This window comes from Cyprinus carpio, chromosome A16, assembly GCF_018340385.1.
Source record: "Cyprinus carpio isolate SPL01 chromosome A16, ASM1834038v1, whole genome shotgun sequence".
Classification (NCBI taxonomy): Eukaryota; Metazoa; Chordata; class Actinopteri; order Cypriniformes; family Cyprinidae; genus Cyprinus; species Cyprinus carpio.
This window is the reverse complement of record NC_056587.1, coordinates 14,246,973-14,373,440: the sequence shown is the minus strand read 5'-3', so window position 1 is coordinate 14,373,440 and position 126,468 is coordinate 14,246,973. Positions and strand designations below refer to the sequence as shown.

Here is a 126,468-nt window from a genome sequence, read left to right as displayed (position 1 = left end):
CATTTAAATAGAGCGTAATTAGTTGCTCATATTTAAGCTGAATAAATGCTAACAAACTAAATGTGTGTGTGTGTGTGTAAATCTTATATATAATACATATTAATATACATATAATGATTTATTTTTGTAAATATATATATATATATATATACAGTACAGGTCAAAAGTTTGGAAACATTACTATTTTTAATGTTTTTTTGAAAGAAGTTTCTTCTGCTCATCAAGCCTGCATTTATTTGATCAAAAATACAGAAAAAAAAAGTAATATTGTGATATATTATTGCAATTTAAAATAATTGTTTTTAAATTTATTATACTTTAAATTATCATTTCTTTTCTGTGATGCAAAGCTGAATTTTTAGGATCATTATCACATGATCCTTTAGAAATCATTCTAATATGATGATTCATTATCAAAGTTGGAAACAGTTCTGCTGCTTAATATTTTTTCAGAACATGTGATACTTTTTTAGGATACTTTTGATGAATAAAAAGTATATATAAAAAAGAAGAAGCTATGTTTTTAAAATATAAATATTTTGTAATAACAATATACACTACTGGTCAGTAATTTGGGGGTCAGTAATTTTTTTTATTTCTTTTTTTAAATAAAATCAATACTTTTATTCAGCAAGGATGTGTTTAAATTGATAAAAAGTGATAGTAAAGAAAATATATTATTAGAACATATATTATTAGAATTTTTTTTTTATTTTGAATAAATGCAGTTCTTTTTAACCTTTTATTCATCAAATATATTAGACAGCAGATTGTTTCCACATTAGACAGCTATTAGACAGCTGTTTCCAACACTCATAATAAATCAGAATATTAGAATGATTTCTAAATGATCATGTGATAGACTGGATGTTACATGTGACACTGAAGGCTGGAGTAATGATGCTGAAAATTCAGCTTTGCATCACAGGAATAAATTATTTTTTTAAAGTATATTCAAATAGAAATCTATTATTTTAAGTTGTAATAATATTTCACAATATTACTGTTTTTTTTCTGTATTTTTGATCAAATAAATGCAGGCTTGATGAGCAGAAGAGACTTCTTTCAAAAACATTAAAAATAGTAATGTTTGTTTCCAAACTTTTGACCTGTACTGTATATATATATATATATAGATATATCTTCTTTCTTGCACCCAGTTAGGCAATGGTTTAGTCTTTTAATAGAGTATAAAAATATGGCAATACATTCAAGCATTGATTTGACCACTGATTAAACTATTTTATATATAAATGGTTTAATCAATGGTAAAATTAATGCTTGAATGTATTGCCATATTTTTATGTATATATATATATCTCTGGCACCCAGTTAGGCAATGGTTTAGTCTTTTAGTAGAGTATAAAAATATTCCAATACATTCAAGCATTGATTTTCCTGTGTTATGTGTCGCCTTTATTATTAGTGGGCTAGACCCACTTATAACAGGCTGACACTAGATCTGTTTTAAATCCCATTTATCCACAGCCAGATGTGCACTTTGACTGACCTACGTGCACCAGATGTGCATAGATGAATGTAAGCTGGAAGACTTTATGGCAAAATATTTTCTGATAAATGCACTGGAACATCTGGAACATAGGCAACATCGGTCCTGGAGTGCCACTGTCCTGCAGAGTTTAGCTCTAACCCTAATCAAACACACCTGAACAAGCTAATCAAGGTCTTCTGGATTACTAAGACTACAGACAAGAGAGTTTTTTTTTTCATGGTTGGAGTTAAACTCTGCAGGACATCGGCACTCCAGGACCGACGTTGCCCACCCCTGGGCTAGATTGTGGATCATACTGCCGGGAGGCACACAGTCAGATACCTTGCATTTTATTTCCCACCGCTGACAGTGACCCACTTTATAGAACCACTGTGCGACAGAGAGAATCTCTCTCTCTCTGATGGACCACTGAATCCACACTAGCCTGAATGGGAACTGCTTAAAACACCTGTACTTGAATGCTGGGATGCTTCAAATTTGCAGTGTTTGTTTTTTTTTTTTTTTTTTTTTTTTTCTCAGGCTCTGTAGGCTGAAGTCATCTCATTTTTTATTTTATTTTTGGATGCATGGATGATATCATAATGTCATAATACGTAATACCATAGTGTTATGTAATGTTCCTTCTCTTTGGACAGAGTGGGGGCTGTTATGCTCCCATGAGAGTGAAGCCCTTCCCCTATTCTAACCACAATAACATACTGGTTGCACATGCTTTTACACACAAACACATCCCCTCCCAATGTCTCTCTTCCCTGTCTCCCATAAGACAAAGGAAACCTTTATCTAATTTTAAAATGTCATCAAAATAAAACAAAAAAATAGAAAAGCAGACATTATGTAACATTAGTTTTATATAAAAAAAAAACTTTTTTTTTTGTAAAGGCAAAATGTCTAAATTGATCATCATTTCTATATTCAAGAATATGTGAGGGCCTGTCATTGACTGGCTTTATCACAGTCATCCGTCACTAATGTATTAAGCAGTTAATGCAGTGTAAAGCATTAGTTTGCCATTACATCACTAGGATCTAAGTTTAACATGTGCTCTGTGCCACCTCCATTAGAGGCTGAATAAGCTGGTGATGAATTATAGATGAATGAAGCCCTCATCTCTGAGCTGAATTGTCCAGTCACTCTCTTGAATCTTTTTTTGCCCCTGTGACCCTGTGAGTGAACCAAGGTTATTGTACAATCAAGGTTATTGTATATTTTGATGCTTATGTAATAGGTAATCATTTATCAATGACTTTCCAACAGTATTTTTCCCTTTCCCCCTCCCTATGTCTGTGCTCTCAATGACCAAGCATGCCATCACATTGTTTTTTTTTTGTTTGTTTTTTTTGTGTAGATTAATGATGTCACACATCTGGTGTCACAAAATATTCTCAATGTTTTTTGTTCACTTCCACATATATACTGTCTCAATATAAAATAAAATGTAAAAATAAATGAGCTATTTAGCAAGAAAGTCTGTGATGCAAGCCAGAAAATTCCATTAATTTCAGTTGACTGCATATGGAATCTCGTTTCTCCCACAGAATAAAAAATACAAACTTTTTATCTCACAATTCTGACTTAATTTCTCACAATTCTGAGTTTATATCTCCTGATTTTGAGTTTACATTTAGCAGTTCTGACTTTCTCTGATTTGTAAATTTGCATTTTGCAATACCAACATTTGTCTTTGAATTCTGAGTTTATCTCACAATTTTGATTAAAAATGACACAACACCCAACAATGAGACTGTAGTGTCTCCACACTCTAAACCCTACTGCTCCCCTTGGCACTTTCCCTTTTGTGTCTGTCCCAACGGTGCCCAAGTGGAAAAATACCAGCATCTTTTGGGAGCAAGCACTGAAAGGCTGACGGTTGTTTCAGTATAAAGTTGTAATGCTGGAGCTGATCGTTCAAACTGCACAATGAAGAGGCAGATATCAGCTGCCTAGTTTTCCTCAGCCCAGAATGGCTCGCCAACATTTCAACAAAAGATCCGATTATAACGGTCAGAAAGCCGGTGAGCTGAATACCCAGTCGGTCACAAGGGTGGGGGTAAAATCTGTCTCCTGGTCTTTTATCCCTATGCATTGAATGACACCAAACACACTGTAAACCGATCAGGAGACAAGTACTGTTCTTAGCATATGATAGTGAAGGCAAGACACACTTAAGACAGCAACTGAACTTGATCTTTAAAGCTACATCACAATCAGTGTTTAATTCTTGAATGAATGCGTCTAATGAGTTGGTTGTTTTTAGTAAATCAAAAACATTCAGCACAATTGGTGAAGTCCAATTCCTGAATGATTGACTTTAATGAGTCGATTCTGTTTGGTGAATAAAAAAACATATAATTTACAACCAATGTCATATTTATCATTAAATAATTTGACTGATTGTACATATGACAACATGTAGTCAAAGATTATCATGAATTACATTATGTATTACAACGATTACATTATGAGTTTTGTCAGTACTTCATAAAATAAATAATTGAATAAAATGCAGTTTAAATATCAGGCTATATGTTTTGATACACTGTAAAGAACCAAATCGTTTGAGCCATTCCTAAGAAAATCAGACTACACTGGTTGTGCTTTATGTTTTTGATTACCTACAAAAAACCGGCCAATAAAAGTCATTCATTCTGTATAGAACTATGATGGTAGCGGTGTCTTGTTTTGCTGTGGATTATGAAATGAGGTGGTGGCGCAATGCACTTCTGTTAATGGAACTTAACGTCATTTCCGAATCGTTTTTAATGGCTTCAATGCTTGCTTACCTCATTGTGCTTGACATTCACATTTACTTATTTATTTAGGAGACACTTTTATACACACTAACACATTCAAGGTATACAATATTTGGTTCCCTGGGAATAAAAAACCTTGATCTTGCCAATGATAATGCCATGTTATTGCCAGAAACTCAATTTCCATTTAAAAAAGCTGTTGACATAGGCTACACTTGTCATTTTCCTATGCTGGGCCCTTTAGGTTGTTACCAACTTGAAGCTGCCCTTCTGAGTCAAACAACATCAAGTGTCCAGAGCACAGGTCATCCACTTGTGTTCAGTGATGATTTTCAAATTATCCACTCATTTATTCCCTTTGATGTCTGAAGTCATTTAAATGACTGGTCCTCAAATGTTGGATTGCTGGTGTACAGAGAATAAATGACAGAGAATAAAATAACTAAACAAATTATCATGCAAAAATAAATAAATAATAATAATAATAATAATAAAAAAAGGAATTATTACTGAAACATTTTCGACCTCCCTAATTAATTATTGTTAAATAATTTTGGTTTTGTGTTCAGTTGCCACATATGTTCAGTGTAAATCTTATTTCCAATTGCAAAACCAGTGATTTAAGCCATTACATATTTTAAACCATTGAAAACCATTTTCCCATCTTGGATCACTGTGGCTCATGCAGTAAATCACATATAAGAATTCATTGTAGTTTTCGCCAAAGAGGTCTGACTTAATGTTTGTCTACATGTCTTTTTCCATTATTGTACCTCTGTCTCACTTTTGCTTATCCCCTCCTCCTCTTGCTCTGTCTCTTACTCTTTCTCTCTCTACCTCAGGCAGTCTGACTGGCACGTTTAATGGCATGTGCCACACGTCTGAGTGGGTACTGCCACCCCACACCCTTGACCTGCAAAAGCTGCCGATTATATTTCATTGGCTCACATCAACACATCATCATTTGCGACAACACAGCAAATTCCTCTGCCCCAGCAGAACCAAATAGCCACAAAATACTATTAGGCTCAGCACCAAAGAAAAGGTCACCCCTCGGTTAAGGTCTCCACCTTAATTACAGAAGATCTGAGGGTGCCGTGGCTGATGTCAGCACTAATAGCTGTGCTTTCACACGACATGTAGTTATTAACTGATGAAGTGTGCTTCTTGTCTGCACCGCGTGTGGGCAGATGTGATAGTATCTCACTGCTGTAAGGATGTAGCCTTTGTTGTTCAGCTTTGCTTCGGGCATCACCCATTCCACATCCACTTGGTGTCCCTCCGTGTTGTGCTTCTGTAAAGACGAACAGAATCACGTGATGCATGCAGGCTGCTGTTGTTGTTTGGCCACCGTCCTTGCAAGATTTCCGAGTACATCAGATGAAAGAATCTTGAAAATGTTCCTTGTGCAAAACATAAAAGACAGACAAATCTGTAAGTGATTTTTTTTTAGCAATGTGGTGCATTTTTTTTTAGCCGAGGCGGTTTCCTTGGCAGCATGTTGCCATAGCAACGGCCCAGGCACCATTCTTTGTTGGTTTGTTATACAAGTGTGAGACAGGGGGTGGGACTACACGCCCTCACAGCATATTTGGGTGACTACATGCAAGCTAACACCATGCTCAGACACCCAGACACAAAGTCAACGCATTTGCTGGATGTGTCAAGGGATCTGCCAATCTGCCATGTTTATCACTCAAATAAATAATAATAGATGTTGTTGACATTTAACAGATGGGGGATTTGACAAAGTTGTGTCATAGCAAACACTGTATTAGGAATACATGTGAAAATATTATGAAAATATTAGTTTTGATTGCATTTCCAGCTATTTGTACATTAACAATGGCGGATTTTATAGAGAGGGAGAAGAATGCATGCAAGGCCTCACATTGTAAACAAATCATTCAAATTAAATAAAATAAGCTGCTATGGCCCTATGAACGTAACACAATGCATGCAAATATTGCATTTCCAACTATTTGTACATGATATAAACCATATTATATAGTTACAACTAAAGGGTGTTGCTAGGCACAATGCAAAGTGCAGCATTTAAATTATTACTATATTGTGGATTTTCATATGGCTGGAACAAATGTTTTGACCAGAAATAGGATATGGACATCAGCCTGTGCAGAATCAAAGAAGTTTATATTAACTCTTTTTCCTATCCATAGGGAAGTTGTACTTCAGCTTATTGTTATGTGATACAGTGGAAGCAGATGCTTATTAAGACACACAAAATGTAGGCAACTTTGTGTCAGTTACATTATGCATTTTGTTTGGTTTGACTAATTCAGACAAATATAGTATAAAATGAGATTAAATGATCAAGGAAGGACACAAAACCTCAAATGTCCTTTTCATTGCAGATTCATCACAGAGGTTGTTGTCTCAAACTTTCAGAGTGGCACAGATGGGCAGATGTTTAAGAAGGGGTCTTATCATGATGAGAAGCCTCCTTTAATCTTTATTGGATGTTGTCCTCACCAAGCCTGCACTAGAGCATAGGAGACATTCCATCATGTCAGTAGAATGTCACTGTCATCTAAGTAATCAGTGAAACTGAGGCCATATGAAGAACATTATATGAAGATGTTTAGGACGATTAACGGAGAGCGTGAAAGAAAATATACTGGATGACTCTAAATCAGTGCTTTTCAATCGTTTTGACCATATGCGGCCCATTGCTGAAAACAAGATATTTGCTGGATGTCAGTGCTGCTTATTTTTAGTCTGTTTATTTTTAGAACAGTTTCAGGTGCCTCCTTACTTTCTATAAAAAAAAAAAACAAGCTAAATATATTATGGCGTATGTGTATGACATTAGACGTTTATTGCAGAGAAACACATGGTCACCCTCTTATTGTTTCATTTTGACAACAAATGGCGTGTAGCTTGCAATGTCCCCGTGTGAATAGTGACTCCATCTGGTGGTAAACAACAGCACTTAATTCATTTAAAAGGGTTATGAGGTACAGCAGGTTTCAATTGATTTTCTAATACTGGCCCCTTTCTGTATCATTCATTTTTTATATTTTGTGTATATACAGATACAGCTTCTCTGTCTTTGTAATTCTAGAAACAATACACACATTGTGTGACTTGATTGATGTGTTTTTAACAGCACAGTTACTGTAGTGTAAAAACATACAAAGGCAATTTTATCCCAGTTTGGCAATTACAACATTTTACACTGATACACACAAGTTACCAGTGTAGAGTATAAATGGGACAATACTGTAAAATAAACACAGAGTATTAAAATAGACAATAAAAAAAAAACGACATCTCAAAATGCCCTACACTTAAAAATAATACCAGTTTCACACGTATCATGACACAGACACTAAAAAAGATCTCTCTGGACTTGTCAAACATCACAGTCATATCCCTCCCTTTAGTTTGCATGTTTAGGCTATACAGACCTTAAAAAGGCTATGGCTCTTAGACATCCTCACACCACACATTCAGAGAAGGTACTCTTTTTTTTATCCTATAGTTTGGATTAGCTCAATTATTCAAACTTGAGTTTGAATCAAACAGACATCAAAGATCTACTAAACATATATTGCAAGTACACTCTGTTCAGTAAGAACACTCTATGCAAAACTCTATACATCACATACAGTATGAGTTATAGAGATTACAAAGTGGACAAGTTTTAAAATCCTTTGCACACAGAGATTAAATTCAGTGGTTTTATTTATTTTTAATACACTGACCCATTCAAATTTAAATCAAAATTCAGCATTTGGAGGGCATTCTGAATATTTCTTAAAATACTGCAAACAATTTTTTTCCTAGAACTGTATACTCTTAATTTTATGATTATTCTTCCCTTCCTGATTTATGCTTTTTCTACTGCATTTCATTTTTGGCAGTTCTGATTAATTTACTCACAAATATATGTTTGTTTTGCAAAGTATCTTTTTTAATTTATAATTATTATTATTATTTGAAGGCTGAAGATAATGCTACATGACGCTTGAATATTTGCAAACATCTGCTCATATTCTTCCATGGTTACCCCTTCCAAAAACTGAGGCGATTTTTAAAGACACATTACTGAGATCACATAATATCATACAATATCAAACCGCAACTGGATGTATACATGACTCACAATAGTCATAATTGGATAGAAAGCTCATAAAAAGAACAGCATTTTTTCAAACAAATGCGTACAATTCATTAAAGCGTTCCTAAGCAGATCCCCCAGCGTTTTGGCTTGTCTGTGTTTCAGAAAAGTGTAGGATTGCTCTTCCTTTTGCAATATTCTGCTTCCTTTCCTGTCTTTTGGACAGTCTTTCTTTTTTTCATTGCTCGAACCCTTTGAAGACCTTGTCCTTCATTTCGGATTTTAGCTGCCCTCTGTTGCTTCCTATAATGCAGTCTGACAGGCATCAGGAATAGCCAGTAGAGGATGAGCTCCAGGGGAAAGGCGGGGGCTGTTGAGGCCCCATCTCTGTGGTTTAGGCATAGACTCAGCCACCTAGGAACCCTCCTTCACCTCTGGGCTTTCTGTAGGAGTGGGGGGTTCCTCCGTAGACGGGGACTGAGCATCACCTGGACCGTCTGAAACAGAGAGACATAAAAAATAGACGGTAACACTTTATTTTAAAGTGTCCTTGTTACACGTTACATGTACTTACCATTGTAATAACAATTAATTATGCATAATTACAAGCAAGTAACCCTAATCCAAACCCTAATCCTAACCCTAAAATACAGTAAGAACATATAGTTAATTAATATTACTCAGTACTTAAATGTATATTTACTCTGTAACAAGGACACCCTAAATTAAAGTGCAACCAAATTGACTGAAGAATAACAGAAGTTTTTATTGTTCAGTACTGAGATTTCACACTTTTTGAATTTACTTGAGATTTTCAATCAGTTGTGATAATTGATTAAGTATCAAAAATATTTAAACAAAGTTTGATTCACTGAACAATCTAGTTTGACATATTTATTGAGAAGAACCAATATTTTTGGAATACATATTACACAAATAAGCATAATTAAAAAAAAATAATAAATAAAAAAAAGTTTATAACCTTTTAAGATTTTATTTATTAATTTATAAAAAAAAAAAAAAAAAAAAAACATTTCCAGACTGGAAAACTGATATATGACTGAGGAAACCCTATATAACTACTTGCATACTTTAGTTGTATCGACATCTCAATAAAATGATAATTGTTTATCATTTCAGCAATATTTACTTTATTTTCACATTTTCAAATATTTTTGGCAGTTACAGGTTATCATAAGAAGCTTAAAAAAAGGTAGTCTAAATGTCTATAAGCCTATATAATTACACATAATTTTTTTTTTAAATAAAAATAGTTTTATAGTTTATTATAATTTTTTTAAAGATATATATATATATATATATATATAATATATAATATAATATATATATATATATATAGATATATATATATATATATATATAAAGTTTATAACCTTTTAAGATTTTATTTATTAATTTATAAAAAAAAGAAAAAAAAAAAAAAAATTTCCAGACTGGAAAAACTTGATATATGACTGATATATGATATATGAGTTTTATAGTTTATTATAATTTTTTTTTAAAGATATATATATATATATATATATATATATATGATATAATATATATATACCATATAATATATATATTATATATATATATATATATATATATAAATAAAACCAACAATTATTATTATTATAATATTATAATAAATTTAATAAATACAATAATTTTACTAAATAGATCTATTGTTATTATATATCTAATATTTTATTCAAATAATAAATATTAAATAAATATTCATTAAAAAATAAATAAAATGCAAAGTATAAAAGAATTACCTGTGAGGGATAGTTCGGCCAGTTTAAGAGGCAGGTCAGGCGGGACTCCAACAGGAGACCCCAGGATGTCCGGCAATGCGTTGCGACGGCCAGAGCGGCCTGATGAGGCAAAATCCAACACCGGCTCCACCTCTGTCATCTCTAAAGAAAAGGCAGAGCTGACATGAGGTTTGCAATCAGTACAATGGGGAAACTGATCGTTCAAATACAGCACATGCATTGTCTTCTCTGACCACTAGATGGAGGTGGCACTCCAGAAATTGTTTCTCGCCCACAGGAGGAACAACAGAATTATATAAGCAAACATTTTATGCTTGACCCATCTCTATGGTTCCACTGTGGCCCGAGGCTTGTCTTTCACAAGCACAAACAGGCCACTCTAGAACGCAAAGCCTTCCCAAATCGCTCTCTATTCTCTCTCAGACAGGAAGCAGTTGCCTTGGTAACAAGATGGAGCACCTATATTGCATAGCAACAGGTAATCTCTTCTGACAAACAATCCTGAGATGCACTTTTGCTCTGCCAGTCTCTATGTACTCACATGTGTGTGTATGTGAACACTTGGGACTTGACCATATGCATGCATTCATATGCATATCAAACAGTGCTTGACAAACATATGTCTGTGAATAAATGTAGCAAAATTCACATGGCACGAGTGCATCTTCAGACCATCAGGACCAGCATCAATCTGCTGATTACATCAGGGCCAATTCAACTGGTTTATAAGACTGGGGCCAGTTGCATAGCCACTATGACTGTGACTTAAGAACTAGTTTGACCGACTAACAGTTAGTCAAGGGGTAACCAGTCTTATTTTTCAGATTCAAGTTAGAACACTCTGTCAAGGCAACTTCCAAAAACAGACTAATAAATCAGTGCTTATATAGCATACAGTATAAATAAATCATTAACACCCAAAGCCATGTTAAACAGGAACTGAAAATTGAAAGTAGGTCTTTAATACTGAGATTTTCTTTGATTATCATTATCAAAGATAACATATCTTTATGACGGCAAACATAAAACATTAGACTTGTTCTTACGGCATGATTCAAGTGTTTATTCTACTGTAAAGGCAGCATAATTTAAACTTGCAAGTTTTTATTTACTCAACCTTTACCCTCTGAGCATCGCAATTATTGTTTATACATAGACTTTGTTTTTCAAAAGGGCAAATTAAACATCATCCCTTTAAATATCACATATCGTGCTGTTTTTGAGGAAAATCATGCTCTTTTATTACTTTCCTAAGCACTTTTTGCCTGGTGGATGCTAAAACATCCATACAACATTGATAAACCACATAATAAATGTAGGCATCATTTTACAGTCTCCTAATGCTATTAAAAATAATTATTCAAGGCTCTCTCAGCTGAGGATCTCAAAAACTCTTCTCAGGTATATAATAGTTCACCCAAAATGACAAACATTTACTCAATCTCAGGCCATCCATCAGTGTTCAAACAGCTCATAAAAGCAGCACAATAGTTCCAACAAGTAATCCACACAACTCCGGTCCATTAAATAACATTCATTAGGCACTGTTTAAAGTGAGTCTGTAAATTTTGGTTTAGGCCAGAAATAAAATTGCTTTAATGACGGGTTTCACTTCAGCATTTCACTTCATGTGACATTAATTGATGGACTGGAGTCATGTGGATTATTTGTGGATTGTTGTGTTGTTTTTATCAGCTGTTTGGACTCTCATTATGACGGCACCCATTCACTGCAGAGGATCCATTGGTGAGCAAGTGTTGTCATGCACGATTTCTTCAAATCTCTTCAGATTAAAAAAAAAAAAAAAAAAACATATACATCTTGGATGGCCTCTGCAAATGTTCATTTCTTGGTGAATATTCCTTTAAACACTATTCAGTGGTAAAAGCACAGCTAGGCTAAAGACTGCATCAGTCCCTCTCTCATTCCGTTTGTCTATCTCCTGGCAGGCTGCCTGACTAGCTTTGGCTCTTGTAGTTTTATAATCCATATTGTAAGAAGCTGGAGGATTATGGATGAGAGACAGCGCTGGAGTGGATCCACTGCAATCTCAGCTACACTCCTTATTTATAGTTAACTCCTTATTTTTAGTTAAACTTCTCATTCATCCAGACTTGCTTAATCACAGATCTTCAACTAAACTAGATGTTATTGCCTCAAAGCTTAAGGTACAAAGAACAGTGTCTCTTAATTTCATCCAAAGCTTCACCCAAGAATAAGTAGATAAGTACTAGTAGATAAGTAGATGGGAAAACGTGTAATCTTCTGCTTTCAGTAGTGTGCCTGTATAATGCAACACCAGGAAAGAAAGAACAAACAACGTTCACTGTCGGTGATTAAAATTTTATGTACAAGTTGGAGAAATGCAAGAAAAGACAACAGAAAAGATGACGTTATATGAAACAAATAATTAAAAGATCTGTATGTTTTTGAAAAAGATCTCCTATAATCACCAAAGCTGCTTTTATTGGATGTTGTGTAATATATATTATTATTACTTCTTTCATTATACAATTTGTTGCCAACAATAGCTTATTTTAATATAAGATTCATTATAGAAATATTAAGTCCTGTGATGGATATTTTACCCATTAAACGTGTTTGACCCTGACAACTTGGTTTTTGCTTGAAGATGAATCAGTAAATAACTCTTCTAAGAAAATAATTGGTTCGTTTGAGCAACTTGTGCAAAATTACACCATCTGTACTATATGTACACCATCACACAAATAGCCAAATAAAAGTAAAATGCAATCTCTGTTTGGGTAACAGAATCTAACCTGCTGTACGCTAAACATGACGTAGATCGAATGCTCTTTTTTTGAGTGATGTTTGTTTTTCTATTAGACTCACATGATCAGTCACGTGACAGCTGGAAGCCCAAAGCAATGACCTTCACTCTGAAAACCTAATTCTGTTAGAGGAGATACAGTGCACCCAGATTACTGATGTTACGTTCTGTTGAAAGATCTCATTTTGTGATTGTTCTACAGAAAAGGAAAATATCATGCTAGATGTCCATCCCGGTAAGTGTCCGTTCAACAAGAGTGTAAAGAGAGAGTGTTGCGTAAGACACAGAGGAAGTGACAGACTTTATATGACAGGCTATCTAAACAAATAGAGGTGGACCGCAGGGGTCACTTCACTTCTCCAAGCATTCAGACTGAACAACTTTGGCCACACCTTGGGCATGACCTCATACTGTCTCTCAAACTGGACGACACACATTTGGACACTGCATTAGGGGAATCTTAGGACAACAACAAGGGACGAGACTAAAGTCATCTTAAGAACTGTCGTCTGATCACTCTCAAGATGATGGATTCTTATTTCGCTTCATTTCCCTGTGTCTAGATGAAAATAATGTAGAAGTGTTTTTTTTTCTTTAAAATTCAGGCCTTCATTTTGAAAAATTGAGCTTAACCCTGACAGAGTGAAGACTTGAATCTGAGCTAAACTGGAGCAGATGATGTCATGTTAAGCCTATTAATCATGTTTTACCGTAAAAAAAAATATAGTGACAATGACTGTGTCTGAAAGCTACGGCAGCTGCCTCACTGCCCATGTACTTCTCAGACAGTGTTTGTGTATGAAGGTACTTCCTTCACTGGTTTCACACAGACTTCCAAGGCACCATAACATCATGTCTAATGATCTGGAACAAATTCATATGAGCTTTAGAAATAATTAGTCAAATTACACACTAGAAATAGAATCATATGTTGAACAAAAATGAAACAATGGACATTTATTTATTAGTTTACTTCTTCAGCTGCTCCAATAAGATGCCACTTTTTTACACACAGGATTGTGGAATAGTGTCAAAAATGAAGAGGGCAAAGAGAGAAACATCTGATGAGATACAAGCATCTTCATAAAAAGTATGTTACACAAATACTACCCACGAAAGCAGCGTTTTTCAGCGTGACTATATTTAACAGTTTCTAACTGTATTTCATGTAAATTTAGTACACAAACCTATTCAATCTGCAATCCATTTCTAGTTATAAAAATGTGTGAGGACAAGTGTAGACACAAGTTCAAAATGGGCCTCTCCGGTAACTGTATCCAACAATAATAAAAAAAAAAACAGAGCACAGTGTTACCCAGAAACAGAAAACACTAGGTAACACACAGCATAATAAAATAATAAAATATTAAATTACATGTGTTGCTGTTATGTGTTGTTATATATACATATATACAGTAGTCAACATTTGAAGTGGATCAAAAAAGTTCATCAAAGTTGTCCTAAGACAAAAATGCAATTTGGTTTTAGGTTTTAAGACAACTTTGATAAAAGGTTTTGATCCACTTCAAATGTTGACTACTATATATATATACAGTACTATGCAAAAGTCTTAGGCCATTAGTATTTTCACCAAAAAAAAAAAAAATGGTTTTAAACCAGTTATTTCTATATTTCACTTCAGTGTGTCAGTTGGAAATAACAGTTTACTTTTCCAAACATTCCTTTTGACATTTTTTATAATAATCCAGTGAATTTTTTGTACACAAGGAGTCTGTCAACAACCAGTGCTCCACCCAGAGATCTGATCTCATCATCACCCAGTCTGTCTGGGATTACATGAAAAAACAGGAAAAACTGAGGCAGACTAGAGGAACTGTGGCAACGTCTCCAAGATGCTACAAGAAACCTTCCTGTAAAGCTACCTGAAAAACTATGCACAAGTGCACCTAGGACAAAAGCTGTTTTAAATGCAAAGTGTGGTCACACCAAATGTTGATTTGATTTAGTTAATTGGTAAATAAAATCTATTTATGACATTATTTTTGAAAGCACCCTCACTTTACAGCATTTTTACACAAGTGCCTAAAACTTTTCACAGTACTGTAGCTTTGTAGATGGGTTTCTTGTAGCATCTTTGAGACATTGCCACAGTTCCTCTGGATTTAGTCTGTCTCAGTTTTTTTTTTTTTCTGTTTCTTCTTGTAATCCCAGACAGACTGGGTGATGATGAGATCAGATCTCTGTGGAGCACTGGTTGTTGTCAGACTCCTTGTGCATACATAAATCTCACTGGATTATTACAATTAATGGCAAAATGAATGTTTGGAAATGTAAACTGTTATTTCCTACTGACACACTAATATATATAGTATTTTTTAACAATGTAATGTGTTAGATAAAGATAATGATAAAATGTTCTCCTAAAATACAAAGTAATTCATACTCTTTTCTTCTATACTAAGGTAACTAACAGTTAGCCAATTACTACTCCAGCATTTTTATTTCCACGTTTTTACAGTGAATATATTAAAGTTGCCCTCGGGTTACAGCTGAAATTGATCTGACAGCAGTAAGTGCCATGGGTGTAGTTACATGTATAAAGGTTGCACACGCGTCCCCTGATTCCTCACATCTGCGTTCTGTCATCACACAACAGTTTGGCAGCGATTCATTTAATAAGTGCGTTTATATTTGTAGAATTTTGTTATCATCCTTATTTAATTTTAGTCAGTAAAAGGGGGCGATTATTCTCCCGTTTTGTCGTTATACCATTATTAATCTTGAATGTATTTCAGTGCAAGTGATCGTTACAGCAAACCCTCGTGTCAGTGTTTCACCTTAATAATGATAATGAATGAATGTCACATTGTGATAGAAGATTAAGCTCGTGCCGAGCTCAAACAGCGTAAGGAAGAGCGAGAACTTACCAGCGGTTTAGACGGATATCCACAATATCCCTGACTGATGCAGATTTTTCACGTTACTGATAAATGAATGCACCTTTTTCACGGGAGACGGTGTGTTTTGAGAGCACCTGCCCCAGTCCAAAGGTTTGACACCATCTCGGCTCCCGTTTGCGATCGTGATTTCAGAGGAATAATTGACAGGGGCAAAGAAGAGGACGATACCATTAATTATTCGTGGGGGAGACGCTGCACTGCAGCGAGAATGAATACTGAAAAATAATTCGCTGTCGTTTCAATTTACCATGGCATTAAGATGGCAAAGCTTGATTTTCTGGTTATTGGTTATTATTTATTATATATGTTTTTTTTTTTCTACAAACTGATTAGCCTGATTCAACAAGTCATAGAGGTGGGCCTCGGCACAATCTTCTGCAATAAAATATATATAGGCTGTGTGTGTGTGTGTGTGTGTGTGTGTGTGTGTATATATCTATATCTATATATATATATATATATATATATATATATATATATATATATATATATATATATATATATTCTGATTCAGCTTGAAATGTCAGCACAAATACCTACAGTGCACTCAAATGTCTTTCAGTAAGATTTCGACATTTTTTCGATTCATTAAAGTTTGTAACTACTGCTGTTTGGTCAGTGGATATTAGTATTTGGTCAGTAAGAGTAAAATCACTGTTAAATAACACATAATTCTGTCTTTATCTTTTCGATGCCGTCCGACCATTCTCAGTCCTTGCATGAGCTCATGGAAAGAAGTAAATGAACATGAAGCCTTTTAGTCTGCTCACAAACTTCTTCTTCGTTTATTATTACATTCACACATTATATAGTTGCATTGCAAAGGGTGGTGTAGTGGTTTATCCAATAAGCATTGTACACTACACCATATAGGAATGTCTAGAAAACAAGGGGGTTTCCCTCCTGCTGCCTCTAGAGCCCGTACATCTGTATGTTATATAGAATGGAAGTATGGCCAGGAAGTTCTGGACATATTAGGCATACACTTGGCCAAGGATACTTCAACTCTGAGCAGAAGGACAGACCGCAAACTCAATAACCTTCGGGCCTATAGCCCCCGTCCTGGTCTGAACATCTGAACTCATGAGGAAATATGCATGTGTGTGCATACATTGAGGTATAGAAAGAGAACACAGAAGGGAGGAGGGAGCAAGACAGAAGATAAAGGAGTAAGAAGGGAGGAGGGATTGCAGAGAGGCACAAAAAACTCTGGCAGAGAGCATAATATAATCTAACAGTTCCCCCATTTGTTTATATAATAAACAACATAGGCTCTCTGCCCAATTCCCCTTCTCTTAACATTAGCTCAGCATTTTTCTCATTCCACTTAAGATCAGCACATTCAACAGTTCTATTCATCAACACACACTCACGAGCATCATTTACCAACTTGCGAACCAAGGCAAAAATCATTCTGAGTGTTCGCTACTTTCCCTTGCCTTATAATTCCTAAGCATTCCTAGACATATTCAGTAAACCTTTATCAATCAGCATCAATCAACCTTGATCAAACATTTACCATCCGCCTCATTATGAGGGTTATTTGTGGAACATAATATTCCCACTATAACACATTTTTTCCTTTAAACATAATCTGTTCATTTTGCAGTGCAGGTAACTGTAAGCCTTGTAGCTTTTCCTTGGCCTCAATCTTAACAATATGGTTGGCTAGTCACTACTACATGTAGTATGTTCTTAGCAAATGTGTGGTGTATCTGCATTATCTAGCCAATTTTCCTCACCCATATTTACAAGGGAACATGTACAGGTGAGCAAGCTTTCTGTACAGCCAGGCATATTACCAGTTAAGCAGCCATGGCCTAATACTTTTAGTATTATTCTTACAAATTCTGGTTTCCTACACATAATTCTCTATCAAAACATAATATATTAGACTGCAAAACATTTAAATGCTTTTCATTACATTGTTCAGATCTTTGGTTTCTAAAAATACCTCTTTATCCCCAACTGGATATGCTTAATGTATGAGACCTTAACCAGGACAGTCAGATTCGGGCCAATATAACTAACCCCTAATGTCACCTGGATGTCTGCTGGGTTGCTGACTTACTATAGCTCTCAGGTTTATAATGTCAGGTGAACTTCTAGAGGTGGTCCAATTTTTCATCTCGTCTCATTTGTGCTGCACTTTTAATTTTAGCTTGTGTTATTAATAATTCTAATGTAAAAATCAAGTTAATCTAACAAATTAACTTTTTGTCTATATCAGTGCTATAGACCTATGCAGTAACTCAAGTCAACTACTAGAACAACAACATTATCAGTAATGTCAATCAAATACACAAAAAATAAATCTTCTGATAAATGTAAACCACATCATAATCTCTTCGTTCCGTGCTGTATCAGAATGATGTCAGGATCCGGATGATTTAATCAGTCTTCTTTTCCCTGCTAAGAGTTGCTCCTCAATCTTTCCTTGATTCTGGCAGGATCTTAATCAGTTGGAGCAAACAGCGGGCTTTAAAGCCACCAGTTGAGTTTGCACATTCTCCTCGCTGGTCCCCCTAAGGGACTCTTCTGCCCCTGCCTGGGTTAGAGGCACACCTGGTGTGAACTCAGGATGTTCCTCCTTTCAATGACAAGGAACACCAAAGCCATGTATATCGCTGTCTCATCAGACATTCCAGATTAGCGGAGTAAACCATCCTTGATATCAGAAGAACTACCTATACCTGTGATAGGAGATCTTAAAATGCTTTTGTTAGAAACAACACATTTACTCATCACCCAGTCGATCCTTTATGTAGTGACCTGTGAGGAAAAAATCGTGTGGACTGAGGGCTGTCTATTTTCCCAATAACACCAGTAAAGTGAGAGGACTAGAACCCATATCATTCCAATTTCAATCAATATCATTTTATTTCTTTTTTTTTTCCATCTGACTTCTTTCCTCTTCCCCCTGTATACCACGTCTAAGTGGTATACACTAAAGTTCAATTCAACTCAACTCAATTATTTCTGTGTTGTTTCAAGGTATCTCACTATCATCAAATACTTTCTGAAACATGACCTTTTTATTCAGGCTTTTAACCTATTAATATCAGTTTTTCTTTGAAACACTCAGCCCACATGTAACATGTTAACAAGCACAATATATTTCATACATATGACACATAATCAGTTTGATGAAGTCCGTCATGACATCCTGAAAAGGGAAAAATAAAAAGTTAAGTTTGGGGTGGACAGAGCAAACCTTCTTGCTCTGCCTTCCCATGTTTAACCCTGCGCAGGTGTGGCACTTTTTCTTTACCTGCCACTTAATATCCCAAGCCAGGATAATTAGCCAAATTAATCCATAGCCATTATTTTCTGGAGCATAATCTACCTTGTGTGCCCACTTAGAAAATTTTGAAACAGCTGTTCATGGCAGTTTGTCTGCCTTGGTGCACCATCACTCACACACTTTCACACACTCTCACACCCCCACTCTGGCCAGAGCATCTCTTTTCGTCACTGTCTCCACAGACAGTGAATTGAATGGGGAATGTCAGTTTCTAGGGTGGAATACCACCAAGTCTTTCTCGAATAAAACAATTTCGGTACCGACAGAAGCTACTCAGCGTAGGCTCTGTGGCATTCCCCTGGCAACAGTGTCTAAACGTTGGACTAAAGCAGTTGGATGATGTCCATCACAATGGGGTTGAATTCCTCATCGCGTTCATAACCCCAAAATTTTACATTGTTTTGTCAAAATAATCTTTTAGGCTAGGCATGCCATTATTGAAAGAACCAATTTTATTTTTTAATTTAATTTTCTTTTTAATTTCTTAATTTTCTTAATTTCTAATAAATTATCTGTGTATTTTAGTTTTGTCTTTACTAGTTTTTTTCTATTGCTCATGAGCTGCTCTTAAAGATTGGAGATCTCCACATAATCTTGGATTCATGGCCAAAAACACCTTACATCATGTGACCGCTTTCTCTGGGTATGACAGCATTTGTATTTTGACAAGTTTGGAATTTTTAAAACTTAAATTCAGCCCTAAGAAATCTATATTTACCAAGATGGAGTGACTAGTATCATTGCTTTACAATTCATATTTTGATCTTGGACACTTTGTGCCCTCTACTCCCCTATGTTTTAAGGAATCTTGGAACATCTCTGTTTATCAGCTTTACAAGAAGCTCCGTCTTTACATCAGAGTCTAAACTCTCCCTGTATTTCACAGTAAGTCCTCTCTATGCTAAATCCAGTCCAAGTTTTAGCTGATTGAGAAATCAAGCAAACAGTTAACTTCTTTCATAGGGCTGGGATTGGTGCCTATTAAAAGAAAGCAGTTTGTTGTTAGTTAAACAGCTTACAAAGAACTGCTATTAGACCATTGAATTATCAAGTTGCAAATTAATATGACAAATCAAAATCTGAGGCGGTCTCTGTAGTGGTCACTGTATATGCAGTACCTGCCCACGAGGGAAAAGATGAAAGTCTCTGAAAGTCATTTGAACAGGTCTTGGCTGTATTAGTGTCTTTTCCTTCTGCAGTGTCTTCCAGTCTGTCATTTGGTGATGAGGATATGATGGGGCATCGGAGTTTTGACTCGGGATGCAGTTATCTTCCGCTCTGCCTCTCATGGCAGATGTCTGCAATGTTTTCAGTCTTTCTCCATTCCAGCCCCTCCCAGAAGTGTCAGATTCCTCTTACAGGGGGGTGTAGCCGATCGCTCCTCAGCTTTTCCTGTTCTTCACAGCCATAATGCCTCTTTTCTTCATGTTGTATCGCCCTTTGGCAGCTGCCCAAGATGTCGTCTTGTTGCTTCTATAAAATGAACACTCAAGAGAACCGCATTATAAACTTTGACCACAATTGCATATAAGCAATCTCTGGTATGGTCAGTCATCTTGTGCAACTGTCCAAAATTTAAGGAATCTCATCCAGTTAACAATATATATATATATATAGCAGTTCTTTGGTTTATTTTAATAAGCAAGTTCTTCTTTGCTGGAAAAGTGCAAGCAATTCCTTGTTTGCAGAATGCAGAAAAGAGCAGTAACCTATTCTATCTGATATGAGCATTTATGAGCATTATACTTCTATAATTCTTATGAATACATCAGCATGATGCATTGTATTATAACTTCAGACTGAAATCTTTTTTTCTTAATCTAAATTATTAGCTTAATACGGCCGTTTAAAATAGTCACTCAATCTTGTTCCCATTGATCACAATGCACAAGTTATTTTAGTTAACACAAAAACTATAGTCTCAATCTCCACAATGTATCACATTTCAGGCTGTCCCCCAGAGATAACGGACACACAAACTTCACTCTTGTAAAGATAAAATGTAATGCAAGCTATCTCTTTGAAAACATCTATTTATCATTATATTACTTGTTTATTCATCAATATAATTCCCTTGTGGCTCCCACTTTTCATATAAACTAGCCTTTAACTTTTCAGAGCCAATACTTAACTCAAATATCCTAAAAAAATTCTGCCAAATCATCTAAATATAGTTTTCATTTCTCCTCTACACATTGCCATCCCTCTGATCAACAATACTGTCCTAATTTTGGCTTTGTTGGTTACTGACATATAGGCGTGCTTCCATTTCCCTTCATATTGCGCAAAATGACATTGCGAATTGAAAATACGCCTAATGGAAACACCAATTTAAAAAAAAACTTGCTGTTTTTATTCATATTTTATATTTTATTATTAAAAAATTAATAATTCGCAAACCTGCTGTGGAAACAGGGTTTTCGCATTTACATGTCACATGCCTTATGTAAAAAGTCATATGATAATTTTTCAATGTACTATAACCTCCAAAAAACATTTCATACGTCCGGTATAAGGGTTTTCCCCTACCATTAATGCTTAGACAATTTACACTGCACTGCACACATCTGCGATGCAATTTGGCTCTGATACAGCCACTGAAGCTGATCGCAGCCACTCTAGTCAATGCTTGTGTTTGCTCAAGCCTCGACACGGATTTCTCTGAAGCAGCTCTCAGCTGTAAAGATACATGCATACGCCTCCTTTGAATAAATATAGCCAAAATCAGTTGCCATGACTTATCGCGAGTGGCAAAATATTACGTTTTAGAAGCATAACCTTGGTTAATGGAAACACTGTCATTTCACAATGCTTTTTTTTTTTTAAATTTATTTTTTTTTTTTTTTTTTATCAACATTTATAAAATATCAACAAAGTTTTGCGCAAATCTGTAATGGAAACCCACCTAGTGCCTCTTAAAATAGCAACTCACTGATCAAACACAGCTGAGAGAGAACAAAGCAAGAGTAGATTCGTTTCAAAACTTCACTAAATCCAAGTGAACTTAGAATGGCAAATAGCCATTAGATGAATGTGCACTAAACAATTTGATGGAACACTACTCTGCTGTTTCACCCATCCTGTATAGATCAAGGGACATACATAGACAATTAAAAGAATTGCGATTTATCAATTTATTTGTTTTAGTGCCTTGCAAGGACTTCACAAAACTCTCAAATCATTTAAAATCCTAAATCTAGGAAGGACTGAGAATGTCAATGTGAGAATAGGTAACAAAGATAGCCTTTCACGAAGCGTCCATTCGCTTTTTAAGAATGAGTAATGAAAAAAAGTTATCTATTGCGAAACTTCTATTCTAATAACAGTCGGGTCGCGACCCGATACTGTTCTTCCCGTATGTCTTACACAGTACGAGGATAACCCACTCTGCCAAATATGACAGAGTCCAAATTCACGGCACGAAAAATATGTTCAATTTCTTAACAGACAGTAAGAATAATTAAAGATTATTCCTCACCTGTCTGCAGAAATCCCGACGAGCCCCCACTGTTAAATAACACATAATTCTGTCTTTATCTTTTCGATGCCGTCCGACCATTCTCAGTCCTTGCATGAGCTCATGGAAAGAAGTAAATGAACATGAAGCCTTTTAGTCTGCTCACAAACTTCTTCTTCGTTTATTATTACATTCACACATTATATAGTTGCATTGCAAAGGGTGGTGTAGTGGTTTATCCAATAAGCATTGTACACTACACCATATAGGAATGTCTAGAAAACAAGGGGGTTTCCCTCCTGCTGCCTCTAGAGCCCGTACATCTGTATGTTATATAGAATGGAAGTATGGCCAGGAAGTTCTGGACATATTAGGCATACACTTGGCCAAGGATACTTCAACTCTGAGCAGAAGGACAGACAGGACAAACTCAATAACATTCGGGCCTATAGCCCCCGTCCTGGTCTGAACATCTGAACTCATGAGGAAATATGCATGTGTGTACATACATTGAGGTATAGAAAGAGAACACAGAAGGGAGGAGGGAGCAAGACAGAAGAAAAGGAGTAAGAAGGGAGGAGGGATTGCAGAGAGGCACAAAAACATCTGGCAGAGAGCATAATATAATCTAACAATCACATATCTAACATAAAATTGTTGTTGTGGGTCTAATAAAAACTCTTTTGTCAAAATGGTAACAATCAAACAGTATGGTCCACCCTGAGAGTCTATCTCAAAGATGGAGCTATCGTTACTCATAACTGTGTTAAAGGGTTAGTTCACCCAAAAATGAAAATTATGTCATTAATGACTCACCCTCATGTCGTTCCAAACCCGTAAGACCTCTGTTCATCTTCGGAACACAGTTTAAGATATTTTAGATTTAGTCCGAGAGCTTTCTGTCCCTCCATTGAGAATGTATATACGGTATACTGTCCACGTCCAGAAAGGTAATAAAAACATCATCAAAGTAGTCCATGTGACAACAGAGGGTCCGTTAGAATTTTTTGAAGCATCGAAAATACATTTTGGTCCAAAAATAGCAAAAACTACGACTTTATTCAGCGTTGTCTTCTCTTCCGTGTCTGTTATGAGCGCGTTCACACAGCACTGCAGTTTAGTGATATCCGGTTCGCGAACGAATCACTCGATGTAACCGGATCTTCTTGAACCAGTTTACCAAATCGAACTGAATCATTTGAAACGGTTCGCATATCCAATAAGCATTAATCCACAAATGACTTAAGCTGTTAACTTTTTTTAATGTGGCTGACACTCCCTCTGAGTTCAAATAAACCAATATCCCGGAGTAATTCATTTACTCAAACAGTACACTGACTGAACTGCTGTGAAGAGAGAACTGAAGATGAAACACCGAGCCGAGCCAGATAACGAACGAAACATTGACTCGTTCTCGAGTCAAGAACCGTTTCTGTCGGACGCGTGCGATTCGAGAACCGAGGAGCTGATGATACTGCGCATGCGTAATTCAGCGTGAAGCAGACTGACACACAACGCGTCTGAACTGAACTGGTTCTTTTGATGATTGATTCTGAACTGATTCTGTGCTAATGTTATGAGCGCGGGTAAACTGAGGGCTTGAATCAAGTGCAATCATCGCCAATGAAGTCATTACGTCGAGCTCAAAAGAACTGGTGAACCGTTTTCTTCAACCGGTTTATTGAATCGAACTGTCTGAAAGAACCGGTTCACTGAAAAGAAACCGAACTTCCCATCACTACTGGTGATCCAAAAACCGATGCAACCGGTTTCTTGACTCGAGAAAGAGTCAATGTTTCGTTCGTTATCTGGCTCGGCTCGTGTTCATCTTCAGTTCTCTCTCACAGCAGTTCAGTCAGTGTACTGTTTGAGTAAATGAATTACTCCGGGATATTGGTTTATTTGAACTCAGAGGGAGTGTCAGCCACATTAAAAAAGTTAACAGCTTAAGTAATTTGTGGATTAATGCTTATTGGAGATGCGAACCGTTTCAAATGATTCAGTTCGTTTTGGTGAACTGGTTCAAGAAGATCCGGTTACATCGAGTGATTCGTTCGCGAACCGGATATCACTAAACTGCAGTGCTGTGAACGCGCTCATAACAGACACGGAAGAGAAGACAATGCTGAATAAAGTCGTAGTTTTTGCTATTTTTGGACCAAAATGTATTTTCGATGCTTCAAAAAATTCTAACGGACCCTCTGATGTCACATGGACTACTTTGATGATGTTTTTATTATCTTTCTGGACGTGGACAGTATACCGTACATACATTCTCAATGGAGGGACAGAAAGCTCTCGGAGTCGGACTAAATCTAAAATATCTTAAACTGTGTTCTGAAGATGAACGGAGTTCTTAATTTTTTGGAACGGTATGATGGTTGGTCTTTTGTGAAGTGATTTTAATATTTGGGTGAACTAACCCTTTAAGGAGGAAAAAGCCTCCATAGGTAATATATTCAAAGTGGTTCAAAATACATAACATACCACAGAAATAACACTAAATTTATATATCGATGTGTTTAATCATTATTAATATTATTTCATTCTGTTTTGTTTTAATTGTTTTGTTCAATCTATTTGTAAAGTTTATGGGGGGATTGGAGAATGTGGACTTTTATTATGAAATAGAATGAATTGCTCATTACAATCGTCACCTTCAAACCCCGGAATCAACTGAGAGAGCGTTTAATAGCTCATACTGTAATTGACTGTCAGTTCATCCTCTGAAAGTTCGTGGAGTCGTTTGTTGTTGTTTCTGATACAAAATGGGAGCCTGTATGGCTTTGTGTTCTCTCGCGAGCTGTGTAAGTGTTCTGGTTTATGTTTCATGGTTTAGCTAACCGAACTGCTACCCAACAGCGTCTCTAAATTGTTAATTGTACCGAAAACAAAATAATATAACTAAGAAAAAAAAATAAAAAACGTAATAGACGCCGATATTTAACTAAAAAATGTGTGGTTTCGAAAAGTTGTACGCTGAAAAACAACAGTACACTGAAGTGTGCTCATAATTTGCATTAAGATTAATTATAGATGATCCTCCATGGCTTCCTGACAAATAACAATGACATTATTATCTGAACCATTTATGGAAATTATACAGCAATGCAGGGGATGATATTTCAGTCAAGCCAAGCCAGCTGTTAGGCGAATTGTTTTTGTATAATGTAGTCTTTGGTGTGATTTGGTCTTCTTGTAGTTTCGATGTGTTTTATTTGAGATGATTTGCTCATAATCAGGTTATACAGGTTTTCAGTTTCGCAGTCAGTTTTTGTAATTGAGGATAATAATACTGTTTAAACTGTAATAATGTCCCTTACCCATTTTCAAAGAACTGAAACGTACACATCAGCTTAATACTGGAGTGTAAAAGTGAAGGTCTGACTGCAGTTTGAGCTGAAAATCTTGGTAGGTTGTTCAGCTGACCAGCTACTCCCAGCATGAGTAACGGGTTTGAAATGAACATCTGTTACAGTAGGCTCTGCATGACTGGGTTTATAAGAGTCATTTCCTCACTGTTTCCTGCAACAAATCAACAAAACAACACTTCTTCCTTCTGCGGTCATATTCAAATTAGGGCAAGAATGTCATGAAAATGAGTAGAATACTTTTGTAAGGGAAATTCACTTACAGTTTCAACTAAAGGAATTGTTCAAAGAGGCCAGAAAAAAAAAATTAAAAATCATTTGAACAAATGTATTTATACATGGTTCAGATTTACACACCCTGTAGGTTCTCATTGTCAAAGCCTTTTTTTTTTTTTTTTTTAGGACAAAATAACATTTTTATTATTCCAGGTGCAAAAAAAAAATTGTATATAAAACTATATTTTATCATTTTATTTTTATTTATTTGAAAAATGAATGCTTTTATAGTTATTCGGAGTAAAAGATGCATTAATTTGATCAAAAGTGACAGTGAAGACATATTGTTTAAAAATATTTATATTTAAATAAATGCCATTCTTTTAAACTTTCTATTCATCAAAGAATCCTGAAAAAAATGTATAATGTATTATGGTTTGCACAAAATTAGTAAGCACCAGAGTTTTCAGCATTGCTAATAATGAGAATTGAGCATATCAGAATGATTTCTGAAGGATCATGTGACACGGAAGACTGGAAAATATTGTCCTTTTAGTCACAGGAATAAGATATTTTTTGAAATATATTAAAATGCAAAACTTAAAATAGTTACTTTAAATGTTAATAATATTTAAAAATGTTACTGTTTGTACTGTCTTGTTTTGTTTTTGTCAAATAAATGCAATCTTTGTGAGTGTAAGAGACATCCAAAACATAAAAAAAAACTCACAACCCCAAACAATCTTTATCAGCACAATATATATTAAACTGTATAATGTTCCGCAGATTCTTTTGTGAACTATGGCAATTTAGCAATAAATGCTTGAACTGGTGATATAATTGCGCTTTCTCTTACTCCCTCTGTGTTACAGGCCTCGTGTTTGTGTGGCTCCGCTCCATGTCTGCTCTGTGGCTGTTGTCCTTCTTCCAATAACTCCACCGTCACTCGGCTGCTCTTCTCTTTCTTCCTTCTGCTGGGGACACTGGTGTCCGTAATCATGATCTTGCCTGGCATGGAGACGCAGCTCCGCAAGGTGGGCCCACCATCAGTCTAAATTTGCCTCACTTGTGCTTTCATTGCAGTGTGTTAATTTTCTGTTTTTAATGTCTCTTCAGATTCCTGGCTTTTGTCAAGGAGGAACCACAATACCAGGGATCGAGAACCATGTCAACTGTGATGTGATTGTAGGCTACAAATCAGTGTACCGCATGTGCTTTGCTATGGCATGCTTCTTTTTCCTTTTTTCTGCAATCATGATTCGTGTAAAGAGCAGTAAAGACCCTCGTGCTGCTATTCAGAATGGGTAAGCCCTTTATTTTTATTTATATACCCTTACATTATTATGCTACTGTTGTTGTAACATTTACTAAATTAATTGAAAATGACTATTTTGTCAGGTTCTGGTTCTTCAAGTTTCTGATACTTGTTGGCATCACTGTCGGAGCCTTTTTCATTCCGGATGGAACATTTCATGATGGTACAACTATTCTGTTAACAGCACATGATAGAACAATTTCCATTTTCATATATTCTCATAGGGAAATAAAAAAGGCAATGACAACATGGCAAAGATGTTAATCTCTAAATGCAGCAATAGTCATGATAATGTTATTTTGGGAAGCCATTGTCATAGCGCAGGGCTAAATTTCAAGGGATGCAGAAAGCACCTAGTCTCCTGCAGGGAAGAAGTCAATTACTTTTTAATGACTGTTTGAAGGTTATGAGATGCATGGGAAAAGACCGTATTAAAAGTGGAATAGGATGTTATTATTTTTTTATAGCATATTACATTAGCCGTCAGAACACGTTGTCACTGTCTTCCCAGAATTCTCATGGTGTGGAATTAAAGATGCAGCAACATTGTGTTCAGAGATCACGGGTAACTTCCAGAACAAGATCTTGACATTAGTATGTTTCATGTGAATTTAAGTATGAGAATATGGGCCCTTGAGAGAAGCATGTTTTATTTAAGCATAGTTATAAATAGTTTAACATGTTCACCCAAAAACTAAAATTCCCCATGTGTTGTTCCAAACCTGTGTGTCTTCTGTGGAACACAAAAGAAGATATTTTGAGAAATGTCCCATTGTTGTTTTTTCTGTCTGTACAATAAAAGTCGGTCACTAGAAACGTGTCACTAGAATATCTTCACTTGTGTTTCGCTTAAAAAAAGAAAGTCATACAGGTTTGGAACGACATGAGGGGGAGTACATGATGATAGAAGTTTAATTTTTGACTGAACAATCCTTTTAAAACTTTTTTCTGTGTTCAGATTATTCTGATATATACCTCTTTGAAAAGCTTTCACACTCAATGTCTCTGTTGGTAACTTGTCTCTTGCAGTTTTTATTGAAAGCATCTGATGGTACACACAAGAAATTAAAGCCCTGCAGAGTTTTGTCCCAGCCCTGCTTCAACACACATACCATGTAGTTTTCAAATAGTTGGATGAGGTGTGTTTAATCAGGGTTGAATCTAAACTCCGCAGGGCTCTGGCCCTCCAGGAATTGAGTTTGACATCCCTGCATTAAATTGTTCAATAGTTACAGAATATTTATATTTCAAATGAACACTGTTCTTTTCACTTTTTAAAAGAAAAATCCTTGATTTAGATTTTGTGTTGTTGTTAAGCAAACTTAACCAGTAAGCATAAATTCTCTTCTTTTTTTAATGACAGTTTGGTTCTACTTTGGTATTGTGGGCTCCTTCATGTTCATCCTGATCCAGCTCATCCTCCTGATTGACTTTGCTCATTCCTGGAATGAGGTGTGGGTGAGGAATGCTGAGGAAGGCAACAGCAAGTGTTGGTTCTCAGGTACACAGAGAGAACATACACTGTAAGACATCCTGTTCATCATCACAGTAGTCTTGCGAACAGGTGTGTCCCAATCCACTCTTTCCGGAGAAGGAAACTATGAGACTATTTTCTATGCCAACAGGTTTGCTGTTCTTCACTATCCTGCATTACGCCCTGGCTTTTGCTGCAATCGTGCTGTTTTATCTCTACTATACCAAACCCGACAACTGCGCCGAACACAAGTTCTTTATCAGCTTCAACCTTATTCTCTGCGTCATCATATCTGTGGTTTCCATTCTGCCTAAAGTGCAGGTAAAAGGAAAGTACTAAAGCATGTCAGAGTGCTTTGTGTTCCCGGTCTCATCTCTGCACTGCTAAATAACATTGATAAAAGACCAAACAACACCATATTAAGCATATATTAAGCATATTAAGCAGCATTGAGTCCTTAAACGGAACGTCCATACGTCCTTAACGTAAAGCAACAAACAGGAAATGACAAAACTGCTTTAACCAGCTGTTCCTAAATATGCGATTGCCTCAGCACAGAAATCCTGGCATGAATGCTAATTTATAATAATGTGCATAAGAAATAAGCCTCTCTGTTGTTCTGAAGGTCATCTACTGTTGACATTAGCCTCCAGCTTTTTTCTTTGTAAGGAAACTCCTTTGTTTCCTTCTTTGCATACAGAATATCAGTGCTGGCCTGCCACAACAGACAAGCTTTTTTCACTGTGCCAGCCATTATGAAAATATGCGGTTTATATTCAGTTGTTTCTTATAAGGGTAGACAAAATCTGATGTATGCTTTACTAAATATTTTGCTTTATTTTTGTATGTGTTTGTAGGATGCCTCGCCTCAGTCTGGTCTGCTTCAGTCCTCTATTATTACTATGTACACTATGTACGTCACCTGGTCCGCCATGACCAACAATCCTAGTAAGTCACATGCAAAAAAAAAAACCTCAGAAAATATTTACTGTCTGGCCTTTTTTCTCTCTTTTCATTTTATGAGCTTTCATTTTGTTCCTACTCGGGTTGATGCAATTTTTGGTGAGTTTTGTGGTTTCATGCAAACCAGATGCTCAACCTTTATAGTCTCCTGATGCTTGTTACAGAAAGAGGCCAAATTACCTGTTAGAATCCAGATTATAAATTTAACCCACTATCCCCACGTTCTGTTATGGTCTAGTAAGTATACCTATTAGCAACCTAGATTATAAGCTCATCACTAGGTGTTTGATCATAGCCTTTCTAGGGAAGTATGTGATTTATTGCCATAGTTGTATTATATTATTTATTATGTTTCTGTTTGTTCACTTTTAAACCTTTCATTTGTCTGGCTCCACCCATAGATCGTGAATGTAACCCTAGTTTGCTCAGCCTGGTGTCCAATATCAGCACAACTGAAGCCATGCCCACAAGCTCCCCTGGGATGGTGCAGTGGTGGGATGCTCAAGGCATTGTGGGACTGGTTATCTTCCTCTTCTGCACCTTTTATGCCAGGTACATCAAGCAAAAACATTTTTGAACATGATTTTTGCTTCTTTAGTTGAGTTCTTGTTACTATCAGTGTTATTTAAATTTATGAAGACCATCTATTTCTACATCAGCTACTGTAGTTAACTGGTGTTTTCCATGCTGATTTATTGTACATTACAATTTAACATTCGCATCCAGCTGCACAGAGACATGGGTTGATTGATTGATTAGTGGTGTCAGATGCTGACACCTGTAGGCAGGGACCAAAATTATCTTTTGCCAAGCAGCAACTGTGAGTTCAATTTGACCTTGACAAGTAGAGAGTAAAGAGTTACTCACTCTTTAAATGGTAGCTTTGACCTTAAACGTGGTCAGGTCATAAATGTGTTATTTTATTAATTGTGCTTCTTAAAATCTAAAAACGGTTGTATTCAGTTTATGTCAACATTTCTTTAGATTTTTCAGAATCCTAAAGTTTTTAATAAAAAAAAAAATTCAAAATGTTTTGCGGGTTAAAATTAGATTTCGAATCCGATTTTTATTCATTTTCATTCAGACTTTTGAATGGCACTAATATATACTGTATTGTTTAAAAGTTTGGGGTCGTTAAGATTTTAATTTTTTTTTATTCTGAAAGAAGAATGCTCAACAAGGCTGCATTTATTTGATTAAAAACAACCTCTCTGCCTTTGAACTCTACCCCCAGTATAGCTCATAATCAATTAAATATGAATCTGAGAGAAGTGAACATCATTGTCATGCTAGTGTCCATGTCTTTTCTCTTTTCAGCATCCGTTCATCCAGTAACGCTCAGGTGAACAGGCTGATGCAGACGGAGGAGGGGAAGGGCACTGTGGGAGGAGAGGAGGTGGGGGAAGACGGACTGCGACGTGTCGTGGATAATGAAGAGGATGGCGTCACGTACAATTATTCCTTTTTCCACTTCCACCTCTTACTGGCCTCTCTCTACATTATGATGACACTCACTAACTGGTACAAGTAAGTGCTCATTCTTCCACTTTTTGATTCTGGAGTGAACCGAATATTTCATTTTTCATATTCTCTGAATAATGAAAATGGGCATCATTTATGTACCATCATGTTGTTCCAAACCTGTATGACAGTTTTTTTTTTTTTTTTTTTTTTTTAAGGATGTACTGGTCATTTTTTATGCAGTCACAAAGCATACAACAGAACTGCACCATAGACTAGCTGAGGTCTAAATAGTGATCTTTGTTTTTTATCTTCAGACCTGATACAACCACTCAGGCCATGCAAAGCACTATGCCTGCAGTGTGGGTGAAGATCAGCTCCAGCTGGCTGGGTCTGGGGCTCTACCTGTGGACGCTTGTGGCTCCTGTTATTTTCCCCAATCGAGACTTCAACTGAGCTTGAGTGGGTGAGATGCTCTCTCACCTATTCAAACTGCTCATGTTTGTGTTGTGTTAGAAATATTGCAAATCTTAAAAAAAATATCTCCAAAAACCATTAAATCACCAAGACTTAAAGCAATTCAAATCTGAAACAGATGATTGGTGACTAGTCTCATAGGGCTGGTAGGTACTTAGTCATTTAAAAAAAATGCATGGACAACAACAAAAGTATATGATGCCATGACAAGTATTTAAAAACGCAAAAATGACACCAAAGTCTGTTTCAGTTATTCAGTAAATTGACATGTGAGGATTACTGCTGTGCTGAAAGTTGCCATTCACCGCTAGATTTTCTTGTCTTCTTAGTATTGACACATATTTTTGAAAAGTAATATAGCTGCTCAAAAATGTCAGTTTGAAGTAATGCTCGAGTGAACAGCGTATTCAGTTTTCCTTTGATTCCTCCATCCTTTTATCTCATATTCGCGTCCTAAAGATCTTAAGAGAAAGGAGCTATACTGCAAGTAAAGGTAAAGTGAATGGACAATTAATGAAATGAGAAGCACCTTTTTGCTTAATGAATGATTCGCTGCTGTCTCCCTTCATGCACTGTTCAAATGTTTGGCGTCTGTAAGATTTTTAAAATGTTTTTGAAAGAAGTCACTTATGCTTACAAAGCTGCATTTGGTCAAAAATACAGTAAAACAATAATATTGTGTAAAATTATTACAATTTAAAAGAACTGCTCTCTGTTTTATTATATAACAAAATATCATTTATTTAGTGAGAAGCCTTTACTCTGGTTTTCAGTGACACATGATCCTGATTTGGTGCTTTAGAAACATTTATTATCATTATTAATAGTGAAAACAGTTGTGTTGCTCATTACTTTTGTAAAAACTTTTATTTAGCATTTATTTGAAATAGATTTTGTGTAAAAGTCTTTACTGCCATTTTGATCAATTTAATGCATCCTTGCTTAATGAAAGTGTTATTTTATGTCAAAACAATCTTACTGACCCCACACTTTTGAGCATTAGTGTACCTCTATCATAGGAGTCACTGTGTCTCCACACATGAAGGATATATGAATGAAATGACTTTTACTGTACTTGTCGCTTCTACCGTGTTGTTGATATCCTCAATAATTCATTTCTCATGGTCCTTAAGGGTTATTTTCACCTCAGTATGGCTGTTAGTATGTTTTATAAAGTCAATATTGTTAGTTTATCTTGTTTAGCATTAAGGTAACAGCATTACTCGTCGCCTTAATAGGTGCAAGCTACTCAAACCTAAGGCCACACATTTCCAGTGCAACAAATAAACTCAATAACTATCCTACAGACCGTCAACAAAGTGGTCCTAGCCACGAATTCGATTATGCATGATACTGCTGCTAGAAACCTACTCTACCTAAAGAAGAAACCTTTTTTTACAGTGATAGCATTTCAACTTCAGGGTTCAACTTCTTCAATGCATTGTACAGTAGACACTCTATAATATACAATTTCACTGCATACAATTTAGCAATGGGGAGAGAGGGCCGTGGGGGCTTGAACAGGGGGCCGTTTTCACTCCATGTCCTCTGTAGAGCCCCTGAAACTTGTGCATCCAGCAGATAAGCCCAATCCGACACACCCTTCACCCATACAGCTCACTCCACCGTGAGGTCACACACTCCGACCGGGGTCTCCCACACTGCCATGAACAACAGACTGTGCTGTAATATTAATCGCTGATCCAAATTAATATATTATGGTGCTGCCAGTCCATCAGAGGCACATGTTAGCATATCTAGCTTGTTGTTTAGCAGAATACTTGTGTAAAAGGTACTTTAGTGTGGCAATTTATTGTGGAGTAACACATTTAAATATCACTTACATATAAATTAACAGTTCAGGGCTGGGTACTGTGTTAAACATTTATATATTTAATGGGTAGATGTTGTTTCTGAAAACGGATTGTTTATCCTTCAGCCTGTGACACTTAGTCAGGTTTTTTTCTTTGTCTTTTTTCTTTTTTTATTAATTTGTAAGCATATGCTAGAGTAATGACATAAATGTTCTAAAAGTGACCATACATTTTTTATTTTCACTTTTTTTTAACACTGCTAAAAGTATATGAAAGCAAAATATGAAGTTGGCAAATTTCTTAACTCTAAGTATTGTAGGTGTGTCTGCCTCAAGTTATTCGGTATTGCCTGTGTTATGCTTGTGACATTGGACGAAACTGATTGTGAAGTATGTTCTGTATATATAAAGTATATTTGAACTTTTCCAAAAGTAATAGATTAACACAAGCATGACGGTTCATCTATAGTCTATTATTAGGAGCAACATGCAAGATTAGTAATTCTTCATGTGCCTTTCTAAGAAAACTTCTTATCAAAAGTGACCAGGTTAATTTCAGACCTATGAAAAAGTGCCTTTGCTGTTTTATAACATTTCATTTTTCATACCATGGACAATACTGCTCTTTTCATTATTTCAGTAGAAGTACTATTTCAGTGATATGGTGTTGTTCAATCTGTGCTAATGCTGTATATATTTCAATAAACTCATGCAAAGTGTTGGTTAGTCAGAGTCAAGTCTTTACGAATCAAATTAAAAGTCTTGCACTTCATTATTGGATGTAGACTTTATGCCAGAGCTGCTATTGAAGTTCAGGGCTCAACAATTATAACAATGTTTCTGCAGGCTTCACCAAAGATTTTTTTTTCTCTTTCTACACAATTTTTAATTAATTTTAAATTATCACAAATTTAAAATAATTCAAAAAATATAATTATTAAAAATAATTGTAATGATATCTTATGTATATTAATGCTATCTTATGTATATTTAAAATAAAATATTTTAAAGGGATTTTAATTTTTATATTTTAATATTTGTTATACTTTTTTGCTTATTTTGAATAATGTTGATCCCTGATATTGGATGTCAAACATTTAAATCAAGTCTGAAACAACAGAATGAGAAGGTAGTATTTGTATTTGTCTGTGTGCCCACCAGATGGAACTGATGTTCTGCTGATTTTATCTTCCATGCTATGAATGATATTTATTGCTCAGTATGGATGGTCATCACTGGTCGAACAATGTAGCCTTTAATTATTGATACTACTCCAGTTATGCAATTTCATATCAACACTATTTCAAAGATTAAAAAGTCCCATCAGTCACTTCAGATAGTGACACACATGAATTATTGTTTTTGCCTCCACTAATATGTCATTTAATCTGTTTATCTGTTAATGTTTTTTTTTTTTTTTTTTTTTCACCCATTGTAGTCTCAGTGCCCCAAACTGGCCTCATTGTCCATAAAACCCTCTTCCAGTTACAAGCAATAATCATGTTCATAATTGTGTAGCATTTGGCAGCGTTTACAGCAAAAAAGTTACTTTACTAGCAGAGAAAACTACGAAAAACAGGCTTGGAATCTGTTTCGAAAGTAGCGATACTAAAAGGGAGCGAGCTTCGTGAATTCCTCTCAGTACTGGGGATGTTTTTGTGCTTTTGGGCCTTGCAAATCAGGCCCCTCTACTCTATTGTGTGATTTATCAGTTGGCAGCTTGACTAAGCATAGATAATATTTGCTTATGCAAGAGTGTTTTACTAATAGTCTGATAAGTTTCTGCACACTTGTGTAACACTAGCGCAACAGAAGGACGGCTGAGTACTGTATCTGTAGGTCAGGGTTCCATGATTCTCTCTGTGGTTTTCCTTTAGAACCAGGTGGGTGTGAGATGACGTCAAGAGCTCAGTGCTGCTTTATTTACCCTCTGTAGGCAGGCTATGGGGTATTTCATCAAAAGCAATAAAGTTAAAATATTGAATGGCATAAAATGGAACATTTATAAAAGTTATTGCTATTTAAAGCAAATTCTAGGATTGGCCTTGCCCTTAAAGGGATACTCCACCCCAAAATGAAAATTTTGTCATTAATCATTTACCCCCATGTCTTTCCAAACCCGTAAAAGCTTTGTTCGTCTTCGGAACAACATTTAAGATATTTTGGATGAAAACCGGAAGGCTTGTGACTGTCCCATTAACTGCCAAGTAAATTACACTGTTAAGGTCCAGAAAAGTATGAAAGACATCGTCAGAATAGTCCATCTGCCATCAGTGGTTCAATCTGAATTTTATGAAGCAATGAGAATACTTATTGTACGCAAAGAAAACAAAAATAACAACTTTATTCAATAATTCGTCTCCTCTGTTTCTCTCCGCATCACTGTAGCACCATTTTGGAGAATATGAGCTGAACGCAAGCAGAGTACGCTCTTCTATGTAAAGTTGATTTTGGCTGCGGTAGTGGAGTATAACATTTCACATTGTCTTTGTCCTCATTTTTAATCAGGTCTGTCTCATAGCTGATGCCAGAAACTTTTGGTCAGCATCTTGGGACTCTGCCTAGTATGGAACAGAGAACTATGTATGAGCTTGGTGCCAACACGGTCAGAGGATAATAAATGTGTCAGTGAGCGTGTTTGTCTCTCTATACTTTTCAAACGGGGCTTTGCAGCTGTCCAGGGCCAGAACTATGTGTCTTTCTCCATGCCAGACTAAAACAAACTTGATATTAGATGAAATCAGAGTAAGCATGAAGATTTTACTATGAGAATGACAAATATTTTTTATCACTTAAATAATGCCACAAAATGAAATTCTGCAGTAAAACCATGTAGGAATAACTGGTTTGCTGGTGTTAACTGGCTTTCAAAAGTCTCCCAGTCCAGCCAACCTGGTGTTTAGCTGGTCTCACAGCTTGAACCCTCTAAAACCTAACATGTTTAACATGTAAAAAAAAAAGTGTTAGTTATCAAAAAACAATATTAAAATAATAAAAAGAAATGATTCTTTAGCACTAATTTGGCATAATAGAACGATTGAAAATTCAGCTTTACCAGAATAAATTACATTTTAAATTACATTATATTTAAATAGAAAACAGTTGTTTTAAATTGGAATAACATTTCACAATATAACGGTTTCTATTGATTTTTGATCAAAAATGCAGTCTTCGTGATTAAAATAGACTTCTTTCAGAAACAAAAATCACACTAACTGTTGAACAATGATGTGTGTCTTTCCTGTTTTCTCCATTAACATTTTAGAAACACCAACCTAATATGGTTAGCTGGTCTTTCAGGCTGGCCAGCTGGTTTATTTGATGAGTTCTGAGAGCTTGGGAGGCCAGTGTAAACCAGCTAAGACAAACAAACCATGCTGTGTATTCATCAGGGACATTTTTTAGTTTTAAAAAATTCTCTGTATAATGCAGTGTTCCTCCCTGAATTCTGAAGTAATGTGTTCTCACTGTATTATTTCCCAGCCCACTCTTCATCTAAAGGCTTGTGTTGTTCTCTCAGAGCTGCACGCGCAATATCTTATTGCTATATGAGAAACAAACTTTGGAAGAGGCATAAAAGAAAAATAACTCCCTTCATCAATTCATATAAACTACTTACTCCTGTCTGGAAACTCTCCCTTTCTGGCAGGCTTGCCTAACAATGAACAAGGGAGAGAGACACATCAACAAAATGATCTCACTCCCTCAGCACCAGCACACACACACTGACTCAGCAGTGCTGCAGGATGTTCTGTCTCTGCTTTGACCCTCTTTGCTCCTGAGTTCCCAGAGCCAGACTGGTAAGTGTATCTCCAGGGATCCCTTTGACCCAGTGTGAAATCACAATGCTGATACTCAGCTTGCTATCAATGGGATGTGACGTGCAGTTGTGCATCTTCACAACAAGTTTCACTAAAGAAATTCTGCATCAGTCGTTGTCATTGTCCGCATCATTAAAACTGTATATTTCAACATTTCAGGGACCATAAAACTGTCACGTATGCAGAGTACAATATTATTTTATTCATTTTGATAATCTGAAAAACCATAAGTTCTCTAAATGCTATCTATCTATCCATCTATCTATCTATCTGTCTGTCTATTCGTCCGTCGGTCCATCTATACATATTTACCCACCCGATAAACTGTGATTGTTCGCTTTATATATCAGCCAGATGCCTATTTCCTGTCTAAGTGGGTGGTTTACTCCAGGATTAGCCACAGCCACAGGATTATGCCCCATTGGTTAGCTTTGGGATGCTACTACTTTCCTAACATTTTCCAGGAGTTACACCACAAGCAGTAGAGAAGTTTCAAAAACAATCATTTCATTTCCTGTGAGACTTCTGTTTTTATGTGACCATTTGAGAATCTACAAAACCAGCTGCAACTGGTTTTTACAACAAAATCTTTTGAGAGGAGAAAAAAATCATTTTGAGAGCAACTGTACTCGATTTGCAGGCACTGCTCTTATAGTGAAATGACTGAAACTGGCTGTCAGAGGTATAATTGCATTCTAAGTGTAAAACCCAAGCACATTGGATTAGACTGCAATATGGAGCAAAGCTAATTGAGTTTTGGTCCTGTTGGCATGTATATGCTGGAAACATTTACCCAACATTACCACCCATTAGACTCTACAAAACCCAGAGTTTGGCAGCAGAGTGGCAGAGGATTGTGATGCCTTCCTATAAGGGTAGATTTATCTGCTCTGAAGCCCAAGAGCAGGAAACCGCCTCTGGTTTTGTTGCACTATGCAAAAATACTACATAAATTATCCACGTGGGCATGATACAAAAGGAAACTTCTGAGGGAATATAAAGGTCATAGATGAAAACACAAGATAATAATTGTAATTCCTCACTGTCAGGCTCGCATCTTGCATGTGATGTTTATTCAGTATTTTGACTATATGGCTATATATCCATACATGACATTTTACTATGGTTAAATCTATTGTGCAGATCCTCCTTCATAATCAGATTTCATTTCAGATCACATCTAATGATACTGTCAGCCATTATATATGGAATACATTTTGGACAATGGGAGAAGGCTCAGATGTACATACTGCAAATAATGGACAATGAAAAATCAGATACTACAAGGGTGACGTGTGCATTACCAACATAGAGCGATGTATTACAACCTATTGATTTTACTTTCTGCTATTATATTACATGTGTATCATAATCAAATATTTACACACATGATATGTAGGGTCACTATATAATGTCTCATGTCCCTTACAAAAAGTATTCTGGAAGCACAGCAGTGTTAAAAGTGTCGCCATTGTTAACTTAAACTAAAATGAAACTAAAACTGTGAAAAATGGTTTGTTAATTGCAATAAACTACAAATATTAGATGAAAAACATCAACTTAAAAAAACAATTTATTTTTTAAAAAATATAAATAAATGTTGCCTTAGTAACTAACTCAAATAAAATAAAAGTTGAAGTACTAATATTACTAAATGCAGTGTATCAAATCTGAAACAGAAAGATTGGAATTTTGAAATTAAGATTTTTTTATTATTATAATATTATATATCACTATACAAATACTGAATAATTTCTAAATATATAACAGTATTTCCATTGTTCATACATGCTCCCAAAAATGAAAACTGTATTATGTATGCCACAATACTTTTTTTGTAAGCGATGGCTAGATTGTTTAATGCATTACTTTTATCTTTACTCCACTGATAGTATCCTTTTCCGATTTCACTCCTGCATTGTCTTTGACTCTCTTTGTGTTCCTGCAGCAGGCAGCATTGTTTCTCTCTGTCTCACTCTCTACATCTCTGTCTCTCTCTCTCTCTCGCTCTCTTTGGCAGGCTGCTGTGTGTCATGCATAGGCGCAGCCTGGCTCTGTGGGGAGGCTGATCTAGTTATATAACAGTCGGTGCAGTCGTTGTCTGCTGGAAGACGAGCATGAAGGCATTCCTGTTACATAAGCCGGTTAGGATCAAATTGTCACACTGTGGTGCATTTACAACGCAGTGTCCTTGCTACTGTGCTTCTCTCTCTCGCTCGCTCTTGGGAAAGAAAGCCCAACATAAGCATGGTCCAATGCAGTTCAAAGAGCGTGAACTGTGCAATCATGGTTCTGCCAATCACAACAAACCTCTCTGTATGGCCTAAACCCCCCACCCACACGGCCCTCACACACCTCACAGCAACACCCCCAGTCAGGTGTCCAGTTTGACTAATGCGAGGAAGGCCTCTGTCATGACGATGGAGCCAGCAGCCCTCTCGTTCTCCATAGGCAGTCTGAATGATAGTGGCATCCAGTGACAGGTTCAGGCAGCTGAGGGATATGACTCATCACCTGAAAGTCAGGTGAACTTTACCGGACACCGAAAAGGCTCCAGGAATCTGTCTAAGCCTTCTAAATACACAGCGTTAACCCCACTGAGATGGTGAGAGTCTCACCTTATCTCTTGCTAATTTAAGAGCCAGAACATTGACCTATTCAAAAGCAGTCCGACGTTATTGTGACATCACTGGGCTTTACGGTGGAAAAATGCACAATAACACTGATTTTGTCACGCAATGTTGCTCTAATTGACTTCACGGTGAACTTAGTTATGCATTCAAATTTTGCTAGTTTTCACTCAGTTCCTCAAGCACCACTACTGTGCTTCCTTGAAAGTAATTTGACTCTTGTGAAATAAATATATTAAAAAAGCACAATAACAGGTTGGAGGCCCAGCAGGCGTTGAGTTGAACTAGAACGAAAATTAAACAAAAATTATTTTAGTTCATTGAAGTAAAGCTGAAATAAAATAGAAATTTTTAATTGGATTAAAAAAAAGTACATAAAAAAAATGGAACTAAAATGAGTAAAACTGAAAATATATAATAATATTATATAATATACTGTAATAATGAAAATAAATTAAAGCTAAATTTAAAGTAAATGGAAACAAAACTATTAAAAATGACAAAAGTGCATAACAACCTTGCTATACAGTAAAATCAAATGAAAAAAATGAAAATATTAAAATAAAAGTTATATTAATAAATAGTGTAGTATTACATAAATAATCTTAAATAAACACTGGGTGATATCAGATGTAATACAATGGTACTACAGTGGAGTCCAAAAGTCTGAGACCACATTAAAAATATGGTATTCAAAATTATATTTAAACCTGAAAATAAACAGAAAGTTGGGGGGTTTTGAAAATGATTCTTCTTACACATTCAAGTTTTTGCTCAGTTCCTCAAGCACCACTATTGTGCTTCCTTGAAAGTAATTTGACTCTTGTAAAATAAATATATAAAAAAGCATAATAACAGGTTGGAGGCCCAACAGGCGTAGAGTTTGGAAAGCTATATTTATGCCCAGTAATTAAACTGTCCTTGAGGTATCGACCCAGCACTGCATTTGCATCTGTTAAACAAAGCATTCCTCTGTCAACCATTTGTCATATGGTAGTCAGTGACTGTTTAGATTCATAGAGTGTTGTGAATACTATAGTATATTCAGAGACAAACAACAGAACAGATACCCAAGCTTCATTGTGTTTCGCTGAACTCAATTTACAAGGCCTGGGAAGGCTGTGATAAAATCGAGTCCTCAGTTAAAAGGTGGGACAATAAGGAAGTAATCTGATTGGAAATATAAATCCAACATGGAAAATGAAAAGATAACTAATTCCCAACAGATTTGGTGTGGCTTTGAGCTATTTAGAACTTCTTTCTTGGGAACTGGTATACAAAGGGCCTTTGGAAGGTTTAGGGGAAACACAGAGTGATAATTTACTACTCAGTTTTGTTTTTATAATATACTTGGGAATAACTGCACTTTCCTGGCAGTTTACTTTTCCTCCATGCCCATGGGAAAGGGTTAAATGAATGAAAGTCCATGCTGATGGTTAACCCCACTAATAGTCCCTATGTGGGCCATGCTACCATTAGTGCAACTGAGAAGCTTCAGTCCTACTAAACAGCTCAAGTGAGTCAGGGAATTGTGGGAACTGAGCTGACATAAGCAACCCAGGACGCATCCCCCAGAAGGGCTTGCTCATGAAACACTTGCTCTGTATGTGTTACGGCATTCTCACCCTATATTCCATAAAATATGTGACTTTGGTTATGATCACAGATAGGCTACTAGTATCAATTTTGCTGATATTCCACAAGCAATTAGAAATAACATCAATTATATGAAATTATTTCGGATACTTGGGGGGGAGGGGGGGTTGATTTTATTTAATAAAATACATAAAATAATAATATACCTTATTAATTTTTTTGAGTATTGATTGTTTATGTTATGTACACTCATAATAACTCATCCTCATTTTGTTACAAGCCAGAAAAAAAGAGAGTTAGAGAAATCAAAAGAGAAATCAAGAGAAATCAAAACACTTCTAAGAGTTTTTATTTTATTTTTATATTACTATTTTGAATACAATATTGCAGAAAGAAAATAGAAAACCACAGGCTTAAAACAACATGAGGGTGAGTAATTCATGGCAGAATTTTCATTTTGGGTGGCTTGTCTCTTTAAAAATACATATACATATATATATATATATATATATATATATGAGAAAGATTTAAACGAAGGAATATTGATTGTTAATAATATCTACAGATGAAATGAAGAATACCGGGAAAAGGAATTTTTGGAATGTTCCATGACGTCACCTCACAGCTGCTGACAGCGAGGAGGGAGCTAAAAATTAAGGTACTTTCTTCGGCCAATGGGCGGCGCGGAAGTATACTACCTCATGATTATTAATCAACCCTATAAGTGCGAGCGGACGGGAGGGGGCGGGACCCCTGGGGCGTGAGTCGCGTGCAGGGTGGTGTGCTGTGAACTGTTTGCGTTGCACGACACTGGATGTTGTTGCGCTGATCAGCTGAACGCATGATACGTGCTTCGAGTTTGACAAGCAGGAGGGGAAGCCCTGTTGGCTCGCGAGCGTCCAAATAAAGCCGAGAGAGGCGTCAGCGGCGATTCCGTTTGACAAGCGATGGGATGCGGACCACGACACGCTACCCAGGAGAGTAAATGACTACAGCAACTGTGTCAGGTATGGTGTTGAGTGTAAATGTTTTGTATTTTTTCATATACGTCTTAGTCGATAAACGAGAATTAGTAAGCATATTTAGTAAGTATTTTCCTTTGATGTCTTGATTAAGCAGGAATAACATTTTTAAGTCTGTTAGTAAAACTTAGACGTGGCGTTTTGCATGAAAAACAGTTTTGCTGTTTTAAGCGAAAATCTTAGAAGCTATTACACTTTTCATACGTTAAATATGAAGATTGACTTCTTGTAAACAATGCAGCACGATATGAGTCAAATCAGCTGTCTGAATTGTTCAAACAAGTTGAGAAATGTAGCGCGAGCCCATGCTTTTGTCCCGACGGTCAGCCAGGAATAACGTTTTGCTACATTAGAGTAACATGGCAAACCACAGACCGCAGGAATCTGACGCTCTTTTCTAATTCTTGGAAATGTCTGAACATAGACGGTGTCCCCTGTGTGTGGAGTATAGAGGGAGCACTGGACGTTTGCTCATAGAGAAATGATGGTTAAAGGGGGCAGTTCACTCAAAAACTGTAAATTATGTAATTATCACCTTCATGTTTTTCCAAACTTGCATGACTTTCTTTCGTCGAACCTAAAGCGAGATGTTAGGCGGGATGTTATGGACCGACAAGCCTCAGTCATCATCCACTTCCATTGCATCTTTTTTTTCCATACAGTGAAAGTAAGGCTGTCATTGTTACATTAAAGTCATACATGGTAGAAACAACAGGAGGCTCAGGAAATTTTAGAAGAACTAATGTTTTGAACAGTCAAAAAATCTCTGGGGGGAAAATAGTTAGTAGAACACGTTTTGTAAACGATTATGAACCATATGAAAAAAATCAATAAAAAGCTGGAACAATACATTCACTAATCCAGTTCTCTAGTTCAATCATAGCATACATACTTTTTTAATGATGTTTAAAGTGTTGGCATTGGCATGAGAATGTATACTATTTTCTAAATGCATGTATAGATCTTATTGTGAACAAATTAATCTGTGCGTGCTTCATTTAAAAAATATATATATATATTGACCTCGTAATCTTTAATGAAAATGCCATAATTTGACCTTTTGATTAAAAAAACAACTGACTTTTCTTGACTTATCCAATCATTTTGTCCATTTAAATCCTGCCCCTTTGAGCTCACGGTCATCTGCCTCCACTTCTCAGTGCAACGCCCACATCTCAAAATCCAATCCACAACCAATGCATAGAACCATAGAAGTCCCTGCCCTACATTTTTCTTTTGCGATAATACATTTCACTCAGATGTATGTCACAATAAGGAAAAACAGATCTGTCTCTACTTCTGTTTCATTGTGACTTTAACATCGACACTGGTTTAAAAAGTGATGTTATAGTCTGGGAGGTTTGCTTAGAAAATGTATCATAATTAACTGAGTATGATCATCTTTCAAATTGTGATTATATAATCATGCACTGTTCTTGATGTCAGGGACTATATGTTTGATACAGGCTGGTTTTGTTTGGAGTCAACTCTCTAATGTGATGCAAACAGTTTCCATTATATCACGTAACATTAAGAACTTGGCTTCGTTTTCCTCTGACACAGTTGGCTAGAGCTAGTTTCCTTTAATGCAGTGTGTGGTGGTGTGGAGGGAGAACTTAATGATATTATTTTTGAGTGTATCAGCACAAAGCGAAGAACCGATTGAGACATATTATTGCTTGAACTAGATGGCAACAGTGCTTGAGCAGAATCTATGGGGGGAATGGTGTTGGCCTCTTTCTGATACTCAGGAAAAATGTTTGCTTTCATCCTGCTAATTTGGAGTTACACTGCAGTCTGCATTAAAGAATCCATTTTTTAAGCTTTAATCTTCCTTAAATGGACTAGAGACTAAATTACTCATTGTCTATATGCATTGCATTAAGTTAGACCACTTTTCATCTTCATTATGAATACTTGTTTGCAATTTAGAATATTTGTAAGTGACTTTTTGGCAACAGTGACTGGATAGTCTGATTTATCTGCTGGATCCGTTGAAAAGAACTCATTCAAAACTGACTCCCTGCATTTGAATATGCCTGATTCCTTCTATGCATGCTAGAAAGTATAAAGGTGCTTGAATCGAAAGGTGCCGTAGAAGAACCATTTTTAGTTCCACAAAGAATCATTTAGTCAAAGGTTCTTTCTTACCTTTTTATAATCTGAAGAACCTTCTTTCGCCATAAAGAACCTTTTGTGAAACAGAAAGGTTCTTGAGTTGTTGAAAGTTCTTTATGAAACCATTTAGACAAAAAGGTTCTTCTATGGCATATTCGTGATGCACCTTTATTTTTAAGAGTGTGGGCAGTATGTTTGAATACTAATAAACAGAATAAATACCTGGATGACGTTCTACTTCCATTCCTTTTTTGTTCCACATAGAAAAGAAAATTATACAATTTTGGAAGGACATATACATGAATAATTACTAATTAATGACAGAATATAAATTTTTGGGTGAACTATCCCTAATTCTCAAAGATGGCCCGATTATGTTGAAGTAAATTTTATTTCTAAAGGAACTTTAATTGCGTATCTTTCTTCTAATGGTTTCATTAGAAAAGAGCATGGCAAGGTCAAAAAAACATTTGTAACTTTCGTAGTCAAACTCTCGTGAAATCCACAGAGGTTGCAGAGGTTAACGGCCACGTGTTGCCAGTAAGTGTGAGAGAATCTTTAATGACCATTGCTTTCCTCGTTAGGCAGGACACCACAGCACCTGTGGTGTGCTCTAACCGTCAGACTAATGAGCTGTTGGCTGAATTTTGTCTTGAAGTTTTCCCTGGCTTTAACTGCTCCATTTACATTTCTTTCACATGCAAAATAGATGACATGAAAGATAAGTCTCAGTAAAACAATGGCACTGAAATTCACACTGTGAAGAAAAATAATAACATTCTCTGCTGATGTTAATGTCCTTTGTTTAATGCCAGCATGCCACGCGGGCACCATCAGTGGCGGATGGCATGAAGTGTTGTAGATCTGAGGAAGAACTCACTGGCTATTATCACAGTATGTGCCTAGCGCCTTGTCCTTATTAGCCCTCACTGCATCTTTTTTTCTCCTCTTCACCTCATTCTTAAACATATTCACAAACATAAACATTTGTGGACATCAAGTTCACCATTTGCTCCTCCCCCTGCCCACACTCCTGTAGCAAGTTTATTTTTTTGTTTTTTTTAAACTTAAAACAGGCTTACTTTACCTAAGACGTACTGCAGTACAGATACTTGACACATTTAAAATGTTGCTTGAATGCAGAGACAAATTCCTTGAAATAACTTGACTGGCCAGAAGAAAAAAAAAAAAACTCTTCTGATTTGGACAATGATTATTTAATTATTACCAGGTCAATCATTCATCATTCAGTTTTTTTTTTCATATCATTGAGAACTTGCATGTTCTTTTATTAAATATTCTGTCTTATTTTGTAATGGATAAGTCTAGTGGTTTTTAAACTTTTTGATGCTTTATTAAGATAACAGCAGTGTTATTTTAGTATGATATACTGTTATAGTTTTTCTAAAACTTTAGTATGGGGAACACACATTCACCATTAACTAACACTTTTGCCTCAATAAACTCCTAATTTACTGCTTATTAATAGTTTAGTAATGTAGTTGTATGTATGGGTTAGGATTAAGGGATGTAGAATATGATCATGCAGAATAAGCCATAAATATGTGTTATAAGTACTAATAAACAGCCAATATCCTAGTACAAAGCAACTAGTTGATAGTGAGAACTGAACCCTACAAATACAGTGTTACCATAGTTTTGAATTAGATTCTATTTTTATTGTCTGGTTTCACTTTAATTTTAGTTAAAGTTTTAGTAAATTTGTTGTGCTTTGCCATTTTTTTTTTAAAATATGTATGCACAGTTCTTATTCATTTTTATTAGTTTTAGTTATTTTAGAACTTAAAGTTAAACTAAATGAAAATGAGAAATGTTACATTGGCAACTAGCTGTTGCATAGTTTTACTTTTTTCTTTTTTTGTACTGCAGCGGTCAGTAAAAGTTATAATATAATCTGTCATTTTAATATTGTATTTAATTTTTCTGTCTTCTGATAGAGAGAGAGAGCAATTACATTTGTATAGATGTGCAATAAAAATTGAAGATTCTAAATTCTTGATGGAATTTGGATAAACTGAAAAAATGTAATTCAGCAGTAGCCACACTGCTTTATATTTTGTTTAGAAATGTGCCAAATGTTTGATATATACTGTAGGAAAGTGTTCTTTGGGGACACCGTATCAGCAGCGCAGTAGGAAAACAGAATCATCATCCTGTCAGGTATGTTATTGCAGAAAGATAAGAACTTAGCCGTTATCTTAAACAACCCAAACTGATTAAATGCCCAGTCATCATCACACCACACCGTTCCCTACTGAGGGTCCTCCAGTGACGTACAGCAGCCTGCGAAGAGAGGAGAAATGAATGGGTATGTCTGGAAAGGGCAGTAGGTGCTATAATTCCACAGTGAATGAGCCTGATGTCACTCGTCACCCATCAATCAGGGACTCACACGTGCCATGCCACGGGGAAAAATTGACACTTGAATGCTCACTCAGTGCTGTCTCTGGTGTAGTAATGTAATAGCAAGAGAAGAGGAGGTGATTGTCACCATCATCCTTAGTCTGGCATGTCCCTCATCTTGGCATCCTGTTTATGAAAGCATTCCTGCTGCTGCTGGAGAAGCACATAATCAGTTGGGCCCAAAAGTGAACAAAGCTAAAATTGTTTAACCTGTTAATGGCACCAGGACGTGGGCGCACTGAACTCTCCTTGTTTGCACATGTCAATGTTTACATATAGATTAAATGAAACGGGACAAATTTAATCTTGACAAACTATATATCATTATAAAGATCTAAGCCTCAAGCATCAAAGTATGTTTGATTATTTTTTCAACGGAAAGCTTATAAAGAATGTATTTGCTAGATTAGTGTAAGCAGTACACATCATAACAGATTCGTCATAATAACGAGTCATAAACACATCCACAGCTGTAAATCCTGGTTTAGTTAGAAAGGTAAGGGTCCACTGAATGAGATCTCATGGAGCACGTTTAGACCAACGAAGCAATAATGTTGTAATATGGATAATAATTCCTTTGTTTACGTTTCAGTTCTTCAGGGACAGAATTGTTTGTGTCCATTATGGAATAACTCACACTCAGAAACTGAGTCTTGGTAGTAAAAAAATGGCATGATTTTGTACCGTACAATGTCACAAACAGAATGAGACAATCCACTAAAACTAAAGTGAAAGATAGGCGGAAGATTGTTTATTTGAATTCTGGCATGATAATGTGAAAGTTAGGCGGAAGATTGTTTATTTGAATTCTGGCATGCTCTTGAAAAAAATATGCATGCGTGGTGTTTTTGTTGAATGTGCCTTAATGACTAAACCATAGTTTGAGTAGAATCAGCACCTACTGTGTAATCACAGCTATCAGTTATGAATAGAAATTGACTTTATATTTTTTATATTGGGCACGGGGGGGGGACTATATGACCAGAATTCATTGTAAATCAGAAAAATGGTTCTGTAATTGGCATACAAATCTAACCATTTTTCATATTTATCTCCTTCTATTGATCAAATAAATGAAATCTGAAACTGTCTATGATTGACATATTGATGTTTTCAACCCATTACTTTATATTTTCTAGATTGATCCAGTAATCTGATTTTCATGGTTTCTTTTATATAAAATAAAATGAGACAACTTTCAAATACTTTTCTAGATTGTGTGGTATTTTTATATCAAATTAAAAAAAAATTGAAAAAACTTATAAAATAATAAAAAATTCAGTGTGGTAAAAAAAAATTCTAGGCACTTCAGTTTCTAAAACTTTTAATAACAGCCCAAAAGGTCTTCTTTCCAAAGACACCAAAATTATGTTTGTAACACACTGAAGTAAGGAACTGTTACAATTTTAAGGTAGGTAGGGCACTTTCAGCTGTGAGTCCCATAATGGGGGGTCTGGTTAACAGGTTGACATTTTAATTTAAAGGTACACTTTAAAGTTAATTTAAAGTTACCTACTTTTGATGCTGTAGCGGTTAATAAACAAAACTGCTTTCTTCTTCTTTTTTTGACCAAAAAAAGTCACAGTGTACCTTTGACAATAAATATATATATATTTATTTTATAATACTGTTTTAAAGAAAAGCTCAATTTGAACATTTTGAAATTATACTTAAATATTAAAACTTTATTTAAAACTCTGCAGCATTTATTCTTGCTTTTTATTTCATCAGTGGGTTTTTTTTAGTATTTTGTACATACTATTATAGCATTTATTACAGTTTTTAATAAGCTTTTTTAGATTTGTAGATTTTTTTAAAATATTCGTTTACCTTTTAAGTAATTTTTGTTAGTGATTTGGTTTGTTTTTAATTTTTTCTATTTATCTTTATTTTAAATATTTTCCCAGTTTTAGTTGTAGTTATTTTGATATTTCAACTTATTTAAATTTCAGTTGCCAAACTAACGTTTTATTTATTTAAGTTACTGAAAGTTAAATTATTTTTAATAGTTTAAGATAACAGTGACAACACTGGCTTCCACTAAACCGTAAGTTGATAATATAATATAATTTGTAATTAATTTGTCATATTTAACATCTTATTTGCATTAAATTAGAAAATATTGCAGAACATTTTGTTCAACTTTCAATTAACAAAAATAATTTTTAATAGTTTTAGTTAACAATGACAGCACTGCCTTACATTGAAGCACAAGATGATAGTATAAGATGATAATGCAATTTGTAATGGATTTGTCACATTTGACACATTCAGTTTGAATTAAATTAGAAAATGCTGCTTTTGGACACCACTGTGTTTGCATGTTGTGTATCATATGAGTTTTTTTTGTTGCCTTTATGAATTTATTCCACTTGATCAGTCTACCCCAAAAGATGCCATTTAACCGCAATTGCTGCGCGCTTGCTGTGAATAAACACTGTGACCACAGCTGCAATGTGTTAACCATTACTCCTTCCACAACAGTTCCACAGACCAGCTTGGGTGCCGTCACATACTTTACCCACATTTTACCCACACTCTCTGCATCGTATTTTCACAGGTCAACTTCTTTAGCTTCACGATGCATAACATTTTGATAAGATCTTGTGTCCATCTTAAGGGTTTTATAATGTTTAAAAACATAATTTCTGTTCATAATTTTTGCATTGTGCTGGAAGATTTTGTCTTTCTGGTTCAGCCTTAATAATACACTAAGGCCTTTGTTGATCTTCTGTTTTAATCCGTGTTTTATTATTAGCATTTAGGCTGATACTACTGTCATTTTTCAAATGATCGCAATCTTAAAAGTACCGGTGTGACTATTGTGCAAATGTTGGTCTGACAAAGCAAATGGAAGTCATTCGTTTTCAATGAGAGTTATCGAATTAAGGTGACATGGGTGACCATTGCTGATGTGGGCGTGCCCACCAATGTGGAAAAAGTTTTGAAAAGTTTAACTTTATGCAAATGAAAAACAGAAAACATTTGGAGTGCATTCAGGGTGGGTTTGCTTATGCCTTGAAAATGCCCCATGTCTTTAAATCGCATCATTCTATCCACAACACTTTAGCTGAATCATTTAGCTGCGTCTTATTGTGCAGAATTTGGGTCAGGTGTTAGTGTTTGTGCTGTACAGTTGTGTTGAACATCGTCTGGCATGATACCAGGGAACTGTTGAAAAAAATGAAAAACTGATCGAAGTTTAGTTAAGTTTTATATTGCAGGCCTAAATTTAATATTTTTGGTTGCAAATGTTTTAGTCGCAGTTTGGAGCCCTGTGTGTACAACGTTAACCAAAAGTAACATTTTGGTTATTTAAATTGGCAACAGCTGTGAGATTCGCTGGAGTGCAGAAACATTTGTCTGATGGGCTTTTGTCCATTGTTTGTGGTTTACTTGCATAATTATTGATTGGTCTGAAATGGATCGTACTGAACGGGAGGAGAACACTCGGCTCTTTCAGGTGTATGCTGTTGATATTTTAAACTGTCTTATCTTGTTGCTCTTAGGGTCAAATGTATACAGTTTCCCAGAATCTGAGTGCTGACAACCAGGAACATCTCTTGACTTCAACATCATAAAGAAATAAGATTTTCTACCCCAAGGAAAGGCGTTCCAAAATCTCTACTCTCGGCCTAAGACTTCTCTGCCTCTTGTCCTTTTCTCCCTGAAAACATGTGTATCTGCATGTGTCTTCACGCTTGGCCTGGCCTAACTTCTTCCTTGAATATTGGAGAGATCTGTCTGTGTGTGAAAGAGCGCGGTCACTTGACAACGGCTGAGCTCAGCAGTCAGAGACAGACACTCACTGTCTGTTTCACACTCGCACACATTGCTCCTCCCTACTTCCCTTATGGTCTTACTAGGGACGCAGTAAAACTACATATTTTCAAAATCTACAGTTATAATCAAACTACAGCAGGTTTTTGTGTCATCGAGCTACAGGTTTCATTGGTCTGTTCAAGTATACTTGACCAAATATGAAGGATTAAATACAAATTATGTGACGAATATATGAGCTACAGTTGCATTATTTGCCAAAAATTGCACTGTTAAGGCCAAAGTATACTTGGAATGTTATGCATTCAGCTGTACACATTTTCTAGAGTTTGCATCAAAACTTTGCTTGGACCTTAGTCGGACTTTGCAAAAGACAGACAGATTCACAAAATATTAGTCCAACTCAGGGCTTGAAAAAAAATTCTATCGGTTCACTCCGAGCAGAATCAATATTTTAACGTTTCTGTTCCTGCATTTCTCTGATATTATTACCATTCCGAAACCGGTTTGGGTGGAAGAAATACCGGTTAATAACATTATTTTTTTAAAACAATTTTATTTGCCTATAATTTGCCTAATAATAATATAATAATAATAATAATAATAATAATAATAATAATAATAATAATAAACTACTGTGTTTTCTTTACTCAAAAAGAATAGGAAAAAAGAGAGATCTGGTAACATTAGCCAATAACCAGCTGCACTTAGTAAAAGCCAATACAGCATCATCTTTTCTAGATTTTGGCCAAATGTAGGCTACTAAAAAAAAAAAAATCTATCAACACTTTAAAGACATCAAAGTATTTTTAAGATATTTAAAAATGTTTGCTGCATTGTTAAAAAAAAAAAAAAAACACTTGTATAAGATTGTGTTTTGAGAGTGAAAAAAAAAAACATAAGTAGTGGCTCACATCGCATTTTATTAGCCCTATTATTTTCCGTAAAGCAAAATGTTAACAAACATTATAAAAACAGTTATTAGTTTCTCTCCAAAACAAATCCTCTAAAGTTTATTTTGTTTATAAAAACGTCAATCCAAATAAATTTTTTTTTGGTGTGGATGTTGTGTATATCTCTCTTTTTTGGCATGTATAAATGTTTTTATATTTCCGTTTTGGTTGTATGCTAAAATATTATTTATTATATAGTGTTTGTACTTTCATCGACATAAAACATCATCCTTCACATCGGCTATATCAGCACAGTGAGGTGCGGTCATGCTGAACGCAACATTTTGTACAACGGAGCAGTGCAACTTTTTATTTGTTTCTTTAACTGTATTTTATTTTGATAATGAACAAGCTTCAATATAGCAAAATTATTTTTTGTGTGCGCGTAAGGCATTGGCGCGATGGTCATACCAACGCTGGTTGGTTATACAGAAGCAAGACATTATTCAAAGCTGTCAAGCTTTTGCAAAATAATTAAAACTGTAAAGCTTTGCAAAATAAAGAAAACTACTCTCTGCTGTTTCGTTTTCCTTTCCGAAAAGTTTGGAACGTGTCACAGTGAACCGTAATTTAGCACATTTTTTCTTTCATTTCGTTAATCTGTCAATATGATTTAAGTGAAACAGATTTAGTGTATATTGCTTTTTATGTAAGCCTCTAGTTTTTCTGTTTTCTCCATTCACAGAAGCGCTGCAGGTGCATGTGATCTGTTGAATTCATCTTACACTATCCTCAGATAAAAATGTCTAATGGATTTGCATTGCGAATTGCGTATTATGTGTTATGAGTTGAGAGGTGATTTGACTTTTTGGCTTCAGCGACACATTTGCATAGGTGGTACTACTAGAATTTGAGACTTGTTGACAGCCAATTTCAAATATTAAATGGAACGATAAAATAAAATTATTAACCGGTTAATGGCCCATTTCAAATTTTAGATTCTGTTCGGAACTATACAATTTGTTCCTGTATGTAAAATTTAAATTTTTAGATTGTTTTTGGAACTTTTCAATTTTTTCTTGTTGTTGTTAAGTGTACTAAAAAAACTTGACAAACCAATAGGACGTTTGTGTTTTAATTATTATTTGTCGATTATTCCCTTGAAATTGTAATTGCGATTATTAATTACGATTATCACAATTTACATTGATTGATGTTTATACCATTGTTTGATGCAACTGCAGGCCGTATTTTTACATGAAAATAAACAAGCTGAAAACAGTCTAACTGAAAAACTTTTAATGCTTTTCTATAGTATTAAGCCTCAAATGTCAACTAGACATTGGATTGGTTTCTTCTTTAAAATATAAAAAAGTAAAAATATGAATGGTATTGTAACGTTATACTAAATCTAAAATTAAAATAATGGGAAAAACCCATAAGATAACATTTAGAAAGAAAAAACGCATCTTTAGCACACAGAATAACATAAGTAGACTTTGAACAATTAATTGCCGCTTTGAACGATTACATAATTGTGGCATCCATAATTGTAATCGTGATTAGAAGTTCTATTAATTGTTCTTTGTTAAATTGCAGAGCTGGTGCAAACATATCCGCATCACTATGATCAGATGCTTTCTGAAACTGTTGTTTTTGCTGAAATTTTGGTTTTGTTTATTTTGTTATTGAGAGGAAAGCACATATTTACATATTATTCAGCACATATTTAAAAATTAATTTAAACCGGCAGCGTGGGTGGCATTGGGATGTTCGCTAAAAAACAAAGGTTTTTCAAACTTCTTTTTAAGAGAAGCGAAGAATGGAAAAACTTCACCAGTATATCAGGGACTTTATTGGTGGCTAGAAACATAATCAAATTACCCAAAATAGTTAATAAATGAGCATGTAGGAGGTGGTGAATATGTAGAACTTGACTGGTGAATAATGTGTTTCAGTTCAGTGGAAATCAGCGCACTGATTGGGTGCGGGCCTGGTGATCGGCCGTGTGACTGGAGCTGCTTCTTTTCTCTTTGCTCAGATGGAAGGAGGGCTTTAGGGGGCTTTGGCTGGTAAATCCCCAGGCGCAGAGGGGATCAACAGCACCAGGCTGAACTCCAGCAAAGCATCCCTGGCATCAGCTCTGCCATTAGCATGGGCCGCTTCAATTCCCTAAATCTCTGATGGGCCTCTCAGCACCTGTGATTCTGAGTTCTGTCTGCCTTTTAAGTCTCCAGGGGGCTTGAGTTTTGCTGTGTGCACAAGCATGGAACTGAGGAGGACAATGGTTAGGACAATTTGTAAATTTGTCTGAGGACATTGTTTTTTTTTTTTCATTATTTGCTGTATATACTGCACAGGTTGCTAGAGCATCTCGGGCCACCTCTGCATATTTGTATCAGATGTCAGTCAGTGCTGGTGCTGGTTGCAGAGACGCTGATGTTAAACTGTGTGTCTGAATCTATGTTGATGGTTACATAACCACACATCCTACGAGTCGCTCGTCGCTGCAGCTGTCTGCCCAGCTGCCAGCAGTCAGAGAGCTGCCAAACATCCTCGCAGTCCAACAGAAGCTGCCTATCGCACCGAAGCTGACTTTACACCTTCATTTGACAGTCCAGTCTGTCACAATCTCATGCCTTGTTTTAATGAATGATCGGTCCAGAAACACTTATATGGTGTGTCAATGGATGATTTCATTATTTAGTCATTATTTACCCAGCCTCATGTCGTTCCAACCCAGTGTGACTTTTTTTTCCCTTCTGTGGTTGATTGCTCTTTTCCATTCAATTACAAGCAGTGCACACTGAAGCTTTCAAGTTTCAAAAACATATTAGAATTGTCGTATACAAGTTTGTATGCTATATTACTAGTCTTCTGAATTCAAACAATAGCTTTGCATTGGAATCAGACTATAATTTAAGTCATTGACTATAAACTGTTACATAAGTTCTAGCTCTTTTAAGGAAGTTCATGAGAGAATTTGTTTTTTTTTTTCAGTGAATCAAGTGAACCCGTTAAATGTTTAGATCACAAACGGACTGATCTGGTTGCTGCATGGGTCGTATACATATACTGTTATTTTTTTAATTAATAATTTTAATTTTTTTTTTTTCAGTTTTCACTTTAATTTTCATTTAATTTTTTGTATATTTTTGTAATTTTCTCCTTTTTATTAGTTTGCCTTTTTTAAAAAGTATAATTATTTTTGTAATTTTTTGCCATGAAAATAGCCTGATATGTTGACATAGCATTAAATAAAATACTACTACTACTGCTAAATATTTTTGTTTATTTATATGTCAGTTTTAGGGTTTCAGTTTTAGTGTTATTTTTCTAAACATTTCTTTAATTTCTTTCAACATTTCTAATTTAAGGAAGGGAGGAAGTTTCTTTGAATATTTTATATTTATGTTTTATTTCTCACACAAAGCTATCAAATGACTTTGGAAGACTTGGAATATAGTGCACAAGTCGCATGGATCCTTTTTATGGTACTTTCATCATGCTTTTGCATAATTTTTCAGCTTGAAAGCTGCTGTCGCCCTTGGAATTGCATAAAAAAGCGACTAATTACATTTTTCACATTTTCCCTTTCAAGTTCCACAGAAGAAAGATTTGGAGCAAAATGATAACTTTTCATTTTTGGAAGCACCTGGTAGCAAAAAATACAAAGTAATGCAAATACTGGCTAAATGCAAATGGCAGTATTTTGTGGTTTGCGCTCAAGCTCAATTAATTTGTAATGCATAATGGATTAGCATAATGTACTTTTGTTTGCGTTGTCCATCACATTGCCTGGTTACAGGAGCAACAAACTCATGACTTGTGTTTGTCTGAGTATTTACACTAGTGTGCACTTTAGAGTGTTTAAAGATCAGGTATCAGTTTGTCTGTGTTATGCTGGTTTTGCCATTGTGCCCCAGCCCTCTGTAAACACAACTCAAGTAATGTGTGAAGTTAGCAGTGTGAGGCCACTGAGCTTCCTCAAGTGAGAACTACCTGCCACTTGAAATAGTACAGTCTGTTCTCAGCTGTACTGTCTGAGGATTTGTGTGTCGGTGAGAGTGAGAGAGGGCACATATTCAGACTCGTCTGTGCCAACTCACACACATGCCAGACTACAAGAATAACCTGATTTGGATCTACACGATTGCCATGCAAAGTTAAATGACAGCAGATTTCTTAACTGTCTAGTAAGCATCCTTTTGTCTTTATTGTCAAATAGATGTTGTATCATTTGCATGCTAAAATGGCCAGTGGCAAGGGAATTGCAAATGTTTACTGGGCATGAAACTGTATTTTACATTTATTTTTATTGAGATTTTCTTTTTCTTTTTTTTTGACTGTATCACATTGGAATCATGTAGCTTTTCTGTTGCAAATTAATAACAAACAGTGCTGGTTACTGATAATCTCTGAATAAATCCTTGCCCGTGTTATGAAAATGTGAAGACATATAGTGATTTTGTTCCTCATATTTTCATTTTGATGGCTAAATAGGGGAAATATTCACGTTATGGAAGAAAAAAAAAAAGGTTTTCCTAGATAAGTTGTTACATGAGTCCCGATTAGCGTGTCTTTTGATTTTAATCGCTTGTCATTTATAGTAATGTTAATATTTGTTATTCTTGCATATTCCATTTAATTTGCACTTGAAAAGGTCCATTTGAATCTAACAGCTTCCTGACTGTGGCCTCATGGGATAGCAGAGTGTTCACTAGCTGCACACTTTTAAACCAGCCAATGCAGTACATCATCCAGATATTGTTAGCCTATAAGCCTGTGAAGCTGATTCGGTGATAAACTTAAATTAAACTGTATTGTTAGCCTATACTGTTCCATGAGTGCTACTTATTTGGACACCATAAATTATTCTCTATCATAAAATTCTTTATTGCGGTTGCACTCAAGTGACATTGTGGCGTCTTGAAAGTTTATTCTTTTTCATGCAGTTTAAACCTGCCGGGTTAAACTTTCAGTCAAAGTGCAACAGCATGCAAAAGAGAATTAAATGTGAGTTCCGCATGGAAATTTCTACACACTCAGAATCTTTGTTCTGTTGTATTTAGTTGTCAAATTGGTTGTAATTAGTTTCTTTATTCTTATTTTATTACTGGCTGTTTACTTGTCTGCAGTAAGCTTGAGAACGTTTTACTTTTGTTAGTTTGGCTATTATCAAAGTATTATGTAGAATGTATATTGTGACTTTTCGGTGTCATTATAAATTTTGCCATTGTAACAGACGTATTTCCAGAAAAAAATAGTTAAGTTGGGATTTGTGTTATTTTTGTTTATTGTAAGTTGAATGTTTGTTTTTTGTTTTTTGTTTTTTTTCATATTGCCAACCTACAATATTTTCTCAGTATTACAGAACCATAATACTGCAATTATATTGTAACCATAATAATGCTAATGTTGCTTCTTGCAGGCACAGATTATAAAAGTTCTTTTAGATTTAACAAACTTTTTATCTGAGCTAGACTGGTGGGAAACAATCCTGCCTTTATCATGTCCCAATTCCTTTCTCTCTTTTTTTTTAATAAAAGTGGCAAAAAGTTTAAAATAGAAATAAAACGCTAATGTTTATTCTTAGAAGATTTGAGAACCATTTTTTTCTGTTCTGCATGAACCACTTTACCTGTAAAACAGAATCTTGAATGCACTAGCTCATTTCCTTTGATTCACCCCAAGATCCAATAATGGCCCGCGCTGCATTACGCAACGCCCGTGTGGTATTTCAATGAACAGAAATATTCTGACAAACGAACGCCTACTCATGTCTCTGTGCTGCTTCTCTGCCAGTTCATCTTTCTATAACAGCAGCTATTTTCAGCGCTGCAGTAATATCACATTGTATGGCATGAGCCAATGGAATGGATTTTAGCTTGTAAACTGCCCGCCATTAGCGTCAAATTCATTCCTATTCCCTCAGGCCAAAGAAGAAAGGGACCCCATTTGATAGCGAGCTGAAGTGCTGCATATCACAGCCATGTAGTGATAATGCTTTCTTAAATGCAGCCAGATTTATTATTAAGTGCTTGAATTGTTTTATAACGTGTGTCTCAGTGCGTCATAGCTCTGCATGCACACTAAGGGTTCAGCACTTCTCCAGGTGTATGTTTTTATAGGTGTAGCCCAAATTGAGCTACTGAACGGCCATTTAGGCCTCATGCTGTGTCTAGTGTACATTGCTGAAGGCCCTCCATGCTGTGGTGCTACAGGGCCCCTCAGGAAATCCCCCCGGACCCCTAGGGAGGCCTGGGTGCCCCTCGTTCTTCCCACTGACTCAAAATAAGCTGCAGTAATTGGGAAAATAAACAGTAGATTAATGCTAGACCATGTGGCATTGACTGTGTGTTTATAGTAATCCTCTGTATTTGAAAAAAGGCTGTTTGTCACCCTGTAGGTACGTTTGTATAGGTCAGGTTTTATGAATGTTCAGGCTCCATCTCTGAATATGAGGAATATTCCTATGAATAGCGATTATGTTCTTTAGAAGACTAGATCTTTGGTTTTTGGCCTCTCTTTTGTTTGACAGAAAGGCTCAGTGTTTGAAGAACGGGAAAGGATTGTCAAAGGATCAAAGAGGCAATAAGACATAGGCATAGACATTTTTTTCCATATTTTGATTAATAATAGAGAGTATTTGATTCAGACTAGTGAGGTGGGAAAGAAAGTTCCACTGGGTTGAAGTTGCTTGCATGTAAAAACCAGCTTGAACCAACCTAAGCTGGTTTCCTGCTCTGAAAATTGTAATTTTTACATTTATGTACTATATTTTTATGTTATATATGTTAATTACCCAGTTTCAATCACCTTAACATTGTTGGGAAATAATAGCATAGGTACTATAGATTATATCTAATACTATATCCAAAACAGCTACCAGGGGGTCAGTAAGCAGTGATTTTTGCAAGTTGGATGATTCAAATAGTCATTAATTTCATGCTAAACTCATCTGAAGCATTTCAGAGTATGAACTGTTCTTATAATGTAGTTTTAGGTGATATTTTATCAAAATAGGTATTTAATTGCTTTGCTGCAGTGGGTCTTTGCGGGTTATGACCTGCAAAAAGCACTTCAGTCTGGTTTAAGATGTTTTTAAGAGGACTGTAAGACAAAATAGAGGACTTGCATGCTATGTCTTACCCATGTGCTCATTTTTGGCTGTGATAATCTCACTAAAATTGCATTCATGAAAAGTGTTAAACAAATGTCACACCAGTTTCAGGCTTCATCTAGGCTCTATCTTTACTTTACTATGCTGATATTAAACTTAGCAACCTAAAACGAAATGAAAACCCAGACACACTCGCTAAACCAGTAACCATGGAAACACACTGGAAGTCTCAGATAACTCTAACTCAGGCTCAGGTCCCAACTCTTCCCACTCGTGAAAAATAGACTGTTTTGGAAGGTCAGTGAAGTACCCAGCTGAATGTTTTGGCAGTGATCACTGACTTTGAATAGGCTGAGCACTAACACACTGACCCGGAACACCATCCCCGCATTGACCGAGCCTTGTTAATAACTTTACAGCTCAACAGACTTATGACTAGTCATGAGTGTATGCTGGGTCAGCGACAAACCTTGCAGTATGCAAGGTGTAAAGAAAGCATGTCTGGCTCAGTCCAGTCATTGACTCATTTCTCAGAAATGAATTTCACCCTGATGTGTTGACCAGTCGTGAGATTCCGTGATCACACTCCTTTTGGTTGACGTGCTTTCGTGAGCTCAATACAGGGTCAGTCTCCCTGATGCAACCACAGTTTAAGTGCAGGGAAAAAACTTGAATTTTATTTTATTTTCCATCTGTTCCACCCTGAATGCGTGGGTTTTTTTGTTTGTTTTTTTTTTGGTTTGTTTGATTCAATTTAAATACAGTTTCATGGCATACTGCAATTATTTTATTAAATTATTTTGTCCTGTCCTGTCCATCAATTGTTTTCCTCAGCAAAACAGTACTCCGTAATTTTTGATAGTTTGCTTCTTTTTATCTATGCTTTCTTAGAGTAGCAGTCTTACATTCTCATTTTAATGGAAAATGAGACAAAAATACATTGAATTTGAAATAAATAAATATAGTCTAAATAAGATTACACACAAAACAAGTACGTTCAAATACCACTTTTGCTTCGCACTTGGTTAGTACGCTGCTTTACAGTGTTTCTGGTTCAGCTTTTTGCAGCTCTTTAGGAACATAAAAGGCGGTTTATACTCTCTCATATCCTGATGGTCAACCTAGTAGGCCATTTGTAATAGCATTTCGTTTTTGTGAGGAATTCCCTCTGCACACGAAGATGGATGGGTTTGTATCCGCCTCATCCTCCCACCCCACACCTGACCCAGTGGAGATCACGGGATGCAGTAATGCTTGCTGCATGCAGCATTGTTCATCAGAGAAATGCCTGTTACTTGTTTCATTACATGATCAAAAGTAGGCCTTAGTATTATATTCGGAGGAACTTTGCTTATCTGAATGTTTTCGAATTTCAGAAAATTGTGCAGTGTAGCACAATTACCTCAGTGTCTCTGCCTTTCTTTGCTGCGGGTTTTGTTGGGATGTACAGACATGCTGCAAAACACATCATGCAGATTCCTTTCGTGGGAAATTCCTCAACCATGCCAGGCTGTGACAGCTCCTCTCAGCCGCCAACAGCAGGGAGCGGAGTGGATGTGTACATCCATTATTTATTTTCTTTTACTCCATCCGTTTTCTCAACTTGGAGCAGCTGGGCTGTGTCAGTAGTCCATGGAAGACTATACCATAATGTCTGTGCTTAGTCACTGTAGAGGTTTTCCACCCCCCAAAACTCATTCCAGCTATTTATGCACGTTCAATAGCACTATACTCTATTTTGGCTGGGGTTCGCACAGTCTCACAAAAGAGACTAGTAATTCTCCATTTTTTTTTTTTTTTTTTTTATTCAATATATCTGTTGATCTAGTTCACAAAACCAGTCTGAACAATTTGTTCAGAAATTGGTCTGAGCAATTTTCAGGTTGACAACACTCAAATGAGGGCTCAGAACAGAGGACTGTATCTTTCGAGAACATGCAGACATTTTGGCCCAATTATGTGTTTTTAATAGGTCTTCCAATTGTTGGGCATATTCATTTTTGCTTTATAAACTTAAACATTTTATATCTAGTAGTAAATGTTGTTGTTGTTGTTGTTGTTGTTGTTGTTGTTGTTGTTGTTTATTCTGCTGGTTTAAATGTAACCAAGTAATGTTGTCTAACTGGCTGATAAGAAAAGCCTTGTTGAAGAAGAAGAATTTGTGAATTATTAGTCTAGGAAGCATCAGTTGCAGCGGGTTGACTGCAATATTATAAACCATTACCTGTTATTACCTATATTGATTATATTGGTCAGAAGTGAGAAAGATGTAAAATTTTAACTTAAAATTTTAATTAGAAACACAGAGCAGCTTTCTGTTATTTAATGCCAAGGTAAACATACACACACACACGATGTGTTAGAAATATACATAAAATAAAAAAATTAAAATATATAAAACTTTGCTTGATTTACAATGTTAATAACTTTGGAAATGCATCATCACATAGTCTGTGAAAAGCATCCATAAGTATAAAATATTGCATAATAATATTAATAGTGTTATCATTTAATTTTTATATTTAATATTAAATAAAAAACATTTAATAAGTATACAATTTTAAATTATATTGTTATTAATATTATTATTTATATATTTTATTATGAGTTTAACTGTTACATGGGGTTTGTGTTGCTTTGTGACCATAACTAAAGGAATAGAATCCTACATAAAAGCATATAAGCCACAGTCACACTAGACTTTGAAAACTTTTATACAGACTCTGCAACAGTCGTAATATGAAGTCATGCTCTGACGTTCAGTGCTCCCCAAAGGTTTGAAATATACTTGCGGTGGTAGCCGGGTGAAAAATCCTCCTATTACCCACGGCACAAAAATACATGTGACAAATGATGTGTGTTTTTTAACAGTATTTTTATTTATTGAAATTCATTTTAATTACATAGGCTACTGTTACTTTTAATTACATACTCATATTATGCATTATTATGCATTGGAAATTATGCAAAATTACAACATTTAAATGGTACAGTTCTCCTTGTTTTGTCATATAGTGTCTCTCTCAGTAAATGGGACACAGATTTTACTGATACTAGTAAAATCTATATATTGAATAATATGTGTCAAATAATGTTCTTTGACTTTTCTTCCTGTGGGGAAGCATCCCTGCCAGAAACTACAATAGTTTACTATAAATTAAATGGAAATGAAATTAAATACAATTTATTGTGTAACCAAAATACCAGTAATGCCCAGGAAGTAACAGAAAAACAAAAACAAAAAACTTAACGTGATTTTACTACACCGGGACTCTTATTTTGAAATGTCTATTGCGGGCTGATCCTTCAGATGAGAGATAAAATATGTATTCTTACAACTGTCTAAAACATATTATATAAAGGTCATAAAGTAGACATTTGTCATAACTCATCAACGCGAGTTCATAAGCAAGCGCTAGCCATAAATGTTTGCTATTAATTGAATGAGAATCACTTTGAAGCAGTCTGAAGCGCTCTTTTGCGAGCCTGTAGAACACTGTGACACTGCAACGTGCAGCGCTCTTTTTTATTTTTATTAAATCATAGCCTTTTGAAGTTTAATAATAGGCTCTATCACAATTTGTGTTCATCCATCCCCAAAATATAAGACATCTTAAAATGATCCTTAAGATGTTTGTTTTACCATTGCATGCATTGAAATTTAAGAAAACGTTTTTGAAAAAAATTTTGCTTTATTCATACACCTGCTCCTAAATACATTTTACAGTTCGCACAAATAATTTTTTAATTATAAATAAAAAAATTAAATAATTATAATCAAATGCGACTGAAAAGCCTACAGTATCAAGCCCTGTCTTTGTCAGTGAAATATCTTCTACGTCTCTGCAGCAGTGAGATCAGTGCGCTCCGACTGTAAACTTTCGTCACCACAATGGAAGGCTCGCCTCTCCATTCATTCAATTGGACAATGGGAAAAAAAACGCTTTTCTACTCAGTTGAATTTTTTTTTTTTTTTTTACTTCAGGTGCTCAGAGTGCTCATTCAAAAATGTTAGGCACGGCAGGCGGCTAAAATGCAAGGAGTCTGGGGCATATAAACACCGTGCAAAACACTCACTGTCATTAGAAAACAATTTTAAAAAGGTGATTCACACTGCAAAAAAAAAAAAAAGCGTTCTGTGTTCGGGGACTAAGAGGAAAAAATTATAAAAGCAAAAATGTTTCTCTAAATATACTTGGGCCGCCATTTATATAACTGGACGGCCCGCTCAAGTAAAGTCTATGTGTGGGAAACACTGATGTTTAGTCCAAAAGCAGCTCAACGGAGGCCCTGTACAGTATGTGGACTGGATGTGACTGACCCAGGGGCCCCTCTGTCTCCTGATGTGCTGGGCGTGACTGGATCTATCCATCATGCTCTTGGCCTTGTGTCTGTTAGAGCTGACTCAGCCCTTCAGTCCGCCTGGAGGAGACCTCCCCACCTCAACCCCTTACAGCCATGCTAGCACCCAGAAAATGGACATGTCACCTTACCAGTAAATCAGATTAAGGATGATATGTGTATGTGTGCTGGAGTGTTAGGGAGGGTGACTGTGTATGTGTAACTGGATGAGGGCCAGAGGACAGGATGCAGCCCTGTTCTGCAACAGTCTGCCTGTGTCTCACACTCAGTAGGAAGCGCCACACTTTCTACTCGCACTCTCGAGCCCCTCCCAATTACCACTGAGCCCTCCCATGTGTTTCAGTTTGTGGAATATTGTATTACATAATTTAGAGAAAGGTCTTAAGCTCTCTTTGTCTTGTGGTCATCTGTTCCAGTATTATTTATGTGCTATAGTAATATTTATTAACACTCTGAAAATGCTTAATTTTTTAAAAATATTTTATTATTTATTAGTATTTTTTATTCATTTTAGTAATTTTGTTTAATGTTTTTTATGTCATTTTTATTATATTTAGTTATTTTCTATAGTGTTAATAAATTTTTAAAAATGTATTTCTCAATTCATTTATTAGTTTTGGTAATTTTAAAACATAAATGATTTATTTCAGCTTTATTATTATTATAGTTATAGTTAGTTGTAGTAAACAACACTTTACTATTCACACCCCGAAGGGATTATTGTTCCCTAGTACTTCACATACTCTGTATTTTTCCAGTGTAAAAGAAATATATGTTTATGCAAGGATGCAAAAGTCTGTTTTGAAATAGTGTTTATAGGGGTCATATGATGCTGCTAAAAAGAACATTATTTTGTGTATTTGGTGTAATGCAATGTGTTTATGCGGTTTAAGGTTAAAAAAATACATTATTCTCCATATAATGTGCATTATTGTTTCTCCTCTATGCCCCGCCTTCTGAAACGCTTCGATTTTTAAAAAAAAACTCATCGTTCTGAAAAAGCGAGGTGTGCTCTGATTGGCCAGCTACCCTGTGCGTTGTGATTGACCGAATCCCTCAAGCGAAAATGTTACGCCCCTTAACATACTATGTCATCTCCCAGGCCAGCTGCACGGTTCTCTTTTAGCAGTTCAGTTAATTGGTTTATTTTGCGTCAGAAGGAGTGTAAGGCACGTTTATAAACCTAATAACTGTTCACTAAGAAGATCCGGTTAAATAGAAAGATTAGTTCATGATCCGGACATCACTAGACCAGACCAAACCAATAAAACCCATAACAAACAAGGCATTTGTTCCATCCAGTGGGGACTTGATTACTGATTATAATCCCTTATACTGTCTTTTTACGCATTGCATTGCATATCGCGCTTGTAAACATAAAATCATGTCTGCATTTGTGATCTGAGAAACAACAAACAACAAGCCTACTCTACTACTCAAAACTCATGTTTGAATCATCATTGGCAAATTATTTAAATATAAAAAACGTACTTACAGGGTGTGAGTCAGAAGCGCCAGACTGTCCTTGCAAAGTTTGAACTGCCCAACTTTATAGAAACAGCCTTTGTGCCACAGATGCATTGCAGGCTAAGTAAACAGTCCTCATCCTCCATAAAATGCGCAGCACACATCTGAATATTTGGGTTGAACTGTTCTGGAACAGTGTTGAAAACAACTTAACCACTGATTTCTAGTTGTGTCCTCTTTTGGAAGGCCAGACAAAGTAGTTTAGCTTTCACAACGAAACACACAGCGACTCTACAACTTGGCAGCAGGCAACAGAGAGAATAAAAGTTACACTTTCTTTCTTTGCGTGAACATTTGGCGGCCTTATGCAAATGTTCCCACATAGTGACGTAGAGATGTGGGGGCGTGTTAGAAGGGCCGTTTTAGGGGGTGTGGTTGACTCTTAAATTTTATAAAGAATATCTCTTTGAAAGTGAGTGAAAGTGACGTGACATTCAGCCAAGTATGGTGACCCATACTCAGAATTCGCGCTCTGCATTTAACCCATCCGAAGTGCACACACACAGAGCAGTGAACACACACACACACTGTGAACACACACCCGGAGCAGTGGGCAGCCATTTTATGGTGCGGCGCCTGGGGAGCAGTTGGGGGTTCGATGCCTTGCTCAAGGGCACCTAAGTCATGGTATTGAAGGTGGAGAGAGAACTTTGGATTTGAGACTTTAGTCTTTGCAACTTCACAGATCTTCTTTATGCACCAAGAGCTTGTAACACTCCAAAGAGAAAGGAAAAATTTAAATCACATCATATGACCCCTTTATGAATTACAAAAATAATAATTGCTTTTGAACAGGTTTTCATAAACACCCTCGGTCAGGTAGCCCTGTCCTAACTTGAGTCATTGGTTGGCATGTCAGAATCAACAAATAAGAACAGTGATTTGAAATCGTCAAAAGAATGAGAGTAGCGACAACAAATAATCAGTGGGAGCATTCTAAGGTGTTAGACTAACAAATATTGTACAGTATTCTGTTAAATGCTATTTTTAACCTACACTCTTAAAAATTAAGGTTCCAAAAGGGAGTTTTCACAGCAGTGCCATGCAAGAACCATTTTGGGTTCCCCAAATAACCCTTCGGTGAACAGTTCTTAGTGTAAATAACATTTTAATGTTCTGAATAACTTTTTTTCCACTATAAAGAACTGCAATGCAAAGTTGAAAGTGAAAGTGACGTGACATACAGCCAAGTATGGTGACCCATACTCAGAATTCGTGCTCTGCATTTAACCCATGCAAAGTGCACACACACAGCAGTGAACACACACCCGGAGCAGTGGGCAGCCATTTATGCTGCGGCGCCAGGGGAGCAGTTGGGGGTTTAGTGTCTTGCTCAAGGGCACCTCACAGTCGTAGACTTGTGCCGGTATTCGGTAATGCGATATATCGCGGTAATGAATATGCACGGTTTTGTTATCGTGGGCACTTCTAAATACCATGAATAATTATATATTACAAATTATTCAGAATTTGGAATGCATTTTAAGAATATTTTTCCCATCAACTGCTCAAAATGCACAACACCGCTGTATGCTGCTTGAAAGAACGTGAGCTCTGATGTAAACAAGCACGCATGAGAAGCACATGGGGGAACATGTGAGAGACGCGCTGAATGAAAGCACATTCACTCTCTGACAGCAGATGGCGCTAAACTGCAGCCCTTACCCTGTAAACCCCATTAATAAAGCAGCTGCTACTTTCTAAAATATATTTAAATATCCATTCAGATTTGTGGATTTGCTGTGGTGTTCATCACAGAGCCAAATACTTTAATATTTAGATTTAATAGGCTATTTATTTTCAAACTTTTTTTTTTTTTTTATCTGGACTACAACATGTCCTAGATATTGTTTGAAAGTGTTTTGATTCTTTATTGTTCATTCACACTTTACATTAGGGCTTCTTTAGTTAACAAACTGCCAATGAAAAATTCTTCTGAACATTCATTAATCTTAGGTATTCCAATATTTAATAACACATTGTTAAAATTGAAAGTTGCAACTGTGTTATTTTAATGAGCTAACATGAACTAAGACTTGTATTTTTTAACAAAGATTAATAACTTCTATAGCAAATGTAGCTATTGCTCATTGTTTAGCTGTGCATTTATTGAATGAGCACTATGCGATGTCCGAACTGATAACACTATATTTTATGTTTTGCACTATATTTTATGTAAAATCATTTTCTATTTTTAAACTGTCTTAAATTCTTTTTAAGTAAATTTTTAAGTCATTTTCAAAGTTCTTAAATCGCTTGTTTTATTTTTGAGGTTATTTTTCTTCATGATTTTTTTTACTTTCTTTCATGTAAAGCACTTTGAATTACCATTGTGTACAAAATGTGCTATATAAATAAACTTGCCTTGTGTTAATGCATTAACTAAGGTTAACTAATGATGTTTTATTGTAAAGTGATACCTCTTGGTCTTTTATAGTTCTTTTGCACTTTAATGTGTAAAACTTTTAACTTTATATATTTTTTCTGTATTGCTTTATTGTATTTAAATGTTCAGTTATTTTTGTTATAAGAAAAAAGTTATTTAACCTGTTATACTGTATTATGACCACTTTTTTAAAACTAAATTTCAATACCGTGATAATACCGTATACCGTGACAAAAGCATTATCAATTAATCGCAACAGGAAAATTTGATACCGGCATATCCCTACACAGTCGTATTGCCGGCCCGAGACTCAAACCCACAACCTTAGGGTTGGGAGTCAAACTCTCTCTCTTTTTTTTTTTTTTTTTATATAAGTTTCCATGGATTTTAAAGTTTCTTCATGGAATCAAAAATGCCAAAAAATGGAACCCCCCCCCCCCCAACCTAGAACAGTGCCGTTGAATAATGTATTACTGAGAGATTATGAACACTTTTTTTGAACACCTGTGGGACACAGTGAGATGGTGGTTTTCAGATCAGCAAATATGGCCTGCAGCATAATAGAGCTGTTTAAATTGAAATCTGTGCTCAAAGTGGACATTTCATTATTGTGATCAAATCCTTTTTGTTACTGGAAAAAAGGTTTGGCATTTCAATCAAAGGACCTTAAACGCAGGCCAGATGTTATTATATTCAAATATTCACTCACATTTAGCTTTCATTCAACCTCTCAGAAGACCAGATTTTTTTTTTCTTCTATCTTTTTCCCTGGTCTCATTATACAGCAGTTTGGTTTTAAGTCAAAGAAGTTGATCAGTTCCTTGAAATAAAAAGATTCTGGCTGGAACCCAAGATTGGTGTGCTCGATAAAACATCTCTGCTTGATCTCTGCTTCCTCTGTGTGCTCTCCAAACTCAATACACACTGTATATTGATTTCTGAGTGCAGTGCTGGAGTTGAAGGCCTTGGCCCATTCCCATTCTGTGGCAATTCACGAGTAGAAGAGTTAGGGAGTAGAGAGAGATAGGAAGAGAGAGAATGTCTTTTCTTTGTCTTCTCATTTCTTGCTTGGAGCTGCTGAGGTCATTGGGTGGGATCCAGAGATAGAGGCCCTGGGATATCAGATATTGTGGTTTAGACTCCCTATATTGGTTCTCTCACTTTTCCCAGAAAAAAATATTATGTTGGTAAAAATGGCTGAGCTTTAAGGGGTTATACAAAAGATCACAATCATTAGCAAGTTTGAAGCTTTTTTGTTGCATCTGATGTTTTCCAGGAATGTAAATGGCAAAAGCATCAATCCAAGTTGTTATTTTTGGTTCACGCTTGTTTTTGCTGTACACACGTCCTTAAAGGGAAAAATTAAAATTGCATCATCATTTATTCACCTTTCATGTCATTCCAAAACTGTATGACATTCCTCCTTCTGTAGAACGAAGAGATTTTGAAAGTCAGTGCCGTCAAAACAACACAAAACCAAAATAAAATGACAGATGCGTTCCATTTGACTTCACAGGGTATTCTGCCATGTTATGTGATTTCCCAATCAGAAAGGAATGCACGTTTAGTTTGAAGGGCACTATGAACAGCATAAGGAACAAGGGAACATCGCTTCACAGGAAGTGGAAAAGGAAACTTACTGACTGGTCATTGCGTATCACTTCGAGGGATGGCTCATCCAAAAATGAAAATTCAGACATCTTTTACTTACCATCCTGTTGTTCCAAACATGTATGAAACCTAAACACAAAAGATGTTTTGAAGAATGTTGGTAACCAAACAGTTTTGGTTCTCATCGACTTCCATTGTAGTTATTTATTTTTTTGTCCATATATCTTCTATTGTGTTTAACAGAAGAAAGAAAGTCATACAGGTTTGGAACGACATGGGGAGTAAATGAAGACAGAATTTTCAATTTTGGGTGAACAATCCCTTTCAGTACTAAAGACGTTTAAATAAAATAAAATAAGTGAAAGCTCCAGAATTATTTCTGACCAGGTATGCTTTGTACATGGCTGTTTTGTGTATAAAGTGTGCAAGGTGCAACCATTACAGTGCGACCACCATGGTTATAGTTAAAGGGATAGTTCACCCCAAAATGAAAATTTTGTCATTAATCACTTACCCCCATGTGGTTCCAAACCCGTAAAAGCTTCGTTCGTCCTCGGAACACAGTTTAAGATATTTTGGATGAAAACCGGGAGGCTTGTGACTGTCGCATAGACTGCCAAGTAAAATACACTGTCAAGGTCCAGAAAAGTATGAAAAGCATCGTAAGAATAGTCCATCTGCCATCAGTGGTTCAACCGTAACGTTATGAAGCGACAACAATACTTTTCGTACACGAATAAAACTAAAATAATGAGTTTATTCAACAATTTGTCTCATCTGTGTCACTCCACATCAGCGTAGTGCCCTTTTGGCGAATCTTAGCTGTACGCATGTTGCTTAAGATCTTTTTTGTGAGATTTTGTAGAATGATATATTTTCTACATATATTTACGATTTGATTTGAAAGAAAACAGCTCATCCTGTGGCGCGGCTGACAGTGTACCTTGACAGTGTATTTTACTTGGCAGTCTATGGGACAGTCACAAGCCTCCCTGTTTTCATCCAAAATATCTTAAATTGTGTTCCGAAGACTAACGAAGCTTTTACGGGTTTGGAACGATGTGGGGGTAAGTGATTAATGACAAAATTTTCATTTTGGTTGTGGAGTATACCTTTAAATAACATAAAATACACATATAACCAAATTGCATGTCATATTAAACATATTAGCAATTTAAAAAATAACAATTTATATTTAATAATAATGTAGTATTTATATAAATACACGTGTATGTTATAGACAAATGTATATTAAATGAAACTACGATCATTTATATAACTTTTATTTACAGAAAACTCCTCTGATATGTGCAAATCGAGTTTCGTCTCTGTGTGATGACACTGCAGGGTATTGTGAATGAATGCATTTTTTCAAGTTAACTGAAATTTAATAAATATCCTATGCTCCGAGAGTAGGGAGCAGGAAACACTGCGTAGGAACCCTGTCAAACGGAACGCATATCAAAACATTTTTCAAATTAAAATGTTAGAAGGAAGAAAGGAATGCATATTTGTTTGTGCATAGAATTTTTGGGTGAACTATCCCTTTAAAATGACTGATATTTGTGCACATGTACCATTTATACCCCATCAGAATCATTCAGATGTGCCTGCGGATCATCAGGAAAGATTAATGAAGCATTATGTCAGCGTTCAGACAGAATACTGTGACTGTGTCACTCTTGGCTCCACAACAGCAGGATGTCGTTGTACAGCACATTTAGAGTATAAAAAAGACAGGCTGTGAGCTCAGTGGATCAGAACCCTTCTTCATCTACATTTCCTCTACACACACACACACATACTGCTCTTAAAGCAGCGGATAGATCAGAGACAGAATAGGCAGTGTTTTAAATTGTAAAGCGTCTTTATTGGAGCCCAGTGCTTGATGGGTATTAAATCAGTTTGACAGCATGAGGCCAAAATCAGCAACCCAAGGACCTATAAAGACTGCATCATAAACCTCAGGTGTTTTATAGTACGTGAATGCTGTAGGATCTAAAAAAGCTTGCACCCAATGCATTTCATTTTTGCAACTAAACTCATTTTGGGCTGGCTGGAACGATCTCTCTGGGGTGCCGTAACATTGACATCCTCATACAGCTGTTATCCTTTGTCCTTGTCTCTGCAGTATAAAAAATAAGTATGCCTTGCTGAATACAGATCTGCATTCTCTCAAAGTTAAATGTGGAGATGTTACATCTCAAATTGTTACATATCTTCCTTCTAACTAGGTATGACACATCACCGTGTGTGAGATAATTCGACGTGATGGGTTAAAAATAGAAACCAAGCATCCGTCAAAACATCTTGATGTGCAACACTGGCAAGTCAGGTTAACAAACACTCAGGTTAACACAAAAGAGATGTCATTTCTCACTTGATAGTTTATTGCTAGGACATTGCACTGATTTTACCTTTGTTTGAAATTTCTAGTTTACTTGAATTTCATCCAGTCCTCTTAAATGACATAATCATTGGCCTAAAGGTGAGGGATGATGGAGTTTTGGCAGTAAACAAGAAATGTTTCTGTCAGGCTACCTGTGTATGAAATAAATTCACTTTTGCGCTGACTTGAATGGTGAGAAATAACATAACTTTTTAACCTGCCTTCATGAGCTGCTTTTGCTGTAGTGATAGAAAATACATATATATTGATATCCGTCTGAACTTGGGTTGCTTCTTCCACTGTAGACAGGTTTTTTGAATTATAATGAGACTGATTTCAAGTTTTGTATGATTTTTTTTTTTTTTTTTTTTTTTTTGCATCAGTCTATCCAGACTAAAGGTCACATTTTACAGGCAAAAATGCCCATTGTCGATTGTCAATAGTGAAGTGATGTTTCCACAGCTCAGCACAGCTTCACTTCACAGAAACGCTTTCAAACCAAGCATATTTCTGGTGGTCAATGAGGAGAATCCACATGACTAACATGATCTTTTGTGAAATATGTGTGGGGAAATCTTTTGCTTCCACGCAAAATTTCTATTAAAATAACTGGATTTCACCCACAAAAATGTATTAACAACAGTGACCACCACACCTTAACAGATTAACATTGTACTATATTGGTCTAATTCAAGGGTCCTGTTTATTTGAACTGTGGATGCACAATATAAAATTCTGGCCAGTACGGATAAGCTGATAATTATTTTGAGTTATGAGTCATAACCTGTATTCAAATTCTACACTATTTTCTTTAAAATAATTCCCTTATAAAATAAAAAACTCATACCAGTCATTTTAAATGCTTAAGTGAACTTGGCCATCACAGCATAATAGTGTACAGCATGAAAAATGGATATTCATTTTGAAATTAGCTAAAGATTACATTAAACGGTGTTAACAATTAACAATTATGGTTTTTAAACTTTAAGTGAGTGTTAGATGACTGCAATCGGTGATTTAAATGTAAAATATTGGTGTTGACAGATTACAAAACACACACACACACACACAAAAAAAACGATATCTGCCAATAACTGATAATGGGGCTAAAAAAAAGTATGATGTTAGTAAAAGTAAAGTTACTCAACTATACTGTAGATGGTGTGTAGTTTTTTTTTTTTTATTTTTTTAATCTGCCTAGTTGCAGCATTTGGTTCCAACTGAACATTTAGAGTGATTCATTTGAAGTATTCCTTCTCTAAACCCATATGTTCCCAGTGTTCAAAGAAGTATTCTCCTTTTCCCGCTTGTGTTGGTATTGGTTGGCACATCGACTTGTACACAAAACAAAATCGATACACAGCAGAAGCTCTGAGCCATCAACCAGAGACACTTATATGTACTCCCCTCCACCCTCCCCACAAGCTCCGTGTCAAAGTGAGAGGGAAGATGAGATCCTAGGGGTTTTGTTTGAGAGCTGCTGGGAGCGACGGGCCACGGTGGAAGCGAGGTCAGATTTCCCCTCAACAGATTTTTATGAGTTGATGACAGCTGCTGGAGTGTGGTGCCAATCCCCCTGACAAGAGTCATGTGACCCCTTGCCTCAATTACTTGAGCCAACCCTCAGCTTCTCAGTGATGTATGTGGCATAGTATGGAAATGTAGGCTAAAGTTGCTCTGTCAGCAGTCATTTGAAATGCATTGCTTGTACATTGGGTTTCTGCTTCAGCCCGTGAAAGGGATCCCCAACCACTCCTCTTCCTCTCTGCCAGTGTGACTACAAATCCACTCGCTCATAAAGTGAATAATGTTGCTTCTTGTTGGGTGTGTGTGACCACATCCCTGGAGTCGATTCTAACCTGATTCCAGACCACCGGCGAGCCTGGCTCGCTCCTCTGACACACTTCTGCCTTGTTGATGGTGGAAAACTGGGCCAGATGGGTTTGTAATTGAGAAGAATCTTTCACTAATGCCAGAGAAGGTTAATACTGCCATATCACATCATGCCAGCTTCTTTTTAATTTGTCCTTATGTTCATTGTGACCGATAGCCACCACATTATTATAATTATTATTATTATTTTATATGTGATATGTTAGCTGTAAGCTAATTTATTTGTTTAGTGCCAGGCAGTAAAAAATGGTTAACTGTGCTTTGGTAGAGACTGTTGACAGCTGTTCCTACTCAGCCACTCTGTCTAGCAGCATCTGATTGCAGATGACATGAATTTCTGGTAGTCTCTGCAGTTTTAAATAAGTTGATAAGGACAAGTTACTTTTATATTCACACCACAAATTATGTTCATGTCATACTATTTTGTCAAAAAAAAAAAAAATGGTTAATTGATTTAAATACTACAAGTGAATTCAGGCAGCACAACAGTACTGTATATGAAGAATTTATATTTATTTTAAAGATTTTCTGAAGGTTACATTTAATGGTGTTATTAAATTATTATTTGTAAAGATTAACTTACCTGAGCTTTAGATGATGGCAAACGTCATGTAAACTACTGTTCAAAAGTTTGTTATATTTCAAATGTATAGTAATACTTTTATTTTGCTAGGATGCATTAAATTGATCAAAAGTGAAAGATTTTGCGCTGTTGCAAAAATTTGTATTTTATATAAATGCTGTTCTTTTTGAGTTTACCATTTATCAAAGAATCCTAAAAAAATGTATCACAGTTTCCATAAAAACAACACAACTGGTTATCAGTAGTAAGAAGAAATCTTAAGAACCAATTCAGCTTATTAGAGTAATGCTTGTTGAAATTCAGCTTTGCCATCACATGAATAAATTGGAGTATATTAAATATTTTAATTGTAATAATATTTCACAATATTGTCTTTTTTACTGTATTTTGGATCAGTAAAACAGTAAATGAATAAATGCATCTTCTTTCAAAAACATTTTTAAAAAATTACAAAACCCCAAAATTTTGAACGGTAGTATTAATGAGTGGAAATAAGTATGCACAATTAAATATAATTTTTTTACTTAAAAAAAAAGTATATTTGAAAATATATGGCACAGATATATTTTGCATAAGCAATGTCTCAAATCTCTTACTCTCTGATTTAAAACGAATGGCTTCCTGTTGCTTTGTTGCTGCAAATCGTTGTCACCACTTTAGAATAATGACCTAGAGTTACTCTGAACTATGAAACATTAGCTAATTTTTACCACAATGATTGATTGATTTGCCTACAGGAGGAAAAGTTTTAAATGGTCTGTTCATCATGTTTTCCCTCCAAAATGGAGTAATAGGTTCTGGTGGTGAATGAGTTTACTTGCCATTACCCCTGGGGTACTTTTCAGACCCCTACTTGAGAAATACCCTTTTAAATGATATTTGTCTGCATGTGTGTGTTCATAAGCCAGCCATATGCTCCCCATGGAGGCTTGCAGTGGAGATCGTGCACAGTCTATCCCCTGTTTCTCTGCTAGCTCTAATAGTGAGCCAGGAGACTAGAGCGAGAGAGGATAGAAATAGACGCCGGTGTCTGGGGAGAGTCCTCAAGATGGCTTTCATCCAGGAACATAAACCACACAATGTAAAGTAACCTACCCTGGCTTAATGTGTCTCTGAATGACAGCTAACTGCGAATTAAGCCTCATTTTGTTCAGGCCATTTGATTAAGAAAAACTACCAACAAGTCACTGACTCCCAACCATTGTGCCCTTATTGAAAGCTAATTAAGCGTTTCCAACGGGCAGATGAGAGTTTTTTTCCTCCATTTAACTTGTTTATGTCTGTGGCTCTTCCTTTTTTTTTTCAGGCAGTCATTTTTTGGGCGTGAATGTGCAGTTTATATACGAGGAGAGTTGTTTGGGACTAAACAGCAGCGATTTTTGGACTGGAGCTGCACTGCACTTATGGCTGCCAACTGTAATTTAATGTGCGACTGGCTGAACTATCCCTAATATTATTGCCATGCATGATTTACAGCGTCTTTAGCTCAGCGCTCGACGAGAGATGGAGAGCAGATGGTGCACAACTGTAGATGTCTGCTGATTAGGGGAGCTTGATGAGATGATATCTGCTTTCTTGCAAACTATGTTTATGTGTGTTTGTTAAATGCAAACAAGGAGATGGCCCTCTAGGAATGAGAGCCTTACAGGGAATATGCTGTGTGTGATATGAGCTGATCAAATAGGCAACAATAGGCGAGCCCACTGCTGTACATATGAATTACAGAGGAAGAATTTGTCCAGGAAGTCGTTAAATTTACTTTTTACAATTGAGGTCTGGCCTTGCAGTCTGATTGGCTGAAACACACTTGAAAAGCACTGGTAATCTTTTGTAGCCCACCAGATTTACCCTTTGGACATAAATCTACATAGATAAACAGAAAGTCTTTCAGCACGGAATAGGCTAAATAAAGACAAAAGTATTTGATGCCTGTTTCATTAAATGTCTGTCTCCATCAGTGATACTGTAAAACCCAATGCTACCACTCGTACGTGACATCATTATTTGTCAGCAGGGGAATTACAGGGAAATTGTTGTATCAGTAGCCCAATATTAAATTTACATCCATGCATATTAATGTCATTTTGAGGTTATTGGCATTGGTCGGTGACCACTGATGTGACCACATTGTCTTTTACTACTGGCAGCCTTAATGGTAAATTAGCATTTTGTGTATTCAAATAGTATTTTGGGGGGGTAAATTTTGTGTGAAAAACATTCATTAAATTTCCACAATTTTTGCATTTATTTTTTTTTTCCTCAGTGAATTGTATTGCATACAGTATGCATGCAAATGTATACAGTATGCTGTTCAAATGTTTGGGTCAGCTTTCAGATGAAGTCCCTTCAGTTCATCAAGGCTGTGTTATTTTATTAAAGTGCAGTAAAAACAGTATAACTGTGTAATATTATTGCAATTTAAAATAACTCTTTTCTATTTGAATGTATATAAAATTGTAATTTACTCCTGTGATGGCAAAGCTGATTTTTTCCCAGCCATTATTACAGTCTTATTATTATTGCAGTGCCACATTCTTTAGAAATAATTTTAAAATGCCGAAATTGGTACTCTAGAAACATTTATTCTTATTATCATTCTTGGAAACAGCTGTGTTCCTTAATTTTTTGAAAACTGTCATACATTTTAAGGATTCTTTGATGAATAGAAAGCTCAAAAGAACATTTATTTAAAATAAACAGCTTTACGGCAATCATTGCTAAATAAAGTTATTATATGTATTGGCCCTGATGCTTTATAGATATTAAATCAGCTGTTACTATATCAATCAACCACTATAGATATAGTTATAGATATAAACTCATGTCAGTCAACCATATAAGAATGTTGTTCAACCCCTAACCTCAGCTCTAAGCTAACCCTAAAAGTTGAATGGTTTGTGCTCTGTCAGTACTTTTAGCTTGTCACTGGGACAGTACCATTAAAGGTATCCTTTGGTACCTTTTCTCTACCCATAAAGGGTGCATATTACTACTCTTAAGGGAACAAGTATACACACTTTACGGAAAGATAAGGCACAAAGACAGAGGGGTCTTTTTTTTATGCTGTTCCAGAACCAACAAGGATACTGCTGTTCAGGCAGTTGGTCTTGGATCAATCACATTCAATTGTTTTTGACCTGTCTTGCTTGTTTATAGCACTGTATGACCTGTCTTGCTTGTTTATACACTGTATGTTTTCTGATATACTCTCATACAGTGCTGGACTCAGTCTGGTGCAGTTGATACATCAGAGGCAAAGCATGCAAATTATGGAGTTTTAGAATGTTTGTTGTCACAAATGTGTTAGTTGCTGTCAAAAAAAAAAAATGAGTTAGTCTCCCGTGACCTTGTCTGTGTTTGTTTTTTCTTCACACAGAGTTGGAGAAGCTCTGTTCTTGTGCCAAGTTAGAAATCAGACTTGCTTATTTTCTGATGCTTCTGTTGTTTTTACAGTGATGAATTCCCTCTTGGATCATGGTCAGGTTGATGTCTTTGAAAAAGAGCTGATTTTCTGACAAATTTGAAAGGAGCTCATCTATAAAAATAATGACCAGTAAAGTTCAGAATTAAAAAATCAGTTGTTGGTTAAATCTGGCCACTTCAGATCCCCTCATTTTTTACCTAATGCAAGTGAAACCAGTTTTGTTCTTTCTGACTTCATGCCCCCTCTTTCATCAATGTCACTTCCTGCATCAGTACCACTTCCTGGTCTTGTCGGTCATGTCTCAGCAAGTTTAAATTGTTGCTGGGGAGTGTATAGAACAGTGTGTTTTGGTTTCCCTGTGCTTTTAAGTCTTTTCACCCACGCAGTGACAAGTGAAACTTGTCGGCTTCGAAATGAGTAGGTGGCTTCTAAAAGTGTGACTTCCTCCTTCTATTTTTATCACTTGTGTTCTCGTCTCATGACATGTCATGCTTTTTTTCTCTCTCTCTCTCCCTCTCTCTCTCTCTCTCTTTCTCGCCTTTGTTGCACCCTTTAATTTTTCTTCCGCTAAGTAACTTGAGATTCTGATTGTTGCCATGACAGCTGGAAGTTTCTGTCAGAATGTGTCCCTTTACTTTCACAGACGTCCCAGTATTCTTTTTTATGGTTGCTTTCTTAACATTGTTGTTTCCCATCCTCTCCAGTATTTTGTTTTTAGCTTTTTCTTATATCTCATAATGGCAATTCAAATAAAACCTCTATAATGTAACACACAGATGCCGACAGTAGTTCCTGTAGCTGAACTGGTAGAACACAGTGCTAGTAACACAGGGGTCATGTGTCCAATTCCCAGGGGACACACATACCGATAAAATATATCTTCAATGCATGCACTGAAGTGTCTGCCAAAGGCATAAGTGTAATGTAAATGATAGGAGAGGATGCACAAGTGCTGTATTACACAACACATAACATCGAAGAGCTTCACTCCTACTCATGCTTCTGCTGAAAGCTTCAAGCTGCAGTATTGCGCTGTGCCACCTGAGTTTGAACAGACTAGATTTATGTGTACTTTGAATTTGGCATTGAGCCCAAGAGTTTTGGCTGTTTTTCTGTATACTGTGGCTTGGTTAAGAGAATTGTGAGGGATATTGGTGCTCTAGTGCAATGCAGACTACACATAGAATCAGGATTACTCTGTTCAGACATAATCAGATCACATATCAAAGCCAAAGAGCAGCCTTATTGATCGATCATAAAACAAAAAGGACTTGCATGCAGCAATCAGTCAGGATCTTATTCACATTAGGCCAAGAGGGTGGGAGGATGTCAATGTGCACCTGTCTGTGTTCTTAACTTATATGTGTGTGTGTGTGTGTGTAGTATATACAGTATGAATATACATATGTATGTATGTACACTAAACAAAATTATAAACGCAACACTTTTGTTTTTGCCGCCATTTTTCATGAGCTGAATTCAATGATTTAAGACTTTTTCTATGTACACAAAAGGCCTATTTCTCTTAAATATTGTTCAAAAATCTGTCTAAATCTGTGTTAGTGAGCACTTCTCCTTTGCTGAGATAATCCATCCACCTCACAGGTGTGGCATATCAAGATGCTGTATGATTATTGCACAGGTGTGCCTTAGGCTGGCCATAATAAAAGGCCACTCTAAAATGTGCAGTTTTATCACACAGCACAATGCCACAGATGTCGCAGGTTTTGAGGGAGGAATGCAGGAATGTCCACCAGAGCTGTTGCCCATGAATTGAATGTTCATTTCTCTACCATAAGCCATCTCCAAAGGTGTTTCAGAGAATTTGGCAGTACATTCAACCGGCCTCACAACCACAGACCACGTGTAACCACACCAGCCTAGGACCTCCACATCCAACATCTTCACCTCCAAGATCGTCTGAGACCAGTCACCCGGACAGCTGCTGCAACAATCGGTTTGCATAACCAAAGAATTTCTGCACAAACTGTCAGAAACCATCTCAGGGAAGCTCATCTGCATGCTCGTTGTCCTCATCGGGGTCTCGACCTGACTGCAGTTCGTCGTCGTAACCGACTTGAGTGGGCAAATGCTCACATTCGATGGCGTCTGACACTTTGGAGAGGTGTTCTCTTCACGGATGAATCCCGGTTTTCACTGTACAGGGCAGATGGCAGACAGCATGTATGGCATCGTGTGGGTGAGCAGTTTGCTGATGTCATCGTTGTGGATCGAGTGGCCCATGTTGGCGGTGGGGTTATGGTATGGGCAGGCATATGTTATGGACAACAAACACAGGTGCATTTTATTGATGGCATTTTGAATGCACAGAGATACTGTGTTGAGATCCTGAGGCCCATTCATCCACGACCATCACCTCATGTTGCAGCATGATAATACACGGCCCCATTGCAAGAGGATCAAGGATCTGCACACAATTCCTAGAAGCTGAAAACATCCCAGTTCTTGCAGGGCCAGCATACTCACCGGACATGTCACCCATTGAGCATGTTTGGGATGCTCTGGATCGGCGTATACAACAGCTTGTTCCAGTTCCTGCCAATATCCAGCAACTTCACACAGCCATTGAAGAGGAGTGGACCTACATTCCACAGGCCACAATCAACAACCTGATCAACTCTATGCGAAGGAGATGTGTTGCACTGAATGAGGCAAATGGTGGTCACACCAGATACTGACTGGTTTTCGGACCACCAAGACCCCCCCAATACAGTAAAACCGCACATTTTAGAGTGGCCTTTTATTGTGGCCAGCCTAAGGCACACCTGTGCAATAATCATGCTGTCTAATAAGCATCTTGATATGCCACACCTGTGAGGTGGATAGATTATCTCGGCAAAGGAGAAGTGCATACTAACACAGATTTAGACAGATTTGTGAACAATATTTGAGAGAAATAGGCCTTTTGTGTACATAGAAAAAGTCTTAGATCTTTGAGTTCAGCTCATGAAAAATGGGGGCAAAAACAAAAGTGTTGCGTTTATAATTTTGTTCAGTGTATGTATTTATGTCGACCTGATGTTTGGAATAATTAAGGTTTTTTATGTGTTCTTTAAGAAAAGAAGTCTCACAAATGCTGCATTTATTTCTTCAAAATATAATAAAAACATAAGTGTTGTAAAATATAATTACAATTTAAAATAACTGTTTTATATTTTAATATATTTTTAAAATGTGATTTTAATCCTGTGATGCAAAACTGAATTTTCAGCAGCCATTACTGCAGTTTTCAATGTCACATAATCCTTCAAAAATCATTCAGATATGCTCATTTGTTGCTCAATTATTATCACTTATTATTGGTGCTGAATTATTAATAATGGTTATTTTTTATCAATGTTAAAAACTGTTATTGCTGCATAATATTTTTGTAGAAATTGTGGTTATTCAATAATAAAAAAAAAACATTTATCTGCATGTTATACAGGCATTGCCGTTTCTGCAAAAATATTAGTTTTCAACATTGATAACAATAAGAAATGCATATTAAAATGATTTCTGAAGGATCATGTGACACTGACAGCTTTGCCATCATAGATATAAATTACATTTTAAAATGTATTCAAATAGAAAATAATTATTTTACTGTTTAAATGTTTTTTTTTTTTATCAAATAAATGCAGCCTTGGTATTTTCAGAAATAAAATTACATTAATTACAGCCATACACATTCTGTACATTGAATGTCTGTTTACATGAATGCATTTCGCAGATGCTTTTATGACTCATCCAAATGTTCCTGGGAAATGATTTTCTAGTTCTAGCCAGTTGAGCTACTAAAGTCACAAGCTCAGTTCTAGGTGGGGGTAGTTGACGACCTGGACTTCAAGAGATCCAAGTCTAGCCTCACCATCATCATGGCTAAAAAGCATCTACCACGTTTCTATCACCAAACCAAGCCCCCTTATCCAAATGTTCCTGGGAAATGATTTTCTAGTTCTAGCCAGTTGAGCTAATAAAGTCGCAAGCTCAGTTCTAGGTGGCGATAGTTGACGACCTGGACTTCAAGAGATCCAAGTCTAGCCTAATTTCTCAAAATTGAGATTCATACATTATCTGAAAGCTGAATAAATAAGTTTTCCATTGATGTGTGGTTTGTTAGGATAGGACAATATTTGGCCGAGATACCACTATTTGAAAATCTGGAATCTGGGGGTGCAAAATAATCTAAATATTGAGAAAATTGCCTTCAAAGTTGTCCCAATGAAGTCCTTGGCAATGCATATTACCAATCAAAAATTATGTTTTAATAAATTTACGGTAAGAAATTTACAAAATATCTTCATGGAACATGATCTTTACTTAATATCCTAATGTTTTTTGGCATAAATTTAAAATTTAGAATTTTGACCCATACAATGTATTTTTGGCTATTGCTACAAATATACCCCAGTGATTTAAGACTGGTTTTGTGGTCCAGGGTCACAACTGAGGATTAATGAATTGTTGATTGGTTCTTTTTTTGAACTCCAAAACCCTGTTGTCTATTTAGTCCAACATTTGAAATCTCTGAGCAAATATTTTCACAAGCAGATCCATTTTTACCTTTTCCCTTTTTATAGGTCCTCATTTTGTGGGTGGCAGTGCAAAAATACTTTTCATCTGTCTGCAAATCCAAGACCGCTAATTTGATTTAAATTACAGTCCAGGATTGGGCCAAAATGACATAAATGTGCCTCGTAAAGCTTGATACATACACGTTGCATCACATTGCCCATCTAGCAAGTATATAACTTCAAAGTTATATGCGAGATTACCCATGCAACCTTAATGCCTGACAGGTTATGAGAGAAAATAGTGTGGAATTACCCAAGGGGGCACATAACGGCCAAAACGAGGGGCACTGTGGATGCTTGTTCCACACCAAACTACTATCTCTGTTTGCCATCAGGGGTGTAAGGGAGTGTCATTGGCTGTGAGTTATTCATTTTTTTCATGTGTAGGTGTTATATCGTTGGGGATCAGGCTATTTTTGACTTTCAATCCCCCACCTTTAACCATCTCCCCTCTGGAGAGAGGCTGGGTGGTGACAGGCGTGGAGACAAAGGCCTCCTATATCACTCTCGCTCTAAAAACAAACCCTCATTGCTCCCATTGCAAGAGAACACTAATAGAATTGAGGGTTTAGCTTGAGGAGGCTGGGAAAGTTTGCCATAGTGCCATTTTCATTCCAAGAATCCCTTTTTAAACCCCTCTAAATCTGTATGCTTCTAATGACATTGATAAAAGATGGATTCAATTATTTTTAAAGAGTGACTTCAGCTTTCGAATGGGTGACACAATGACCATGTTTACTTCACAGCAAAATTCAGTTGACAGTGCCGTTTTAGAGTTCTAAGTACATTTCTGTAAATGCACAGTTTAGTTAAAACCAAGAATGATGTCCACATTCTGTAAATGATGTTACAAAATTTTCAGGCCCACACCTGTTTAAACTGTTGCTTTAGCGCCTGCAGCTGAATTTCCGGAGAAGATGCATTAGTTGCATAAGAGTCTCAAGGAGAATAACAAACAGGAGTCATGTGGAGATGTCACCCTGGAGGTATGGACTAATGGCAAGCTTCTTTATGCATGTCATTTCACCTGGAGGAAATGCAATACCGACTTTCAGCAACCACACAAAGCTCATTCTTACTAGTAGTGCTTGCTAAGTAATTACTATTGCCCATGCTTTGGGCTAGGGTAGGGTGACCAGGTGTAAAATGACCAAGTGTTCCTCCTCTGAGACCAGTCTAAAAAGTTGAACTTGAGCTTTGTGCCACAATAGTCTGGGAATGAAAATATCTTAGAGAAGTTTGGCTCTTTTGACTTGGGATAGTAAGAACACTGTTAATGCACATAACAGCCGCATCGCAACATCCTGGCAACCTGTTGTGAGAGCTGACAAAACTTGTAGGAACTTCTATGTAGAAACGAAAAGAATCTTTGTTGTGTCACAGTGCCACTCCCTTGAATTCTTGACGTACACGGTGTTGTGAAGCAAACACATCTGGCAAGGTAATGGTCCTTACGCACACTGTCATGTTTATACAGATGCCTCAGCAGTGAGGAGCCTCAGGCTGAAACCATTTATGTTCCAGTTTGTAGAAACAACACTGGCTCTAAACCTACTTTTATTTATGTAATCTCTGTTGCTTTTGTGATATCAAGGTATACCAATATACCTTGTAATGCGGTTTATTTATTTTTTTCATATCCTACCTTATATTGTCTAACCAAGTTCAAGGACACTGGTCCAGCTCTCTTTATATGCTGTTGCAAAGGAGATCTCGCTGTAACAAGACAATCCGTCATGCCATTGTTGTACAGCACTTGGCCTGTTGATCAGATTTACAGAGCCTCTGTTGTCCCATCTCTTCTTGGAAAAACAGAAGACAAAGAGATGACGGAAATGTGAGTTCCACTCCCAGAGGGATACAGTATGGGCAATGCCTGGACACAGGCCCCCCCCTCCTTTAAATAGGCTGACCATCTCCACAAAGATCACATTGAGACAGACACAATACATGCACAGCCCCAGGGCCGGTATACTGCCCTGCACCAGATGATGCTGAAGGTCACACAATTAAAGTTATATGAAATGAGGTAAAAAAAAAAAAAAAAATAGTTAAAACATGTGGAAAGAAATTAATATTTCCATGAAAAAATCTCCATGTTTGATGTTTTTAGAAATCATTTTATTTTATTTTATTTTATTTTATTTTATTTTATTTTATTTTATTTTATTTTATTTTATTTTTGATTTTATGTTTTATTAGTGGTTTTATTTGTTTTTAATGTTTTTGTTATTTTTTATTTTTCTTTTTTGTTTTAGGGGTAATGTTTTTTTTTATTTTATTTTATTTTATTTTATTTTATTTTATTTTATTTTATTTTAGCAACACATTCAAAAAGCTTTGTCCCTGTATTTTAAATATCTATGCAATTTTTGTTATTTTTAGTTGGGTTGATAATCCCCAGCTCAAAATTTGCCACTTTCTGGATGATATCAGTCAAAGCTGCTCTTTTTCACACTTTCTTATTAGATTTTGTTTTACCTCTGCAAGTTACTTGCATTTACTTGATCATTTGTAGTAGAATGTCGTGGCATGAATTGGAAATCAAGAATCAGGAAAACCTGTTGATTAAAAACACCTTAATAAAGAGTTTTTTTTCAGTGCCGTTGGCATCATGAGTAGGTGGTTCAATTCCCCCAGGATTCTTAGTGCTTGTGTCATTGGTTCACTGGGAAAGCCCCATTTGGAGTGAGTTCACGACTCTCTGTGCAGCAGGAACATTTGTGAGCCGCAACCCTGGAGCAGTTTTCTATAACTATGACCTCTTTTCATGCTCAGGAGCTCTTGTGATAAATCTGGGCATGTGCACGTGTGTATTAATATGTGTGGACAACTATAAGTTTGAAAGAATAAATATTTGAGAGCTGGGTGGTAGTTATCTGTCAGTAGTGGTATGTATCTTGCTTTGAATCTTTTGTACAGGATAGCAAACTCCACTTTTCCCAGAATCCTACTTGTTTTCAATATCTAGGAACTACTCACAGAGTTTTAGAGCTTCTTTTCTGGCTCAAAATCAGTTTCCATTTCTTTAGATTTTGTGGCAGATTCTTACTTGCGCACCCAGTCAGTGGTCAGTTCATCATGATGTAATCATCCAAATATGGACCTGCACTTTTTAGTTGAACAGTGGAAGTTAGGAAGGCCAGACTGAGTTGACCTGACTGTAATGCACTAACCGTAAGTCTACAAATTCCAATATGTGTAATGAGATCATATGATCCACTCATGATGTACATCTGGAATTCAGTAGTCACTGATTCCTATCTACAATGTATCATTTATCTAAAGTATTTTATTATAAATAAAAGATAATAGTATAGGTTTAGAGTCAGTAAGATTTTTTTTATATAAATTGATTCTTCTTCTGACAGCAAAGACATTTATAATGTTACCAAAGATTTCTATTTCAAATAAATGCTGTTCTTTTCTGAACTTTCAATGCATCAAAAAGCTTTCCACAAAAATATTAAGCAGCACAACTCTTTTCAACAGTGATCATAACAAATATTCTTGAGCACAAAATCAGTATATTAGTCTGGTTTCTAAAGGATCATGGTGACACTGTAGACTGGAGTAATGATGCTGAAAATTCCACTCTGCCATCACAGGGCTAAATTACAAATTAATTTTCAAATACATTAAAATAGAAAGCATAATTTAAATTTTAATAATATTTTTGCATCATACAAATGCATTTTTAGAATGGGAAAATTTATTATATTTAATATCTATTAAAAAAAAATTTATATATCGATATATATATATATATATATATATATATATATATATATATATATATAATATATACTATATATAATATTTAAAATATATTAAATATATTTAAATAATATCTATTTATTTATATACTGTATAATTATTTAGAAATATTTTATTTTTTAAATAGATATAATTTTTTTTAATCAATTAGAAAATGAAAAAAGTTAATTGGCATAATTGAGTTAGCATTGCAATGATAATTTCTCATTCATGTCAAAGTGTAAATGTCTCTCACAGTGTCTATGATGATCATGGCCCTGTAATAATCTACTTAACCAATTATCCATTCTGACTTTGTCAGTTGGTCATCACAGCAATAACACTCCTGGTTGTCTTTGTGCATGGAGGAGAAGCCTGTTATTTACTCACTGTAGCCGTGTTCATTCACACACCCTTTTCCGCCACCTCCTTCCCGCCATGTGTCTCCATGTCTCTCTCACACCCACTCGCGTTCTTACTCCTTGTCTTTCTCACTCTTACTCTCGCCCTCCCGTCTCTCTCTGTCTTTCTCCTCTCTTCACCCTCCTCCCCCTCACTCACTTCACAGAAGTACACCCACTCAAACACAAACATTCATATCCGCTGTGCTGTTTGGTGGCATTCATTCATGCTTAAGCAGTGTGAGGTGGCAGAACTCCTCAGGTAATGGACAGCACTACCTCCTGTCTATCCGACCATGCGCTCTGTTCAGTTTGGAGAATGAACGCTAACTGGAATTATTAGACATGAGGGGATCAGCTTTCAGAGTGAGTATTTCACTGTTTTTGTTAATGGTGCATTTTTAGTTTAATGTCATCGCATTTTTTGAATGTGTAGCATCTGAGTTACCTTACATGGGACTGAATGTGTGTGTTCACTGAAACATTTTCTTAGTCTTTTTTTTGTTTGTTTATTTGTTCGTTTTTTTTGTTTTCTTTTCCAGTAAAGATTTCTAATCATCAAAAATCCAAAACAAGATAGAATCTTATGCATTTTTGCTTCTCAAGTCAATTTAAGGCATTATTATGTACCTTGAAATGACATAGTTCCTCTAAAAAAATGAAATTCCTGCCATTATATATTCATGCTTATGTTATTCCAAACCCTTCTGACCTTCTTTTGTGCTTCTACTTTAATTGCGTGGACAGTAGCTTGGACAATCTGTTAAATATATCTCATTCAAAAAAACGGGTTAGGAACGTCATTAATGAAAATAAATAATAAAATAATTGATGTGTATTGACATTTTATCTAATTCATATAAAATAATTTTTCTAATTCTTGTTTGAAAAATAGTGTGACCTGTTTAAAACGATTCAACAAAAAAATTTATTTTATATAACTATAAAAATACATTAAATTAATTCATAAAATTATAAATGAAAAATGGCTATCATGGCAACAAATGAATAATTCATTCCCACGACTAAATTTGTGGCCACTTTGTACTAAATCATTTCCTCATTTTAACTCATAGCCCTGATTTAACTGAACCTAGATCGTGGGGGCAAATTCTTAAATTATGGCCACTATATATATAAATGTCATCTTGATGTTTAGATATTTTACTGAAAATTAAAAAAATAATGACTAAGAACATTAAATTTTTTTTTGCATTGTATCACTAGGGCTGGACCAGAATATTTGATTATTCGAATATTCATTATGTGGGTTGGCATTTGATTTTCTATTTTGAGATTCGAATATTCTTTTTCTTGTTTTTGAACACCTGGCATCTCCCGCGAAACGGTTCTCATTCGCCCTTGAATATGAATTGCCCATGAGTGAACGTCATGATTAATTTAATCTGGAAGAGAAGACAAAAATGCCAAGACCTGTGGGAGGACTTTAAATAGAGCGAGGACAAGACAAAGGCAGTGTTCCAAATATGCAATTTGAAACTGGCCTTCCACAACAGCACATCAAGTTTGATAAAAACTTCTGTAAGTAGTACGGCTATAGTATATTGTTGGTGTAAAAAAAAAAAAAAAAGAAACCCTGCTTTTTTTATACGGCATGTTAATCAGTAATTTTACACATGATAAAAACGTGCATTTAATTTGCTTGGGAAATACTTGCGAATACGGCAGTCATAAAAAAAAAAAAAATGTACAGTAGCCCAGCCTAATAATAATTTGTCTATATTAAAAGTATTGCTCTTAACAGACGTGTGTGTTTTGTATCATTAGTGCAGTGTCCGTTCTCGGAGCATATTAGCCCTGCTCGCGTGAGGCGGTTTATTAAAAGTTTATTCATTCTGAACATGTTGCATGTCCATATTGCACCAAAATACGACACTGCACTCCCTTGGGTCCGCAGCAACACACCCGCCACGCGTGAAGTCGATTGGATGAATGGTTCTCGACATAATAAAAATGTAAATGGACAGACAGACAGACACACAAAGATTCCTGCCTTCATTACATCGTGTCTGCACCGGAGGCGACAGTTGTGTCGCCTCGCGCCACAACACCTAAAGTCTGTCTACACTGGATGCGACAAAGCGACCATTGAAAATCATTTGAAATTTGTGTCACTACGTCAAAAACAGAACGCAGCAGCAGTTTACTGTCAGGAATTTGTCAGCCGTGTGTGCCACATCCAGTGTAGACAGCATAATAGGTTCTGTTGTATTTTGTCGCGCCGCTCGCGTCCGGTGTAGACATGGTATTTGAGAGAAGAATATGTTCAGCCTCCTCCCTCCAAAGCTTCAAATATTCGGTGTTGATTACTACCGAAGCTTCGAAGCTCAAAAAATGGTATTCAGACCAGCCCTAGTTTTCACACGTCCGTACATTTCGGGAAGGGAAGCTTTAGTCCCTGCCCCTTTAATTTCCAATGCTAAAGTGCCCTTTCGGTCCGATCTAGGTGCCCCCGGACCTCGATTTTTAACCCCTGCCAAATCACCCCCCCCACCCACCACACACACACACCACACACACACACACACCCGAATCACGATTGTGCTCATAACGCCACTTCTCCCATGCCTCTCCGGAGAGCTATGCAGTGTGTTTCAAGGAAACCTGTTAACTAAACAATTTTTTTAAGAATCTGTTGAGTTTAAACATCATGAGGCTGTGTGATTGTAGGATCTTTAGGTGAAACACCATGTCTTTTCTCGGTGTGCTAGGTGTCAAATCTGATGAGCTTGAACTCTTTGCAGTGTCTGAGGCCTTTATATTCCATGTCTTAGTTAGCGAATCTCTCCATCTGGAGAAAGATGCCGGAGTACAGGTAAAGTGCACTTCTGAAAAGCCCTGTGAGGCTTCCTCATTAACGCTGCTTTGTTTTTAGAAGGTTAAAGCCAAGAGAGACCTGAGAGGTGGCGGTAACAAGGGAATAAAGAAGCTCAGAAATGCAGCCGGAGTATGACTAATCTTATCAGAGTGCTCAGCGGCGGCTGTGTGGGCCGGCCCATGTGCTTTTTAGAGTTCTGGGGGCCATCTGATTCACCGTCGCTCCCCGTTAGAAGCACTGCTTGATTCACTTCCTGATGTGGGCGGAATTTTCCTATCAGCCCTGTGCTCTGAAAGCTGAAGGGTAAGGTGATTGACGGGCCCATGAGCATGATGTTGTGGGTGGCTTGGAAGACTGAGCCATTCCACTTGTTCCTCTGTGAATGTAAATGAATGAAACTCGCACAGCTCATCATTCTCATTCTTTGTCTCGGGTTACTATGGAAGCCCTGAGTGGCTGTGTTTAGCTGTACGTTTAAAGTAGGCATGTGTCACCCAGTATTTTTATAATCTAACCAGTCTAAGCCTTTTTAAAAGAATAGTTCATCTAAAAATCTAAATTGTCATTATGTACACAGGTGTTCCAAACTCTTGTGACTTGAATACAAAAAAGATCAATTATGAAGACTGTTTTCTGTGTGGTTACAAGGAATGTGCAATATAGCTTTAAAAATGATGAAAAGCACCATAGGTATATAAAAGTGATTTGTATGACTTGTATTTCAAAATCTTCTAAAGCTAAACGGTAGTTTTGTGTGAGGAAAGGACTGCATATTTTTACATAAATTGTGACTCGATTATTAGGTCATTGAATCACTCTGATTTACAAATGAGTCATTCAAACTGGTTTTGTGAACTGCTTTTAAAAGAATGCTTTGTTCATAAACATATCTACTTCTGTAATGATCTCTTTAGAATCTTTTAGGATGAATGTCAAATGCTTTTAGTAAATAACTACATACATTTTGGGCTGTTCCACACAGAAAGCTATAGTAGGACTTCAGAAGACCTGGAAAGTAGTGCACAAGTCGTAGACCACATGATACCTTTATGGTTCTTTTTGAAGCTTAAAAGTATTAGGAAAACTTTAGATTCTAAAGTTTAGAGTTTGAAATATGAGGAATTTTCACAGCATTATTTGGTTTTGGTGAACTATTCATTTAAAACCATTCATTTCCATTTTAAATAAGTTGAGGCTGAACAAATAAACTGATCCAGCATGGCTTGTGCTTTTTTGCTGATATGCATACCTGCTTAGAAACAAGCACCATGGGCTGGTGAAACTGAAGACCTGCTGACCTGATTTGCCCTTGTTGCTCCTTAATCAAAGTAAACACAAGAAGCCTCTTGAACTCCCCTGTTCACAAGTCTGTCTGCCAGCTTCTGAAGTTCTGTGAGTTATTCAGCATGTGTGGTGCTTTACAAGTGCTCTTTCTTGTGATGCATGGTGATATTAGGTTCATTTAAAGGTGGGGTGTGTATTTTTTCAAAAACGCTTTAGAAAACTGAGTCAGGCCGAGCACCAAAACAAACTTGTAGCCAATCAGCAGTAGGGGGCATGTCTACTCATGATGTGGAGGAGAGAGCGCTCAGTGAGTGCGCAGGACAGACATTAGCCGAGCGATGACAGAAAGATAGAGATGGCAGATAAAAAACAAAAGAGGAAAATGTGTGCGCGAACAAAAGAAGGTTTACGATAAGGCAAGAAGTAGGACCCGTGTAAATTTCGGATCACCTTTCAGCACTGGAGAGAACTCAAGGAGCGGGAAGGCCTGCGATCGGATGTCGAGGTTGCTTTGTTTCTTCTCGATAGGTTTTGCTTTGTTTCACAGAACTAATATATGCTGGCTTTTTCTTGAATATGCTCGCTTGTTTGTTCATCTGCTATCATATTGTTGTTCCCTTCAGCTATGATAAAGACACATTCATTTCCACACCCTGTAAGCCTGGAGCGTCTAAACCTCCTCCACTGTCTGTTTCAAGCGTCAGCTCCCAAAGTGTGTCCGAAAAGTAAGATAAAATGTTTAATACAGCAGATACTAATACAGCAAATTCCGCCATAATAGATGCCTGGGTAGCGTATGTATGTGTGTGGCGGAGCTATCAAAATAGGGGCGAGACCCTTTTGGAGTAGGGTTGTGTTTGTTTTGGTGATTTGAAATATCAACATTGGCTACCAGAAATCACTTACCCCACCTTTAAGTGTTGCCCCGAGTTTATAAGGACTGTTTTGCTCTGTTACAACATTAACATTGTTATTTTCCTGTTCATTGTGTTTATTTTTATTAAACATTGAAAAGTTTTCGAAAAATAAAATTTTCACATTCATTTGATCAAAAATTATGGTAAAACAGTAAAATTGTGAAATAGTATTATGTTTTAAATTAAATGTTTTCTTTTTTATATATATGTTTTAAAATGTAATTTATTCCTGTGATGGCAAAGCTGTATTTTCAGCAGCCATTATTCCAGTCTTCAGTGTCACATGCTCCTTCAGAAATCATTCTGCTGTTTTGGTGCTAAAGAAACATCTTCTTATCAATGTTAAAACAGTTCTGCTTCTAAATATTTTTCTGTGGAAACCATAGGTTTTTTTTTTTTTCGGTATTGTTTTTTTTTAGTTAGAAAAAGAATTTATTTTATTTTTTAATATTTTTTTTTTGTTTGATTGATTTGATTGATTAAAAAAAACCTTACTGAGCCAAAACATTTGAATAATGCTGTATGTGTTATATTATCTTGTTTTGATTGATTTACTATTATTTTCCTTTGTATTACATAACTATTTAAAGCATTTAGCACTTTTTTGGTTATCCTAAATCCCAAAGCCAATTCCATTTGTTCTACTTCTTTCTTCCAAGTTCAGCTTTGCTTTTGGACTGAGTGTTCACACAAAGTTGGAAAGCCCATGTTTTTGTTCAGATTTAGAGCGAACCCTTTTTTTTTGGTGGTAATTCAATCACAGTGTGCACACAAGCACAAACTTCACTGAGCCAACAGACTGCAACAGGGTGTGGCATGTGGACTTCCACGTGAGGTCCTAAAGACAGTCACAAGGTGTAATGCTATGCTTGTACGGTCGATTATAGATTGTGGAAACTGACTGATTTGCATAAGCAAATGATATTCATATTGGCCGGCCATTGCTCTGTAAACATAAACTGTGCAGTGTATCTTTCTGGCATGTAGCTGAACAAGTCACCAGTGATTATTCCGTCGCAAGGAAAGGATGTTTCCTGTGTGTTGGACAGAGACGATAACCATCACGGTTCAGAGGGTTCGTAATGTTTTCCCCCCCATGCTTTCTAGTGAATGTTGATGTTTGTGTCAGTACATGCGGGGTGGTGAGGTGTGCCTCTGACTCCTGCAGCGTGACATTCAGGAGGGGGCTTCTGGAGGTGTGGGCCAGTGGCACCGCCTCCTCCAGTTTGTCTTTGAGGAACATGTTGAGGTCTCAGCGAGGGGACACGTGTGAGGTCATGAGATTCTAACACTGGCGTGCGGAGGTCAGCCTGTTTATCTGCTTCCTCTTGCCGGCATGCCACTACACTCAGATAGGATGCTGGGGGACAAATTTAGACCTCCAGCTCACCCTCCATCTGCCGTGGCTAGCTGTAGGCCTGTATCCATGGGAACCGGAGCCAAGCTGCCAAGAGTAAGAGCTGGAAAGAGAAGCACTAACTCTTTATCCGTCATTCTGCTCAACTAATAATAAAAAACACCATTTTAATGGATCTGACATGATGAAGACAATGAGTAATTGTCTTCATATAGAGCGTTATCAGATTATTATGATCACTTAAAAGCCAGCGTGCTGCCATCAGTTTTGTAAGTATTGTTTGTAATTATACAAGCGTTAGACAAAATGAGCTCCTTCAATCAAGATAGTCTTCTTATTTACTACAGTCTTGACAAGCCGCCACGTGGCCTCTGGAGTCCTTGAATTTACTCTCAACTCCGTAAAAAAGCCCATGTTATAAATCAGCTGGGGCAGCACACTGAAACCACTAGAAACGAGCCAACCACATCCAGTCGGGAGATATTTATATCATTCTTGGTGGTGCAATTAACATACGACGAGCAAGGTGACATTTCTGTTATCAAATCTGGCGAGTTGTCACTAGGACAGTGGGAGGCAGAGAAAAAGCAAGAAGGGAGAGCTTTAAAGTGTGTTTTTCCACTCCTGTCTTGAAGCGTCTGTGGGCTATTCTAAGAAATGGCATGACGATTTTATTGTTTCATATACTCAAACGTACTTATTTTACATTTTCTACATACAAAGGCTGGTTTGCTACTGTATATATTTTTTATCCACAATTACCATGCCAGCATATCTTAAAAGTGAAACTAAACCTAAATTGAATTTCAGTGACTTTTCTGTGCGTTTAAACATTTGTGCAATATTAATACTAACTAGAGTTTAAGGAAATGTGGATGTGGATGCTTTTTCAAACTGTTATTATTGTAGTGTGTTGTAGGCAGGTGTTTTGAGTAGTTTTTAGTCCATTGCTGTATGCTGAAGTGCTATAAGGATTTGCAAGGCGATTTCTAGGTGTTTTTTTTAAACTGGTAAATCAAGTCCCCCTTGTGTTTCTTTAAAATTCTAGTCTGTAAGTCTGTTGGGTTATTTGTATTATTTTAAACTAGGTGAAAATAGTAAATATCATTGCTTAATGTAATTATTTGAACATTTCATTTTATTTTATTTTATTTTTTTTACATTTAGCATGAATTTAAATAGGAAACAAAATTGGAAGTAGGATGGTGTTGTGAAGTGTCAGTACAGTAGGGTCTGTATGTCAATTTGAGAAGGTCCGCTCTTCCTCCATATGTTTGAGAGAGGGAGCAAGAGAATAAGGAAACAATCAAGCAATGTAATTCTATAATAAACTGTACGCCCCATTCGCAGTAATAACCCTGTGCGTTCATTATAAATTTGTTATTCAGTCCTTTTGCAGTCAAATGTATACCTATTTCATGAATAATGATGAAGGTCTTAGTATTGTTATATCTTCAATAATTGCTTGCTGTTGATAAAAACACTGTGTAACCAAAGCCTACCTCTGCTCTGAGAACGCTCATTAAATTGTTGCGCATCACTCAGCCAGCAGCAGCTGTTTGAGAAAGCAAACTCAGAATCTGTTAAGTTATTTCAAGAGGAAAACAGTTTTTTCTGCTCACTGCTTTTTCCTCAGTGAACACCAAGTAATGAAACCTACGATGCTGTAGTTTATGTTAATGTATGGACAATGTGTAAGGCACCTCACTGAAACAGGAAATAATTGCACAAATCCAATATTTTTGATGATTTCCAGTAAAATTATACCTAATATAAATTTACTGGAAGTAAAATTGTGTTAGCTAGTAAGACTTGTTTTGAGAGTATATATTGAATTAATTGTATTTTTCTTATTGTTAGATTTACGCTTAAATTATTGGCTAAAGTTAATTCTAGATGTTTTCCCTGAAAAAAAGGCTTTCATTGTTTACTGTAGGATAAGACTCAGATACTGATTAACTACTATACTTTTTCCAGTTTAATCAGAAACCTGGAAAAATGAATGACCATTTTTTCTGACAAATCTTTTCTTCTTGGAGATTTGAGAAACCATAAAATGTTCAGAAGTAAACTATACAAACTACTGTTTGTGGATTTGTTGTCCATCTCAAAACAGCCTAAAATGTGGTCTTTGAATTACTTCTGACAGATAGAAATCATTGCTCTTATAAGGAATAAGTTTTTCCCACAGGGTTCATTTTGTCTTGGAAATTCACTAAAGAGATGGCCCCTAGCACTCCTGACTTGTCATAGTATTTTGTATGATGTATGTACATAGACAAAATCAGCTTCTAAGTTTATAGCAATTTAGAATTAGGAAATGGGAATATATGTTTTGCAAATTATTCTCTATTAAGTTAATTTATTTAAATCATTTAAAATTAGCTAAGCAGTAGTTGGTAGATTAGATTTGGTAGAAGGTCTGGGAACCTTGGCTGCTTTGAATGGCCAAGGACCATCCAAGAGGCCATATGACTGACATATAAAGCAACCAATCATGTTTCAATTTGTGCGTGTCATGTTTAGGGGCGTGGAAATGTCCCCACAATAACAGACTGGTGTGTAGACTCTTGGACATACAGGTGCATTTCAATAAATTAGAATGTCATGGAAAAGTACATTTTTTCAGTAATTCAACTCAAATTGTGAAACTCGTGTATTAAATAAATTCAATGCACACAGACTGAAGTAGTTTAAGCCTTTGGTTCTTTTAATTGTGAGGATTTTGGCTCACATTTAACAAAAACCGACCAATTCACTATCTCAACAAATTAGAATATGGTGACATGCCAATCAGCTAATCAACTCAAAACACCTGCAAAGGTTTCCTGAGACTTCAAAATGGTCTCTCAGTTTGGTTCACTAGGCTACACAATCATTGGGAAGACTGCTGATCTGACAGTGGTAAGCCACAAACATTCATTGCCAAAGAAGCTGGCTGTTCACAGAGTGCTGTATCCAAGCATGTTAACAGAAAGTTGAGAGGAAGGAAAAAGTGTGGAAGAAAAAGATGCACAACCAACCGAGAGTACCGCAGCCTTATGAGGATTGTCAAGCAAAGGAATGGACTGAGGCTGGGGTCAAGGCATCAAGAGCCACCACACACAGACGTGTCAATGAATTTGGCTACAGTTGTCGTATTCCTCTTGTTAAGCCACTCTTGAACTACAGACAACGTCAGAGGCGTCTTACCTGGGCTAAGGAGAAGAAGAACTGGACTGTTGCCCAGTGGTCCAAAGTCCTCTTTTCAGATGAGAGCAAGTTTCGTATTTAATTTGCAAACCAAGGTCCTAGAGTCTGGAGGAAGGGTGGAGAAGCTCATAGCCCAAGTTGCTTGAAGTCCAGTGTTAAGTTTCCACAGTCTGTGATGATTTGGGGTGCAATGTCCTCTGCTGGTTCTGGTCCATTGTGTTTTTGAAAACCAAAGTCACTGGTCCTGTATACCAAGAAATTTTGGAGCACTTCATGCTTTCTTCTGCTGACCAGCTTTTTGAAGATACTGATTTCATTTTCCAGCAGGATTTGGCACCTGCCCACACTGCCAAAAACACTAAAAGTTGGTTAAATGACCATGGTGTTGGTGTGCTTGACTAGCCAGCAAACTCACCAGACCTGAACCCCATAGAGAATCTATGGGGTATTGTCAAGAGGAAAATGAGAAACAAGAGACCAAAAAATGCAGATGAGCTAAAGGCCATTGTCAAAGAAACCTGGGCTTCCATACCACCTCAGCAGTGCCATAAACTGATCACCTCCATGAAACGCCAAATTGAGGCAGTAATCAAAGCATAAGGAGCCCCTACCAAGTATTGAGTACATGTACAGTAAATGAACATACTTTCCAGAAGGCCTATTCACTAAAACAATTCACTAAAAATTTATTTTTTTTATTGGTCTTATGAAGTAGTCTAATTTGTTGAGATTGAATTGATGAATTGGTGGGTGTTAAATGTGAGCCAAAATCATCACAATTAAAAGAATCAAAGACTTAAACTTCTTCAGTCTGTGTGTACTGAATTTTTTTAATACACAAATATCACAATTTGAGTTGAATTACTGAAATAAATGAACTTTTCCACGACATTCTAATTTATTGAGATGCACCTGTATATTAAAGATTCTATGCCGTGAACTGTAAATTTCACATACTATTGAAAATCCAGCGTTTAGTTGATCCTGATAAACACTCATTGTCACAGAAGTAAACACAATGGCTTTCTTCTTTCATGAGGGGGTCTGGCATCATGTCATCTTTGTTTCCAGGTGGAACGTTAAAGAACACAACACCCATATCTCATGGAAATCCTGTATAATTCAACCAATCTGATGATGACTTTGAAACTCCTGAAGTGTTTCCAGTGTTGTGTGCCATATGCATCAGATGTTCAGCCAACGGTCCATGGGTGTGACGACTGAGGCTGAGACTAAAGCTTACCCAACACTAACCACTTCTTTTATGTTTCTGTTTCTCTGCAGGGCCAGTGAAGTTCTAACATGTGATGGGAGACAAAAAAAGTCTTAAAGAATTATTCAATGTCAGCAGAGAAAGTGCCTCAAAAGCAACTTGAGACATTCATTGTCAAGCCCCATTGCCAGGCATCAGCCCAAAAGGCACACAAAGATGAATTTCACCAAGGCTATTTGTGAACAGGAGAGGCAACATTTAGCACACAACCAGCACTCACATTTATGGTGGCTGCATACTGACACTGTTTAATTATGCCTTTGTTAGTTAAGACACCATCCGGTATCTTACATTAATTATGGCATAAGACAATTAGCCCCCTAAAGTGAGCGTAAAGACTTTTTCCTGTCGGAAGAGGATTGATGCAATGATGTTTATCGGATTGGTACTCAAAGAAGCATTCTCATTGCATCCTTGAGGCCTCCTCCCAACATCTTATGGAGGCGGAGGAAAAGCAGTCACCCAATGGGAAGCGGTCTGGTGGGCAGCAGCAGCCATCAGAGTCTTTTTTAGCAGCACAGCTGCCTCAGTTACAGCAACAATCTACCTCGCAATCTGTCCAAGGATCACATGGCCGCCTTAAACACAGGCAGCCAAAACGATTTGAAATGCTCCAACGGCAGAAGCAGCAACAACAGTCACAGGCGGGTGGGTCATCTTGGCAGCTTACAGAAGTACCTGGTCCTTCAAGAGGCAGCTGTTCAGATCCATCTCCCCAAATTCATAATGTTAAGCAAACTCAATCTCTGCCCAGTGTGGAAGCACAGGAAGGCACCCCATGTAGACGCGAACGTAAGCCCCAAAAACCAGGGAAATATGTGTGCACATACTGCGGCCGTCCTTGTGCAAAGCCTAGCGTTCTCCAAAAACACATCCGATCTCACACTGGAGAGAGACCTTATCCATGTGTCCCATGTGGCTTCTCCTTCAAGACCAAAAGCAACTTGTACAAACACCGCAAATCCCATGCGCATCGAATAAAAGCAGGCATGGCTTCAAGTCGTGAAGAGACCAGTTTTATTGGGCCGGAAGGTGGAGCCTTGGGAGATGAACAAGAAGAAGGTACGGAAGGAGAGAGTACATGTTCTGAGGATGAGACTGGGCAACACCAACCATCTACCTCACAGGGCAGGCCAACTCTGAAAAAAAGTAGTAAAGTGGAATTGTCATTTGTAGAGGAGGGTCCCCAGACTGAGGACTCACAGGCAGTCAAGCAAAGGTTAGCAATGAGGCTAAGTGAGAGGAAGCGAGCTCCCAGAGCATCTTCAGATGAAACCCGATCCTCACTTGGTCCTGGCAGTAAGGGGAGCACAGAATCTGGCTATTTTTCCAGTTCTGGGAGTGCTGAGCTCTCCCAAGTGAGCCCACCAAATGCCAGTGCTAAAACATATGCTGAGATAATTCTAGGAAAGTATGGACGCCTAGGACAACAGCAAAGAATTTCTCATCAACAACTGCAATTATCATCATCTTCAGGTCAACAGGAAAAATCAATCCCTTTCACTGTACCTAAGACACAAGTAATTGAGCATATAACTAAGCTAATTACTATAAATGAAGCCGTGGTGGATACTAGTGAAATTGATAGTGTCAAACCAAGACGTTCCTCAGTCTCTAGAAGAAGTAGTATTGAGTCTGTAAAGTTCTCTTCACCCAAAGAACCCTGTGTTTTTGAACCAAAAGCGGATGCTCCAGGCTCTTGCGCCTCTGCTGTTCAACTTGTTCCTGGTAGTTTTGCAAGTGAATTACCTGGCTCGTACTTGGCTGAAACAGAAACATTGGCTGGTCAGAGCTCCAGTGCTCTACTCTGTAGGAGTCAATCAGTGCCATCTTCTTGTAATACTCCAGATACAGCTTCTCACGGCTTTCGTCTAAGTCATTCTTTTGATGATCAGCAGGCCATAGCAGCTGAAATGAGGATTGGACCACATCAACGAATGTTACGACGTCAACCTGCTATTGAGGTGCCTATTGGAGTGGACCTCAGTATTGAGGATGCAGATCCTTCTTCTAGTTTGAAAGAAATAGAATTAGGAAAGATGCCAGACAGGGAATTACACCTTTATGAGTGTGAAATTTGTGGGAATCGCTTGAAGAAGCAGGACTCTTACACATCACACAGACTAGCGTGTATGAGTAAATCTCCACATGGTCCACAAAGTGAGGAAGACAGTTCTTTTCCTGAGAATCAGCCACAAATTATGAGCTACAACAAAGCAATGGTTATGGCTGTGCGCAAGAGGAAAAAAAAAGAAGAAAGTCTTGAGGAAGACCCTCCCAGTCCAGGTCCAACAGCAGTGTCTTTCAGAACCCAGCCTCCATCGATGCTAGGCAGTATTGATAATCAGGGCACACCTTGTGGCCTTTCACATAGTGAGATAGAAAGGAGGTGTCCCAGGAAAGAAATTTCTGTTATCCAGCATACCAGATCCTTTGAAAAACAGGAAAGCATCTCTATGGCAAGTCAGGAAGCACAGCCAGAACACGAGCAATCACAGGAGCCAAAACCAGCCTCCATATCCCGGTTAATCCGTCAACCCAACATTCAAGTGCCAGAAATTCTGGTTACAGAGGAGCCAGATACCGAGATGGTCTCCCATCCAGCGAACACATACACCTCTAAAGAGTCAGAAAAGGTGGAGGAATTCCAGTGGCCTCAGCGAAGCCAAAGTCTGTCTCAGCTCCCTGCAGAGAAGCTACCGCCAAAGAAGAAGCGTCTCCGTTTGGCTGAGGCAGCCCAATCATCAGGAGACTCTAGCTTTGAGTCAGTATCCCTGCCACACAGCCCAAGCCAAGAGAGCAATGTTTCCCATGCCTCCAGTCAATCTGCATCCTTTGAGGAATCAGGAAGGCCAGACTCTGAAATACAAAGTGGTACCTGGAGCTCCCAAGGGTCCCACATGCTGACTGTTCCATCAAGTCTCCATCAGCACCATCATTCTCACAGAGAGATGCGCCGCTCAACCTCTGAACAGGCATCTGCAAGTCCTCCACACCCTGCACATGTAGAGGAAACAAGAAGTAAGTCATTTGACTATGGGTCCCTCTCTCAAGAGCGCACTTCTGCTACTTGGAAGGAGAGGAGGAAATTTCTCTTGGTGAAGCACGGAACCCTTGGTGAAACTGACCAGGAGGAGTCATGTAAACCTGTCATCTCAGCTGTTTGCCAGTCCTACACAGGTCATCCTCCATGCACAATCACAGAGCATAGAATGAGAGGCAGGACCTCTAGGCTTAGATCGGAGCATATAGGAAAGACCTTGCAGCTTTTCCAATCCCCTCTTTCCCTCCCACCAACAGTTTTCCCCCTACAACAAGCAAACCCTGATTTTTGTTCCCCAAATCAGCTCACTAGATTCCTTCCAGTCACTACAGCAGTCGTTTCTACTCAGATGTTTCAGCAGGCCTTCCTTAACAGTGAGCCACCTCCGCCACATCCAAGACCCATAGAATATGTAAAACACCTGGGATTACCCCTTCAGCCACTCACCACTTTATTCCCTCTACAATCAAGTGATGTTGCTCAGGCTGTTTGCTTTCCCATGCCAGGTGGGCTGACTATTCAGGTCCCCTCAAGGCCTCTTTTCAGTGAGTCTAGGTCACCACCTTCCTCTTTGAGTACTCCCAGTCATTCACAACAGCAGTTAGTTGTCCGCCACAACCCTCACCCCGTGATTGCTCCTTGTCTTCAACAGCTTATGCCAGAGGTGTCTCTTGTAGTGCCTGTGCGCTTACAGACTCACATTCCTACCTATGCTGGTGCCATGTATACAACCATCTCACAAATTTTAGCCACAACGCAACATCCAGTCTGCTGCACAGCTATGGTAATCATGGGTAAGCTGGAGGAAGACAAGCTTCAGAGATCTTACCTTAGGCTTCCCTCGCCTAACCCCAAGAGCTATATTCCCTTGCCGCTGCCTCTCGAGCACGGAGCAGGTGCTTCATCTGATGACAGCTGTGGGCAGCTCGGTGCTGGAGGAAGCAAGCGAATGCTGTCACCTGCAGGTAGTCTAGAACTCAGTTTAGAGGCACAGCGTCACCAAAAACGGGTGAAAGAGGAGGAGGTGAAAGAAGAGGGTGACAAGGAGGATGACGATAACAAATGTGACAATAAATCTCAGGAGGTGAGTCAGGGAAAAAATAATCAGAGGCTAACAGTGGAGATGGCAAGGAGGGCCAAAGATCCAAGAGAAGTTATAGAAACTGAAAAGTTAGGCAAGCAGGACATAACCCAACACAAATTAGAAACCTTGAACGAGGACGGAAGGAAAGGGGCAGGACATCGGTATGCTCCAAGGCTAACAAGTCCAGAGAAAACTGTGGACCCCTCATACCCCAGTTTGCATACCACTACATCTGTCAGCTGGTGCTACCTGAATTACACAAAGCCCAACCCCTCTACACATAGAGATTCAACTTCTGTCTATTCCTCATGGAACGTTAGCATGCATAACCCCAATATACCTGGCTTGTCCTCCAAAATATTACTGTCCCTGTTGCGCTCCAAACAGAAACATAGTGCTGAGACATACACTATGGCTACATCTCCACCACCAACCACTGACAAGCTGGTTCCTACTGACAGCAAAGCGACCAGTGTGTCAGAGGTAAACATCACTGTAATTTTTCATTTCAACACATTGCCGAGCTGTTTAATAAGAAAATGTATAAACTGCCTGCTGTTGTTGTTGTGTATAGATTTACTACAGTGTTGGTGAATTAACCTGTCTGTCTGGAGTGTAGGTACATGCCTCCCCACCCAGCACACCCGTCAAAGTAAAAGAGGAGCCACCATGTGAAAGAGGAGAAAAAGAGAAGAGTGCTGATAACGTGCCCGCTACCTTGACGCAAAGTGAGGGAGCACGTATTTGCATTTTTGAGGGCGGGTGAGTAAATTCTTACTTGTTATTTTTGAAACTAGCTTGTCAAGTTAATATACAGAAGATAAGATGCAGTCTAGCTTAACAATACAGTATTGTAAAAATAGCAATGTAGCGATGTAGTGTTTTGTCATGCTACACTGCTGCTTATTGGAACAAGTAGCTTGTTACTGGAAATGTATTATTTAAAAATAGTTGAGCTTACGTATATACAACATTTTCTTATAGTATTTTATTATCTAATATATATATGTATGTATATATATATATATAATATATATATATATATATATATATATATATAATATATATAATATATATATATATATATATATATATATATATATATATATATATATATATATATATATATATATATATATATATATATAGCATATACAGTACATTCTGAAGTCATGTTAAAGAGTACTAATATTACAATTTATGAATTATCTTCCCACCATGAAAGTGCATTTTTATAAGTGCCAATTACAGCACAGTTGCCGCTCAGCTTGAAGTTTTCTGTTTATTTGCTGTGTGAGTGACAAAGACATGGTGGTACAGGTGAGACTACGAACCATTAGGGAATTTATTTTTCCTGTCTTTTTCAGTTGTCTGCAGAATTCACGCCTTGCTCAAAGGTATGAATTTGGATGGAGCGCTGAGCGAGTGCTGATTACTTAGTAGCTCTGCAGATTTATTTTTTGAAGTCTGCTGCTCATTAGTGTTATGCCAACTGCATAGCACAGTTAACAAGTAAAAACATCAAGAGTAAAAATCACCTTAAATAGAATAATTACTGAGATAATAATTTGTTGTTATTTTTTAGGAACTATGGTTGAGTTGTTGTTTGTTTTATTTGTTGAGATGAGATGATCAAAAAGCCAGACATCATTAATAGTCGTAAGTGTATTATAAAGGGAAACAATTACGATTTTCATTATTTTTCAGCCCGAGTTTGTAGAAGAGGATTCAAATAATATCATTTTTAGTATAAAAATGGAAGGACAGCAGAATGATGGATTAATGGATAATAAAAAGGAGAGATATGAAAGCTGACCTGTAAACATCAAAAGCTTTGGATTCATTAGCTGGGTCTCTTGTATTCATCTGCTTATGCGGGGCTCTCAGTGTGGTTAAGTGCTTAAACTGCGGCAACAACTCACCACAGCCTGCATTTTTATCCCTGCTTCCTTTGTCTCTCTCGCTGCCTTTATTTCACTCATACGGTTCTCCCACCTTGCACACCCACGCACTGACTAATCACATCAGTCTTTGCACTCTCTGTCTCGCACACACTCCATTTTGTCTCCAAAACTTCTCACATCCATCAGCACACTTTTGTCTTTGCATATCTCATAGCTGTATTTGTTGTTTGCTTTCTTCCTCACGAGTAGAACACAATCTTACTGAAGGACAATCAAAGGTACCAGTTTTTCTGTAGCCACCGGCCCCTTTCAATGACACCTTTCTAAAATTAGTCGACAGGTGTGTTTGTATATTAAAAGACTTTTATGGCAATCCCTCTGATTGCATTTGCAGTGTCCTGAATGAAAGCTGGGTCCTACAAAATGGAGTGTACTAGATATTTTTTTTTTTTTTTTTTACCTAGAAACAGATGTTTAGCAAGTCGTTTTCTCTCCACCCCATCCATTTTTACACTTTTCATGAAAGCCAACAGACAGCTTTCAAAATGCATATGCTGTCTACAGAAACACATCCCATCCTGCTGCTATCATAGCTGCCATATAAAGCAGATGAGGATTCATACTCTAGCAGTCACAAATACAATTATACATTAACATATTCTCTCTGATTGTGGGACTCACAGCATTGCCTCATAAGCCTGTAAAAGATTGTTATTAATACTATTTATATAAAAATATATACTTTTTATTATTACTTTCTTTTCTTTAATATTTAATATATACAAAAAAATCGTAGTATATATAAAGTATGTTTGTTAACCCCAAGAGGGTGATTAAGACCATTTTGATTGTCTTATTTCACACTATATGGGTTTAGTTTGCAATACTGACTGACAGACTCTGCAATTTTCCGCTTATTACATGGCTGCTCATACCAAATAAATACATATATATGGATATGAAATAAGGATTTCGGTTGTTATCTTTTTAATCTTAGATTAGGTTAATATCTCTGCTAAGAAGAATAGTCCAATATGACAAAAATCAGCACAACAACCACACACACACTCTAACAATATTACAAAATTTATTTATATTTATAAATTATATTGTTAAACTTAATTACAAATTACTTTCTCTATGGAGTAATGATCTAGCATATCTAGCCTCAGTGTAACATGCCTTTCTTTCTTTCTTTCTTTCTTTCTTTCTTTCTTTCTTTCTTTCTTTCTTTCTTTTTGTCTCATCCAGCTCTCTCTCTTTTTGGTTCTAGCCAAATTTACTTTTAAGAGCAATGTTTTATACATTCCTTTTAGAATATATAGGAATCTCATTAAAAACAACTAAATCTCTTGTACAATACATTATTTATTGGGTAAACTTGTATTATGTAAGAGACCTTCAGTAGACACATGATATGGAGTTAATAGATTTTTATATAAAGCCAGTTTTATCTGTCTGTCCTGATTTGGAATTGTCTTGCCAGCGAAAAACACCTAGTTTGAGGCAAAGCGTGGTTTCTTGAGACCATCAGTGGACTGACAAGTGCTGAAAATATAGTGGCAGTCCAGACCTCTTCTAATGAGGGATTCAATGTTTTGGAAAATTCATATCAGGATCCTGCCAAAGTGATCTATCTTTATATTATTCATCTTAATGAGTCTATCATTTTTTATTAACCTCTCTGTCTGTCTCTCTCTCTCTCTCTCTCTCTTCTTTCTCACCTGAGCAGGTATAAGTCAAATGAGGACTATGTGTATGTCCGGGGTAGGGGAAGAGGAAAATATGTGTGTGGGGAATGTGGGATTCGCTGCAAGAAGCCCAGCATGCTAAAAAAGCACATTCGCACTCATACAGACGTCCGTCCTTACGTCTGTAAGCACTGCAACTTCGCCTTTAAAACCAAAGGTAGACACATACCTCTTTTTCAAACTCATCACATCCTGTTACATCACAGTTCCTCTGTGTTTGTCTCTCTTATCACAAAATGTAAAAAAAAAAAAAAAAAAAAAAAAAAATTGTATCCTGTGTCATTGAGAATGCCTTTTCCTCAAAGGGAACCTTACCAAACACATGAAGTCCAAGGCCCACGGTAAGAAATGCCTGGAGATGGGAGTGTCAGAGTCATCTGTGGATGAGCTGGAAACTGAGGAAGGAGGTAGGGTTTCCAAAAAGAGTTGTTGTGCTTTGATGGAAATTGTAATATGTAAATGCAGCTTGATAATTTAAACCATCTTCCACGTTTCTAAGTAATGATTCATTGCGTTACATAAGTGAGGAATAATTATACACATTCAGGCATGGTTTATTTTGTTACAGGTACATGCATATAAAGTACATGCATATTACTCACCCTTTCAGTGATAGACTAATTCAAAATTATATTCTGCCATATTTAGATATTTTTTAGCTTGTTTGCTTCATTGGTGCAAAAGTGATGTCAACCTTGCAGTGTGCTTTCAGACTTAAAAGTTGAAAGAGGCCAATGAAAATAGTTTGCCATAAAGAGAAGCAAGACTGACCTTCAGTTTACCATGTTTATATAAAGCCAGAACTGAAAATTGCCTTTCTCCCTGTCTCTCTCTCTCTCTTACTTTGTCTCTTTCTTGACATTTCTCAATGTCAGTGCATCTAAGCGCTACAAGGACATTTCATTCAGCCACCCTCCATTCACTAGATTTTAAATGTAGCTGATGAATGAAGCACAACTCAAAAACACATTATTTTTTGCATTAGAATGTTATATATAGCTTTCCTTGGGGGATTAGCAAGAGTTTATATGAGTTTTCAGCACAAGGGAATTTCTCATAAATGTCAAGTTGAGTTGCCACATGCCTTTCAAACATTTTATACTACCATTCAAAAGTTTCTGGTCTGTAATTCTTTTTTTTCAAGGATGTATCGAATTGATCAAAAGTAATGGATGATATTTATAATGTAATAAAAATGTATATTTTCTATTCATCAAATCCTGAAAAACCTTTTTGTTACTAGAAAGAAAGAGAAAAAAAGAAAAAAAAACTATGTACTAAAATAACTAAAACTGAAATAGAAGTAATGTGTATATATAAAACAAAAACTACAAAAAAATAAAAAAAACAATAAAATTACTCAAATTCTAACTAAAATTTAAACAAAAATTTAAATATAAAAATGAATTCAAAATATTAATAAAAACTATCAGCAGAATATTTCACAATATTACTTTTTACTCTTACTTTTGATTAAATAAATGACACCTTTGTGAGAACAAGTGACTTATCAACCTTAGACTTTTGAACAGTCGTACCAAAATGACTTTTAAAAATGAGTCTACACCTATAAATATTAACTGGATTAAAAAGTGTGACAGCTGACCCTGCTCTCCCCTTTGGTTAATTTTTAAGTTGTATCTATTTGTTATATTTATGAACACTGTTTCTGTCCAACAGGGGGCAGTGAGGAGCGAGTGTGTGAGTCGGAAGAACAGGAGGGGCACCAGTTCTCTGATGTTGAAGATTCTGAAGCAGAAGATGATGAGGATGAGGAAGAGGACTTCTCTTCCCATGATGAACCATCTTCAGTCTGTTCCACTGATACTCGTCAGTCCACAGGTGACCTCTCTGAAAGTGGCCAAGGCTCACAGACTGAGCCCTCTGACGCTACAGCAAAAGAGGATTACTGCTCTCCCCACAGACCATGGCCTGGCATACGAGCTGTGTCTCCAGGCAGCAAGAGGGCATTGTTCTCCCGCAAGGGCTGGGAGGTTTCCCCAAGGACCTTCTCCCCTAGCAGTGAAGGCTCTCCCCTTAGAAGCCTGTCTCCTAGGCTTGAATTGTCCTCACCTAGCCGTCATCTCTCTCCTTCCCCAGAGAGGGGCCCATCACCCATCAGAGCCCTCTCACCTCTCAGGCCTCTCTCACCTCTGAGGCCTGTATCCCCAGCACGGTTCAGGAGTGCCAGAGCTCTCTCCTGTCATATGCCCCTAAAGCCCCAGCATCGGCCACACAGCTCACCTGCAGGGCTCCACTGGGAACCTAGCACACCAGCTACTGAGGGTCAAAAGGTGGGTAACGCAACACAATTTAAATAATGTTTTCAATCAAGGCTTATTGGAAAACCGTGTCTGTGGTGACAATTCAGCAAAAAGATATTACATTTCTTCTTGCATGTTTTGTGGAACAGTGAGTGTGCTAATAGTATAAGAAAGAGATGTGGCATTATTTTGTTATGTTGGTGGTTGTACGGATTGCGGCAGCTTAGAAAAGAAAGGTCAATGAAAATAACATAACCTACAGAAGCTACCAGAAAAGACAAACATGAGATAAAAGTGCAGTTTTCTCAGAAATAGATTAAAGCAATTGTGGCATCTTTTTAATATGTTGTTTGCTGTACATAAGGTGTGAGTTCAGAAATGAAAAGTGCTTTGTCACGTTTAAAATTAATGTACTACCTACATTACTATATCTTAACTAACAAAGGCAAACTTTAGATAAAAGCACCATTTTCTCAGAAACAGATGAACATGAATGTGACAACATGGTTGTATGTATCACAGCAAAGGCAAATTTGTGCACTTATTTTTTTTTCTATTACTTAGCTTCAGAATGCCAATGTCAGCAAGCAGTGTTCATCAACAAAATGTTGACAGATGTTTTTGGATTTTGTGAACAAAAAAATGTAAATTGTGATGATAATTAGAAATATATATATTAAAAAAAGTTAAATTAAGAATATATACTGTTGAGGAAAATATTATGAAGAAAAACACTGAAAGATATTAACAATGCACTAAAAAAATCTTTTTAAAGGAGAATAATCCATGAATCCAATGCACCCCAGTCAAAATGTGAGTTACTTTGCAAATGCATTCTTTCTGTAACAACACAAATCATGGATTTTAACAAGGAATTCCAAACATTGTATTACTCTTTTACACTAGTTTACTAATGTGGCAGATTTGCACAATTACCTTTTTTTTAAATGTTAACATTTTGCACATTTTCGTCAGTTAAACTGTCAGCTAAATTATTTTCGTTGACTAAAATTAGAAGCCATTTTAGTCAGAGTAAAAAAAAAAAAAAAAAAAAAAGGGAAAATAAAGTTTTGATTGCAATGCCACGTCTCCCCCTACAGGACAAGCCTGGTACTCCAACTCTACAGGAGCACATACCCCCGGATCCCTGCCTGCTTTCCCCATCCCTACACTGCTCTCCAAGTGAGTCTTTCCCTCCCACTCCTGTGACGCCACGGACCGTTGACCGCATGTTTAGCCACCTTCCTTTACACTCCCAAGATCAAGCCCGCATGCCATATCACATGATTCCCATTGGGGGCATCCAAATGGTGCAACTCAGACCCCGATCACGCCCCAAACTGGAACGTCAGTCATCCTCCACCCCTTCACCCACCTCTCCCAAAGAGGACTCCCCTTTTTCCCTCATCAGGAGGGATTATCCATGGATCTCGCTTCCGGAAACCAGTCCGCAAAGAACTCTGGCAGACAAAAGGACAAAAAGCCAAGATGAGGGAGCCAGCCAGTCTGATCTGTCTTGTCCCGGTACAAGTTTGATGTTACCTAAACTCCCCCTTTTACAACAAGGTGTAGGGGAGCAACAGACTGCAAAGGTCAGAAAGCAATATGGCGACTCGAGCTCTGCCACAAAGACTTGCACCTTCAGTCCCGAAACATCCAGAAAAGCAGTGACAGACAGCGATGCAGGAGCTGAGAGAATCTCACAGGGGGAAGGAGCAAGTTCTTCACGTGAAACAGACAGCTGCGTGAGACTGAAAAGCCTGTAGCGGCGCCACTCAGGGGATGTGGCTCTTTTTCAGAAGGATGTTCAGGATCTGGCAGTTCTCCTCAGAGCCAGGAAGGTGATCCAGATAGCACTTAAAAGCCTCTGTGCACAATGGTGAAATGATTTCTACTGCTAATACTACTATTGTTTTGTTTTGTAATGCGCTTACTTTTTATATCCAAAATTTTCAATACTATTGGTAACTTGGTAATTGTTTGTTCTGCAATATTCAAGATTGTAATATGATGCACTTTTTTTTCTTGGAAAAAATATTTCTTTAAATTGATTACGTCTGTCCCTCCTATCTTTATTGACATTGCAATCTTAATATATCTATTTGAATATGTATATGTACTTGTAAAACATTAAGAATGGGTATGAATACATTTCTAAGTGACCAAGATGAAAACTTAAATCGAGAGTAATTCCAATATTTCGTCTCTTGTCCAGTATTGCGCAAATTCTAGTGATGTGTGCCTTTTTCTGTCCAGATTTACTGCTTGAAGTGTCAAAGATGAAAAGCTGTGAATTCTTTTTATGAATATAGTTTTTTTTTTTTTTTTTTTTTTTTTTTTTTTAATGAGCTGGTATTTGAAGAAGCAGGAGGATTTTCTTTATACATTAGGGTAAATGAGACAGGGGTTGCTGTTGAATATACAAGAAACAGGTTTCGGGAGAGAGCCTTGCAGGGAAATTGCACTGAAGTCATATTTTTTTATAATACAAGTGATTAAATGATTAGATAAATTTTCTCTGTACAGATAGAAAGTCTACGGTCCATATTTATTGCAATGTGAAATTATGAAAATGCCTATGTTTTGTTTACTTTGCTTTTTTAGGGATTTCTATTGTCATTTTTATTATTCTTTACACTTTTTGTTAATAGTTAAGTTTTTTTAGTTATGACCTCAAGACTTGAAATGAAGAAACTGGACAGGCTTTCAGTGAAGTTGGTCAATAGCTGAAGTTCTGGATGGATCAAATGCCCTCCAAATTTGTCACGGACTTTTTGCATTTCTGAATAAAGGTGCACCAGGAATTACTAAACCTGCTTATGATGGTGTCCAGTGTTTTGGAACCAGCAGATGGCGCAGTCTGTTCATTCATGCCACTTTCATTCTCATTTTCTAGCGCTGCCACAGGGACCTGCGCAGGTGAATTTATAATTTCCAATAGAAAAAGATAGCAGCGTAGAGTCAAATATCTGGCCTTCCACAAGAATTTCTATTCCCAAGCGAAAATTATAATTTCCTATAGAAAAAGATAGCAGCGTAGAGACTTCCTAAGTTTGTATATATATATTATATATAGCTATATGTATAAGGTCTATATATAGAGATATATATATATATATATATATATATATATATATATATATATATATGGTGTGTATATTATAGGTCATATATCTATCTTGAGACTTTTCTAGACTATATATATGTGATGTATATATATATTTTGTATATTTGTTTTATCCATGTAGAGTTTAACAGCTGTGTGTGATGGATGTGTTGGCTATGGAGAATGCTGCACAGACCTTGAAGCCACACTCTAATTTCCTCAAAATCTTGATGTGCTATTGGCGTAAGCATACAGTAGGACAAAAGACATAATGTGAAATGTTTAATCATTTATGACTAATTTTATGCTTATATTAGATTATTACTTTTAAGCAATTCCCCATACTACTGAATAAGTGCTTACTGAGGATCTGTGTGAATAAGAATAGACAATGTTTTATCAGTCTGGTTTCCTTCAAAAAGAAATGCAATGATATTGAGCTCAGTTATATGATCCCACCAGGATGGCTTTGTGTGACTGTCATTCTCATGCCATAAGCCTAAAATGTAAGTAGTACAATCATTAATCAATGGAAATCTATAGGTTAAATGGGTCAAGTGATTAAAATTTAAATGTGGTTCAACCTACGGTAGGTGCAGTTAGTGCCATGCCCAGATCTTTATTTGCCTTATCCTTATCACTTTCTCTTGAATACAGTCTGGTGTAAACATTAACCTATCGCATTTAGTGATACACTCCACAACAATGCATTTAATTTTCTGTCTGTTTTCGAAACGGTCTGACATTTGGGATTGTATTTACACAACACTGGAAGATATAGACTTAAAGCTATGCACTTGTGTATATTACACACTTACACAATTTTTCACCATAATTTTAAAAGAAAGCAAAAATGCTACTTAGTTAACAGAAAATCACTATATAAAAAACTACAGTTTTTGCAGAATTATTCAACAATATTTTTAAATTTTTGAAAATATTTTTATTAGTTAGCAGAAAATCACTATATAAAAAACTATATAAATTAGTTAATATATATATATATATAATTAAAATATGGCAAAAAATAAATATGTATGATGTCAACCTGTTAGGCCTGAAACAATTTTTTTGGTTTGTTTTGTTTTTTGCAGTGCAGGTCAGGTGCCAGAATTCTGCTGCAATCCTTCAGATATAACTAAGAAACAGGAAGTTAGAACTACTTGAATGTAAAGCTTAGAATAGTCAGTTAGTCAGTCTCATTGATGTAGGAAGGTTGGACAGGTCGAAGGGATGAGAACGACTGTAATTAAAGATAAACAAAAGTGTTTATGGGAGGAGGGGGCAGAGACACCCTAACAGCATTTAAATGCTAAGGCTACACCTCCCTCTGCAGTGCCTGTCTGGGCACACCATGTCCATGTGTGTGTTTTTGAGGGAGTAGCTGCATTTTTCAGGTTAATTTGCTATGCTAGCATGAATGATTATTAACTGAACAGGAAGTTCAAGTACAAATGGAACTTTTTTTTCAGTCAATAAATGTTTTTATTTTGTTTCATGTGAAGTTGTATCAATAGATAAGATGTAAAATATGACATTCCAATGTTTAGATGTCACATTTATGAAAAGAACTTCCGGAAAAACAAAACATTTAATCATTAATCATTATATGTCCTGCTATGCTTTAAGTGTCTGTTAATATGTTTACTTTGATAATAACAAGGCTAAATGATTTAAACTGTTCAAATATTACTGTTTAAAACTACTGGTTAAATACTATATTAGTTGCGCGCAGTGGATCTAATCAAATGGTTATTTTTTTCAATCCGTCAAAGAATCCTGAAAAAAAAAAATGATCACATTTTCTGTAGAACTATTAAGCAGACCGGCCTTTTACAATTGTGATAATGAGAAAGGTTTCTTGAACATCAAATGAACATATTAGAATGATTATTGGAGTGTCTTGTTGAAGTATAGTGTGAAGTTATGGCTGGAGTGATGTCTGGGGTGTAATTAGATATTTTAAAATATATTAAAATAGAAAACAGTTCTTTTTAATAGTAATAATAGTTCACAGTATTGCTTTTACTGTATTTCTGATAGAATAAATGCAGCATTGATGAGTAATTAAAAAAAAAAAAACAGTCATCAAAATAGCAGCTCTCTGATCAACATGCTCTGAAGGAAGAGACCGGAAAGAACATGATAGGATTTTGGAGGGATGAGCACATTTCCTCTGTCTGTGGAATGCAGAGGAATGTGTTCTATCACTCTGCAGTGACTTCCTCCACAGTGTCACACATTCTTTCATCCATCTGCAGAAGATAGGATTTGGCAGCGCTGAGAAGAAACTTTCTGCCAAATGTCTACTAAAGCTCATCTTTTGCTCATAAATAACACAAGAAAAAGTAAGTTTTCAAGACCATTTTAACTACTGTCAACTATAAATGTGATTTAAAGCACCCTGTCCTTCACAATTCAAAATATTTGCAGTGCATAAAATCTTTCCATCTGAATGTGGGATGATGTATGCAATCTCTATGCCCAGCACTGATTAGTAATTCAATAAGATTTCCATATTAATATTCCTATCAGCATGAGGGACTTTTCTCAGCTGCATTGAGAGAAGTGCTTTAGCAAACTCTCGTCTGTGTTTTAGGATGTAATTGATTAAAAAAAAAAAAACCGCTAATCAAAGTATGAGGTGAGATTATGTTATGATGCATTTGCATCACCCACAGAAGCTTCTGCTGACTCTTGTGCTGGAAAGTCTGTGAATGGACACTGTGTGCACATCCCACGCTAGGGGGCTGCATTTGCAAACTCAGCCCGATACCTGCGAGGCTGTGCCCATGTTTCTTATCTTTGCACGGGCCATGGCAAACTATCACGGAAAACATTACTCATGTACTGATGAACATTGCTCCTCTTCAGTTCCTGTAAGGTGAATTTCTTTGACAGTGCAGAGGCACTCGACATTTATGGTCACTCATACAATGGTGTACCATTAATAGTGATAGTTTTATAGAGTTTTATTACATTTTATTTTATTAAAATGTTAATTTACTTTGCATTTATGCATTTGTCTTAAAGTGCATTCTTTTTTATGCAATTTTTTTTAATGTTATCAGAACATACATTCCCTTAGTGATCCTTACTATTGTTTTTTATATATTATTGTTAGTTTTATGTTGGTATTGTGGATCTACTATTGAAGTTTTTATAAGATTTTTAACTTGTTTTTATTTTAATATTTTATTTTTATTTTAGTTAAAATGTGTTTTTTTTGTCATTTTATTGTTTTTATTATTATTGTTTTTTTATATGCATCTTTAATAGTGATTTTAATAAATATATATAGTATACATTTATAGTATTTATTTATATTATATAAAAAATATAACTTAAAAATAAGAAGCCTTACATTTACTTTGTATTTAGGCATTTTATTTTTATATTTCACATTTTCAATTTAATTTAAGTTAAAATTGTAGGAATTGGTTTATGTCTTTGTATTTTATTATTATTATTAGTTTTTGCTTTTAATGTCTTGATTTATATATATATATATCTATATATATATATATATATATATATATATATATATATATATATTATATATATATATATATATATATATATTTACTACATTAAACTAAATGAAAAGTAGAAATGTATCCTTGGCAACAAACTAAAATAAAATTTAAGGTTTATATATATATAGTTTTTATTTCAGTTAGCTTTATTTCAAGTAATTTTAGTTATCTATTATAAATAACTTTAGTTATTTATAATTGTCTTTTCAGATTTCCAGAAACATTGAACCATTTTAGATTAGATTTTAGATTCGTGAAATATCATAAGTGAGTGATTTATGATACAATTCAATACACGACGATGCATAAATGTTACATATTTAATCAAAAGTACACCAACAGCTCTTTATCAAAAGGAAATGAACTGCTTTATGCTGAACCTTTATGTAGCAACACAAAATAATCAAATCAATTTTGAATTACGATTTCATATCTGTGACTAATTTGTATAATCAGAAACAAATAGTTTCCACACTGTCCACCCACACTCGGACCTCATAGACAGGAGCTTCCCTCCAGAATCTTCCTTCTTTCCACGGGACACTGTCTTTACCTGCAAAGTCCATGCAACAGAATTCATGCAAAGCAGCAAATCTGCTGATATCCTCTTATGACTCCTCTTTTCCTGCTGGCCCTGCACAGCAATGCTCTTCCTACCTCCAAGTCCCATTTAGTTGATTTAGATTCACATTGTTAAATTCCAAGCAAGAAAGATGAAGTTATTTTTTGTCTTGATCATTATTGTTTGGGAGCTTGGGTCTCTTCCTCACAAACAATCCAGTGACCCTGTTTGCCGAGGGGGCAGCAGTTTGGAATGTTGCAGGTTACGAAGACAAGCTGGAGTTGTGTAACTACCACCCATAACAGCCTAGTGGGGAGTGGTGCATATCACGAGCTATAAGTGTGGCCAAACAGGACGGTTCAACATTAGACAAGCACCTGCGGCTGAGAGATCTGTTAGGATTGCTTAGGTGAACATTTGCACTTCTTTCTATTGAAACATACATGCAACATGGAATCTAGAACTACTCTGATCTTCATTTTCACCTTGTGCACAAGTCTTCTTGAAGGTAAAATATTTGTGTGTGTTTATTAGATTTTTGGGATTTATTTCATCTGTTTTTTTTTATTATTTTCTATATTTAACAATATTTAATTTTACAGTAAATATGATATATATATATATATATATATATACACTAAATAATTTTTTTAGGATTAAATATTTTTTTTAGGATTAAGATTTTTAGTTTTACTTGATTTTAAACTTGTAAGTTTGAGATTTGAAATACTTTAACTCTGCCCTCATTCTCAAGCTTGAGATAAAACATTTGTAATTTTATTTTGATTCATTTAAACTCACTTTAAACTTAGCTTCATAAAAATGAATACAGTTCGATAACCCTGTTTATTATTTTAAACACCTGTCTAACAATATGTAGACACAGTCAGGGGTTCATATTCATTTTGTTCTAATCTGTCGCCTCAATGTCGACAATTAAAGCCAAAATTGATAACTCAGCACAGATGTGTATGAATAGCTGTAAACTACAGCTGCCCGCTACTCATTAAGATCAAACATCTGAAACCTTGTTCATTATTACATAAGATAGCGGAGAGAAGTGGGACTAGAATGAGGTGATAAATCAAAATCATAAAAGTATAATAATAACATGTGGTGTATGAGGCTCATCATTTCTCTGAGACTCAGTCATATGGTTTCTGCTGGAGTTTTTTGCCCCAGAATGATTACAGGAAGTTTTATGGACCGCAATATATCTTTTGTCTGCAGGCTGGGGGTTGCCTCTAGTGCCCCAGACTGACCCGAGTGACCCATCTGCAACCCATAGGGTCAGGAGCAAACGCTGCTCCTGCAACAACCAGCTGGATTCGGAATGCCACTATTTCTGCCATCTGGACATCATCTGGGTGAACACACCAAGGTGAGTGTTCACCCATGCATGGGCTAACCTGCGTAAACCGTATGTAAGTAAACAAAAGCAGAGCTTCAGCCAATGGGGGCTGAAAGGAAACATTAAAGACATGTTCAGTAAATCTGTTTCCATTTAAGTTAATCAGTGCACATTTGTGACTTCAATGAGAGTGTTTTTATAGTTCAAAAAGATTCATTTTTGAGTTATTGTGCAGTTTATTGCTGTTTATCTAAAATACTTTTGGCACCGGTTGTAATTCTCATTATTAAAGTTAAAAAGTACAAAGTCCCACTGTGGTTTATTCCTGTGATGCCCTTTCTGATGAGTTAATCAATGACTGGATGCTTTCTGGGTGTCTCCTCTCCTCCACAGTAAGACCACTGTGTATGGATTGGGCAGTCCGTTAACTCGCCGGCGCAGGTCTACAGGCCGCTGCTTCTGTGCCAATCCTGCAGATCGGACATGCAATGTATTCTGTCACTACAGGTAAGCCTCATCTCTCATCTCACACGCTACCGATCAAGTGACAGCTATACGCAAATTTGTGGGAAGTGGCAGTCATAGTATTCTACTTTAGAAGACTATTTCTAATGTAAGGGTGTGCACGATTGGGGTGTGTGGAGATAGCATGAGGGTGTGAGGTGATACCAGACAAACACAGCTGGAGAATCCAGACTATATGACAGGAGAATGTTTTTGAATTTGAATTACTAATGGAGATGGAGATAGTTTCATCTAATGAGTCAGAGTTTTAGCTAATAGCTTTCAGGCTATGACCGCTATTTGATCCCACAAGAAAAAAAAAGAACATTTGTCATTATGATGCTAAGTCATTAAGGCAGTCTTATCTATTATCATCTTTTAATCACTGTTATGTAATTATAAACGATGCAGTTATGTTGTTGTAATTTGTTATGACAACCAGATAGATGATATATTTGATTTTTCCACAAAAACTGAACTGCTTTCCTATTAACTGCTGAGAAAAACAGCTAAAACCTGCTGTTAACTGGTCTCTCAGGCTGGATAGCTGGTTTAGTGTCAATGTTTTTAATCATTCATCAGCTGGAAAAAGGCGCTCTGAAATTGATTCCATCTATATTGTTCATCGGTCTGAACGGGCATTAACTAGCTAAAAGTACAATGCTGCTAATGTTGCCAGATTTTCAATAGCATTTTCAGCTTTTCAAAATAACATTTTTTTGTACATTAAAAAGTTAGTTTTTCCCAACAAGTAGTAGTGTAGCACAACCAAACATGTTATAGTTAGCAATGATTTGTTAGTTGTTTGTAGTGTAGTACAACTACTTTTCTTAAGGGTAACTTAGCTGTACCTGTAATGAGTAGTGGTGTAGCATCACCAAATCCTTCATTATATGCTGTTTATAAAGCCATGATGAAATGGAAATAGTGACAGATCATTTTCAAGTTTGAATGTGCTTCCCCCACACTTATTGACTTTTTAAATATTTTATTAGCCATTATAGCAGTCATCTAAGACAATGCAGAGTTTTTGGACTAATTTTGCGCATATTTCTCCAAGTCTGAAAACCCTGCCATCATGCTGGTGCACCCATCTGAACCTGTGCCTGAAAAACAGGAACAACCCAAATCAGATCATGTGGCTGCCCTAAATAACTCAGAAAATGCCAATCCAGGAGTTCTGGTTTTAGGGAAGTCTTCCTCCCTTGGGGCTCAGTCAGACGTCATAACCTTCCTCAGGTAAGGCCACATTACACACGTCATGAAATTCATGTTTACACACCTTATTCTGTGAATGTGTCATCAATAACACCATTACTTACATCAAATCCATCTGACTTTTCAGGAAGCTGGTTAGGGCTAGAGCCAGAGCAATGGGAAAGGCATCCAAGGCCAGTAAACCTGGCTACAGATGAAGTCCTTACCTGGGAGAGATGGAAGTGCGAGCACTTGAACAAAAGTTGACCCTTGTGAAACCAGGGGCAGCAGAACATGCATAGGCTGCGATCTGGAAGCAGTGTTCCTCAAGGACAGTCCTGTGGAAACTGAGCCTTTGTTGCACATTTAAGACAGAATGGGAGAGATCAAAGCTTGTGAGACGTAAAGGAGATATTTGTGAGTTAAGGGCAAATCAGACCTGTGCACTGAGAGAGCACAAATGAGGGTCAGGTGTTAGCAACAGTCCTGTAATGCAAACAGGACGTTAGCTAAGTGGCTATGCTAGAGCTACCTGACAGGATCATAACTAGTCCAAAACACCACGTTTGAACAGTTCGAGATAAAAGAGACCGGTGAAGTGCTAATGAAATGTTGGTTGGAAGAGCACAGACAGGAAGAAACTGCAATACTCATACTATTTATTGGCACCAGTGGAGCCAACCTTCATTTATTAGTTTTATTTTTCTGTTTAACAAAACAGTCCGATGCGTTCTAACACAATCTGACATAATGACAACATCAGCAGCCAATGAGCTTGCTGCTCAACATTCAAATATTTGGCTGCTGCTTGCTGTAGCAATTGCAGCACGTATCAGAAACCCTCTACCTTCCCCAGCTCCACCTGTCTAGATCTGCTGCGGGGTGATTTCATGTATGTTATATATGAGGGTTATTTCATATGTGTTATATGTGCAGCAGCAGTATTTCTTACATGCTCACAACAGCATTTCTGTGGATGTATTGGCAGTAGCAAGTCTCGGTACTTTAAAGCAAGTATTCTCTGACCTTTAAGGTTGGCATAGTACAATACAATACAATACAATAGTAATGGGATGTTTCAGGGAATATAGCATAAGGATGACCACTTTGTATGGACTGTGCCCTTGTTTTTCATATAAATCCAGCTTTACCTAGCATTATGTATTCATAAGTGATGCAGACAGTTGTGTTTTTGCAATCTGTAGCTGGAGAACTTTCTTATTTAATGAATAGCACTAGAACATTTTAGAGCGCTAACAGTGTGTATGCAGTAAGTATGCACTTTAAGATTACTTTTGGCTGTTGTACTATTATATATATATTTATATATATAATTTTGTAGAGAAAGATTTGTGTATTGTATATAAACAATATGGTTTTGTTTATATCATTATGATGAAATTTATGTATTCCATATTTATTTCCACATACTCTGAATATGTTAGATCACTTAGATTTGTTATTAACAAAGAATCCTAATAAATTCATCTTAAAATAAGTCTTATTGCTAACCCTAATTTCGTGTGCTTCTCAAGTACATTCAACTGTCACCCTGCTGTAGTCTTGTCTATGTCACAGACAGGAACTGAACATTACCAGATTATGTTCAAAATAAAGCAATAGCCCGCAATTACACTTCATGTTAAAACATCCTTGGCATAATCTCTTGCATACATAGGTTTGTATAATTGCCCTGGATCAATGCCAATTCCTTGGTTGACAAAGCACCTTGGCATGAAGACTCAAAGGGTGTGTACATGGTTGAAAAGTAATTAGTTTGAACACATTGACATGTTGTTGTGATGTGAAAGATAGACTCTTGTAGAGCAGGTGAATTAAGCAGGAAGCTTGCAGGCGCATGGGAAAGAAACAGTGTAGACAATAGCAATGCCAGAACAACAACAGTCTTGATGGTTTCCATCTTCCTGTCATGACTGATTATATAGGCCAACAGTGCACATAAGGCTAGTTTCCAAACTCCAAGACCTTATCCTTATCCTAATTCTTTTTTACTTAAATTTTATTCATCTTTTTAGTCTAAGACTATTGTTCATCTAAACTGAGACTAAAAACATGTGCATTACTTCATTGTTCTGTTATTTAACGTCATACATTGCATGTCTACTGTATGTGTTTCATACCAATCCCGACATTCCTTAAGCAAATTCATAACCTTTATTGCCTCAAGGTTTCTCACCATGTCTGCTCATTTAAATGTGTTTAGTAAGTGTGAGAAATGCAGCCACACGAATGAACCGCAGTAACTGATGGTGAGATAACTGCAATTTCAATGAGCACAGTACCGAGGAAAAACATATACGTCAACATTACATCATTGTACTGGTATGAGAAGCCTTATAAAACTGCTTTTAATTATCAAATATTGAGCAACACAGGTAAAAGAACTTGAGGGATTTTGAGATTAAGGAACATTTCATCATTTATTCGTTCCTTCTGGCCACTCTTTTCACAATAATAAAGAATGGGACAGTCAAGCACCAAATGGCAATAGTTATTATGACTTGTACACTATATTCCAAAGTTTTTGTTCACTGTAAATCTTGACCCAACTCGCAAACAAGTCTAATTTTTCCAATAATTATCAAATATTGAACAACACAGGTAAAAACTAAGAATTTGATGGATTCTGGGATTTTGAGAGTAAGTCTGCAACAAAAACAAAAACAACAGGAACCCAATAATAATAATAATAATAATAAATCTCTTATCATTTACTCACCTTCATGTTTCTTCTAGCCACTCTTTTCTAAATAATCTTGACTGAGACAGTCAATCACCAAATTACAACATATATTATGACTTGTACACTTTAATGCATTTCAAATGTTCTGAAGCCAAGGTTTATGTGACAAACAGACTGAAAGTTGTTATTCACTGTAAGTTGATCCAACTCGCAAACGATTCATTTGAGTCGAATCTTTTCAATGAATCCTTTGATTCGTTCACAAAACCAGCCTGAATGATTCATTTATGAACCGGCCTGATTTAGTTCTCGAATTACTGAATGGAAAAATTATCAGCGGATAACAAGTTCAATTTCGGTCTGTTCCTCACGTGATCAAAAGGCCTGAACGATCAAATGGCATCGAAAGTCTTTTCGCACAGCACAAACTATGAGTCACTTTTATTATCTTTTTATGACGCTTAACTGCAGCTAGGGTGAGTAAATGATTACAGATTTTTTTTTTGTTAAATATTACTTTAAGAGCTTAATTTTACCAGAGATGCAATCCTTTTAAACATACAAGTACTAAATTTGACATGTTCACGAGGTTTATGTTCATATTTGAAACAATGGCAGTGTCCATCTCTCCCTTGAGCTTAATGTCTGCTGCGCCGCAAACAGTCATCTTTGTCCCGCTTGAAAAACAGGATGCCTTTACACATTCCATCCCAACTGCCATCGCATTCAGAGTGAGGAGAATGTCAAGAAAGGTAAATCAGAGGAAGCGATATGAAGTAGAGAGCGGTTATGGAATGGAAAGCATTAAAACTGGCACGTTTTCCCCTCTCGTCACAAATGCAGGCAGGAAAATGTAACTGTTGCGTTCTTAATTGACTGTTTTAATTCTTTGTATCACAGAGAAGCTTCTGGTTATGCCCTGGTTAATCTGGGGTTAACTTCAGATGTCCGTGTGTTCTGTTTCTGTATCCAAAAACCGTCTGATAAAGAGAGAACTGACATCAAATGGGAGATAACTAATCAGGAGAGATGTTTACGTAGTGATATCAGCTATTGCTTATAGGCTATATGTGATTATAATTACCCTTATGAGGGATCAATGGCTAGTTACATACACAGACTGCTGTATGTGTGCCAGACTGTTAAATAAGCAGCTTGTAGCTACATGGGAATGTAGTCTAGCATTATCTTTGATGCTTTGAACATATAGTTAGGTAACGTTGTATTGCAAAATTAAAAAGAAAATAATATTTCGGTGCGTTAAGTGTTTATCAGAGATTTGTTTTTGATTCCCCCCCAAATGACCGTAAGTAGTTCTCCACTTTTTTCCTGGAATGTGTAAAGGGTTTGTGAAACAATACATTTTAATAAATATTAATATTGCTCTTAAAAAGATGGTGTAAAATGTGTGTCTGGAGAATTATAGTCTAAAATGTAATCTCTCATTATCTGTCACTCTTTCAGTCCTCTCCTGCGAGTCCCTGTATCTGTTGAACAGTCAGTTTATGTATTGTAATACTAATACATACATTTACACATTTAATCATTTAGCAGACACTTTCATCCAAAGCGACTTACAAATGAGGAGAACAATAGAAGCAATCAGACGAATGAGCGAGCAACAGTACACAAGTGCTGTGACAAGTCTCAGTTAGTCTAGCACAGTACACATAGCTAGGTTTTAGTTTTTTTATAGAATAGAGTAGAGTAGAATAGAATAGAATATAGTTGGGTTTTATTTTTTTTAATTGGTATGTGATAGCATTAGTTCATCAGGTGCTGGTGAAAAATGTGTCTATAGACGTTTTTTGAAAATGGCCAAAAACTCAGCTGCTCGAATTGAGATAGGCAGGTCGTTCACAGTTCAGGAAAGGTCCATGATAGTAAATTTTTTTTGCCTCTTTGGGATGGCACCACAAGGCGTTGTTCACTTGCAGAACGCAAGCTTCTGGAGGGCGCATAAGTTTGAACTAGCGAGTTTAGGTATATTGGTGCCGTGCCAGCAGTCATCTTAAGCCTAACTGATCCAAGGTTCCTGGCTGTCCTGGAAGGAGTTATGGTTGACGAACCCAGCTGTACGGTCTCACATACTGTCAATGCACATACTGTTCAAAAGGAGCTACTTATGCTTACCAAAGCTCCATTTTATTGTTATTAATATTGAAAACAACTAATGTGGATTTTTGTGGATATCATGATTTAGTATTTGATGAATAGAAAGTTCAAAAGAACAGCATTTATTTTAAATATAAATCTTTTGTGAAATTATAAATGTCTATACTCACACTTTTAATAAATGTAATGTGTCCTTCCTTCCTAAATAAGCATTAATTATTATAGTGTATACAATTTGTCATATATTTCTAACCAAAAATACATCATTATTGTTAAAGACCTTTCAAAATTCTGAAATAAAAAGCATAGATTGTAAAGTAGATTGTAACGAGCATTCAGACTGTAGCAGAACTTATATGACCATTCAGAATGTTAAAATAAAGTAAAATCTCATTTTCAAGTTGTCATTTTGGCGGATGAGGTTAATTTTAGACTTCACACCAGTCTCTTGTCCCTACAGTACATTGCGTGAGCTGAGCTGTGTTTAAGAGATACACTTAATCAGATCTTCCTTTGTTAGTCCCTATTGGGAAGCAGGAGCCAATTTATCATTCCAAAGCATTTGGGAAATTTGTCAAAGCCAGTGTTTATGTACTGTGGCTCTGGCCTCAATCAACCCCTTTCACTTTTCTTGCTCACTTGTAAGTGTGTCTACAAAAGGAAGTAGCTGTTTCCTTCACGACCCAAACAAACAAACAAACCTTTCTACCTAGCCACAGACTTCCCTTGCCGATAACTACCTTTCCATCAATATGTGCTGTCTGGGTGAAATATCTCTCATTTTTTTAAGCCTTGTGCTTGAAGGTTTTAAGTAAATGAAATATTTAATTGAGTATCGATAAATCTGTATTGCACCACTATACAAACATATCAGCAGGCTAATTTATGAATAGCTGTCTTGAAGGAATACAATTAAGATTTTGGCATCATTACTAACCCTCATGTTGTTTCAACCCGTATGACACATTCTTCTGTGGAACACAAAAAAAGATTTTAAAGAATGTTCATGCTGCTCTCTACCATAAAGTTGAAGCTTATAATGACCAGAGGCTGTCAAGCTCTAAAAAGGACCCCTGGTCACTGCATGCTTTCATTTATTCTTTTCTTTACATGGTTTATTTTTGGTGATGTTTTACAAAGCAACGATTTTTTTTTTTTTTTTTTTTTTTACATTTCATTTTGACAGTTTTATCAATAAATATTTGTAATTAATATTTCTCCATATAAAAATTTATTTCCTTGATATTTTAAATAGACTGTAATGTGCTTTACTTAAAAATTGTAAATATTTGATTACATATTAGTCGATATTAGCTATTAGATTTTTGTAACCATTTCCATCACCTCATCCAGTGCTCAATTAAAATATCCCGTTACTCTTTCAGTGTGATGATTCAATGTGTGAGTGAACTGTCAAATGAATCGAACTGAACTGCAAACAATTTCAGACCTTGTTGCAAAGCCGTTTGACCGATTAGTACAAATGAGTGATTAACTCAAGAATCTGGCATCGCTAGATAAACAGCTGACTGAAAATGCACATGACTTGATTACTTCAATATTATAAGAGAAAATGATTCTCATGTTGGTATGCAACAAGCCCATAGACATAAGGGTTTATCAGTAATTATATTTAATTGGGGTACAGAGATATTTCACTGAGGCTTGTGCTTGATGTATACTGTGCATTTTAAAGATGCATGAAATAGGCCTAAATAAAAACTGCCTTGTGAATTTGCTTTTAATTTTCCACCTTAGTTCAATATTTTTTATGGCACACAATCAACTAAGCAATCATTTGAAATATTGTACCAGTGCTAATGGTGATTTATTTAATTATTTTTAGACACACAGAATCAGCCCCTAGGGAAATTAGACATGGTTCAGATGTCCCATTATATATTAGGCTCTGTCAGTTCAGATCAGTAATGGCTTTAATAAATTACTCAGATTATAAACCAGCGCCCCCTAGCGTAAATATCAATAATTATGCTTTGGTGCCCAAGACACATTTGTTTAGCTTCTATTGCTTGTGTTTAACATCTAATTTTTTTCTTACTGGCAGAAATAATTTAAATTACATTCAATTCAATCAGTCATTTATTGCAACGACAGAAGCGATGAAGAACAGAACATGTTACAGATCTCTAAATAATAAATGTTAGAATGTAAAGAATTCCCCTCCCCATGTATTAAAATGTCATCTGTGTGGTGTTTTGTGGTCTTTCAAGCATGGACACAGGGGTATGGAGTACGGGGAGCAGCAGGTGCAAGGGGGATACAGCATCTGGAATAGATTTGAGATATTTCATGGTGAGGAATTTTTGGGTTAATAATGTTTTAAGCCTGAAATTGACCTGGAGATCACATTATTCACAGACCATTGGAGGATGAGTAACTGAATCAGTGACTCACTTGATTCGTTCAAAAACATTGATTCAGTTCTGTTGTGGCATTGTTTAAAACTATTTTCGTTGGCTTGAGCAAAACAGGAAAAATTTGCAGTATTGTGTCTAAAAATGAACACATTACATTCTAAGTAATAAAAGGTATGCTCTCCCAGGGGCAGTACCTTTTCAAAAGGTACATTTTGTGTCTTTTTGGTCCTTATATGAATTTTTTTGGTAAAACCGGCAGTAGGCTAAGTGGTTGCAAATCTCTTGAGTAAATCACAGAATCATTTAAGGTGTTCCTTTGTAAAGCTTTATACCTTTACTGAACTGTTGTATAAAATCTATATCACATTTGCAATCATGAAGATATTCAGGAAGAAAAAAACTGCACTCTTGCTAGTGTGATATTGCTAAACTATGCCGTGTATATATGACAGAAACCCATATATTGGGGCATTATGTTAGGTAATTGTCCTGCATCAGGGATATATGTTTTGCTGCTGCTCTTACTCTACAGTAACCATAAATGCTGTGTGGTAGACAGAGTTGTTCACTAAACACACATTCCAGAACATTATGCTTGCTCGCTGTGCTCTTACTGCCTTATTACTGAACTATTAATAGAACAGGATCCTCAGCAAGTATCCATATGTAGTCCATGTACTGTTTGGCAATCAGATACATCATAGGTTTAAACGGTTGCAAACAATATATTTCTAAATTTCATATCTGGGATGAACAAAAACACTTAATTGGTCATTTATTTATTTATTTGTGTAGCATTTTCTTTAGCTACCAGTTAAAATATTCACAACACATTATGTGCAGCCCCCTTGGTAAGGTAAATTATGAAAGTTGCTACTCATCCTTTAAATGATCAGTTTCTTATTGCCTTCTAGAAGACATTATTTAATGAGAGAAACATCTATAAGAATTCATTTATATCTGCAGTAATTGGATACCTGAATCAAAACACTAAGGTGGTACGATTTGATACGTCTTTTTGAAATGTGTGTGGTTTTAAATGAAATGTTTGATGTCAGTGGTGTGGTCAAAGACAATTTTCAACCATTGGGGTTGACAATAAAGTTGTATTGTAAATGGAGTGATCATGCACATGGAGTGTGATAACATTTGTTTAACATTATGTACATGCTAATTAATGGTACATTATCAAAGAGCTTTTTGTCTCCACAGATCCCTGTTTTCATAGATCCGAGCAAAGTGCATACACCTTTATCAATACCCTGAATGACTTTACAGTACCATTATAAGAGATTATCAAACAGAAATGCAGGTTCTGAAGACTCTGTAGCATGAAAGACATCAGCTAGTGGAAAAACATGTGATGGTTGATTATTACTGGACAAAATCATGTTAGCATTAAACCCACTAGTCTGAATGTTAAACAAGCTGAAGATCATTTCGGAAGTTGCATGGAACATTTTTGATGGGTTGAGATTTACAGCCTGCTTTTGGCTGAGGACGTTTCACCAGAAGCCAGCCCTCTGCCCTTCCTGTTTTGGTGGTTTATTTTGTGGAATATTCTCCTTGGATAGTTGAGATAAGTTTGTATTCTATATGTGTCAGTATATTCTATATGTGTGTTTGACTTCCTGAAATATAACTTTAGCCTTCACAGGTGGAGAATCAGCATATTTGAAACAGAATATTTAGTGTTTTTAAACAAGGTTCTACAATAGATTATCTGCCTTGGTTTACATTTCACCTTTTTCAACAATATGCAAATGTTTAAAACTATTTCTATTGCCTCAGTCATAGGAGGCATTGTCAGCTGTTAGAGGATGAACTTTGATATGTTATGTTGAGTAACTGTAAATGATAAAAATTGTCATGCATGACTTTGCAAAAAAGGTTACAATGTTACTTCATGTGTCTTGGTTACCAAATGAAGTTATGCAAAATTTGTCAGTTTTATGTAAAACGTTCATCACCTGACGTGGCTCTAGATAAGCAATTGTGGGGTTTAACATTCCAATGAACTGAATCAGAAGTATTAAAAATGCTTATAATACAGATGTATTTAAAAAAAATCAAAATGGTCTTCTAGAATTATTA

At 36.4% G+C, this 126,468-nt stretch overlaps 3 protein-coding genes across 4 annotated transcripts; all 3 read left to right on the top strand.

Moving 5' to 3' along the window:
- The first annotated feature begins 25,251 nt into the window (after positions 1 to 25,251).
- LOC109107160 (serine incorporator 1-like) lies at positions 25,252 to 34,416 on the top strand. The gene is made up of 10 exons (XM_042772860.1): positions 25,252 to 25,414; positions 27,067 to 27,228; positions 27,311 to 27,498; positions 27,593 to 27,672; positions 28,873 to 29,010; positions 29,135 to 29,304; positions 29,841 to 29,931; positions 30,348 to 30,498; positions 31,264 to 31,473; positions 31,725 to 34,416. The coding sequence occupies exons 1-10, from the start codon at positions 25,376 to 25,378 to the stop codon at positions 31,861 to 31,863; spliced, it is 1,368 nt and encodes a 455-aa protein (XP_042628794.1). The 5' UTR covers positions 25,252 to 25,375; the 3' UTR covers positions 31,864 to 34,416.
- Positions 34,417 to 42,478: 8,062 nt separating this feature from the next.
- Positions 42,479 to 109,741, top strand: LOC109064954 (transcription factor HIVEP3-like). 2 transcript variants are annotated; one of them, XM_042772858.1, is made up of 7 exons: positions 42,479 to 42,751; positions 96,887 to 101,485; positions 101,622 to 101,764; positions 104,639 to 104,814; positions 104,963 to 105,064; positions 106,338 to 106,951; positions 108,022 to 109,741. In XM_042772858.1, the coding sequence occupies exons 2-7, from the start codon at positions 97,313 to 97,315 to the stop codon at positions 108,685 to 108,687; spliced, it is 5,874 nt and encodes a 1,957-aa protein (XP_042628792.1). In that variant the 5' UTR covers positions 42,479 to 42,751; positions 96,887 to 97,312; the 3' UTR covers positions 108,688 to 109,741. The 2 variants fall into 2 exon arrangements, with proteins under 2 accessions (XP_042628792.1, XP_042628793.1); XM_042772859.1 differs by lacking the exon at positions 42,479 to 42,751 and adding an exon at positions 85,908 to 86,379.
- A 4,185-nt stretch (positions 109,742 to 113,926) lies between these two features.
- Positions 113,927 to 119,505, top strand: LOC109073102 (endothelin-2-like). The gene is made up of 5 exons (XM_042772857.1): positions 113,927 to 114,633; positions 115,356 to 115,506; positions 115,870 to 115,983; positions 117,041 to 117,219; positions 117,326 to 119,505. The coding sequence occupies exons 1-4, from the start codon at positions 114,576 to 114,578 to the stop codon at positions 117,129 to 117,131; spliced, it is 414 nt and encodes a 137-aa protein (XP_042628791.1). The 5' UTR covers positions 113,927 to 114,575; the 3' UTR covers positions 117,132 to 117,219; positions 117,326 to 119,505.
- The last annotated feature ends 6,963 nt before the right edge of the window (positions 119,506 to 126,468 follow it).

What these genes read in the sequence shown, in the direction of transcription:
- LOC109107160 (XM_042772860.1), top strand. Translation starts at nt 25,376, where the DNA reads ATGGGAGCCTGTATGGCTTTGTGTTCTCTCGCGAGCTGT. An exon ending in TTCTGCACCTTTTATGCCAG is followed by an intron (nt 30,499 to 31,263) that starts GTACATCAAGCA and finishes TTCTCTTTTCAG; the next exon opens with CATCCGTTCATCCAGTAACG. An exon ending in ACACTCACTAACTGGTACAA is followed by an intron (nt 31,474 to 31,724) that starts GTAAGTGCTCAT and finishes TTTTATCTTCAG; the next exon opens with ACCTGATACAACCACTCAGG.
- LOC109073102 (XM_042772857.1), top strand. Translation starts at nt 114,576, where the DNA reads ATGGAATCTAGAACTACTCTGATCTTCATTTTCACCTTGTGCACAAGT. An exon ending in GTGCACAAGTCTTCTTGAAG is followed by an intron (nt 114,634 to 115,355) that starts GTAAAATATTTG and finishes TTTTGTCTGCAG; the next exon opens with GCTGGGGGTTGCCTCTAGTG. An exon ending in ATCTGGGTGAACACACCAAG is followed by an intron (nt 115,507 to 115,869) that starts GTGAGTGTTCAC and finishes TCTCCTCCACAG; the next exon opens with TAAGACCACTGTGTATGGAT.
- LOC109064954 (XM_042772858.1), top strand. Translation starts at nt 97,313, where the DNA reads ATGGAGGCGGAGGAAAAGCAGTCACCCAATGGGAAGCGGTCTGGTGGG. An exon ending in ATTTGCATTTTTGAGGGCGG is followed by an intron (nt 101,765 to 104,638) that starts GTGAGTAAATTC and finishes TCACCTGAGCAG; the next exon opens with GTATAAGTCAAATGAGGACT. An exon ending in CTTCGCCTTTAAAACCAAAG is followed by an intron (nt 104,815 to 104,962) that starts GTAGACACATAC and finishes TTTTCCTCAAAG; the next exon opens with GGAACCTTACCAAACACATG.